Here is a 140,289-nt window from a genome sequence, read left to right as displayed (position 1 = left end):
ATAAAGGCAGATTTAATACTGCAAATCTTTGATTTATCATTGGAATTTTCATTTATCAATGCTGAAATACAAATTGGAATAAGCATCATCATTATTAACTGGAATAAACATTCTAAAATAGAACTAGACTAATTGGGACCCGTTGGGTCTCATGTTCACACGGGAGGGCTGGTCCCCCAACGCAATATTCCACCTCTCCACCAATTCCAATATTGGTGGCCAGAGGTGGGGGGGTGGATTCTGGAGCGCTAGTATGGGTGTTGTGGGCTGAATGGTCTGGTTTCCAGAGGGCTAGAATGGACATTGTGGGCAGAATGGATTCTTGGGCTGGCAGCTCAGTCACTCAGGTCCGGTGGGCTGGCAACTCAGTCACTCAGGCCTGGTGGGCTGGCAACTCAGTCACTCAGGCCTGGTGGGCTGGCAGGTCAGTCACTCAGGCCTGGTGGGCTGGCAGCTCAGAAACTGCCAGAAATTCTGCCCAAAACAGGTGAGAGACTCTGTGAGAGAGAAGGGGGAGAGGGCAGAGAATCAATTTTAGACAATTTTCATATTTTTCTGCAGATCACAGCAACGAAGGAGGAAAGTCTATCTTGGCCTGGATCTCACAGGGAGCCAATGAAGGTAGGGGTGTGGTTTAATACTTGCAGGGGGAATACTTACTGATAGGCCGAAGGGCCTCCTCCTGGACTAGTACAGGCCTGATGGGCCGAAGGGGCTCTTTAAAAAAAAAATCTGAGTGAAATCTCAGTGAAAGGCACTTTTTCTGGACTTTTCCTGGCCTGTGCCTTTTGGGCCAAAATGCTCCTCCTGGGCTAATACGGGCAGTTTGGGCAAATGGACTGGTTTCTCAGCTAATAGGGGCCTTGTGGGTCAAAATTAGTGGTTTCAGGCAGGCCAGACAACTTATTTCATTTGTTTAAGAAGGAACTGCAGATGCTGGAAAATCGAAGGTACACAAAAATGCTGGAGAATCTCAGCGGGTTCAGCAGCATCTATGGAGCGAAGGAAATAGGCAACGTTTCGGGCCGAAACCCTTCTTCAGACTTATTTCATTTGATTTCCATTTCCATTTCAAGCACAGAGCAGGCCAAACAACTCATTTAATTTCCATTTCCATTTCAAGCACAGGGCAGGCCAAACAACTCATTTCATTTTCATTTCCATTTCCATTGCATTTTCAAGAACAGGGCAGGCCAAACAGTTAATTTCATTTTCATTTCATTTCCATTTCCATTGCAGATTCAAGCACAGGCCGGGCCAAACAGCTCATTGCATTTTCATTTCATTTCCATTTCCATTGCAGTTTCATTGCAATTTCAAGCACAGGGCAGGGCCGAACAGCTCATTGCCTTTTCATTTCATTTCCATTTCTATTTCAGTTTCAAGCACAGGGCAGGCCGGACAGCTCATTGCATTTTTATTTCATTTCCATTTCCATTGCAGTTTCAAGCACAGGGCAGGCCACACAACTCAGTGCATTTTCATTAAGGGCTAACAAATCATTTACTGCAAGTACATTGCAGTCACACAGTTCTGTTAATTCACAGCTTAGAATCACAGTTGTGGCCTCTCCCTCGTGATCTTCCAGAGTGACTGACTCACGTCCAGGCATCCGGGGTTTTATAGTCCTGCCCCCCTCCCCCCCCCCATTACCTTCATCATGATGATTGACAGGCGAGAGGACCAATCAGCTGATCTCAAGATTTTTTAAACACTCATATCTTTTTTATTTTTCATCGATCGGAAAAATCCTCAGGGCTGCCTCAGCGAAGGAGGACTGTGAGTATGATGGCCTAAAATCATAGCGTTTTTTTTCTAAAATCAATATACAGAGCAGCCAGGAAGTAGTCAAGATGAGACTTTTAGTTATATAGATTTTTCACTGAATAGCCCTGATTTAAATAATAATAAAGCTTTATTTCAGACACAGGTCCATATAACACATCATACAGTATAAGGAGATACAAAAAATACATTAAAAATTGCATATTAGCCTATAAGATATACAAGCTATTGCACCAATGCCATCTTAGCCTAGAAGTGACTCTATAGCAGCTTTTCAGAGGGCTGACTAGGGCTTCAATTATGTGGTTCTCTGACTTGTCCAGGCGACACATAAAACTAAACATCAGCTGTCTTGAGAGTGCCTCACAGGTTGGCACCCTAGTGGACACAAACAATTGACTGGCACTATGCCACCTAGGGACACGCAGCAGCAACCTCATTGCATCATTGTATGCTACCTTGAGCCTCTGCATACTCTTTTTCTTATAGTTAGACCACAATTGAGCAGTATATAATGGTGTGATATAGGTTCTGAACAAGGAACACTTCACAGAGTCAGAGCACATAGAAAACTTCCTTATAAGTATGTTAGCTTGAAAATAAATTTTACAGCGCTGTCGGTAGAGGTCTTTGTCATCCGTCCAGCCATCGGATATGACATGATCTAGGTATTTAATTTCCTCACACACAGTTAGAGGACTGTCTGACAAATAAAAGGTCGGAAAAGTTGATTTCCTGCCCTCAGCGCTTCTAACTATCATTATGCGGCTTTTCTTAGCGTTATACTTTATGTCATAATCAAGGCCATACTGAGAGCACACCTTCAACATCTGCTGCAGCCCAGCACTATATGGGCAGAGCAGGACCAGGTCATCTGCATACATAAGATGATTAACAATAGTGTTGCCCACAAGACAGACAGTTTTTAACCTATTTAACTGATTTGATAATTCATCCATATAAACATTAAATAAAATAGGAGACAAAATTCCTCCTTGCCGCACTCCGTTACTAACACAGAATGGAGCAGATACAACATTGTCCCATTTAACCTGAAACGTTTGATAGGCATACCAAAACATTAAAATTCTCACTAAAAATTTAGGGGCACCTCTATCTAGCAATTTCACAAACAATTGTTCATGATTAATTCTATCAAATGCCTTGGACGCATCAATAAAACATAGGAATACAGATGAATTCAGGCTTGTGTACCTGAACACAATCTCTTTAAGAGCACGGATACACTGGTCAGTTCCATGTTTTCTTTTGAACCCAAACTGATTGTCAGTAGTAAGGACATACATTTCTAGCTTTGTTAGCAGTACTCTCTCCAGTACTTTAGACAAGATACTGGCTAATGCAATAGGTCGATAATTGTCAATACTGTTGAGCTTACCAGCCTTGTCTTTAAGCACAGGCACTAACATTACAGACATAATAGCATTTGGCAGGACACCATGAACCAGACAACCATTAAAACACATGGAAAGCAAAGGGCAGAGCTCATAGCTGGCATATTTTAGATGTTCTGCAGTAATGCAGTCCATACTTTGTTGTTAATCCAACATGTTAATGGCATCATAGACATCTGCTGCCCTAACTATCATATCTGCTGAGAGATCAATATGTTCATGATTGATTCTAACTGGGTTACTTTTAACACAATTAAAAAGGTTACGGTAGTGCTCACGCCAAATCTCAGCTATTTTTTCTGGGCTACCAACACCTTCAATGTCAGACGGTAGGGGTGTTTTATTGTTATTCATTACTTTGACCTCTTTCCAGAAGTTAGTAAGGTTGTTGTTCTGTAGCTTTCTGGCAAGCGAGTCTGCTCTCATTGTGTTTTCATTTTTCTTAATAACACAAAGTGCATACTTAACTCTAGCATTTGTGCATTTTTTCATATCTAGCAATACCCCCTGCCTAGGCCTACCTGCCTCTGAACAAAGTCTAAAGGCCTCTCTTGCCTCAGCGTACTGCTCAGCCACAAACTCATTCCACCCAGGTCTGATGTTGGGTACCTTACATTTACTTTTACGAAAGGGTTCACTGGAAGCATTGAGACATTTCACAATAACATCATACATGGCACAGAGTTTTTCAGCATGTTGCACATCCTTACAATTCATATCTGAGCACATTAGGGCCTCTTGAGGCAATGTAATATTATTTAAAAAACTGTCCATTCGCAGTGAGTATCCAGCCATAACCTATCTGCTCAGTTTTGACCAGTCCAGTTTACTTGAGGAAGCAACATTATTATTACTGGACAGCAGGGGTACATTCTCAACATTTAACCGTGCAGCAATAGGTATGTGATCAGAGGTGGCAAGTTCATAACAAATCTCCACATTTTCCATTGAGGCATGAGCATCAGCTGTGGTCACAATATGGTCTGACCAAGATGTTGTGTGCCACGCTTCACTAACATAGGTAAAACTTGTGTCAGGCAACAGAGCTTTACTCGATAGAATTAATTTAGACTCATTACAAAACTGCTGCAGGTGTGCTGCAAATAAAGATTTGCTATCTGCCATGTCAGCATTAAAATCACCCAAGTTCTAATGTTCTAAATGTTCTAATAAATGTCTTTTAGGTTATAATCTCATTCTCAGTCTTTTAGAGTAGCTTGAGTTAATCTTCAGAAGATGGCAATAACCTAATGTGAAATGTTTGGTTGTAATTAAGCCAATAGATTAGCACAGGGTCCGTTTTATCATTCAACAAATCATTTTAGTTAGGGACTTGGTTGATATGGTCATCATCATTTGCATTCTCATTTCTTACTTATGTTTGATTAATGCATCATCAATTCTTACTAATATTCGATAGACCATCTTGAGAAATTGTGCACAATTGTTTTAAAACTACTACACTATCTTAAGAGAAATTTGTCACGTTTTCATATTTAATAAATCAGCATTGAAGCTGAAAATGGAAATCTTACTTGCTTCTACTTTACAGGCACATTGGACACAATAACAAAAAATATAAAATAAATTACAAAATATTCAAAGTATCTCTCTCTTTGCTCTATCTATTGTACTTGTACTGAACGTATCTATGTATGGTATATCTGATCTGTTTGGATAACTTGCAAAATAAAACTTTTCACAGTACCTCGGTATATGAGACAATGATAAGCCTAATTAGAATATGATATTGCAAAAGCCAATTCAGAGTAACCATTGTAGTACAAAGTCTGTAGTGATCCAATAGGGTTGAGGTGGATGAGATAGGGTGATGATCCAATGGTTGCTGGGAAGAAGCTGGTCTTGAACCTGGACATAATGGTTCATTTGTCTTCACTCATTAACACCTACAGTCACCAATAGATCGTTTCCTTGGATCATCATTACTTTTTGCATATCTTCCATTCATTTGTCCCGTAACTCTCAATATCACTGTCTATATCTCTCATTCCCCTTTCCCTTGACTCTCAGTCTGAAGAAGGGTCTCGACCAAAAACGTCACCTATTCCTTTTCTCCAGAGATACTGCCTGACCCGCTGAGTTACTCCAGGTTTTTATGTCAATCTTCGGTTTAAACCAGCATCTGCAGTTCCTTCCGACATGTAATGCTTCTCAAGCTAGTTACATTGGAGCAACGGTATGAATTGGTGTGGTACCCAGCATTTGTGAACAAAAATCTATTTAACTCAACAGTCTATTCCAAGTTAACTCACCACAGGCTGAGACAGCTCTTTGCCTCAGCATTAGCATTATTGGTTTATAGGATAATTCATCCAGATTCCTTTCTAAATCAATATTAAATAATCTGCTGGAATATGAATCTAGTGGACATTAAATGCTGCTGGAAACATAGAAACATAGAAAATAGGTGCAGGAGTAGGCCATTCGGCCCTTCGAGCCTGCACCGCCATTCAATATGATCATGGCTGATCATCCAACTCAGTATCCCATCCCTGCCTTCTCTCCATACCCCCTGATCACTTTAGCCACAAGGGCCACATCTAACTCCCTCTTAAATATAGCCAATGACCCCTTGTTCTGGAAGTTCATCAACTTGGTGCAAGACACTCTTTGGTCTGCCCAAAACACTATTGGTCTCCCAGCACAGCAAGATGTCTGTCAGGGAATGTTGTCGACTTGGTCACTCCAGACTGCAGGAGTAAGTGACAACTTACAGGAGCATAAGAGGGACTGACTGTCACTTGGGAGTGAAGGTTTAGTGGGGAAGGACCATAGTGCGGAGGGTACAACCCTCAAATAAGGGCATGGATATCATCTCGGGTCAAGAAGAACATTACTAAATATGAAATTATTGAATATGGAAACAATGCGAATATGTGGAGAGTTTTTGTGCAATTGTTTTATTTGGTATATATATTTTATTCTGAATAAAGTTTATTTTTTAAAAAAATCTGAGGTGAGAGCCTCAGTTGGAATAACCTGCCACTGCTGTGCTCATGCATGGACAATATACAAATGGGTTTCAGAGCCGAAGGGAGATAATCAGAAACTCCGTCTACCTCCCCCTTTTTGATCCTTCCTTGTTTTCCAGAAAGGTATTGATGTCATTTTGTTTTGAGACTGAAGTTGGTACTCCTCCAGATTCAATGCTGAATGAATAAAATGGCAGACCAGGATATTCGGCTGAACTAACGTTATTTAGCCAAGTACATTTATTTTCAGTAGCTCCAGCAGCCAAGCAGCATCAGTGTGTCAGAGAGCAAGGGGTTGGTATGATGTAGAAGCAAGTATTTTTCAGCAATCAGGAATGAGTTCAGAAACCAAGAAGTCAGTGAACTCACTTTCATATCGTAGTTTGCACAGTATCGTTGATAATGTCTACTATCACATACTGCTTGCTTAATAGATCAAGGAGACCCGGAATTTGTCTTTGATTTTATTACCAATGCAAAAAGTAAATGCCCTGTACCGTGTTTATTAGAGACAAAGTGATCCCTGTTTCAGGTTATGTTTACTGACACAAAGGTCATCGTAGGTAATTTTCCAGAGGAGCGTGCTTTGTAAAGTTCAATTCCAGTGGACCAAATTTCCAAAATAAGCTGGATTTTTAGACTGCAAACACTTTTCCCCCTTAATAAAATATATAACTTAGATTGAAATTGTTGTACGAGTAGGATCATTTGAAGTGGAGGATGCATATTGACTTAATATTCCAATGGAAATATAATTATATTAGAATGGATGTGGTATTTCATACATGGCAACACATTCAAAGGTTATGGGGAAAGGCAGGAGAATGGGGTTGAGAGGGAAAGATAGATGTCATTATTGAATGACAGTGTAGACTCGATGTGCCGAATGGCCTAATTCTTCTCCTAATAATAAAAAAATTCTCAGGAATCTGAATCTTCAATTTAAGAAACACAACAGTAGTCAGCTTGAAAATATGTTATTGTTCATTACATTTGTCTGTGTCAATGTGCCACAACTCTTCATTTAAAAGCCTGTTACATTAACACATACAAGCAGCACATATGATAGCCCATAAATTATTTATCTATTCGATGCTGATGCAGTCCTGTGCAAAATAGCTCAACATTTAAATCATGCTCAAGATCTCGGGGCAGTAGAGGTTTTATTTACGATGCCATCCCTCCGAAAGTCAAGGCATCTTTTTACACTTTTGATTAAGGTAGGTATGTTACAAAACATACCTTCAGCGGCGCTGCAGTTCTGCCGCTGCCAGTGCACGCGACTTTGACGCCTTTGAGAGGGGGGCGGGTTTGAAATGCGATTTTTCTGCAGCCTATTCAAATCGATCTCTGTCAGGCTGTTTAGTTGCGAAAGAAAAATCGCTTCGACTGCCGTTTTATTAAGTTTATTAAAATTAGCGCTGGATAATTTAATTGTTGGAGTAAAATTAAAATCATCTTCAAATGCCGTCAACGCCGACAACGGGACGGATCTCACGTAGGAGACACGGCAAGGCATGCCGTTTATTTTTTCATATATACTTGCTTCTTAGGATGCCTTTAATCAAAATTTCACATTGCGAAAATGTCATTATGTAAATATACGAACCGGCAGTATTTTTCCTGACGATATGGGGTTTAAATTCACTGCAACCGCAACGTTCCAAACCAGCGCGTTCCACAAAATCCCACTCGCAAGATGATTAAAATGGCCATTAATTTACGGGAATTAAACACTAAATTCCTTCCATTTGGCCTATAAATTTATGACAATGAGGTTTAAAAATCATATTATATTGTGAATTCTTGTGTGAATGTTATTTATACACGGGCTTTTTAAAAATGTTAACCTTTCCTTAAGAAATGGATAGATGTTTAGATCTAGTAATTGAATTTTGTAATTAGCTACAATTGGGTAACTAACTAATTATATGCTTTAATTTCAGGTAATCCAAGTAAGATTGTTTCATATTTGTTTCAGAATGGTTCAATCTATAATAACTGACCATTTCATTCAGTTCTCTTAATTTTTAAGAAAGTTATGGGCTTTTGACTGTCCTCGATCACAGCTTTTGTGTTAAGTCAATGGAAAAGCAATAGGGAACAAGATGCTAATTTCCGAGTATGAAAATGGCCATAACTTTTTTAATACTGAAGATATGAAAGTGAATTAGATGTCAAATTAAACTTCTTTTTATGATTTATCTGATGGGATAAATTGCAGAATTGATTTTTAAAATTTCAAAATTTTGTAATATTGCTAATTAATGCCCCAATTTTATATTGGTATGGATATTTTGCAAGGATAAGTTATGGTCTACTGTAATTTTACTCCGTTAGCGCAACAGGGAGATAAGTTTCAGTCAATTGACTATTGAGTTTCTTCTCCACTATTAATGAAATGCATAATGGGTGTAAAGTACATGGAAAATCAATCCTATTTTGAGAATAAATCTAAACACATTCTCGCCAAAGTGCATGGTAGAAATAGTCTCTGTCATAACATTTAATAAGTATTTAGACAAACACTCAAATCGCCAAATTAAAGGTGGCCTTATAGCAAGTGTTGGTGAATGAGATTAGTATGGATGGGTATTTGATGAGTCTAAGGCCCTGTTTCTGTGCTGTATGGTTCAATGAAGATGTGAACACATTGCCTTTGCTCACCTTTACCAATGGCCCATTTTACAAGGATATTGTAAAAATCAACTTGGATTAACGAAAAGACAGACTGGAATTATAATTCTAACCTCTACAATTTGTGACATATGGAATGCTCTCATTTTATCACTTCAATGCTGGGAAGTCTAAACTTAAAAAGAAAAGTTCTCTCTTCAGATAATTTGGTCATCAAAGAAGAGATATTTTGCCGATTTCTCTACAGTGGCACGGTTAGATTCGATATCAGAGTTTTATTCTTATCATATTGGAGACCTTTGAATCTTTAATCAAACATTATCAGACTTTATCTTGCACTGAATGTTATATCCTTTATCTGCGCACTGTGGACAGATTGATTGTAATCATGTATATTTTCTTTGACTGGATAGCACACAAACAAAAACTTTTCACTGTCCATCGCTACACATGACAATAAACTAAACTACAACTAAAGGATGGCTATTGCAGAATATTCCCAAAGGGGGACTGAAGTTCCTGAGAGAGGAAAATATTTTCAATTATAGAAGTATGGAAAGATAAATAGACAGCAGAGGAAAGAAAGAGCATGTGCAGAGGACAAACAGATTAGATGGTAGCGGAAGCTGGCCTGACAAGACATCACAGTATGTTTTATGCTGTTATATTGTCACGACCCAATTTTGTGCCATTGACATAATTTCTTGGCATCAACTTATAATAGTAATATGGCACACTAAATTTTCTTAGATTGAACATTTGATTGTAATCGCATTAAATCTATATATCAGAATAAAATGAGTTTATCAGGGTCTCTATTCCCAACCTTAAAATGTATAGGGAAACAAATATGCCGAAATAATAATGCAGCTTATTGTAAAACATTGACTGTCAATTTACAATATACAACAATACAATACCGTTTATTTGTCATTTGAAGCTCACATGAAGTTCAAACGAAATTTGGTTTCTGCAGTCATACAAGAAAAGAACCAAGATACACAATTTACACAAACATCCATCACAGTGAATCTCCTCTTCACAATGATGGAAGGCAAAGTCTTGTCTCTCCCCTGCTCTCCATTCCTCTCCCGAAGTCAAAGTCAAAGCCATATTAGCCAATTACCCTATTTCTAGTGGCATGGCAAATGTAGGAATGTCATAAATACAAATTTCAAATGTACTTGTGTGAAAGAATGATCTATGAGGCAATTTTGAATGAAAAAACAACAAAGTATTGCACTGAAAACATGCTAATTCTATCTCCTAGTTGCATGTTTAACAGAACTGTTTATTGATGCAACAGAATTCAAGTGTTAGATGAGAAAGATTTACGCCTGCTTTGTACATTATTTGCCGATTTCAAACAGAGGCAATTAAACAATTGACATCAACAGCTCAGGAGTAAAACGATCTAGCGTTATACACTCCTGCTACTGGGAAACCATGCGAGCAAGGATAGGATACTTGCTTTCACTTCAGACACACAACATATTATTGACTGAAAATGATCATTGAGTGCGATGCTACAGGTCGGTTGGCACATATGGCACTGTACTTCAAGAACGCGAAGAAATTATGACTAAAAATGCTAGAATTAGTTACCATCCATTCACACTTTTAAAAAAAAATGTAGCTCTTTGTTGCCCCATAGTGGTAACGTTTGCAATTACAATGAATAGGAATTGCATCTCCTTGGTAGCTCTGCACCACAAAAATGTGCTTCTGTTTGGAACCTAAACTTTGTTTCCTTTCTAACAAAAACACTTTGGCACACATGTTCTGTGATCCACTTCTTAAGTTGATACCCTAAATTGAAACCATTTTATTCATCACACTGCAAGAGCTTAATCCTGAAACAAGCTGCTTGCTTTTTGATGTGCTCATTACATTGGTGAACTTTGTTTCTATTATGCAACTCAAACTCCGCTCGAGCACACTGTTTATCTCCAGTCTGTGGCAAGTTCTTGCAACATGAAGTTCTATACAAATCTCTACAAAACTGTCTTCATGGTCATCTTGTATCCATCCTCTTAAACTTCTTGTCTGTTCTGTATTTGAATTTCTTCTGTGACATATTTCACTTTAAATATCCAATCATGCCCTTTCTTTTACTTCCCCCTCATTTATTGTATTATAAATATGACATGATATAAATCTGCTTTTTAAAATTTTTTTTAAATATTTTATTTTATTAGAAGTAAGTACAGTCATATGGCACCAAAGTGCCTAATATATATTTTCATAATACATTTTATAGAAACATAGAAACATAGAAAGTAGGTGCGAGAGCAGACCACCAGGTCCATCGAGCCCGCACCGCCATTCGCTCATGGCTGAACACTAAACAGACACACTTACCCACAAACAGTAGACACAAGACACAGAACACAAGACACTACCCTCCCCTTTATACCGCTATCACCCCTCTCCACCCCAAGAACCTCGTGATCTCCTGGGGGAGGCAAAAAACCGGATAAAAACCCAGGTCCAATTCGGGAAAAAAATCCGGGAAATTCCTCTCCGACCCCAATCTAGGCGATCGACACTTGTCCAGGAGATCACTCAGGTCTTACTATACTAACCATACCTAGGTCCATATCCCTGCCCTCTCCCCGTAGCCCCTTATCCCCTTGGCAGCTAAAAAACCATCTATTTTAGTCTTAAATATATTTAAAGTTTCTGCTTCCACTGCTCCCTGGGGCAGTGAATTCCATAAATTAACCACCCTCTGGGTGAAGAAGTTCTTCCTCATCTCAGTTTTAAAAGAGCCCCCCCTTATTCTGCAACTATGTCCCCTAGTTCTAGTTTCCCCGATCATTGGGAACATCCTCGGTGCATCCACCCGATCAAGGCCCCTCACGATCTTATATGTTTCAATGAGATCGCCTCTCATTCTTCTAAACTCCAAAGAGTAGAGTTCCAGCCTACTTAACCTTTCCTCATATGTCAATCCCCTCATTGCAGGAATTAATCTTGTAAACCTTCGCTGCACTGCCTCCAGGGCTAGTACATCCTTTCTTAAGTATGGACCCCAGAACTGTACACAGTATTCCAAATGTGGTCTCACTAATACTGTGTACAGCTGCAGCAAGACCTCCGTGTTTTTATACTCAATCCCCCTAGCAATAAAGGCCAAAACTCCATTGGCCTTCCTGATTGCTTGCTGCACCTGCATACTAACTTTCAGTGATTCATGTACTAATACCCCTAGATCCCTTTGCGTTGCATTACAACGCAGCTCCTCCTCATTTAGAAAATAACTTGCCCTATCATTTTTTTCCCCAAAGTGAATGACTTCACATTTATTAGTATTAAATTTCATCTGCCAAGTTGTTGCCCACTCACCTAGCTTATCTATATCCTTTTGCAGACTCTTCCTATCCTCCTCATCCCCTACTTTTCCTCCCATTTTTGTATCGTCCGCAAATTTTGATATATTACACTTGGTTCCCTCCTCCAAATCATTTATATAAATTGTGAACAACTGGGGTCCCAGCACCGACCCTTGCGGAACCCCGCTAGTTACCGGTTGCCATCCCGAGTATGAACCATTTATCCCCACTCTCTGCTTCCTATTTGTTAGCCAATCCTCTACCCATGCTAATATATTACCCCCAATCCCATAATTTTTTATTTTTAGCAATAGTCTCTTATGTGGCACCTTGTCAAAAGCCTTTTGGAAGTCCAAGTATACCACATCCACCGGTTCCCCTTTATCCACCCGGGTTGTTACTTCCTCAAAGAATTCGAGCAGATTCGTTAAACAGGACTTCCCCTTCACAAAACCATGTTGGTTCTGTCCGATGAAGTCATGTTTATCCAAGTGCCCCGTTAGTGTTTCTTTAATAATTGTCTCTAACATTTTACCCACCACCGATGTTAGACTAACCGGTCTATAGTTACCCGCCTTCTGTTTACTTCCTTTTTTAAATATAGGTGTTACATTGGCCATTTTCCAATCCACTGGGACCGTTCCTCCCTCCAGGGAGTTTTGGAAAATTATCACCAATGCATCCACAATCCCCACCGCTATCTCCCTCAAGACCCTTGGATGTAATCCATCAGGCCCAGGGGATTTATCCTCCTTCAGTCTCATTAATTTCCCTAATACCACCTCCTTGGTGATCTTAATAGTATTTAGCTCCTCCATTCCTACCGCCCCCTGTTTATCCAGCGTTGGAATATTTTTTGTGTCTTCTATGGTGAAGACTGATACAAAATACTCGTTTAATGCCTTTGCCATTTCCATGTTCCCCACCAACAACTCTCCAGTCTCACCCTCCAATGGACCAACGTTCACCTTAGCCACCCTTTTTCTTTTTATATAGCTATAAAAACTCTTACTATTAGTTTTTATGTTGTTCGCTAAATTCCTTTCATAGTCTATTTTCCCCGTCTTAATTAATCTCTAAGTTATTTTTTGCTGACCTTTAAATGCTTCCCAATCCTCTACCCTCCCACTATCTCTGGCTACCTTATATGCCCTTGCCTTCAGCCGAATACTATCCTTTATAGTTTTACTGAGCCATGGCTGACTGTTCTTACCCTTACCCCTTTTTTTCTTCATAGGAATAAATTTTTCTTGAAGGTTATACAGTATACCCTTAAACGTACACCACTGCTCATGTACCGTCTTATTCTTGAGTCTGCTATCCCAGTCAACTTTGATCAGCTCAGTCCTCATACCTTCATAATCCCCCTTATTTAGACTAAGCACCCTAGCCTGAGTTTCAACCTGCTCCCCTTCTATTTGAATATGGAATTCGACCATATTGTGGTCACTTGTTCCCAACGAGTCCCTAACTATGACATTTTTAATTAATCCTGCTTCATTACACAGGACCAGATCCAAGATTGCCTCCCCCCTTGTCGGTTCTGTGACATACTGTTCTAGGAACCCGTCTCTAATACATTCTATAAACTCTTCCTCTAGTCTACCCTGCCCAGTTTGGTTTGCCCAATTAATATGAAAATTGAAGTCCCCCATGATTACAGCAGTTCCCTTTTTACATGCGTCAACTATTTGCAGATTTATGTTCTGACTAACAGCGTCACAGCTATTTGGAGGCCTATAAATTACACCCACTAGTGTTTTTTTCCCCTTATTATTCTCTATCTGTACCCAAGCTGTTTCACTATCCTGATCCTTCAACGCAATATCCTTCCTCTCTATTGCCGTTATTCCCTCCCTTATTAAAAGGGCCACCCCTCCTCCCTTTCTTTCCTGTCTATCTTTCCTAATTGTCGAGTACCCCTCTATATTTAACTCCCAGTCCTGATCCCCTTGCAGCCATGTCTCCGTAATGGCCACGATATCATAACTATATATACTTAATTGCACCTTTAATTCATTTATCTTATTACGAATACTCCGTGCATTTAGATAAAGCACTTTCAGATGATTTTTACTACCCTTCCTTTCCGTTTTTGCCCCTTTTACATCTAAAGCTTTATCTTCACACATTCTGTCTCCTGTCACATTTTGACTTTCCGCTTCCCCACTGATACCCTGCTCTATTTCCTCTACCCCTGCCGTTATTACCCCCCTTGATACCTCCCCCCCGCTACTTAGTTTAAAGACCTCTCTACTGCCCTAGTTATATGATTTGCCAGGACCCCAGTCCCAGCACCGTTCAGGTGAAGTCCGTCCTTACAGAACAGATCCCCCCTGTCCCAGTACTGGTGCCAGTGGCCCAAGAAACCAAACCCATTATTCCCACACCAGTCTTTGAGCCACGCATTTAGCTTCTTAATTTTACGTATCCTCGCCGATTTGGCCCGTGGCTCAGGTAGCAATCCGGAGATCAGTACCCTCGAGGTTCTGCTTTTTAATTTATTCCCTAACTGCTCAAACTCCTTCAGCAGATCCTCCTTCCTCGTCCTTCCTATGTCATTGGTCCCCACATGGACCACGACCACTGGATCCTCCCCCTCCCACTGCAAATTTCTCTCCAGCATCGCAGAGATATCCTTACCCCTAGCACCGGGTAGGCAACACAGCCTTCGGGACATGTTCTGCTGGCCGCAGAGAACCTTATCTACCCCCCGAATAATACTATCCCCTATCACTACGGCATTTCTTCTAACTCCCCCCTCTTGAATGGCCTCCTGATCCACGGTGCTGCAGCCAGGTTGCTCATCCCTCCCACAGCCCCTGATCCCGTCCTTACATTGAGTAAGAGCCTCGGTCATGCTCGTCAGGGACAAGGGCTGTGGCTCCTGCCGCATCTCCTCCTGGTTCCCCCTACCTGCCTCGCTTATGGCCACACCTTCCTTTCCTTGCTCACTGCCTACTGAATTAGTTAAACTGGTCGGTGTGACCATCCCCTGGCACAAAACATCCAGGTAGTACTCCCCCTCCCTGATGTACCGCAGCGTATGAAGTTGGGTCTCCAGCTCATCAATGCGGAGCTGGAGTTCCTCTAGCCTCAAACACTTACTGCAGCTGTAGGGATCTTCTACATCAATGGTGTCGACAAATTCCCACATCTCGCAGTATTGGCACATCTCCTGACCGCCCATCTTATATAAGTAATTAACTGGTCCTATTTAAGAATCCCCTACTGTATTGATACACCCCTTATTTATATAATCCTACCTCCTATAAATGGGAAAGTACTCACCCCAGCCGTAAATTACCTACTGGTTTGGCTGTCTAGTGGTAATTCCGTCCGCTCTTCCTGTCTGGCCCACTGCTCCCTTGCAGTGCGTGGCAAACCTGTTTGCCTCTCCCAGAATCCTTAGCCTCTCAAGCGTATTGCGTGGTCTCCTCTCCGAAGACTCTCGAGCCAAAGACTCACATTTTATGTACAACTTATTTTTTTTTTGTTACATTGAAAAAAGATTAGAATAAGAAAAAGAAGTTAGATAGTAAAGGATAGAAAGATGTGAAATATATAGTGTGTGAAGAAAGAAAACGAGTAAGTGAAGAAAGTTGAGAGAGAAAATAGAGAAAAGAAAATAAAATAAAAAAGAAAAGGAGATCATTATTTATAATCTTGACCAACCCTCGTCCAGTCCTGAAAGTTATTTTTTACAATTGTGTTGCACCGTATGATTCCAAAAAAACGACAAATGGAGACCAACTCGTTATGAATGGGTCTGATTTATCCATTAGGAGGAATCGCATTTCCTCAAAATGAGCGGTGTCCAACATACTTGTAATCCACATTTTAAGCGTTGGTATTGATGTACCCTTCCAAAATTTAAGTATTAATTTTTTTGCTATTATTAAACCATAGTTAAGAAATAGATTTTGAGATGTGTTCAATTTATTCCCATCTTCCATTACACCAAATATAATCATTTCAGTATTAAGTTCCATTCTTGTCTTGAATAATTTTGTAAATATTTAAAAAATATCATTCCAAAATCTATAAAGTTTTATGCAGGAAACTAAGGAGTGTGTTATAGTTGCCTTTTGGGCTAGAGATTTATCACAAGTGGCAGATATATTTGGATAAAATTTGTTCAATCTTGTTTTTGAATAATATAATCTATGTACAATTTTAAATTGAATTAGATTATGTCTTACATTAATTGAACATTTGTGAATATATATCAGGTATTTTTCCCATTTAACCTTCGTAATTTTTATCATTAGTTCCCGTTCCCACTCTTCTCTAAGTACCTCTGTCGATGGTAGGTCTATATTTAGAATACTATTATATAAATATGATATTAATTTTTGTGAGTCAGCTTCAATATTCATTGCTTCTTCCAATAAGTCAGGAGTTACTTTTTGATATCCTTGTATATATTTTTTCACGAAATCGCAAATCTGAAGATATTTAAAATATTGGTTGTTTTTCAATTTAAATTTTAATTGTAGTTGTTGGAATGATAGTAGGTTTCCCATTTCGTACATATCCCCGATCCTTCTAATTCCGAGACTTTCCCATTGGTTATATGTCTTATCAATAAGAGATGGTTTAAATAAAGGGTTATTCGCAATTGGCATTAACAGTGATAGATTTCTTAATTTTAAAGATAATTTTATTTGTTTCCAAATTCTTATTGTACCATATATAATTGGGTTCTTCTTATATATTGTGTTATTCAGTTTTTTTGGGGAGAAGAGGATCGTTCCTGTATTACAAGGATGGCAATCCTCCTTCTCCATTTTTATCCATTCTGTCTGTTGGGTAGAACTATCCAACCAATAAATCATATTCTTAATATGCACTGCCCAGTAATAATACATAAAATTCGGAAGTGAAAGTCCCCCGACCTCTTTTGGTTTACATAAGTGTTTTTTTGTGATTCTATGTGATCTATAGTCCCAAATATAATTAGTAATATTAGAGTCTAATTTAAAAAATATATATTTTGGTATATATACCGGTATAGACTGAAATAGGGATAGTAATTGTGGTAGGAAGATCATTTTTATTGCATTTATTCTACCTAATAATGATAAGGGAAGTGTTTTCCAAAATGTAATCAGCGTATTAAGTTTATTTAATAAAGGTATGAAATTAGCGTTGAATAATGCTTTATATTTTCTAGTAATCTGAATACCCAAATATTTTAATTTTTCTGTTGCGATTTTAAAGGGGAACTTCAATAAGTGTGTAGGTTCTTGAGGTTTTAATGTCATGATTTCACTTTTATTCCAGTTTATTCGATATCCAGAAAAAGACCCAAATTCCTCTATTAAGTTTAATAAATTTGGTATGCTCGTTTGTGACTTTGTAATATATAAAAGTATATTGTCTGCATATAATGAGATTTTATTCTTTGAGTCCCTGGTATTATAGCCCTAAATATTCGGATGAATTCTTATACTTTCAGCCAGAGGTTCTATCATAAGGGCAAATAGAAGGGGTGATAGTGCACATCCCTGCCTATTACCCCTTGATAGTTGAAATTTTTGAGATAACGTTATTAGTTAAAATTCTTGCCATCGGTTTATCATATAATAATTTTACCCATGTTACAAAATTCTCTCCCATATTAAATTTTTGTAGTACTTTATATAAGTATTGCCACTCTACCTGATCAAAAGCTTTCTCTGCATCCAAAGAAATGATTGATACATCTTCTTCCTCTACTTTATGCGAGTACATTATATTAAACAGGCGTCTCAGGTTATTAAATGAGTATCTTTTAGGTATAAACCCCGTTTGATCAGGGTTTATCAATTTACTAATATATTTGCTTAATCTTCTTGCTAAAATTTTCTGATCTGTATTTAAAAGTGATATAGCTCTGTACAAGCCCGGATCTTCTAAATCTTTATCTTTTTCTGGAATAAGCGTAATAGTTGATTCTGTTAGTGTTTCAGGTAGTTTGTTTTCTTTAAAAGCATGGGAGTATAAATTAAATGAATAAGGGGTCGTTATCTCCTAAAATATTTTATAAAATTCATTATTAAAACCATCTGGTCCCGGTGTCTTACCATTTTTCAGCGATTTTATTGTTTCACCTATTTCTTTGATTGTAATTTGAGCTCCTAGTTCCTCTTGTTCAAAAAGGTCCAGTATTGGAAGATTACAGTTATCTAGACATTTTTTTATTTTACTATCTTCTATTTTAATTTTAGATGTATATAAGTTTTGGTAAAATTGGGCAAATCTATTATTAATATCTGGGAAACCATGCGAGCAAGGATAGGATACTTGCTTTCACTTCAGACACACAACATATTATTGACTGAAAATGATCATCGAGTGCGATGCTACAGGTCGGTTGGCACATGTGGCACTGCACTTCAAGAACGCGAGGGGAAGCGGAAGAAATTATGACTAAAAATGCTTGAATTAATTACCATCCATTCACACTTTAAAAAAAAAATGTAGCTCTTTGTTGCCCCATAGTGGTAACGTTTGCAATTACAATGAATAGGAATTGCATCTCCTTGGTAGCTCTGCACCACAAAAATGTGCTCCTGTTTGGAACCTAAACTTTGTTTCCTTTCTAACAAAAACACTCTGGCACACATGTTCTGTGATCCACTTCTTAAGTTGATACCCTAAATTGAAACCATTTTATTCATCACACTGCAAGAGCTTAATCCTGAGACAAGCTGCTTGCTTTTTGATGTGCTCATTACATTGGTGAACTTTGTTTCTATTATGCAACTCAAACTCCGCTCGAGCACACTGTTTATCTCCAGTCTGTGGCAAGTTCTTGCAACATGAAGTTCTATACAAATCTCTACAAAACTGTCTTCATGGTCATCTTGTTTCCATCCTCTTAAACTTCTTGTCTGTTCCGTATTTGAATTTCTTCTGTGACATATTTCACTTTAAATATCCAATCATGCCCTTTCTTTTACTTCCCCCTCATTTATTGTATTATAAATATGACATGATATAAATCTGCATTTGACACCTCCCTTCAGATCACGTCCTCAGTTGTCACCCTCTTACCGCCAAACTGAATCATCTCAATGCCTTTCAAATGATTTTTTTTTCCCTCCCATTTGCCAAGCAGGAATTTCCTGAGGTCCTTAATTCACCACCCTACTCCCATCTTCACCTGTCTGTGTTCTTCTATACTGTCACAATAAAACACAATATAATCTTGAGGAACAACAGCGCTTCTTCTATCAAAGCATGCCAGGGTCTTCTGGCCTTAATTTCCAAAGCAACAATTTCAAATAATACACTTTTTCGTTAGTAATGAAACTGATTATTATGTTGCAAAGTGGTCCGTCTGCAGCTTTACGTTAATATTTTTAAACTCAAAACTAACTTGATTTCTCACTTGGAGGCACAAGGAAATGAGATGTTGGTTTACAACAAAAAAAAAGACAAAGTGCTGGTGTAACAGTGGGTGAGATATCATCTCTGGATGGCAAGGATGTGAGGAGTTTCAGGTCAGGACTCTTCTTCGGACTGGTTGTGTGTGGGGGAGGTGTGAAGGCTGGAAGTGACGTGTGGCAAGACAAAGTCCAGCAAGTGACAGGTGGTTACAGGTGAGGAGAATTTTTAAATGGCAATGGTTGGGCCAAGGCCAAAGATGAAGAGACTAAAAGTGTGAGATAAGGATAGAAGAAGCACTTCTTATCTCACACCACCAGGCCTCCACCAGTGACTCTACCAACTCTCGCCACTCCACACCTCACCAGCAGGCCGCATCCAAACGTTTTTCCATGGGAAGGATTCCTCACCCCCTAGTGATGACCCTTCTCCAACGGACCCCGTCCTCTTGGACTCCCCTTCATGGCCATCTACCTGCGTTCGACCTTTTCATTATAAACTGCTGGCGGGACATCAACCGCCTTAACTTTTCCACTCCCTACTCACTCTAACCTCTCCCCCCTGAACGTACAGCCGGGGGAGAGAGGTTACTCCACTCACTCTGCAACAACCCAGACTGGGTGATCAAACCTGCCGACAAGGGAGGTGTCATGGTAGTCTGGCGCACGGACCTCTACCGATCTGAGGCCAGGCGCCAACTCTCAGACACCTCCTCCTACTTATCCTTGGACCATGACCCCACAGACGAGCAGCAGGCCATATCTCAAACACCATCACTGGCTTCATCACTTCCTGCTCCCTGCCTTCCCAAGCCTCCAACCTCATCGTTCCCCAGCCCCGCACAGCCCGATTTTACCTTCCCCCCCAAAATGCACAAACCTGACTATCTTGGCAGACCCATAGTTTCTGCTTGTTCTTGTCCGACAGAACTTACTTCCACATACCTCGACTACATCCTACCCCCCAGGTCAAATCCCTCCCTACCTATGTCCAAGACACCTCACACACTCTTCGTCTCCTCCATGACTCCCGTTTTCCAGGACCCCAATCCCTCCTTAATCGCAGAACCAACCAATCTCCGTCTACCGATACTCTCCTCCGCCTAGCGGAGCTGGCCCTTACCCTCAACAACTTCTCCTTGGACTCCTCCCATTTCCTCCAGATCCAAGGCATAGCTATGGGCACGCGCATGGGCCCCAGTTATGCCTGCCTCTTTGTAGGGTACGTCGAACAATCCTTGTTCGAGGAATACCGTGGCCCTATCCCCGAACTCTACCTCCACTACATTGACTGCATTGGTGCTACCTCCTGCACCCATGCTGAACTCCCTGACTTCATCCATTTCACCACTAACCTCCATCCGGCACTCAAATTCACCTGGACTATTTCCGACATCTCTCTCTCTTTTCCAGACCTCACTATCTCCATTACAGGTAACAGACTACTGACCAATATATACTACAAACCCACTGACTCCCAGGGCTATCTGGAATACACCTCTTCCCACCCTGCTTCCTGTAAGGACTCCATCCCCTTCTCCCAATTCCTCCGTCTACGCTGCATCTGCACCCAGGATGAGGTGTTCCAAACCAGGGCATCGGAGACGTCCTCATTCTTTAGGGAACAGGGGTTCCCCTCTTCAACTAGATGAGGCTCTCACCAGGGTCTCTTCTATACCCTGTAACTCGTTAGACCTCATTAGACTACACCCTCGTTAGACCTCATTTGGACTATGCAGTTGCAGCATGGGACCCATACACAAATAAAAACATTTCCTCCATCGAACGTGTCCAAAGGCAGGCAGCTCGATTTGTTACTAACACCTAAGAGAGAAGCGAGTGTTACCAAACTTCTGAATTCACTGGGATGGAACCCTCTCCAAGACAGACGTTTGACCTGTTTTTACAAAATGTTAAATGGTCAGCTCGACATAGATTACAAAACCTACACCAAACCCAAACCAATTAGGAGCAGATGAGGGCATTCGATCCAATTTGAGATTCCAGCTACCAAGACAGATGCGTATGGCAATTCGTTCTTCCCCCGCACAATTATATTTAATATTTTTATTATTTTATACAATTTTTTAACAAAACAGAACAAAACAAACAAAAAAAATAAAAAATAAAAACTGAAAAAGACAACAGGAAAAAAAAAAATTAAAATTAAAAAAAATAAATAATAATAAAACAAAGCCGCCAGACATAACAGTATTGGTACAATCCACATGGTGCTACACAGTCATGTATTGCAAAAACAGAAGTAAAGGTCACAGGACTACATCACTGCAGATAATATGAAATTATGAAATTATTGGACTTTGAGATGGTTGATAAATGGTCCCCAAACACTTAAAAAGTTGTTTGGTACCTTGGAGTAGTAGAAGCGTATCCTTTCCATCTGTATGATTATTATCATTTCATTGAGCCATTTTTCAAAGCAGGGGGGTGTAGATGATTTCCAGTCTGTTAGGATCATTTTCTTGGCTGCCACCATACCATTCCCCCGCACAATTAAAGCATGGAATAATCTTCACCCTACTATAGTTACCAAACCAGATACAACTAAATTTAAGGTTTCTTTCTTCCCAAAAACCCTTTCTGGCATCCTCCCTCCCTCACCTCCAGTTTAAATTCCATTTGGAATATTTTGGAGGACCAAGAAACCAAGAAGAACTCTGCTCTCACTCCCCATCCCCCCCACTCGTAACAAGGGCAGAGTCCCCCTTGTCCTCACCTTCCACACTACCATCCGTCACATACAACAGATAATCCTCTGACATTTTCGCCACCTCCAACGGGATCCCACCACTGGCCACATCTTCCCATCTCATCCCCTTTCGGCTTTCCGCAAAGACCACTCCCTCCGTAACTCCCTGGTCAATTTGTCCCCCCCGGTACTTTCCCTTGCAGCTGCAGGAAATGTTATCTCCTCCCTTGACTCCATCGCTTTACCTCCCCCCTTCACTCCATCCAAGGACCTAAGCAGTCTTTCCAGGTGAGGCAGAGGTTCACCTGCACCTCCTTCAACCTCATCTATTGCATCCGCTGCTCTAGAGTCAACTGCTCTACATCGGTGAGACCATTCCAAATCCGACCTTTCTGTCCTGGGCCTCCTCCATGGCAAGAGTAAGTCCCACTGTAAATTGAAGGAGCAGCACCTCATATTTCACTTGGGTAGTTTACACCCCAGCGGTATGAACGTTGAATTCTCCAATTTCAGGTAGTCCCCCCCCCCCAACCCCGCACCCCCACATCAGTCTGAAGAAGGATCTTGACCCGAAATGTCACATATTCCTTCGCTCCATAGATGCTGCCTCACCCGCTGAGTTTCCCCAGCATTTTTGTCTACCATCTTATCTCACTCTCTTTCTTTTCACCTCTGGCCTTTGTACAATCAAATTATCTGCCAATCAAAAAATTAATGAGACAATCTGGAATAACAATTCTCCAATTAGGCCCGTTTGTGGGTGCAAATTGATGGAGGAAAATGCATTCTGCAACTACTTTGTGCTATACCAGATTTGACTATTTGAAATTTGGCACTGCATATCAACGAACTGCGTACTATATTAATGTGCCTCACTTTAAAAACTGCAAAAATAGAAATCATATTTGATTAATCCTCTTTAAACAGAGGTTCCTCTGCAAATACCAGCTTCTTAATTTCAGATGTATTTAGTTATTTGAAATAATACAATTCTCCAATTATCTTTAAATATCACGACTGCCTTATAAAATGACCGTTTGAAATAAGATAAATTCCCATTCTTTTTAAAAAGAAGCTTGTTAGGTACAATCTTTAGTCCAGACATGATCAGCATGAAAGCCGAATGATTCAGTTACTACAGGTCTAAATCTGGAGAAATCAGTTCAAATATCATCACAGGGAATTTAGGTTCAAATAACTAAATACATCTGGAATTAAAAAGCTGATGTCAGTAATTGTGACTGTAAAACTACTGGATTCTTATTAAAAACCCATCTGGTTCATTCATATCCTTCCTTCAGGGAAGGCAGTCTGCATCACTTATCCAGTCTGGTACAAATCCACAGGAATGTGCTTGACTCTTAACTGCACCAGCAAGCCACTTGGTTTAAGAGGAATTAGGCAAGAACAAAAAAATGTTAGATATGAAAGCAAATAAATGGCAAATGAAGCATAATGTATTGTTTTTTGAACCATCTGACCTTCAAGGAACCATGCACCTGCACTCCTGGACCCCTCTGCTCTATAACACTCCCCAGAGGCCTACCATTCACTGTGTTGCTCCTGCCCTGGTTAGACTTCCCAAAATGCAACACCTCACACTTCTCTGTGTAGATTCCATCAATCATTCCTGGCTAATTGATCCAGATCCTGCTGCAATCTTTCACAACCATCTTCACTATCTGCAAAACCACTCACTTTTGTATCATCAATAAACTTGCTAATCTTGCCCTGTATGTTCTCATCCAAATCATTGATGTTGTATTGTACATGACAAACAGTAACGGGTCCAGCACCGAACCCCGAGGCATACCACTAGTTACAGGCACCGATAAGTGTCATACAACATTCACACCACAAAGTTCCAGACAGTGACACTGTGGCAAAATTAAATCTAACCACCAACTCTTGCCAGACATGACCATTACTTCCACCCCACCCCACTATCAATATGTCCATTCAGTAGAAACCCTAATGGATTGCCAACTAGATAATAATGTGGCTATAAGAATAGGTTTGGAGACTAGGTATTCCAGAGTAAGTGACTCTGGAAGAACAAGCTAAACGTGCCATTGTATCTAACTCCATGAAGCACCATCTGTCTATCAATATAACTACAAGACTTATCTTGACCACTTCCTATCTGCGCTGTACATTGATTGTAGAAAAGACGCTACCCAGTGTCGCTGTGATTTTTGGCCATCTTACTCACAGTCCTCCTCCGCTGAGGCAGCCCCAAGGATTTTTCCCATCGATGAAAAGTAAAAGAGTTTAGTGTTCAAAAAATCTTGAGATCAGCTGATTGGTCCACTCACCTGTCAATCACCACGGTGAAGGTAACGCCCCTTCTAGGGGTGGGGGTGGGGGCTGGACTATAAAATCCCGAATGCTTGGATGCGAGTCAGGCACTCTGGAAGATCACGAAGGAGAGGCCACGACTGTCATTCTAAACTGTGAATCAACTAAACTGTAAGTCTGCAATGTACTTACAATAAATGATTTGTTAGCCCTTAATGATAATGCCATGAGTTGTTTGGCCTGCTGCCCTGCCTGTGCTTGAAACTGCAATGCTTAATTGGAAATGAAATGATAATGCAATGAGTTGTTTGGCCTGTTGCTTTAAACTACAATGCTTAATTGGAAATGAAATGACAATGCCATGAGTTGTTTGGCCTGCTGCCCTGACTGTGCTTGAAATTGCTATGCTTAATTGGAAATGAAATGACAATGCCATCAGTTGTTTGGCCTGCCTTTGCTTGCATCTGCAATGCTTTGTTAGGTCCGATTGTGTTTGAAGGAATAAATGCTTTATTAGGTCCGACTGTGTTTAGTCCAAAGCTCCCGCTCATTCCGTGACTTCCGCTTAGTGAGCAGGTCGTGCTGATTGCGTAATTTGCGGTGAGTGTAGAAGTCGCGCTGATTCCGTAATTTCCGGCAAGTGCAGAGGTCACGCTGATTGCAGAAGCCCCACAATGGAGAGGCCGCGCTCAGCCGTGTGAGTAGATTCAAGAAAGTTTACTGTCATATATATATGGTGGGTGGGTGTGTGTGAGTGTATGTATGTGTATGAGGTGGAGGGCATATGTATGAGTGTATGTGTGTGTGCGTGCGTGTGAGGTGGAGGACATATGTATGAGTGTATGTGGTGGAGGGCGTGTGTATGAGTTTATGTGTGCATGCGTGTTAGGTGGAGGGTGTGTGTGTGTGCGCACGCATGTGTGTGAGAGTGTGTGTGTGTGTGTGCGTGCGTGAATTTGCTGGCTTGCACTCTGCTAGAAGTACTGTGAGATTGGATTTGCTGGCCTGCATTGAATGATGAGGTAAATTCTCAGATTTTCTTTGTTAAAATTTGAACGCTCTCAATCTCTCTATATTAAAATAGTCTCTTTAATAGCAGCAGAACACAAGAGACACAAGAAGAAATAACTGAACTTAATAAATCTCATCTTTAACATTTAAATTGTTGTTATATAGTAAGAGTCATTAACATTTTAAAATTTTAAATCCTTTTTCCACTTTTCATGCCTCTTCATCACAATGAGAACCTAATAGGCAGGAATAGCTGCGCTGTCGGAGAGCCACTAAGCGTGCATGGGGGGAGGTTGAGGGGAGATGGACTGAATGTGGTGGGGGAGAGGAGGGGAATGGCAAGGAGCAGGGGGGGGGGGGGGGGGGGGGTGAAGGGAGGAAGGGGTGACTGAGTGGGCTGCCACCACACCAGCCGTGAGTAACTGAACTGCCAGCCCACCAACCATGAGTAAGTGAACTGCCAGCCCACCAGCTGCAAATGATTGAAGTGCCAGCCCACCAGCCATGACTTAGTGAACTGCCAGCCCACCACCTCAATGAACTGCGAGTCCAGGAATCCATTCAGTCCACAATGTCCAAACTAGCCCTCAGGAAACCAGTCCCTTCAGCCCAGAACACCCATACTAGTGCTCCAGAGATCCACGCAAGTTAGAATTTCCTCCTTCATTGCTGTGATATGTAAAAAAAAAAGATGTAAATGTCTAAAATTGATTCTCCACCCTCTCTCTTTCTCACACCTGTTTTGGACAGAATTTCTGGCAGTTTGAGCTGCCAGCCCGCCAGGCCCAAGTGACTGAGCTGCCAGCCCAAGAATTCATTCAGTCCACAATGTCCATACTAGCCCTCTGGAAACCAGTCCCTTCAGCCCACCACACCCATGCTAGCGCTCCAGATCACACCCCCCCCCCCCCCCCCTCTCCACAGGCCAGCAATATTGTAATTGGTGGAGAGGTGGAATATTGAGTTGGGGGACCAGCCCTCCCGTGTGAAGCTGGGACCCAACAGGTCCCACTTCGTCTAGTCTCAAATACTAGCACCATAATGACTAAAGTTAGGTTGGAGGAAGGGACACCACATGTAGAAACTCATCTGGTACAAGCATGTAGGCATGCAGAGAGAAGCCAGCTATCTGGAGGGATTGCACATTACATCTTCCCCTGAAGGCTCGTCAGTGGTTTATTATTAGGGAGCATAGCCAGGTTCAAATGCTTTGTGTTAAAGAAGGAACTGCAGGTGCTGTAAAATTGAAGGTAGACAAAAGTGCTGGAGAAACTCAGCGGGTGCAGCAGCATCTATGGAGCGAAGGAAATGGGCAACGTTTCGGGCCGAAACCCTTCTTCAGACTGATGGAGGGTGGGAGGGAACAAGAAAGGAAAAAGGAAGAGGAGGAGCCCGAGGGCTGAGGTAGAGCTGAGAAGGGGAGGAGACAGCATGGGCTGCCGGAAATTGGAGAATTCAAAGTTTATGCCCTCCCCCCAGATCCCTTCAGCCACATCTAACTTCCTCTTAAATATAGCCAATGAACCGGCCTCAATTACTTTCTGTGGCAGAGAATTCCACAGATTCACCACACTCTGTGAAAAACTTTTCTCATCTCCGTCCAAAAAGCCTTCCCCCCCCCCCCTTAAACTTAAATTGCGACCCCTTGTTCTGGAATTCCCAACATCGGGAACAATCGTCTTGCATCTAGCCTGTCCAACCCCTTAAAAATTTTGTAAGTTTCTATAAGATCCCCCCTCAATCTTCTAAATTCCAACGAGTACAAGCCGAGTCTATCCAGTCTTTCTTCATATGAAAGTCCTGCCATCCCAGGAATAGGTCTGGTGAACCTTCTCAATGTCTTTCCTCAGATTAGGAGACCACAACTGTACACAATACTCCTGGTGTGGTCTCACCAAGGCCCTGTACAACTGCAGTAGAACCTCCCTGCTCTTATACTCAAATCCTTTTGCTATAAATGCTAACATACTATTCGCTTTCTTCACTGCCTGCTGCACCTGCATGCCTACTTTCAATGACTGGTGTACCATGACACGCAAGTCTCGTTGCATCTTCCCTTTTCCTAATCGGCCGCCATCCAGATAATAGTCTACTTTCCTGTTCTTGCCACCAAAGTGGATAACCTCACATTTATCCACATTATACTGCATCTGCCATGCATTTGCCCACTCACCCAACCTATCCAACTCACCTTGCAGCCTCCTAGCATCCTCCTCACAGCTAACACTGTCCCCCAGCTTCGTGTCATCCGCAAACTTGGAGATGTTGCATTCAATTCCCTCGACCAGATCATTAATATATATTGTAAATATCTGGGGTCCCAGCACTGAGCCTTGCGGTACCCCACTAGTCACTGCCTGCCATTCTGAAAAGGACCCGTTTACTCCTACTCTTTGCTTCCTGTCTGCCAGCCAGTTCTCTATCCATATCAATACTGAACCCCCAATACCATGTGCTTTAAGTTTGCATACTAATCTCTTATGTGGGACCTTGTCGAAAGCCTTCTGAAAGTCCAGATATAACTCATCCACTGGTTCTCCCTTATCCACTCTACTAGTTATATCCTCGAAAAATTCTATAAGATTCGTCAGACATGATTTACCTTTCATAAATCCATGCTGACTTTGTCCAATGATTTCACCACTTTCCAAATGTGCTGCTATCCCATCTTTAATAACTGACTCTAGCATTTTCCCCACTACCGATGTTAGACTAACTGGTCTGTAATTCCCCGTTTTCTCTCTCCCTTTTTAAAAAGTGGGGTTACATTAGCTACCCTCCAACCCTCAGGAACTAATCCAGAATCTAGAGAGTTTTGAAAAATTATCACTAATGCATCCACTATTTCTGGGGCTCCTTCCTTAAGCACTCTGGGATGCAGCCTATCTGGCCCTGGGGATTTATCTGCCTTTAATCCATTCAAGTTACCTAACACCACTTCCCGGTTAACCTGGATTTCACTCAGTTCCTCCATCTCATTTTACCCCCGGTCCCCTGCTATTTCCGGCAGATTATTTATGTCTTCCTTAGTGAAGACAGAACCAAAGTAGTTATTCAATTGGTCTGCCATGTCCTTGTTCCCCATGATCAATTCACCTGTTTCTGACTGCAAGTGACCTACATTTTTTTTAAATTAATCTTTGGCTCTTCACATATCTAGAAAAGCTTTTGCAGTCAGTTTTTATGTTCCCTGCCAGTTTTCTTTCATAATCTATTTTCCCTTTCCTAATTAAGCCCTTTGTCCTCCTCTGCTGGACTCTGAATTTCTTCCAGTCCTCTGGTAGGCGGCTTTTTCTGGCTAATTTGTATGCTTCATCTTTTGTTTTGATACTATCCCCGATTTCCCTTGTTATCCACGAATGCACTACCTTCCCTGATTTATTCTTTTGCCAAACTGCGATGAACAATTGTTGTAGTTCATCCATGCGGTCTTTAAATACCTTCCATTGCATATCCACCGTCAACCCTTTGAGAATCAATTGCCAGTCTATCTTGGCCAATTCACGTCTCATACCCTCAAAGTTACCTTTCTTTAAGTTCAGAACCCTTGTTTCTGAATTAACTATGTCACTCTCCACCCTAATGAAGAACTCAACCATATTATGGCCACTCTTGCCCAAGAGGCCAAGCACAACAAGACTGCTAACTAACCCTTCCTCATTACTCAATACCCAGTCTAGAATAGCCTGCTCTCTCGTTGGTTCCTCTACATGTTGGTTTAGAAAACTAACCCGCATACATTCCAAGAAATCCTCTTCCTCAGCACCCCTGCCAAATTGATTCACCCAATCTATATGTAGATTGAAGTCACCCATTATAACTATTTTACCTTTGTTGTACACATTTCTAATTTCCTGTTTGATGCCATCCCCAACTCCACTACTACTGTTAGGTGGCCTGTACACAACTCCCACTAGCGTTTTCTGCACCTTAGTGTTTCGCGGCTCTACCCATATCGACTCCACATCCTCCAAGTTAATGCCCTTCCTGTCTATTGCGTTAATCTCCTCTCTGACCAGCAACGCTACCCCACCTCCTTTTCCTTTCTGTCTATCCCTCCTGAATATTGAATATCCCTGGATGTTCTGCTCCCAGCCCTGGTCACCCTGGAGCCATGTCTCCGTGATCCCAACTATATCATATTCATAGAAACATAGAAAATAGGTGGAGTAGGCCATTCGGCCCTTCGAACCTGCACCGCAATTCAATATGATCATGGCTGATCATCCAATTCATTAATAACTATCTGCACATTCAACTCCTTATTACGAATGCTCCTTGCATTGAGACACAAAGCCTTCAGGCTTCTTTTTAAAACGCTCTAACCCCTTGTCCAATTAGGTTGAAAAGTGACCCTTTTAGATTTTTGCCCTGGATTTGTCTGTCTGCCATTTTCACTTTTCACCTTGCTACCTATTGCTTCTACACCTCATTTTACACCCCTCTGTCTCTCTGCTCATGCTCCCATCCCCCTGCCACTTTAGTTTAATGTTAAATAGGTTGGAGGAGGTGCAGGTGAACCTGTTGCACCTGGAACGACTGCTTGGGTCCTTGAATGGAGTCGAGGGGGGGGAGGTAAAGCGGCAAGTGTAGCATCTCTTGCGGTTGCAAGGGAAAGTGCCCGGGGAGGGGGTGGTGCGGGAGGGAAGGGAAGAATTGACAAGGGAATTATGGAGGGAGCGGTCTTTGCGGAAAGGGGGAGAAGATGGGAAGATGTGGCGAGTGGTCGGGTCACATTGGAGGTGGCGAAAATGATGGAGGACTATTTGTTGTATGTGACGGCTAGTGGGGTGAAAGGCGAGGACTAGGGGACTCTGCCTTTGTTACGACTGGGGGGGGGGAATGGGGAGAGAGAGCAGTGTTACAGCGTATGGAAGAGATCCTGGTGCGAGCCTCATCTATAGTAGGGGAGGGAAACCCCCGTTCCCTGAAGAATGAGGACATTTCCGATGCCTTGATGTGGAACACCTCATCCTGGGAGCAGATGCAGCGTAGACGGAGGAATTGGGTGTAGGGGATGGAGTCCTTACAGGAAGCAGGGTGGGAAGAAGAGTAGTCTCGATAGCCATGGGAGTCAGTGGGTTTATAGTGTATGTTGGTCAGAAGTCTATCACCTGCGATGGAGATAGTGAGGTCAAGAAATGGTAGGGAAGTGTCGGAAATGGTCCAGGTGTATGAGTGCCGGATGGAAGTTAGTGGTGAAGCGGATTAAGTCAGTCAGTTGTGTGTGGGTGCAGGAGGGAGCACCAAAGCAATTGTCGATGTAGCGGAGGTAGAGGTCAGGGATTGGGCCCTGGTACGCCTCGAACAAGGATTGTTCGACGTACCCGACAAAGAGGCAGGCATAGCTGGGGCCCATGCGCATGCCCATTGCTATAGCTACGCCTCGAGTCAAACGAGACGTTATTGAGGGCAAGGCCCAACTCCGCTAGGCGGAGGAGAGTATCAGTGGACGGGTATAGGTTGATTCTCCGGTCAAGGAAGAACCGGAGAGCTTTGAGACCATCCTGGTGGGGGATGGAGGTAGAGTGACTGAACATCCATGGTGAAGATGAGGAAATGGGGGCCTAGAGAATGGCATGCCCGGAGACGACGGAGAGTGTCTGCGGTGTCTTGAACATAGGGAGGGAGGGAGGGATTTAACCAGGGGGATAGGATGGAGTCAAGGTATGTGGAAATTAGTTCGGTAGGGCACGAACAGGCAGAGACAATGGGTCTACCAGGACAGTCAGGTTTGTGGATTTTGGGGAGAAGGTAAAATCGGGCTGTGTGGGGCTGGGGAACGATGAGGTTGGAGGCTCGGTCGGGCAGGGCGTGGGAGTTGATGAAGTTGGTGATGGTGCTAGAGATAATGGCCTGGTGCTCGTCAGTGGGGTCATGGTCCAGGGGCAAGTAGGAGGAGCTGTCCGAGAGTTGGCGCGTGGCCTCAGCTTTGTAGAGATCGACGCGCCAGACTACCACGGCACCTCCCTTGTCGGCGGGTTTGTGAACCCAGTCTGGGTTGTTGCGGAGTGAGTCGATGTCTGTACGTTCATGGGGGGGGGGGGGGGGAGAGATTGGAGTGAGGCAGGGGAGTGGAGAAGTTGAGGCGGTTGATGTCCAGATGGCAGTTTTGGATAAAAAGTTCTAAAGCCGGAAGGCCATGAGGGGGGGTCCACGAGGAGGGGGTTCGTTGGAGACGGTAAAAGGGATCAATAGCGAGTGCTCCTTCCCATGGAAGAACGCTGTGAGGCGGAGGCAACGATAGAAGAGCTCCAAGTCGTGGCGGGTGCGGTACTCATTGAGGTGGGGACAGAGGGGGACAAAGATAAGACCTCTGCTGAGAACCGACCGGTCGGTGGCGGAGAGGGGGAGGGCAGAGGGGGGCTGGGGAACATACGGCAGGGGGGGGGGTTGGGGCCGGAGGAAGGCAGGTGAGTGGACTGAGGCCGAGGCGATGTCTGGTGGGTGTCAGGGGGTAGGGGGGGTATGAGGACCGTAGTGTGGGTGGGGAAGAGCAGGTGCACATAGTTTGAGGGGGATGTGGAAGACCCAGTGGAACAGCCACTGAGGTTACCAGGGTTAGGGAGATTAACACTAGGACCCAGTGCAGTCAAACCCATGGGAGTGGGAGTTAGCTGCGTGGAGGCTTCAGGCCCAGTGCTGAGTCCAGGCTGCAAGTAAGGCGATGGCTACGGGCTGATGGAGGAGAGTGGAGTGGCGAGGGTCGGCGGACCCGATGGTAAAACGTGGGCAGTAGAGTCTGGGTCGGCGGGCAATGCGTGGGAGGTCCCGGTGGACGGATGGTCAGTGGGGCAGCAATTGAAATGCTTTGTATTGTTTAACCTGCTTGACACAAAAATAGAGAAGGAACACCGCTGTGAATGTCTATGAACAAAGGGCATTGACCACAAGACATTTCTTCCCAATGCCCAACCACAATTTATACATTTAAGCTGCACTAGCATTTCCAATTATAGAGAGTTGAACTCAAAATGAGAATATGAAGCATTGTGCCACTAACCAATTAATATTCAGTCGAACAAAGTCAAAAATATTCACAAATCCATGCACTGCACAAATAGAAAAGTCAAATTTCTTATCGCTGTAATGCTCAGCAAACTCAGATACAACATGGATCAACCATAAGTACCTAAAATGATTCAGAAGATGATCATGACAACGATCTGCACGGGGAAATCAACATGGGCACCAACATGGAGAACTGTTTGTCAGTTTCCACTTTGAAAACCTTAGCCTCAGTGAACAAAGCTTCCTGGAGAAGCAGATAGAAGCCCGATCCCTATACGCTATACGTTAGGGTTTACAAATTCCAACTCCACATGTCCTCCTTCCTCAACGTGCCGAGACATTTCTGCTCTGCAGAATCAGCAGCATATCAATTGAATCAGCATAATCATTCACGGTAGAAAAGTGATAACCAGACACTACAGTGATAAGAGGCAGGCTCTTGCCCAGAGTGTTCCGTAGCAGAACACATGAAGTGGGTCTTTAAATAATGTAGCTTCAGTGGAGAGTTGCCAAAAACATGCTTCTGTTGTAAGGAACCAATGATGTGTTTTAAGTAGGAAAACGTGACTCCAGTTTGCCTTGTAACATTCTCAAACATTTTGTCGAATGACTTCACTGCATGGGCATTCTTTGCCATGAACACATACAGCTAAGCACACAAAACTAAAGTTCCCATTTATGATATTTTCACTGATAATTGTATAATCAAATTCTACTTCCAAAGAGATCCCCAACACAGCACAACTTTGCAGTTCTTCTGTTAAACAATGGCTCAGCGTGAATCTAAAATCTTCTGATACAAATATTGGCACACCTTGACAATTCTTAAAGCTCTGTGGAGCTCCCAAGTGGTCTCCGCTTCCAATGACAAATTTAAATGTGCACTGTAGCAGTTCTGTATCAATTTGCATAACATCAGTCTTTCACAAGGGTACGTGGAACATAACTTCCACAGCAGCAAAAAATTGTTAATACAAGGACAGGAGAGGAAGGAAGATGCACAAAGTTTTCAAAGGATTAATGCAGAGATAAGGAAATAGGCAGACATTTTAGAGATGTAGCATAATCTGGAAAGTTGATTAAAAAAAGATTAAATTGTGAAACTCAAAAGAAAGCTGTTGGGTTGTGGTTTCCTCCTACTTTAAACAGAAAATTAGCCGGCTGACGAAATAAATAATTAGGAAGGCAAAAAGGAATGAAACTTTATTGTCAAAGAGGGATGACATATGGAAAATGTATGGCATAACCATATCTGGAGCATAGTTTTGATCCCTTTATTTAAGGAAGAATAATTACATTGAAGAGCGTTCACTATGCTGAGTACTGGGATAAAAGGGGTTGGCTTATGAGGAAAGTTTGACTTTATGTCCATTGGAAATTAGAAAAATCAGCAGTTCAGTGATTATTCAAAGTATTAAATTCTCCCAATCAACAAACTTTTCTCCAGTTACCTCCAGAAATGCATGGTCATTTAGTCATTAACAGTATTAGAGGCATGGCTATACAAAAGTTGCCCGTTACATATGGTCAAACAGATTTGTTGAAAGTAATTATATTGGTTATGAAGTGCTTTGAGGTGCAATTGAAATGCAATTTCACTGCTGATTTTTTTTCTTAGAAAAAAAAGTTGTTCAGCAATCATTGTATAATAATTTAGAAATGTTTTACTTTGAAGGTTGTAACTAAAACAAAGATTGCAAGCAATATACACAAATACCGGCATTTTAAAAACCCCTAGTAAACCTTTAATTAGAGTTGTTTTTACAAGACAAATGACAAATTACATTAAACATCTGAACTGTTTGAACTTCTGGATATTATACACCTTCCCATCTGTCTTGCAGGTTGGGATATTGTCAATCTTAACAGTTATAAGCAAAATAAGATGGATAATGGTACATATTACAATATATAAATGTACAATGTTTACATAAAATGAAATACATCAGAGAAGCTGGAAAATTCAAAGATGCATCTGTATCAAGTAGTGGCCCTTAATGGAATATGCCACATTCACATACTTTCACTCTTACAACAGATCAACAATCAGATGCACCAAGGATTGGCCCAACATGAACAGTATCACCATCACACAATGCACACATGGAACAGCAAGTTTCCTTGCTTTATTTGTGGTACAACTTCTTTTTAACCAAAGTGCAACAAAAGCTGTATGGAAACTTCAGATTTTTAAGTGGAACACTTTAAAACTGGGATTAAACTACATTCCTGTTCAAGCACAGAGGTAAGGCACAGTGAGGCTCTGCTGCAGGCAGTGTGCATCATGTTTACTCTGAGTACATTGTGCATTTGTGCAATTCCACGCTCTTCACTGCAGATTACAAACAAACTCAGAATAAAAGTAAATAAAAGCAGGATTAGGTAATATGTGAAACTACGCTCATTTTTGGAAAATATTCCATCATATAGGCTGCTTCTATTTACCTAATAATGAGGGACTGATTAGCTAATCAAAATATATAACTATCTTATGTGCATTATTCTGCAGTAATCTTCTGTCATTCTGCAAATTTATACTCATTATACGACACTGCTGGTTTTCTCCTTTCTGCATGATAGTACTACTTTTATCCGTATTTAATCCAGACATGTTTAGTGTACAAAATAAAAATCAGATCTTATCGGTAAGCGAACAGCTACATCATAAAGCTATTCTTAGTGGTGTTCACATTTGCTTAAAACTGTTGAAATGCACCCTCGCTTTTCTGTGTACTCTCCCCATGTCATTACTCAAATAGTCTCCCTACTATACTATCGTTAGTTGTTGGATGGCAATCCTGTGCTAAGTTACTTGTATGGATTTACTTTGAACCACAGGCAAATCAAAACTCCAAAATGGAAAAGTTTTGAGTAGTCAAGTTAAACCTATGAGGTCCTTTCATATAACCATGGTCAAATACTGTTTGGACTTAATCTACATGATTAATATTTAATGTACCTAAAAACATAATTCTTAACTTTCAGTAAATTAAATGTTTGTGCCCAGTCGAAAGATCAAGAATTAATCATTGTACGAGAGGCGTGCCTCATGTTGCGTCTACACAATTATTTTTTATGCCAATATACCAATGCTACAGATAGCTCCTTTGGAAATTTTCTTCAGCTTCCTAGCATCTTGACACAAAAGATGCAGTCCATATAATACAAAAAGTGTACATATAAAAGCAATAAAAAGGAAGACAGAGCATTCAAGCAAGACTTCTCCTGGTACAGCATAGCAATACTGGCAGGAGTAGGTGGGGTCTCACGAGGGTCCTTGGGAGTTAGCTGTGTTGGTTAGAAGTCGCAGATGTGACATTGAATTCATGTACCTATTTGACGGTTTTAATGGAGTGTTGCAATGGACCGCCTGAGGGAAACGATAATGGTAGCGATCTAGTCTCAGATATTTTACAGTCACTAACTTTCCTGAAAGAGAAAAAAAAAAGTTACTTAAATAAAACTTCAAACAAGTTTCCAAAATACTTAGTGCACAAAAGAGCAACATTCTGCATACTTAGCAATAAATGACTACAAAATGCTTCCCATCTCTGCTTTTGTTTATTAAAATCAAAAAACTGCTATCTACAAATAAATGTAACTTGCCTTTATCATAGTATTAAATACAAAATACTATTTTTCATTGATGGCAATTAAAGGAAAAAGCAGAGTGAAACAATTTTGAAAGTAATATTTGTTCCACGGTACAATACTCCCGATTACGTTTGTAAAAACTAGTCCTTTCTACAATGCACTTCCACGCAACCAATATGGCTGAAATACAATTAGGCAAATGTGCAACACACTTTTTGTAGCGCAGGGCTCGAAATTATCAGTTGCCCGGGTGCCAATGACCATCCAAAGTGCCGCCGGGCAACCTAAATGCCGAGTCATTTTGCCCGACTTGGCACTGCAGATACTGGTTTATAGTGAAGATTAAAGACACAAAAAACTGTACTGATCTCCCCCATTCAAGAATAGGGGGAACAATCTGAAAAAGGGTCACGACCCGAAACGTTGCCTATTTCCTTCGCTCCATAGATGCTGCCTCACCCGCTGAGTTTCTCCCGCATTTTTGTCTACTCCCATTCATCCTGTACTGACCCCCCCATTCAACACCACTGACATCCCCCGTGCTCTCCCCTCACAATTTTACATACTCCAACCAACACGTACTAAATTCACCTGCCTCAATCCATCCACTCTGCACCGATTGCCTTCTCAAACCCCCGCCGCCATCTATCCACCCCGCACCAATTCACAACCTCCCCCCCCGACCCTATTGTGCTGGAAATGTCTTCACATCGAACATTGGCTATGTTTGATAACGGAATGCAATCAAATGTGTTTTAATTCCCAATGTTATTATTTGTTTTCGTGAACACGTGAAACATTAATACCGCAGTGTTCGATTGTCACTGCTACCGTTGATACGTTATTACAGAATTCATTTTAATGGCAAATCCATGCTCTTAATATGGAGTATCAGTACTGTAGTTATTTAATGAGCAACATTCACAACTATACATTGGATTTATCCATGTTTTACTTCTACAGTCGGTCATATACATCACAAATTTGGTCAGGAGATATTTCAGTTGAAATTTTAATGTTAATTCTGAAGTGGTAATGATGAAAACAGCGTTTACCAATATTTTTCTTTAAATCTGGTGTGTACAAACTGGGTATCTTCATTGCTGTTCACAACACGTACATCTAATCTGAATGTCCGGTAATGTGCCGTTTTGACACCTTTAAACATATTACCAAAAGAACATTTGCTGCAGTTATGTCCTTTGGCCATCTCTTGTCAGTTAGTGTAATGTTTAACCTGTCAGATGGGTATAGTCGGTTTTAACAGCTATTATCATAAAGTGCCTTTAGAAATTTCCTTGCAACCTGTATATTTTGTTATGGAAAAATTATGTGGGAAGCGAGAGTGTTTCTGTACCAATAGCAATAACGATCTATGCTATGACCATGTCATGGTAATTTTCGCTCCTTCACAGAAAACACGCTTGCATCAATCTAGGGTGCATGGTTAAGCATATATGTTACCATGGTTCAGGATTTATTGACACAGGTTGATCATACGCTGAATAATCCAACCACATTTTTGTTTGGAAGTGGAAAGAACCAATAGAAATTGCATTAATTGCAATGTGTAAAAAAAGTTGAGATACTGTATTATAATTTTGCTGCATGTCATTGTGGTATACATCATGTCTTGATTGGTGAATATGTTTAGTTTGTGACTTTATTTGAAGCAGAAATAATATGCGAATGCTTCATTGAGCATAATTCCGACTGGTAACTCACTTTGGCCGAGCACATTATAGCACGCGTCATGCAAACCATCTTAAATGACCACCTAAACTGTAATTTGGCAACCTAAAAAGCTCCCAAGGTTGCCCGGCTGGAAAGTGGGAAAAAAAGTTAAGTGAGAGCCCTGAAGCATGGCACTGGATGCCAACATGTGATGCAATTTCAGCCACTACTCACAGCTGTTTGTCCTCTCATCCTTTTTGTTATTTTTAGTCTGTTTTAAAGTTTGTTTCTCTTAGTCACTTCCTGGTCGAGGATGCATCCTATCCTCCGAGCCTCATCTTCTCCCCCTCCTCCCGGCCTACCATCTGGATTGGCGCGGCCTTTCCTGCCGGAGACTGGCCAGAGTTTCAGCATCAGCAGCGGCACAGCATTGGATTCCATCACGGAGTGAGCAATGCCTTGCTGGGAATCGCCGTGTTGGAGCTCCGGAGTGCTGTGACTGCTGACTTCAATCACCGTGGAGCTGTGGTCTATGGAGCTACCAGCCGCGGGCGGTGGGAGCTTTCAGCCGCTGGCGGCGCTGACTTTTGACATCGCGGAGCCTGGGATCTCTAGCAGGGGTCGCCAGCATTGAATCACCGCCCAGCTTGACCTGTGGACTTCGGGAGCCGCTCCGCTAGGAAGCTGCCGTTTCGGAGGCTCTGGGCCACTGAGAGCGTTCTTCCGTTCGCGGGCCTGAAAACATGGGGTCACCATAGCTGCGACTGCGAAGGCCTCAATAGGCCCCGACCACGGGTGGACAGAGGAAGAGACTGAACTTGGGTGCCTTTCCTCACAGTGGGAAACGCTGATTCTGGGGGGGCTGGGGGGGGGGGGGGGGGGGGGGGGGGGGGGGGGGGGGGGGAGGGGTTGTTTCTTTATGTTAAATTCTAAAGTGTGGGATGTTTATTTGTGTGCTGCATGGCAACTCAAATTTCACTGCACCAATTGGTGTATGTGACAATAAATGTCCTTTGTCCTTTGTTATTACTCTGCTGTATATTGTACCTAAAAAGTGAAACTTAAATGTGTGAAAGTGATTTTAAAACATCTTACCATCAAACCACGAGCCATGAAGTGCTTTAAAAGCCTTGCCAGCATATTCTGGAGAGAGACACTTTACGTAGACACAACCCTGTAGTAGAGAGCGGAGAGGAAATTATAGCATGTGAACAAAGACAAGGAAACCATATCAATTATAAGAAAACATTCAGGTAAACTAATTGGGCACACACTCAAGACATGAACATTAGATCAGATTATCTGTTTGTTAAAAATATGGTACACACCTCACGTGAGTTTTTATCTACTGCAATGTGAACAATTCCTTCATTGTCACTACATTTTTCCAGAATTGCTTCTTGGATCGCAACATGCCAATCATCTCCAAGCTCCCTGCAAAATACAGAAAATATAAACACTAGGATTAAAAAAAAATTGATTTTCAGAATAATAAAAAGTAACTGGTAAATATTCATGGCTGGTGGGAACACTTGGTTTTTCATTTGTAGACCAAATGTGTGTACTATAACATTTACATTAATATGCACCCATCTTTTTCCCTTCCCTTTTTACCCCGATGCAAAAATGTTCATTAACATAGCCACAAACCCACTTTCCTATGTAAATGACAATGTAAATGACATTGCAAGGCAATATCAGAGAAATAGTTGAAACAACATTAACCCAACAGCAAAATATTCAACTTCCTGCTCAGAATTTGGAATTCTCACTTTGGCTTTGATATTGAACTCTAAATTGATCAACTTCAAAAACTGTCGACCCAATTACAAAGAAAAAGCTTTGAGTTAGGATTTGCCAGTCTTTATTTTTATCTACATATAACCAGCTATCTATATGTACCTGAAAAATTTGGATGCAATTCTGGTCACTTGAACACCAATCAGTAAAACTAATGCATCAAATACTTACATGACTGGGTCAAACATGTTGCGGATCTTTAAACAGGGCGTCAAACTGTTAGGTGGTGAATTTCTTCCATCAAGATGGAAAGCTATGCAAGAAAAACTCATAATTTAATGGTATACTAAAAGTACATAGCTTCTTAAAATAAATTTCTGCAACATTACCGTCATGACAGTACAAACTATTTAAAATGAAACATTTTCAAATCAGCTAATTTAAGGCGGGTTTTCATTTGATTAGGGGGGAAATAAACGGTTGCTTGGAATGCATGTTTCAATGAATAAGGGTAAATGTACTGACAGATGAGTTCCTAAAGACTGCTGTCAAGTTAACATTGGTCGTCACCACTACAAGCAGTCTCAGCCAGCATTAGAGTTTTCACACTTTTTACCCCTGAATACTGCATAACATTAAATTCATAATTGTTCGCATCTAAGAATACAGAGAAAGTCATCCCTAATTGTTTCTTACAACTCATTGGCAAAATATCTGTAGCCACTTGCCATTAGGGTTAACAAGCAAGAACTATTTCACAAAGCAGCTTCTGTTACTGAACTTGAGGAATACCCATCAGAACAAGATGACAAGTGATGATTGTAGTCTAACATATCTTCTGGAGCAAAGAAAATAAAGGCTGAAGTACATAATTCTTGGAACTTTTACCTAACTACGTTAAATTAAAAGTAATTTAAGTGACTAGAACTTACTTGGGGTACACAAAAGTATTCTACATCACGTTGTAGTTAAACAATACCAGATGGTAGTCGCCCACTATATCCTTTTGGATCTGGACCTCAAAGTTAATTTTTTACTTTAAACTGGATTTTTTTTTTTTTTTAATTACCAAGGAACAAGCCCCCCTCCCCACCAATGAAAACACTAACATATAATGGGACCAAAAAAAAGTAGCTGAGGGATTGCAGCACAAGGAAAATCTCAAAGAACAATTCAAAGTCACAAAATGACTCCAAATCAAATACATAAAACCGGTAGTACAGCATAGGAACAGGCCCTTCAGCTTAAAATATCCTTGCTGAACACGATGTCAAATTAAACAAATCTACTCCGCCTGCACATGATCAATATTAGTCCATTCCCCACATATTCAAGGGCCTATATAAAAGCATTTTAAACGCCACTATCAATCTGCCTCCACTACCACACCTGGCAGCACATTCCAGGCAAAAGACTTGTCCCACACATCTCCTGTAAACTTTGCCCTCCACCTTAAGCCTCTGCCCTCGAGCCTTTGACATTTCCACCCAGGAAAAATGGATCTGTCTACTTCATCTATGTCACTCGTAGGGACAGTAATCCTCGCCAAGGAAAAAGCTCCCCTCTCCACCAATGAAAACACTAACATATAACAGGACAAAAAAAATAGCCGATGGATTGCAGCACAAAGAGGGCGAGGGGGAGAATGGCACTAGTTATTGTCAATTGTCCGTTATAACCAAGTAAGGTGTTATCTTTGTATGTAGTTGAAACAAAGAGGTGGCGCAGAGGTAAAGTTGCTGCCTTAAGGCTCTGTCCCACTTTCCCGAGTTACACACGAACTCTCCTGAGTTTTCCCCTTCATTCGAACTCAGGAAATGTCCTTAGCTAGTCCGTAGATGTTTTCTAGCGGCTCATAATGCCAGCCGTATGAACTCGGGGCATCAGGTAAGTTGGGACATTTCTTCAACATTGAGAAATGTCCATGAGTAAAAAAAAAAAATAGCCCCGAGTACCTACGAATGGCTATTACCGTAATTATCAGAGTTCAAATCAAGGGGAAAATGCGGGAGAGTATGTGAGTAACTCGGGAAAGAGGGACAGGGCCTTTACAGTGCCAGGGACCCAGGTATGATCCCGACTACAGATGCTGTCTGCATGGAGTTTGTACGTTCTCGCCGTGACCTGTGTGTGTTTTTTCCGGGAGCACTCTTTTCCTCCCATACTCCAAAGGTGTACAGGTTTGTAGGTTAATTGGTTTGTTAACATTGTAAATTGTCCCTGCTGTGTGTTGGATCGTTTTAGTGTGCAGGGATCAGTGCAGGCTCAGTGGGCCGAAGGGCCTGTTTCTGCGATGAGCCTCTAAACGAAATTAAAGTGCAAATGGTGTTTAATAAACAAAAGGACACAAAGTGCTGGAGTAACTCAGCAGGTTATGCAGCATCGCTGAATATGTGACATCAGAACCCTTCTTCAGACTGATTCTGTCTGCTGAATTAGTCCAGCACTTTGTGCTTCTCACTTTTAAACTAGGCCCCAATGCCGCTGGTCTGCACCAGTGAGCCCTTGTTCACCATTGATGCAGCTGTTGGTGAGGCTCATATTGTGGCCCCCGACCGGACCCGCTTTCTTCATGCCGCTGCCACTGACTGGATGCGCTCTGTCACCGTGGGGCTCTCGCCCCCTTACCTGCTGCTGATTCCAAGGTGGAATATGACGTTGACTCCGTGGGGTGGGGAAAGAAGAAAGAGGAAGGAGCCCCATGGTAACCGAGCGTATCCTGTAAGTAGCGGCAACTGAAGACAATAATGTGCGTAGCAACAACATCTGTGTCAATGGATTGTGAGGGGCTACAATACGAGTTGCAACAACATCTGGGTCAACAGATTATGCGATGGGGTCGCTGGTGCACCTTGCAAATCGGGGGTGATGTCAGGAGCTGGGGCTCTAAGTGGCCAGGGAGACAGTGCGAGCTGAGGACGGGTTGACCGGTCCCTCCCCACTAACTGAATTCAGTTATAAAAGGGTCCGTTAAAATGAGGGTTTACTGTACAGTTGAGTTTAAAGATACAGCAAGGAAACATGCCCTTTAGCCCGAGTCCTCGCTGACCATCGATTACCCATTTACACTTGTTCTATGCTATCGCACATTCGCATACACTCTGCACATTGTAGGTTGACTATTCTATCTATACTTCACAATTTTATATACTTTTCAGCTCTTTTCCCTTAGTCACCAATGCTCTAGAGACACAAGGAGCAATTTAGAGGCCAATTAACCTACAAATCCACACATCTTCGGGAGGTGGGAGGAAAATGGAGCACCCGGGAGGAAACCCACATGGTTACAGGAAGAACACGCGAACACCACACAGGCACCACATGTGGGCAGAACTGAACCTAGGTCTCCGATCCTACGAGGCAGCAGTTCTACAGTTGCGTCACTGTGCCGCTGCTATCTTATATACTTCTATCAGTTCTCGCCCGGGTTTCTGACGTTCCAGAAAAAATATTTCAAGTTTCATATAATTTCAGGGTGATCTGGGGTTGGATAACATGGAAGAAACCATTTAGCTGTGCAAAGTCTCTCTTTGTGTTGGTTACATGGAACATGTAACCAACACATTACATTAATGTTTAAGGTATCATTCTTAACTGTCACGGCATGTCATGTTGTCATTTGTAGGCGGAGTACCAAGGCAAATTCCTTGTTTGTGAATACCTGGCCAATAAACTTATTCATTCATTCATGTACAGCACAGGAACTTCAGCCCACAATGTCTGTGTCAAACATGATGCCAAGCTAAATTAATCTCATCTGCCTACATATGATTCACACTCCCCCATTCCCTACATATCAGTGTGCCTATCTAAAAGCCTCTTATATTGCCACCAACACCCCTGGCACATTCCAGGCAGAAAAACTTGTCCCTTGCATCTCCTTTAAACTTTGCCCCCTTTCATTTTAAAATCATGCCCTCTGGTCTTTGATACTTCCAACCCAGGAAAAAGTTTATGATGGACTATTCTACCTATGCTTTTCCTAATTTTAGATACTTTTATCAACTCTTCCCTTAGCCACCAATGTTCTAGAGAAAATAATCCAAGTTTGTCCAACCTCTCCTTGTGGCTAATACCCCCTAGTCCAGGCAGCATTCTGATAAACCTCTTCCATAACCTTTTCAAAGTTTCCACATCCTTTCTGTAATTCCTTGTGTCAAATATACCATGGCACCACTCCCCAGCTCCTTCGACAATTGAATTACAGATGTCTCCGGCACAGAACCCATCTATTTTATCAACTTTACTAATAACTTCCATCCTGGCACCCAAATTCACTTGGACAATCTCTCTCCCCTTTCTCAATCTCTGTCTTAATCACAGGGGACAGACTATACACTACAGTCTATATGAATGAATACAATGAATATAAGTTGTCAATAAGTTGAAGTCAGGCAGAGTTTATCTGTGCCTGTGACAGTGCTGAAGGCAGATTCAACTAACATTCAGAAGGGAGCTGGGTAATTATTTGCAAATAATTAACATAGCTTTGGGGAAAGGAAGATGGAATGGATTTCTCCTGTATTCAGCCAGTATGGATGTGAAAGTTCGAATGGCCACCTTATGCACTGTAAGCATTGTGAAATTGCTGAAGCAGCATTAGTGTCTAAAAGACCAGAATGGTTGGATCAGTTACATAAACCATGTGAAACAAACTTGAACCCGACATTCAATTTACTGCCGTTTTCCATTAAAAAGTTAGATTGTTCACTACTTCTTAAAGTGCAAATGGGGATTTGTAAACCAAATTCATACCTTTTCCTTGCCATACTTTTGATGGCACAACTGTAATCTTGTCACAAGTTGAAGGCGGCTGCATCCACCTCCAAACTAAATAATCTCCTCCTCCTATTCTTTGAGTTTCTTTCCGAACACGCGACTCGTTGGTTTCAACAAAATCCACAGCTCTTTCCCATGCCTTTTTCATTGTTTTTCTGCAAAATTTCCCCCATAAAAAAAAAAGAGTTAATGCAGAGACAGTGAAAGCAAATCTGAACTTTTGTATGACTGGAAGGTTACCTGGATGGTCTAAAGTCTTACCTATTCTGAGGTGATATTAAAGAATCACGTACATGAGGAATAGGTAAATAGGGCTGCAAGTCCTTGTTTTCCTGGCAGGCTTCATTATGACGTCTTAAAACATCTAAAAACAAGGAAGAAAAGTAGGGTTAGCCACAATTTAATTAGTAAGTGGAATAGTAAACTCTGTTGTACCATGGAAATGTTCCTGGAAACATCAACTTGAAATCAGTTAATGCAATGTCAATAGAAAATAGGGGCTAGGGAGCTGATAATCCTACTTCACAAAAGTGTGAAGCAAGATTATTTATAGCTCAAAATATTTTACTCAAAATTACAATTTTGGGAAGTTCTAAATTAATTTCATCTGGAGAAGCAGGTTGAGGGTTAAAGGAAAGTCTGCATTGTTTTGTATTGCTGGTCAATTACGTGGAACCGGGACACTGGTGGGCTCAAGATTCATGATCTTAGAATCCATGACCAGCTTTAACAGTGAGAGCTTCCTTAGCAGGCTCCATTTCTTCCTCTTCCTCATTATCTTTGCTTGATGTGGCTAACTGCTCATGTCCTTCATCTGTTACAATGTTACAATTGAATAGCATAAACAGGTCCTTTCTTTGGCTGACCACGAATCTATACTGATGCCCATCTATACTAATTCCACTTTAAAAATACAGCAGTACATCACAGGAACAGCCCCTTCAGCCCACTGCAACAACACCAACCATGACGCCAATCTAATCTACTTCCATTTGCCTGCACATGGTCCACATCCGTCTGTTCTTTGCTTGTTCGTGTCTAATTAAATGCTTCTTAAATGTTTCTACCCTGTTTCCACCACCTCCCCTGGCAGCACGATCCAGGCACATACCTCTGTGCAAAATGTGTCTCGCACTCCTCCTTTAAACTTCCCTCCACTTATTTTAACCCTATCCTCTATTTCACATTTTAACCTTTAAAAAAAATGCCTCATAATTCTATATACATCTATGAAGTCACCCCTCAGCTTATGATTCCCCAGCAAAAATAATCCAAGTTTATCCAAAGTCTTTATTCAATGCAAGCAGCATTCTGGTGAGCTGGCATTCTGGCAAGCAGCATTCTGGTGGTCAAAACTTTCATATCCTTCCACAATATTCCAAAAAGGACCAAAGTTTTACAGCTGCAACAAGACTTCCTGACTTACTCAATGCTCCCATCAATGAAGGGAACTGCCTGCATTAATTCCATATCTCTCTAAGCCTTGCTCATTCAAGTATCTGTCCAGATGCCTCTACAATAGTTATTTTATTCCGCCACCCCATCAGCTCATTCCAGATACTAACTATTCTTTACACCTCAGATACATTTTAAACTTTCTCCCTCCCACCTTAAACCAATGGCCTATAATTTTCAGACCCATACCTAGGTAAACAGATGCTGATGCCGACTCTGTGCCTCTCATAATTTTATATACTTTATGAAGTTATCCTTCAGTCTCTTTCGCTCCAGGAAAACATCCGCAGTTATCAAATCTCTCCATATAATTCAAAACCTCCAATTCAAGCATGAATCATTTCTGCACCGTCTGGCTTAATCACATCTTTTCTGTAGCGGGGCGACTAGAATTATTGTGTAAACAACATTTTGAACACCAACTCTTTCCAATTCTTATGCTCAATGCCTTGGTTGACAATGGCAGGCTTGCCATGCACCTTCTTCACCACCTTGTCAACCCGCTTTGCCACTTTCAGTGAATTAATTACTCATACCCTGGGTCTGTCTGCTCATTAACATTCCATAGGGCCCACCCATTCACTGGGCATGTCATGTCCTGGTTTATATTCCCAAAATGCAATATTTCCCACTAGTCAGAGTAAAATTTCATTTGTCACTCCTTTGCCCACTTTCCCAGTTGATCTAGATCCTATTGTAACCGTAGACAAACTTCATCACCGTCTACTATACCACTAATTGCTGGTTCCTGTTAATAGCAAACGGTCAACTGCCTGTACAACCTTGATATATCCAGGCCAGCCTCTGTGAAAGTGATTTCAATGTCGATGAGGGTGGGAAAACCTTTGAAGTCATTGGCCTCAGGCAAGAAATTGAGGGAAGACCATCTATGACATTCGTGCCAAATTCGTATTCAAAGATGAAGCTTAATCACTTTCCAAACCTTCCTGGATAATGCTTAATTTTTTTTTTTTAATTGATACAAATTCATTCATTTAAATTACACAGGTGAGCTACTGCATAGCCTGCTAACTTAAAGGATTTCTATTTTCTAGAACAGGATAATAGATAATAGGTAGACACAAAATGGTGGAGTAACTCACAGGCAGCATCTCTGGAGAGAGAATAGATAATAGATTTGGGTACCACAATAATTTTCTTCAATGCAATTTTCTCAAGTGTGGCAACTGAAAGGCATTGCGTACTGTGTTAGCATTATGAAAGTTGAAATATTGGGCATGTTATTACAGGGTGTATACATGAATCAATAACCTGAAGCAGTAAACATACAGGTCATCCCTGGACAGTCTATCAATTTACATGGACTTTTTAATAATTAAGAAACTTAAAAGGTCTCAGTTCAATTAGTTAATTATTCCCTTCACCAGTATAAACAATATATTTCCTAAACAAACCTATGATTTTTTCCACCATGTCGTACATCTGTCTGGTCTCCGACTCTTCCTTCCTCCAACGATATTTCATGTAATAATGCACTCCCCAAACAATTCCCACACCTGAAAGCATCACACAAACATCAAATTACCAATTTCATCAATTCTATCTGGTTTGGACAGTTCAATACATCCGAATGTGCTTGGCGAGAGCCATGGAGAGCTAAGACCACATGGCAAGTAATGATATCACAGCTGGACCCACGAGGAAAGAATCCAAAGTTACAATGGAAATCAGGAGGATGAAGCTCATAAATGATACTGTCAGGTAACATAGATTGGAAAGAAACAGAAACTGAAAATGTCTAGTTGACAAGATGTAAAGTGATGTGTCACAGGGAACCATGTTGCAGTCTGAACTTTCAGTAATTTATATATAATGTGGATAAAAGCACTAAAAGATACAGTTGTTAAACTTAGTAATGACATAAAGGTAGGAACAGGATAGGATAAGATCTTTCCTCGTGTGGGAGAATCCGTAAGTAAGGAGTTAGGATTTTAAGACTTTTTCTCTTCCTTCACAAGGGTTATGGGTGATGCATTTCTTCTCTGTAATGATGTAAGTAGTCCTGGAAGGTAGACAAAAATGCTGGGGAAACTCAGCGGGTGAGGCAGCATCTATGGAGTGAAGGAAATAGGCAAAGTTTCGGAGCGAAACCCTTCTTCAATCTGATAGCATCCTTCGCTCCATAGATGCTGCCTCACCCGCTGAGTTTCTCCAGCATTTTTGTCTACCTTTGATTTTCCAGCATCTACAGTTCCGTCTTAAACATCTTAGTCCTTGAGTATTTTTAAACACAGGTAGATTGTGAATAAACAAGGCGAGTGAAAGTTACCATGGGTAGGCAAGAATGTGAAGTTGAGTCTACAGTCAGATCAGCTGTGATTCTATTAAATGGCAGAGCAGGCTCCTGCTCCTCATGAATTCCAGGCTTGGGAACAAGATTCTTGGGTTGGGCTTTTGGACTTTAAAAAAGAAAAACTACTTTGCTATTTCATTATTCTCTTTTTACAATATCAATGATTAGAAAGATTTGAAAGCCAAAATATTTAACCAATATGCAAATGTACAATTCATTTTTCAATATTTAAGTGACAATTCAATGGAACGTTCCTTGTCTCTCTCAACGGGGATATGCTTCAATGGCTGTCAACAAAACTGGAATAATTTGAGTGCAGTTGGAGGGTAGAGGATGAAATTGTGGAAATAGGGTTTGTGGGGAAGGGGGTGAAAAAGAGGGCACAGGAAATTATTTCCTTCCTGGCAAATATTTGCAGTTCATTTATAACTCAAATATTGAAAATATTTCCATGTTCCATTCTTCCCAAACAGGTTCTACTCGCGATGTCCAATAGGTTTGACACTTATCTGCTATTGTAATAAACTCGACAGGATAGGAATAGGATGGTGGAAAGTAAAGAGAATTTATCTCAGTTGTTTTAAGAAGGAACTGCAGATGCTGGAAAATCGAAGGTAGACAAAAATGCTGGGGAAACTCAGCGGCTGAGGCAGCATCTATGGAGCGAAGGAAACGTTGCCTATTTCCTTCGCTCCATAGATGCTGCCTCAGCCGCTGAGTTTCTCCAAAATTATCCCAGTTAAGTTTTGAAGTCCTCTACTTGCAGAAGTGAAAATGGAAGAGTTTCAGAAATTAAAAATACAAGAGCAACTCTCTTGCCAAGGGCCAATAACAATATAATTAAAAAGATAAACTTAAAAAAATTGGAGCAAATGGGAACACTGGAGGGCCATGAGGATAGCGAGAGCAGGCATTGATTTCTATATCATGTTAACTGATCACAGAAGTTTGCAAAAACATGATAATCCACCTCTGCAGGCTATGGACTGGAGGGAGGAAATGGTGGGGGGGGGGGGGGGGGGGGGGGGGGGGGGGGGGGGGGGGGAAAAATCAGTACACATGGCAGCAATAAATGATGATTGCTTCTGTAATTTGCTCAAGGTAGTTTAAACACGTCCAGTATTAAAAGGAAATTAAGTGATTTTAAAATGCTTTTTTTTTTAAAAAAGAATATCAGGTAGGCAACTTCTAATATTAGATGTATATTATTTTATGGGCATCAGGTAGGTAACTTCTAATATTAGATTATGTTATTCTATAAGTCTTGGTATTTTAAAAGTTGAGTTTTTGTGCATTCTACTCAATGGATAAAGTATAAATGTGAAACTCACCAACAAGGAATAAGAACATTCTGTGGAGTACAGTTAAAAATGCTCGTCGGAAGCGGCAAATGAAAGACATCTGTGGATGGGTAGATTCCAGGTACAGAACTTCACTCACATCATTTACCTCTACATCCGAGTCATTGCCAAGCAACCTATGCATTAAAGACAGTAACTAATTATTACAGGTCCAGTTGCTCTGATGTACTTTGCATTGACATCGGCTTAAAAATCCACCTTCTGAGAACAAACTCACTCACTTTATGCCCAAGTCATCTGCACTTTGTAAAATCCACTGGAGTGATCCATTAAATTTATCTTCATGATTGGGATCAAGAACCTGTATAAATCAATGATAAACAAGAATTCAGAAATTAAGCTCTTCAAATCAAACATAGCCTAACTAACTTGAGGAAAACACCGAAAACCCAATTCTCCAACTCTCTTATTCCCAATCTGACCTTTCTGTTCATTGTCAGAGTGAAGCCAAGCACAAATTGGAGGTCATATTTCGCTTGGGTAGTTTACATCTCAATGGTATGAACATTGCCTTCTCCAACTTCAAATAGCCCTTGCTTTCCTTCATTCCATCCCCTCCCATTCCCAGTTCTTCCACCAGTCTCACTGTGTCTGACTATATTCTATTTCTGTGCCGCCCACTCCAACATCAGTCTGAAGAAGGGTCTCGACCCAAAACGTCACCCATTCCCTCTCTCCAGAAATGCTGCCTGTCCCGCTGAGTTACTCCAGCATTTGTGTCTACCATCCAGAATCAGTATCCCGTTCCAGCTTTCTCCCCATATCCCTCGATTCCGTTAGACCTATGAGCTATATCTAACTCTCTTTTGAATACATCCAGTGAATTGCCTCCACTGCCTTCTGTGGCAGAGAATTCCAGATTCACAACTCTCTAGCTGAAAATGTTTTCCCTCATCTCAGTCCTAAATGGTCTACCCCTTATCCTTAAACTGTGACCCCCTGGTTCTTGACTTCCCCAACATGGGGAACATTTTTCCTGCATCTAGCCTGTCCAATCCTGTAAGAATTGTATATGTTTCTATAAGATCCTGACATCCTTCTGAATTCCAATGAATATATGCCCAGTCAATCCATTCTTACATCATATGTCTGTCCCACCAACCCTGGAATTAACGCGATGAACCTACGCTGCACTCCCTCAATAGCAAGAATATCCTTTTTCAAATTTCGAGACCAAAACTGCACACAATACTCCAGATGTGGTCTCACCAGGGCCCTGTTCAACTGCAGTAGGACCTCTTTGCTCCTATACTCAAATCCTCTCGCTATGAAGACCAACATGCCATTAGCTTTCTTCACTGCCTGCTGTACCTGCATGTATATTTTCAGTGACTGATGTACCAGGACATCTAGGTCTCGTTGCACCTCCCCTTTTCCTAATCTGACACCATTCAGATAATAACCTGCCTTCTTGTTCTTGCCACAAAAGTGGATAACCTCACATTTATCTACATTATACTGTGTCTGCCATGCATCTGTCCACTCACCTAACCTTATCCAAGTCTACATAGCAGCCTCATGGCATCCTCCTCGCAGCTGACACTGCCACCCAGTTTTGGGTTATCTGCAAACTTGGAGATGTTACATTTAATTCCTTCGTCTAAATCTTTAATATATATATATTGTAAATAACTGGGATTACTAGCCACTGCCTGCCATTCTGAAAACTACCCGTTAATTCCTACTCTTTGTTTCCTGTCTGCCAACCAGTTCTCTATCCATGTCAATACCCTACCCCCAATACCATGTGCTCTAAATTTGCACACTAATCTCTTGTGTGGGACCTTGTCAAGGGCTTTTTGAAAGTTCATCCACTGAAACCACATCCACTGGCTCTCGCTTATCCGTTCTACTCGTTACATTCTCAAAAAAATCCAGAAGATCAGCCAAGCATGATTTCCCCTTCATAAATGCATGCTGCTTTCCAAATGCGCTGCTATTACATCTAAATAGTGTGTGGGGGGGGGGGGGGGGTAGGGTAGGTATAGCATAGCAAAGATGAGCGGGAATCCAGAGGATTGGCTAAAGTTTAAAGTGTACCAGAAGATTACTAAAAAGGCAATGCGGGGAGAAAAGATGAGGTATGAAGGTAAGCTATCCTTGAAGATTGAAAAGGGCGAATTTATTATGGGGAACAAAAAAATGGCAGATGAGTTGTAAAGGTACTTAGGATCCATCTTCACTAAGGAGGACAATCTTCCTGATGTACTAGTGGCCAGAGGATCTGGGGTGACAGAGGAACTGAAGGAAATCCACATTAGGCAGGAAATGGTGTTGGGTAGACTGATGGGGCTGAAGGCTGATAAATCCCCAGGGCCCGATGGTCTGCTTCCCAGGATACTTAAGGAAGTGGCTCTAGACATCATGGACGCATTGGTGATCATTTTCCAATGTTCCATAGATTTAGGATCAGTTCCTGCGGATTGGAGGGTAGCTAATGTTATCCCACTTTTTAAGAAAGGCGAGAGAGAGAAAACAGGGAATTATAGACCAGTTAGCCTGACATCGGTGGTGGGGAAGATGCTGGATTCAACCATAAAAGATGAAATAGTGGCACATTTGGATAGCAGTAACAGGATCAGTCAGAGTCAGCATGGATTTGCGAAGGGGAAATCATGCTCAACTAATCTTCTGCAATTTTTTTGAGAATGTAATTAGGAAAATGGACAAGGGAGAGCCGGTGGATGTAGTGTACCTGGACTTTCAGAAAACATTTGATAAATGTTACCCATTTGGGCAAAATTAGAGCACATGGTATTGAGGGTAGAGTGCTGACAGATAGAAAATTGGTTGGCAGGCAGGAAACAAAGAGTAGGGATTAACGGAACCCTTTCAGAATGGCAGGCAGTGACAAATGGGGTACCGCAATGCTCGGTATTGGGACCGCAGCTATTTACAATATATATATATATATATATAATCATTTAGATGAAGGGAATACGTACCATAAGCAAATTTGCAGATGACACAAAGATGGGTGGCAGTGTGAACTGTGAGGAGGATGGTATGAGTATGCAGGGTGAATTGGATAGGTTGGGTGAGTGGGCAGATACATGGCAGATGCAGTTTAATGTGGATAATTGTGAGGTTATCCACTTTGGTAGCAAAAACAGGAAGGAAGATTATTATCTAAATGGTGTCAAGTTGGGAAAGGGGGAAGTACAACTGGATATGGGGGTCATTGTTCATCGGTGAACGAAAGTAAGTATGCAGGTACAGCAGGCAGTGAAGAAAGCGTGTTGGCTTTCATAACAAGAGGTAGTGAGTATTGGAGCAAAGAGGTCCTTCTGCAGTTGTACAGGGCCCTAGTGGGACCACACCTGGAGTATTGCGTGTGGTTTTGGTCTCCAAATTTGAGGAAGGACATTCTTGCTATTGAGGGAGTGCAGCTTAGGTTCATCAGGTTAATTCCAGGGTTGGTGGGACAGACATATGATGTAAGAATGGATCGACTGGGCATATATTCATTGGAATTCAGAAGGATGTCAGGATCTTATAGAAACATATACAATTCTTACAGGATTGGACAGGCTAGATGCAGGAAAAATGTTCCCCATGTTGGGGACGTCAAGAACCAGGGGGGTCACAGTTTAAGGATAAGGGGTAGACCATTTAGGACTGAGATGAGAGAAAACATTTTCAGCTAGAGAGTTGTGAATCTGGAATTCTCTGCCACAGAAGGCAGTGGAGGAAATTCACTGGATGTATTCAAAAGAGTTAGATATAGCTCATAGGTCTAACGGAATCAAGGGATATGGGGAGAAAGCTGGAACGGGACACTGATTCTGGATGGTAGACACAAATGCTGGAGTAACTCAGCGGGACAGGCAGCATTTCTGGAGAGAGGGAATAGGTTCACAGGGTTAATTCCCGGGAAGGCGGGGCTGTCATATGCTGAGAGAATGGAGCAGTTGGGCTTGCATACTCTGGAATTTAGAAGGATAAGATGGGATCTTATTGAAACATACAAGATTATTAAGGGTTTAGACACACTAGAGGCAGGAAACATGTTCCCGATGTTGGGGGAGTCCAGAACCAGGGGCCACAACTTAAGAATAAGGGGTAAGCCATTTAGAACGGAGATGAGGAAATAGTTTTTCTCACAGAGAGTGGTGAGTCTGTGGAATTCTCTGCCTCAGAGGGCGTAGAGGACGGTTCTCTGGATACTTTCAAGAGAGCTAGATAGGGCTCTTAAAGATAGCGGAGTCAGGGGATATGGGGAGAAGGCAGGAACGGGGTACTGATTGTGGATGATCAGCCATGATCACGTTGAATGGCGGTGCTGGCTTGAAGGACCGAATGGCCTACCCCTGCACCTATTGTCTATTAATAATCAACTCGAGCATCTTCCCCACTACCAGTCTAGAAATATGAAGCAAAAAACAAAACAAAAAAAAACTGCTGGAGGAACTCAGCAGGTTAAGTAGCAATTGTACAGCAAAGGGAAGCTTGAGATTTCGGGTCGAGGCCCTGCTTCAAGATCCAAATCACATGGAGCGACTCCTGATGCAGGGTCACAACCTGAAATGTTAACTACTCCTTTGACTCCACAGATGCTATTTGACCCTCTGCATTCATCCAGCAGTTTTTGATTGCTCCAGATCTCAGCATCTGCAGTCTCTTGTCTGTAGAAATATGAAACATTTTATAGGTGGAAACTAGTTAACGCAGTTTATAAATGCTAAACAAAGCTTGAGATAACTTACCGTTACATATTCAGCAGCATCTTGGACAGAAAGACTTCTGTTTTTATAATGAACATGGTCGCCACAGTCATAGTCTCCTAGAATTAGAGAAAGAATATCACCAAAACAATTATGATGATAAAGAACCTTCTTAAAATTAATGCATAAGTGATTAAAAATACTCAAATTTTGAAGCACCCTTTTGGAGCACACAGATTTTAACATCATGCTGTCAAATGTTCATTATATCTGTAGACTTCAAGAACAGAAACACAAGAGTAGCAAGCTTGGCCTTCTGGTCATCCATATCAGGCCAGGCATATATTTGATTGGTGACATTTAAAATCCTTTACTAACAATTGCACCATATTTCACTCTGTTGCATGTTATTCCAATCGAATTTGCAGCTTTATTTTCAAATGATCCTGTATAAATGTCACATTTATTTGCAAGATGGCAAACCAAGTCTGCAACAAACTCCCTTGTTCCAAATTGACAAATGAACTCAACAAGCAAATGGTATCTATTTTACCAAATGTGCACCCAGACACTATCTGCAAACTTGCTTGGTTATATCTGGGCCTGCGTGGCATCAATCTCAAATGCCAAGCTAAATGTATTTGAAACATGTTTCATAAACAGATAACATGAATTACTCAAATATGTTACATATTTGAGTAATTTCGTTGTCTTAATGCATTTCGTTGTCTCTGTACTGTACACTGACAATGACAATTAAAATTGAATCTGAATCTGAATCTTACATGCTGAAGCAAATGTAACTTGCCAAAAGTGTATCAGCACGAGCTCTAGTTACATCACAATTTAATATTAAATTGTATGATTTCTCATTACAGGGCTCTCACTTAACTTTTTTTCGCTGTTGCCAGTCGGGCAACCTAGGCAGCTTTTTAGGATGCTGAATGACAGTTTAGGTGGTCATTTCATTCGGCTTGCCTGACACGTGCGATAATGTGCTCGGACAAAGTGCGTAGTTACCAGTCGGAATTATGGTCAATGACGCATTCACATATTATTTCTGCTTCAAATAAAGTCACAAACTAAACATATTCACCAATCAATACATGATATATACCACAATGACATGCAGTAAAATTATAATAGTGTCTCAACTCTTTCTACACGTTGCAATGAATGCAATTTATATTATTTCTTTCCACTTCCAAACAAAAATGTGGTTGGATTATTCAGCGTATGATCAACCTGTGTCAATAAATCCAGGACCATGGTAACGAATATGCTTAACCATGCACACCACAGATTGATGCAAGCATGTTTCCTGTGAATGACTGAAAATTATCATGACATGGCCATAGCATGGGTCTTTTCATCTTGAATCTTCAATAATAGACACATAATATATCCCTTCTGCTCTAGGATTTTGTAATTTAAAATAAATAAAGAGAATGGAAGTGTGCTTTGATTTTCTTTTCCTTGTAACATTCTTGTTACTGTATTGTTATTATTACCTGACCAGACCTATACCATACTTTTGAATGTACATAGTACCTCTTTTACTCTGTGCCCACTATGAAGATGAGTCATGGAAGTAGGTGACTATATTGAATCAATCATGGAACTTGGCAAGTGAGATTGCCCAGAAGGGCAATAAAAATAGCGGAAGTGGTAATTTATTTAAATATTAATTTTTTTTGGGGGGGGGGGGGGAATATCAACTTTAAATGGATATCAAATTTAATTATATTTGTGAGAACTTGTGTAACTTTTCTGCTTGATATTTAAACCATCTCCTGAAAAGCAAAGTAAAGACAGAGCTGTTCAAATACATCTAAAAGTCACTTTAATTGTCATCCAAGTCGCTCTTGAGCAAAGCATCCTCCTCATCAGACTGGTCACTGTCAGGGTGAGGTCCAGAGGCAGATGCTGCAGCTGGATCTTCTCCCGTGTCAGGCCTCCTTGCCCTCATCCCTCCTGCATGCCACAAGCTGATGGCTGGCCGGGGATCAAAGTCCTTGATGTTACTGGCATGCAGCACGAAGAGGTCCATCACCTGGTCGGTCGTCCTGGAGAGAATTTCTGATGGTGGTCCTCAGCTACTTCAGCCTCAGCTGAACTTGTCGGTTTGGTAAGGACGAGGTCAAGGAGAGTGCAGATGGTGGATAGCTCTTCTGGTGTGGGACTTCAGGAACATCATCATGTATCACAACAACCCTTTCAGCAACATGGCTGTTACTTGGCACTACACTGGAGCATTAGGGGGAGCTTCAATGTCCAAATTTCAGGGTGGGTTTCTGATGAAAAAGTGGGGGAAGACTGGCAAGCGAGAGACAGAGACACAGAGACAGAAAGAGCAGAGGCAGAGCAGAGATGGACAGAGGCAGATAGAAAGCCAGGGACAGAGATAGGTTCATGGATAGGACAGGGTTGGAGGGATATGGACCAAACGCGGGGCAGGTGGCTTTACAGTTTCCCTCCCCCTCCTGTAGGGTGAGGGATTTAAGGGCCTGTCCCACTTGGGCGACATTTTCTGCTACAGCCTGAAAAGAGGTTGTCACGACGTGGTCGGGTCGTGACGCATATAGTGATGCGCGGTGTTTCCCTGTCGCCCCCGGATTTTGGAATGTTCAAAATCCAGGGTCGCCCTGTCACACGCTGACATATGCTGTCCTGCGAGTGACTCCCGGTTAGGGTTAGGTTTGGGGTTAGAGACCACAGATGGGCTGTAAAATATTCTTCCTTCAATGCATGGATTTTAAATATTAATATATTAAAATTAATACAATAAAATCAATTGTGCAAATGAAAAGATGCCTGAATCGTTCAGTTTTATTATGTATTGGTCTGCTTCCAAATCACGGTCTCTAATTTTTCACAGAGATGGATTCAGTGAGTGTAGACTGAACTCTCCTCTCCACCCCCCTCCCACCCCATCCCTCCTTCTCCCTTCCCCCCGCTACCCTTCTCCCCCCCCTCCCCCCTGCTCCACTCTTCTCCACTACCCCCCCCCCTCTCTCCTCACACCCCCTTCTCCTCCTCTCCCTCCCTGCTCCCATTTTCCAACCACCCCCCCCCCACTTTCCCCGACGCCCCCCATTTGTGGACCCAGCCTGTGACAGCTAGATCCCACTAATAGTACTGCACAAAGTCTACTCCACATCATCTGTTTTAGTAACATTGACTATGGGATAAATGCAGACTTTGGGAACAACACCCCCCACCTCAAAATGGGTGGTGGGTTTTTAGACTCAGTGGCTGGAGCAGGTGGGTGGCACTGGTACATTGACAACATTGCCTGTACCCAGTTGAAAAGCCCACTGCCTCTGGGGGTTTGGAGAGACCATTGGAAGACAGATCTGCCTCTGGGACAACTTGGGACCAACAGTTCAGTTCCCATGCAGAATATTAGGGGTTCGAATCAAACCCCTGGGGCCCCTGTGCCACATTTAGTTCAGAGATACAGTGCCCTTCGGCCCATCGAGTCCACAGCGACTAGCGATCCCCCGCACACTATCCCACACGCTCGGGACAATTTATAAATACCAAGCCTATCAACCTGGAGTTAGGGTTAGGGTTACCTCCTGCACCTCAAAGGTTATTATAAATTGTCCATAGCGTGTATGGGATAGTGTGCGGGGATCGCTGGTCGTCAGGCTGGGTCCACAAATGGGGGGCGTCAGGGAAAGTGTTGTGGGAGGAGGGTTGGAGAAGGGAGGGAGAGGGGAGAAGGGGATGTGAAGGGAGTGGAGAAGGGGAAGAAGAGTGGAGCGGGGGAGAAGGGAGGAAGAGGGGGGGGGGGGGGGGAGGGAAGAAGGAAAGAAGTGGCTCAGGCGCTCGACACCGCTGCAAATTGTTCTGTTGCTGTTGTTCCCATAAAGGGCCTGTCCCACTTTTCGATTTCTTTCAGCGACTGCGGAGCTTCAGTGACTGACGCCCTTTAAAACCGTCACTGACGCTCCGCAGTTTTTGGAAAAAGAAAAAAATCACAAAGTGGAACAGGCCCTTTAAGGGAACTACAGCAACAGAACAACTTGCAGCGGTGTCGAGCGCCTGAGCCGCTTCTTCCCTTCCCCCAATCTCCACTCTTCTTCCCCCCCTCTTCCTCCCACTCCTTCTGAGTGTCCCGTCCGAGGACGACCCCGGGCCGCGGAAGAGGGGGTCGCCGGCGGGGCACTGGAGGGACAGGCATAGTCGAGCTGAGGCCGGCGCCTCCCCTCCAGGCTGCCTACGGGCCTGGGCCGACACTCCCATCTGTACAGAAGACCTTCCTTCAGACTTCCTACACATTAGACTTTTGCGCCATGGTTGGGATGCATGGGAGCAGGGATTTCCACAGGCGCAAGGAACAAATGACCCAAAGTTTGCGTTGAGTGAACTGAGTGTTCTTAACGGCGTTGTCCTACACTGCCGTTTAGTGAGAGTGGTTGGATCCCAGCTTCAGCTCAACCAACATCGGTCACATTATCCAGACAGGCGGCGGGGGATCAGGAGCTGATGTGAGGCATCGGTGATGCTCTGGAATCCTAATCGAGCAGCGGGGTCGAGGAGGCAGCGCCCCACCCGGGGAGTAGAGGTGTCAGTTTTTCCAGCAGCGAGCGGAGAGGCACCAGCTATCACGGGCCGTTCACCTGTCGGGTGCCAACTCCTCGATCCTGGGTTCCGACCACCTTCACAAAACGCCGGTGTACGACGAGAACGGTAAGAACACTCAGTTCACTCAATGCAAACATTAGGTCATTTGTTCCTTGTGCCCACAGAAATCTCCAGCGCGGTAGAAACAAGGGGGCTCTGAAGTTGCATTCTCTCGATTGAGGACATTTTGTCGACTCTCCTAAAAGAAAAGAGCCAGTGGTTGTCTGTCTTAAGGGCCTGTCCCACTTTCACGACCTAATTCACGACCTCTGCCAAGTTTGCCCTTGACCATTACTCGCAGCATGGTCGTCACAAGGTCATAGCAGGCTGTGATGCTCGTCGTCGGTACTGATGGCATCAAGTAGGTCAGGGCGTTTTTCTAGCATGATGAAAAATGTCCACGAGTAAAAAAGGTCATGAAAGTGGGACAGTCCCTTAACTGAAACCTCTCTTCCCCCACCTCTCACTGTCTTTCCCCGTCTCCCACTCGCTTCTATCCCCTCTCTCTAGCTGTTACATCCCACTCTCGCCCGCTACCAGGCACCCTGTTCGCTTTTTTAAATTCTCGAATGACCTTTGAAAAATCCCATGATTCCTTGCGTTTTTCCGAATACCGAACTTGCTAATTGTTATTGGGCAGGTCTGCACCTGACATATGGGAGTCGTTTAAAGGTCAGTTGATCAAAGTTCAAGCATCTTCTAGTAAGGAAAAGGAATAAGGATTGTTAAGCAAGGGAACCTTGGACGACCAAAGGGTTGTAAGTTTGGTCAAAAAGAAAAAGGAAGCATATGTAAAGGTTAAGAAGATAAAATCAGACATGGCTTTTGAGGAATGCAAAGCAAGTAGGAAAGAAAATCAAGTGGGCAAATAGAAAGGTCAAAAGAGGCCCTGACATGTCTCAGATTAAAGAAACCCCCAAGAATATTTATATGTATATTAAAAACATGAGGGTAACCAGGGAGAGGTAGGACCACTCAAGGATACAGGAGAGAATTTGCACTCGCAATCGTGAGTTGGAGGCGAGGTACTAAATGAGTATTTAGTCCCCATGGCAAACTGATCTAGAAGATTAAGACTCAGTCGAATGGATTGGGAAATGGCTTACTCGTAGAAGCAGTTGTTATTCTTTGACCAGGGATCAGTTCTGGGACCTAATTTGAGTAAATATAAACGAATTGGTTATATAGATGGGTAAGTAAGTTTACATACGACACCAAGATGGCTGGAGTTGTGCACAGTGAGAAGGGTTGCCAAAGGAAGGGATACAGATCCACACAGAAATGGGCGGAGAAATGGCAGATGGAATTTAATCCGAGTAAGTGTGAAGTGTTAAGGGCCTGTCCCACTTGGTGATTTTATCGACAACTACCGGCATCATTGACTGACGTATCAGGTCACCGAAAAATTTGCGGTGTGATGACATGACGCGTGGTGTTTTTCCAAGTGTCGTAACATTTTTTTTGTCGCCGCCGGATTTTGAAATGTTGAACATTTTAGGGCGACACTGATATGACGCCGGAAGTTGGCGGAAAAAAAAAAATCGGCAAGTGGGACAGGCCCTTTACACTTTAGATGGATGAAGGCAAGGGGTAAAGGGCCCGTCCCACTTGGGCGGTATTTGCGCGTCATTTACGCAACATCATTTATGCGTCACAACGCAACGTCATTTATGCGTGACGCGCACGTGACACTCGCATGGCGTGCATTACACGCGCATGGTGCGTCGTGGTGGCGTAGGCAGTGACGCGCGGCGCCCCAAGATTTTGCGATTCACAAAATCTTTGCGTGCCACCTGCGTGACGCGCAAATTTTGCCCAAGTGGGACAGGCCCTTAAGTATACAAATGATGGCAAGACACCAAACAGCATTGATGTGCAGAAGGATCTTGGAGTCTAGCTTCATAGCTTACTGAAAATATCAACAGAAGTAGATGTACTGGAAAAGTGTATGGCTGCTTCCCTTCATTGGTCAAGAAGCCATGATGCAACTTTACAAGACTTTGGCTCGGTCCTATTTGGAATATTGCATACAGTTCCAGTTGCCACATTACTGGAAGGATGTGGAGACTTTGGAGACGGTGCAGGAGGTTTACTACAATATAATTGGTGGTATTAGCTACAAGGGGAGGTTGGACAAACTTGGATTACTTTCTCTGGAATGCCTAAGTTTTAGGGGAGAACTGATAGAAATACATTATTTTTTTTAATATAAGCATGTAGACACATATATAGATCATCAGAACCCTTTTCACATGATGGAAATGTCAGACTAGAGGATATAGCTGTAATGCAAGAGGGGCAGAGCATAAAAGAGTTGCGAGGGCAGCTTTTTATTTACACAGTGTAACATGGTGGCAGAGGTGGTGGTGGAGGCAAATATGATAGTGACATTTAAGAGGCTTTTAAATAGGCACATGCAGGGAATGGAGGGATATGGATCATGTGCATGCCGATGAGGTTATCTTATCTTGGCATCATTCAGCATAGACATTGGGGGCCGAAGAGCTTGTTCCTGTACTGTACCCTCTGTTCTATGAAACAGCACATGTAGGGAGAAACAGAATTAACTGCACTCACTAATTACAATGGTCCCAATCTAGGAGATTAAAAAGGCAGATAGAATGGCCAATGTGCTGCGAATCTCTCCAGTCTTGCAGGCATGATCTTGATCTTCTGACTGCCTGCTGGTTAATTCACTGTCCTATTCCCAAGGTGGTCTTAACATACTACACAATTCCACAGCAGCACAATTTAAGCAGATGGAAAAGGACCTTATCTATATGCTTATACTAAAGGTCTAATCGGCAGATGGGTGGATAGGTGACAAAGGCTAGAGGTGAACAGAAGGCAAAAGAAATGTCAGACAAGGAAAGAAGGTAAGTGAACTATGAAGTGGCAGGGAGGGATGTAGGTGAATGGAACAGGGAGAGGAGAGAGGTGGAAGTAGAAGGGAAATGGGAGCCCTGCGGATGGGGGATAAGAATATGGTGGGGGGGGGGTTAATTGCAATTTGTGGCACACTGAGGATGTTATAATCAACTTAGTTCCCTTCTACTGCACAATATACAGAAATATTACCTTGAAATGTAAATTTTAATTTTTTCAGCATTTTCTTGGCACTGATTTCAAATCAGATTAATCAGTGAAAACTAAGATGTGGTCATATACTGAAGTATAATGGGAAAGGTGATTTAACATTTTTGGTGTGTAGCAGTGCTGTAAAAATCTACGGTACAAGAATATTTACAAATATACACGTTACCCTAAATAAACAAGCTTTTGAAGAACTCTCAAAGATCCTGTATAACAAAACATTGCCATCAAGCATCATATAACACCAAATCTTCTCCCATTAAGTCCAAACTATAATTTCAAGTAATAGCTTTGAAACAAAAACAAATACCAATTTCATTAGTTCTCCACACGTGTATTGTACTTGGAAGTCTAGCTGGTTGGTCAACTGTAGGCAAAAATAGACCATTGTATCCACAGTCTGTGCATCAACTGATTCAAATAAAAGTTTGAAAACAAGATCTCACCTGCTATTTTTGCCAGGTGACTGTGTAATTTATGAAGAATAATCAAAATGATCTTTCCCTCTTCAACCTAAATGAAATACAATACAACAATTATCATCTTCTGTCACCATCTGTAGTTGGCAAAATAAATGCAACCACATCACATCAAGGTTTTCTACAGAAATTTAGGATAGAGGAAAAACATTGTTTCAGATATCTGTATTCTGCAGTCAGAATTTAAGTTTATATTTATTTATCCTCCTCTTAATATTTATATCTGCAATAATTTATGCTTAGCATTTAATAAAGATAAATAATTATGGGAAGTACCATTTCAAAATAATATGGACAAGCAAAAGCTATTACACTTGATTATACTGGGAAAAAGCAATTCCCCAGTATGAACATAAAATTCATATTAAACTATTAAAGTTTTTTTTAAAGGACCTGCATTTATAACTTTTTTATATCCTGCAGGTTCCATAGCACTTTTCAGTTATAACAGTGGTGCAATTAATAGAGCTGTTGCTTCAGTGCTAGAGATCTGGATTTGATCCTGACCTCAGTGTGGAGTTTGCAGGCTCTCGCTGTGACCACATGAGCTTCTGCTGGATAGCATAGAACTCATGTGAACGATAGTCAGTGTGGACTACATGGGCCGAAGAGCCCATTTCCATGCTATATCTTTCAATCAATTGATTATCTGTTTTCTGTGGTTCCGATTACTGAATTGGGCAGAGAAACCAACCGCACTTCCAAACGAAAGGATAAATGGGAATAAGTACAAAATGCTGGAGTAACTCAGCCGGATAGGCAGCATCTCTGGAGAGAAGGAATGGGTGACGTTTCGGGTCATCATTCACGTGCAGTGGATGAGGGCCTTAATTATCATCCAATATACATAGAACATCCCACTATGAAGCACTGCTCCAGTGATCAGAATGACAACCTAGTCATTTGTACTCCAGTCTCTACATTGAGACTTCAACTGACAACCATCTATTTTTTCATGCCGAAAGTGCTACTGGGCCACAGCTAAAAGAATGACATGCAATTTGTGTCCCTGTAGTAATACATTAAGGAGACAGGGAGAATGATAGAAAGAGGGGGGGGGGGGGGGAGAAACCTTTTATACTGTGATTTGTTCTTTGTATGATGCAACCTAATAATGTCCCATCTCCAACAGATTCAATTTGGAAGAACAGAAATACCAATCCTACAAACAATTTTTTTTAATTTTAATTTTTTTATTTAAGCAGGCACTGCTTTTTTTCTAAACATTAAAATAATATTTCAATTAATAATTCCCATCGTACTCTATACAAGCCATCATTGGTCAGAAGCCGTCTCGACAACAAACTGTATATTGATTTCCCTACAAAATATAATTTAAGATCATCTACTCAGCAGCTTAAAACTGTTAATTTAAATATGTCACAGGACAAATACTTTGCTTTCCCAAACACCGTGAATGTTGGAGATGCTCAGCATCCTGGAGAAAAAACAATTATTTTTAAATTTACTTCCATTACTTTACATGACTAAAAAAATGTATTGTGGCTCCTGGATTCATAAATATAAGTAGTACTCACCTTCTCATCTATTTTGAATGTTTGATGTTTGACTGTAAGGGAAAAATAATAATTATAGGGCATGGACAAAGAATTGGCAAATACTTTACAAATCAAAACATTTTTCAGAACTACAAACTGCAATTTTTATACCTCAAACTAATTATACAAATATTTATGATCAAGGTTGATTTGTACTGTTTTTCTGACTTTTAAGGAGTAGTCGGGGAGGGTTGGGAGGCATTAATTTTGGAGGAATGCCGTTTTCCTGTGCTTCCCTAGGCGCAGCATCGCCCAAAAGGGGACAATGCTGGAGTAAGGCAGCATCCCTGAAGAACATGGACAAGGTGACATTTCGGGTTGAGACCCTTGAAACTGATTGTAGGTGGGGGAGGGAGATGAAGGGGAAGGGAGAAGAAAAAGGTGGAAAAAGAGAGAGGCATGACAAAGCGTGGGAGGTAATAGGTCAACATAGTCGGGGGGCGATGTTTGATAGATGGTTGGAACAAAGTCCAGAGATAAGGAAGGTATTATGCAGCTTTTCAAGATTGCAGATTGTAAAGCCCAGGGTAGGAGGTGAGGGGGTGTGGGTGAGTAGAGGCGAGATGTAGGTGGGAGTCCAGGTGGGGCACAGAGGGGAGAAGGGGGGGGAATGAAAGAGGGGGGGGGGGGGGGGGGGTTCCGCTGAGAGAGGTTACCTAAAATTAGAGAATTCAATGTTCATATCCAAGGTGCGGTTCCTCGAGTTTGCTTGCGGCCTCACGCTAGCAATGGAGGCAGCCCAAATGGGAAGGGGAGTGAAAATAGTTAGCAACCCAGTAGATCCAGTGAAACGGTCGCCGAGTCTACACTTGGCTTCGACAATGTACAAGAGGCCACATGGGGAACAGTAGTACAGGATGTACAGGAGGCCACATGAGTAAGTAGATGAGGATAGGCAAAGTGCATGTGAACCTCTGCCTCACTTGGAAGGATTGCTGGGATCCCTGAATAGAGGAAAGGGAAGAAGTATAGGGACAGCTGTTACACCTCCTGCAGTTCCAGGGAAAGTATCTGGGGTTGGGTAGTTTGGGTGGCAAGGGATGAGAACCAAAGAGTTGTAGATGGAGCAGTCTGAGGAAGGCGGTAAGGGATTGAGATGGGAAGATGCGACAAATGGTGGGTGCAGTGACTATAGTGGAAATGTTGCACTATATTATATAGAAAGGAACTGCAGATGCTGGTATGAACCGAAGATAGACACAAAAAGCTGGAGAAACTCAGCGGGACAGGCAGCATCTCTGGAGTGAGGAGAAGGGTTAAATTTCGGGTCGAGACACTTCTTCCGTCTGAAGAAGGGTCTCGACCCGAAGTCACCCATTCCTTCTCTCCAGAGATGCTGCCTGTTGCACTATATTATGTTGGATGTGGAGACTGATGGGGTACAAGTCAAGGACCTGGGGAAATCTGTCCTTGTTCCATCGAGGGGGAGGGAGCAAGAGCAGAACCAGACACAGAGGAGATGTGGGCGAGGGATTCATCTATGACAGAAGGGGGAAACCAGATTTACTAATGAAAGAGGACACCTTGAATGTCTTAGAATGAAAAGTCTCATCATGGCTGCAAATGCAGTGGTGGTGGAAGAATTGAGAGCTGGGAATAGCATCTTTGCAAGGGTCAGAGTTCAAGGACGCGTGGTCCAGATAATGGAGGGAGTTGGTATTTTTTTTTTAATACAATTGGTCAGTCCAAGACCTTAATGAAAACACATGCATTGCTTAACATATCAACATAGTGCACAACTGCACCAACATAGGTGGAGGGAATGGACCGACTCCAAATTCCCTCCACAGATCTTCTCAATTTGCTCCATACATGTTGAACAAAATCAAGCTGCTGGAGGGACTCTGTGGGTCAGACATCGGCTGTGGAAACAAATGGAGGCATCAATACAGGGCTGGGCCCAATTTCAAGACCATGCATTCTCCTTATATCCACTCTGCAACATAAAATAAAATTGCTTATTCCATACCACTGCACCATCGAGAGCATCCTTACCTATTGTATCACAGTATGGTATGGCAACTGCTCTGTCTCCGACCGGAAAGCAATGCAGAGGGTGGTGAAAATTGCCCAACGCATCACCGGTTCCTCACTTTTCTCCATTGAGTGTATACAAAGCAAGCGTTGACTGTATGCATTTCGTTGTCTCTGTACCGTACACTGACAATGACAATTAAAATTGAATCTGAATCTGATCTGAATCTGAATCATCGTCAAGGACTGCTCTCACCCCAACCACAGACTGTTTACCCTCCTACCATCCGGGAGGCGCTATAGGTCTCTCCGTTGCCAGACCAGCAGGTCCAGGAACAGCTTCTTCCCTGCAGCTGTTACACTACTCAACACTGTACCTCGGTGATTGCCAATCACCCCCCACCCCGGACACTCCTTCCACCAGGAAACAAATAATTGCACTACTATGACTGTATGCACGTAAACATATTTATTTATTACTCATATTCTATGTCGCTTCTAGGGAGATGCTAACTGCATTTTGTTGTCTCTGTACTGTACACTGCACAATGACAATAAAGTTTGAATCTGAATCTGATTTCAAGTTCTGGAGAATGCTCCTGATTTGAAGCATCAACTCTGTCTCTCTCGCCACTACTGCTTGACCTGCTGAGTACTGGGAATATTCATTGTCCCTGGGAGTATTACAAATTAATGCACTGGGTAGATAATGCTAGAGGAACTCAAAGATCAGACAGCATGTATGGAGGAACCATTCCAACATTTGCACTCTCTAAATTTCGAGTTGTTTCCCTCCCATGGGTATTTGGGAGATTTCAATCAAGTTTGTGGAACATAAATGATTGTTAACTCACCATGAACATTCTGAAAAAAAAACCCAAGTGTGAGCTAATTGATAAATATTCAGTCATATTGCCACACAGCACGGAAACAGGCCCTTCGGCCCAACTCATCCATGGTGACAAAGATGTCCCGTCTAAATTAGCCCCATTTACCTAGTCCATGTCCTTATAAACCTATCAATGTACCTGTGCAAATGTCTTTCAGATGTTGATACAAGGAACTTCAGATGTTCGTTTACAAAAAAAAAAAAATAAAGTGCTGGAGTAACTCAACAAGTTTGGCAGCATCTCTGGAGAACATATACAGGTAACGTTTCAGTCTGAAAACGGGTCACGAACTGAAACATCTACCCGTGTTCTCCAGAGATGCTGCTGAACCCACCTATTATTCCAGCGCTCCTTGCATTTTTGCTTTCAAGTTTCAAAACTCAGGCAATTCCTTCCATATATCCATGCAAATCTTTCCCATGCCACCTTAATCCCATGTCCTGTAGTTCTCGATTCCCCGATTTTGGGAAAAAGACTCAACGTACACCCCATCAATTCCCCTCATGATATTGCACACCTCTATAAGATCTAACTGAACAATGAAACCTCAAATCTTGTACAATTGTAAAATTTGCCTCCAACTTCTATACTCAATTCCCTGACTGATGAAGGGCAAAAAGACTTCTTCATGACCCTATCGAACTGCAATGCCACTTTAAAGGAATGAATACGTACTCACAGATCCCTCTATGCTACAACACACCCTAGACCCAACACGTCTTTGTGACAGTCCTGCCCAGATGCAACATTCACAAAACTGAATTAAACTCCATTAGCCAATCCTCAGCCCAATTGCTCAACTGCTGTAATTCCCGATAACCATCTTCACTTTCTATGATACCGTCTATTGTTGTGTAATCTGCAGAAGTACTAATAATGCCTTGTACATTCGCATCCAAATCGTTGATATAGATGACAAACAGCAATGGGCTCAGCATCAATCCAAGACGCAGTACTCATCAATGGCCACCAGTTAAAAAATACCTGTCTACTATCACCCTCTGCTTCCTCCCATGAAGCTAATTCTGTGTCATTAGCTAGCTCTCCCCAAATCCCATGTGATCTAAACTTCTTGAGCAGCCTACTATGCAGAACTACTGTGTCTTTATCAAAGACATTGTTGGTCCATATAGACTGTCTACAGACCTGCTCTCTTCAACCAAGTGACAATAGGTGCAGGAGAATGCCATTTGGCCCTTCGAGCCAACCATTCAATGTGATCATCCCCAATCAGTACCCCGTTCCTGCCTTCTCCCATATCCCCCGACTCCGCTATTTTTAAGAGCTCTATCTAGCTCTCTCTTGAAAGCACCCAGAGAACCTGCCTCCCTCCGAGGCAGAGAATTTCACAGACTCACCACTCTCTGTGAGAAAAAGTGTTTCCTCGTCTCCGTTCTAAATGGCTTACTCCTTATTCTTAAACTGTGGCCCCTGGTTCTGGACTCCTCCAACATCGGGAACATGTTTCCTGCCTCTCGTGTGTCCAAGCCCTTAACAATCTTATATGTTTCAATGAGATCCCCTCTCATCCTAAACTCCAGTGTATAAAGCCCAGCTGCTCCATTCTCTCAGCATATATATGACAGTCCCGCCATCCCAGGAATTAACCTTGTAAACCTACGCTGCATTCCCTCAATAGCAAGAATGACCTTCCTCAAATTTAGGGAACCAAAACTGCACACAATACTCCAGGTGTGGTCTCACTAGGGCTCTGTACAGCTTTGCTCCTATATTGGATTCCTCTTGTTATAAAGGCCAACGTGCCATTCGCTTTCTTCACTGTCTGCTGTACCTGCATGCTTACTTTCATAGACTGATGTACAAGGACCCCCAGATCCCATTGTACTTCCCCTTTTCCCTACTTGATGCCATTTAGATAGTAACAAAGATAACCTTCTTTGTTACTTCTGGAATTCATTCAAAAGCACTGAATACCTTTCAGCCAATAATTGTTTTAATGTTCTTGTTGCCTCTCAGCAGAAACTCATTACACATTTGTTCAACAGAATAGCCTCCAAACATCCAGTTGTAACATTCAACACATTTGGTTTGTTGACAGGAGAATGAGAAAACATCTGGAGCACTATCCTTATCTGTGGAAAAAATCTTGGAGCAGTGCATCTTAATATATTTGAGCAATTTTGGGACGTTTCCAGCCTTCATGTAAAGTTTAAATGCCATTGCCAGATTTAGAAACCCTTGGTATTGGAATAGGCCATTTGCACGGTGGCCGATTGGGAAAGGGGGGGATGCAGCGAGACCTGGGTGTCATGGTACACCAGTCATTGAAGGTAGGCATGCAGGTGCAGCAGGCAGTAAAGAAAGCGAATGGTATGTTAGCTTTCATTGCAAAAGGATTTGAGTATAGGAGCAGGGAGGTTCTACTGCAGTTGTACAGGGTCTTGGCGAGACCACACCTGGAGTATTGCGTACAGTTTTGGTCTCCAAATCTGAGGAAGGATATTATTGCCATAGAGGGAGTGCAGAGACGGTTCACCAGACTGATTCCTGGGATGTCAGGACTGTCATATGAAGAAAGACTGGATAGACTTGGTTTATACTCTCTAGAATTTAGGAGATTGAGAGGGGATCTTATAGAAACTTAGCAAATTTTTAAGGGGTTGGACAGGCTAGATGCAGGAAGAAGATTGTTCCCGATGTTAGGGAAGTCCAGGACAAGGGGTCACAGCTTAAGGATAAAGGGGAAATCCTTTAAAACCGAGATGAGAAGAACTTTTTTCACGCAGAGAGTGGTGAATCTCTGGAACTCTGCCACAGAGGGTAGTTGAGGCCAGTTCATTGGCTATATTTAAGAGGGAGTTAGATGTGGCCCTTGTGGCTAAGGGGATCAGGGGGTATGGAGAGAAGGCAGGTACGGGATACTGAGTTGGATGATCAGCCATGATCATATTGAATGGCGGTGCAGGCTCGAAGGGCCGAATGGCCTACTCCTGCACCTAATTTCTATGTTTCTATGCACCACGTCCACAAACAGCTGATCAGACTAGACTTGGGCACACCATAGTCTTGTGGTTAATGGTACACCCAGTGCGATTAAGAACATGCGATGAGCAATTTTTATCTTCAGCCATCCTCTCAGATACGAGTTGATTATGCAAGTTGATAGTGAATTAATGCCCCCTAATTATTAACCCTGCTAAGAAAAATGTCAGTTCTTTCTACATAATTAAGACTTCTGCAGATCTAGCAACATTATACATTTTATATAAATTTAATATCCTTCCTATAATTTTGCTACCCATACTACACAAACCTTTTCAACAACTGCTTACATTTTTCGTACAGTTCTAATAGGACCACTGTACATTACCAATCTAAGTAGGTCAAAAAGGGAGATTTTCCATATTCCAGAGTCCAGATCGATCTTATTCAACACTCTGTTGTGTAGAACCCATCTGGGTGAAGGAAAAGAAGTCAAGATCGGATTTGAAAACAAAGATGGAAGTTTTAAAATTAAATTATTTCTGTAGGTTCAAGTTGTAACATTTCCAATGTGGCATCTTGCTTCATTCCAAGTCCCCTTCATTTGTCACCCTTGTGTTAACTAACTGACTGAATCAATTTCTTCAGCATCAAGTTCAGAGGATACAGCAAAGGAGGTTTGAATGTGAAAAGGTGATTAGGAGACGAAGAAAGAAAAATAATTTTGTAAAGTTAAAGGTAAAAATGTCATGTCATGTACCATCTGTTTCCACCTCAAAGACATTTGCAGAGTAGATCTCCAAAGGTTAGGAAACAGTATAAGTAAGAAGGGTCTCGACCCGAAACGTCAAGCATTACTTCTCTCCAGAGATGCTGCCTGTCCCGCTGAGTTACTCCAGTATTTTGTGTCCACAAAAGATACTGGCTTCAGTCTTTCCAATATATAGGCAGACTCGTTACTGCTCCATCACTACAGGGCGTCAGTGAAACAAACTAACTATTTATATGTGGAAACTAGCATTGGATTTTCACATTACATTGGCAAATGAACATATGCAAATACGCACAAGAAATAAAGACAGCTTTGATTTAGATTGCCAGTAAATGCAGTGTTTCGTATCTCACTTTTGCCATTGTATTTCTCAGTTCCCAATCATTTCCTTCTAATTATATCTCCTCTAGACAGCCATGACTAATAAACCCTTCAACCTCACCAAGCCGGCACCATCACGACTTATGCCAGTCACTTACATATTCTCGCCCGATCACAGACATTTCCTTTGTCTTCTCGATCTTTTCAAGACGTGTTCAATTTTAAACTTTTCCTAGGTCCAATGAAACGTCAGACTGAAATATCAAGCATTTCCCTCTCCAAGTGTTATAGTAGATTTAAAAAAAATGCTTTCCAATTTCTACAGGTTTTTTTGCATCTCAGAGCCTAGCGTAATCCTTGGAGATGGCAATAGTGTGGGAGCAGCAAGACAATCCACGGCAGGCATTTCTCCAGCTACAGCTTGATATACAAGAATGGAACCAGACGAGCGTAGTCTAATTAGAAAAATGGGTGATGCTGGAAGAGTGGATTTGATCATTTAGGTTAAAGGTTGCAGGCAAGATTGACAGTCGTTTGTTTCGGTCATGGTCGTGCCAGATACAAGAAGTGAGAATGCGCAGTGCAGTTTTGATAGTGTAACTGACAGTTGAGCAGGACAATTTAGAAGGTATAAGAAGATTTGTCCCACGTTTGTGAAAGCCCTGGGGAGGCAGAAGGGAGAATTACGAGGAAATGGGGATAAGGGACTTCAGATTAACAACAAAATAAAGCCTATTTGATTGGTTAGAAAAATTCTGGGTCTTGAAAGAGAAGTTGCTGAAGGGCAAATAAATGAGAGTATTGATGGAACTGATGGGAATATTCTGTTGAGAAGCAGCACAGCCTCCTGCATCATAATAGGAATCAGAGATTCAAATCCACACTAAATCCTTTGACAGCAGCAACTGTGATAAGGCCATCAAAGCACCTGAAGCCTCGTTATCATTTACACTCCACTTTGCAGTGAGTAACCTCTGCTGCCTCCCTATCAGTAAATAGTAAGTGCAGCCAGGCAGAAAGTTTGGACAAAAGCCCATATCCAGGATGATCCAGCTCAATAAGCTTCACATAATCATAAAACAAAAATTATTTTCCATTACATTGAAAATTACCTCGTGCAGTTAAACCTTCAACACTTTATAATCTGGTCACTGTGGCAACAGTTTCTCAGAGGAAAAAGGAAATAGGTATGAAACTGAAGAGTGAGCAATTTTTCTGGGCGGTTTTGAAGGGATCCTTTGTCTAGACTTATTGGCGACGGGGAAGGAAGAACTCCGATAAGAAGCCACACCTGTCCTGGGTATGTGCAAACTGCCAAGGAGATTTATAATGTTATGAAGTCTAATATTATAGCCTTTCCATCAAAAAATTAATAGTAAAACAGTGCAGGAGAATTTATCACAGATTAAATGTATTCCACTATTTTACCATAACAGAAATTTTCAATACGGAAAACCAATAATTTGCAAAAAGAATTTATGCAAACACAGAAACCCTCAACCCACAAAGTTAGTCAGCTGGCTTGAAATGAAATGATGAATGTATCATCTTTCAATATAGAAATGTACTGCAGTTTAATTCAACAAGAGAAGTAATAAAATATGTACTTTCACATATTTACATATATCACTAACAGCTTTTAAAACTTGATGCTTTGAATACTCTGTACATGGAGTGAAGCCAATTTATACTGCATCACAAAATGTCTCAGGCATTATGAATAAGCTTATCTGAGCAGAAATTACCTGAAAATTTGAAATAAAAATGAATTTGAACCCAAGACACACAAAACTATTTGAACATTTTATCCTGTGTAATTCACCCCACATAAATATTTTAAGAATTTCCAGTTGTCCATATTTAAATGTTAATAAACTATCTTTTTGAACCTCAACATGCCAAATCACTTCAAAAGTAATTAAATCGCTAAAATTTTGTTAATGCCATTATGCAACGAGAGTTGCCAAAGTTCTACAAATAAGAATAATATGAATTACTACTGGTTGAGCAATGAACATTGGGCAAATTCTTTTTTTTCTACAGTGTGGTAACCAGACTAGGTTCAGAAATGACAAAACAGTGTTTCATTTGATAAGATACAAGTGACAAGGCGTCTTGTACATGTAACTAGATGTAGGATTTTCTTTCAATTATTTATATAAAGGAGGGCTCTTTCAAAAATTAATGCGGTAGTTGTGGAAGCGAGAGACAGGAGGCAGGAATGGAAAATGTGGATTTATTGAAAATTGGACTGGTAGCGATTGAGGTGGGATGCCAATACAGAAATAAGTCAAATTAAGCAACTACTGAAGAGATATTGGATGGCTTGGACTCAGCTGCAGTGAAATACGAATTTGGGAAATTTTCAACCAAACCTAAGCAGGCATCCATCCACTAATTAAAGCTTGCTTCAGCATTATCACATGCCTTCTATTTGTGGTAGAATTTTGTATGAGCCTTCATCCACTAGTAATTATCACACAGACCGTCAGACCTCCGTCTCTAAACATTTAGATCCCTTGCTGTATACTTTTGTGATTGTATTTAAGAAATGTACCTCATGGCTCGAGGTACAGAAGTTCGATAATTAAACTCGGAATGTTCTCAAAGCACACCCGAGCTTTGAAGGATTATCTATTAAACTGTACTCATGATTTTGCCGTTCACTCAGAAATTACCAACATTTCATACAAACATGAGCATTTAATGTGTTACTGGAATCCCAATCAAATATTGAATTGTATGTTAAAGGGTTAAATGCTGGATGCCAGAGATCATAGATATCAAGTAATCACACCAATTGTTCACGAACTATATAGTATTTCAATGCCAAATATTACACACCCAGAAGCATACATTTACATACCAAATAAATGAAGTGCTGAAAATAGCTCCATATTTAGGTTTGCCAATGAGGGGCATTATGGATAGGATACTCACATCTCCATCATTATTTAAGACATCCTTGTTAATTACATCTAATATTTAATTGTAAATTGTGGCTGGATTTTCGATTGGAGACACAATGAACTGCAGATGTTGGAAACTTGATCGAAACACAAAGGGCTGGATTAACTCAGTGGGTCAGGCACATCTGTGGAGGGAATGGATAGATGATGGTTTGGATTGGGACACTTTTTCAGACGGAATGTAGTTGGGGGAGAAAGCTGGAAAAGAGGTGGGGGTGGCCAAAAATGTCACCTATCCATGTTCTCCAGAGATGCTGCCTGCTCCGTTAAGTTACTCCAGCACCTTGTGTCCTTTCCTGGCAAGCGATAGGTAGATACAGATGAAGTGAGTACGATTAGCAAATGGGTGGAGTAAGTGGCAACGGCTAAAGGGCCTGTCCCACTTAGGCGACTTTTTAGGCGACTGGGTCCCTCTACGACAATGTCTATGACAATGTCTACTACAAGCTACAACCTACTACCTAGTCGACGTCAAGCTATGGCAAGCTACCGACAACCGGCGACCCATTAGGCCGTCCACCTACGACCACACCTATGACCACATATGTGACAACTCACAACAACCGAAGTCAACCTACGACAAGCTACGACCCTGTTGGCGACAACTGAAGACAATTCAGTCGCTGGTACCTGTCGCCGAAGACAGCACAGGCGAAAACCTACGTCACCTGGCAACAACCTACGACAGCACCTACGTCAGGAGAAGTCAAGCTACGCTAATTGGCGTCAACCCACTGTTGCCGAAAATATTTGAACATGTTGAAAATCCAGCAGTAACCAGAAAGACACGACGACTCTTTGGGCAACTGCGGAGACTGCTCATGACCATACAGGCGACACCCTGGCGACCATGTGGCGACAGCCCAGTCACTTAAAAAACAGCCTAAGTGGGACAGGCCCCTAAAGATGAAAAGGAGACAAAGGGGCGTCAGATAAGCAGTAGAGTGAAACGTAAAACAAGAGGGAGAGATAAGGGGACAAGAAGAAGAGGTGGGGGATAGTGGTAGAAATGGGTGCGCACTAAAATGAGGTTGGGGGAAGAGGGGAGGGGCACAGGAAAGAGCGAAGGATTGTAAGAATTCAACCTTCCTACCATTGGGTTACAAGCTACCCAAGCAGACTATGAGGTGCTGTAACACACAATTCTAGACATTTTCGCCACCTTCAATATGATCCCACCACTAGTCACATCTTCCCATCCCCATCCCTTCACAGAGACCACTCCCTCCACAGCTCCTTGGTTCACTCCCTTCCTCCATCAACGACTCCCTTCTCAGGTACTTTCCCTTGTAACTGCAGGAGATGCAACACCTGTCCCTGCAGCTCCTTTCTCACGTCATCCACAAACCCCAGTAGCCCTTCCTGACAAGACAGTGCTTCAGATACACCTCTTCAATCCGCGGCTACTGCATTTGGAGCCCCCGATGTGGCTATCTTTCAATCAATGAGATGAAGCGTAAACGTGCCAACCTTTCCACTCTGTACATCAAAGCCTGTTGGATCTCCTTGTCGATAACCACTTTAACATATTGACCTTTCTGTCCTGCACCTTCTCCACTGCCAGAGTGAGGCTACACACGAAGTGTTCCTCCAGTTTATTTTCCAACTACAGTGCCCTCCATAATGCTTGGGACAAAGACCCATCATTTATTTGCCTCTGTACTCCACAATTTGCGATTTGTAATAGAAAAAAAAAATCACATGTGGTTAAAGTGCACATTGTCAGATTTTATTAAACGCCATTTTTATATATTTTAATTTCGCCATGTAGAAATTACAGCTGCGTTTATACATAGCCCCCCTTTTCAGGGCACCATAATGTTTTGGGACACATGGCTTCACAGGTCTTTGTCATTGCTCAGGTGGGTTTAATTGCATCCTCAAAATATATATTATAAGAGATAAGGTACAAGAGGGCTCTCAGCACCTCGTCTTTCCTCCAGTCTTTCCATCACCTTTGGAAACTTTTATTGCTGTTTGATCAACATGAGGACCAAAGTTGTGCCAATGAAAGTCAAAGAAGCCATTATGAGACTGAGAAACAAGAATAAAATTGTTAGAGACATCAGCGAAACCTCAGGCTTACAAAAATCAACTGTTTGGAACATCATTAAGAAAAAAAAAGAGAGCACCGGTGAGCTTACTAATCACAAAAGGACTGGCAGGCCAAGGAAGACCTCCATAGTTGATGACAGAAGAATTCTCTCGATAAGAAAAATCCCCAAGCACCTGTCCGGCAGATCAGAAACACTCTTCAGGAGTCAGGTATGGATTTGTCAACGACCACTGTCCGCAGAAGACTTCATGAATAGAAATACAGAGGCTGCACTGCAAGATGCAAACCACTGGTTAGCCGCTAAAATAGGATGGCCAGGTTACAGTTTGCCAAGAAGAGCAACCACAGTTCTGGAAAAAGGTCTTGTGGACAGATGAGACGAAGATTAACACAGAGTGATGGCAAGAGCAAAGTATGGAGGAGAGAAGGAACTGCCCAAGATCCAAAACATACCTCCTTATGTGTGAAACAGTAGTGGGGGTGTTATGGCCTGGGCATGTATGGCTGCTGAAGGTACTGGCTCACTTAACTTCACTGATGATACAACTGCTGATGGTAGTAGCATAATGCATTCTGAAGTGGAAAGAAACATCCATCTGCTCAAGTTCAAAGAAATGCCTCAAAACTTATTGGCCGGCGGTTCATTCTACAGCAAGAATCAAAGATAGGAGCAAAGAGGTCCTTCTGCAGTTGTACAGAGCCCTAGTGAGACCACACCTGGAGTATTGTGTGCAGTTTTGGTCCCCTAATTTGAGGAAGGACATTCTTGCTATTGAGGGAGTGCATCCTGGGTTTACAAGGTTAATTCCCAGGATGGAGGGACTGTCATATGCTAGAGAATGGAGCAGCTGGGCTTGTACACTCTGGAGTTTAGAAGGATGAGAGGGTATCTCATTGAAACATATAAGATTGTTACGGGTTTGGACACGCTAGAGGCAGGAAACATGTTCCCGATGTTGGGGGAGTCCAGAACCAGGGGCCACAGTTTAAGAATAAGGAGCAAGCCATTTAGAACGGAGACGAGGAAACACTTTTTCTCACAGAGAGTGGCGAGTCTGTGGAATTCTCTGCCTCAGAGGCCGGTTGGAGGCAGGTTCGCTGGATGCTTTCAAGATAGGGCTTAAAAATAGCAGAGTCAGGGGATATGGGGAGAAGGCAGGAACAGAGTACTGATTGGGGATGATCGGCCATGATCACATTGAATGGCGATGCTGGCTCGAAGGGCCTACCCCTGCACCTAGTGTCTATTGTCTAAGACAATGATCCCAAACATACTGCTAAAGCAACAAAGGAGTTTTCCAAAGCTATGAAATGTCCAATTCTTGAGTGGCCAAATCAATCACCCGATCTGAACCCAACTGAGCATGCTGAAGAAAAAATTGAAGGGGACTAGCTGCAAAAACAAGCATAAGCTAAAGATGGCTCCAATCCAGTCCGGGCAGAGCATCACCAGAGAAGACACCCAGCAACTGGTGATGTCCATGAATCTTAGATTTCAATCAGTCATTCATTGCATACAAAGCATATGCAACAAAATACTAAACATGACTACTCTAATTTACTTGACATTGCTGTGTCCCAAACATTATGGTGCCCTGCTGTAATTTCTACATGGTGAAACCAAAATGTGTAGAAATGGCCTTTATTAAAATCTGACAATGTGTACTTTAACCACATGATTTTTTTCTATTACAAATCTCAAATTGTGTAGTAGAGGCAAATAAATAAATGGGTCTTTGTCCCAAACATTATGGAAGGATCTGTATAACTCACTGTGTCTTTACATTTCACTCCTCTTCTCTCCGTATCAACACCCTTTTATTTCCATTTCATCTCTAACCTTTGTCACTTACTGCACCTATCAACTAATCAAATCCCCCCTCACTTTGTCCTGACCCCACCTTTTCCCCAGATTTCTGACAATACTACAATCCATCTGAAGAAGGGTCCGAATCTAAAACATCACCTATCTATTCCCTGCAAAAATGCTGCCTGACCTGCCGATATACCCAGCACTTTGCATTTAGATGAACAGATACCACAGAGACCATTTGAGGGTTTACAAGGGCAGGTAGCAATAATAGCACCCATTGTCACCGTATAGGGGTGATTTTTAGAATCACAAATTGAATGCTCAATTAAACTTTGCTTTATACTTCTTGTTCACTGACATTTTAGTTTAAACAAATATTGTGCTTAAATTATTGAACTATTAAACAGAATGAGTTATGTTCCTGCTAGAGATAATGCTGATATCCCAATAATACAGAAGACGTGAGAAATCTCAAATCATAGCTAAATTAAGAAATAAAAAACTAGTATCAAAAACAATAATTGAAAAATGACTATTTGTAGTTAAAACCCATCTGGTATTTTGACAGCCTTAAGCAGGAAATCAACAATCCGTACCTCAATGTCATTATACATTCACGGCAAAGTAATCAACTCCAAACTGCACACGGGCTATTCAAATGGGGGAAATGAATCAATGGCATTATATAATTAGTGGGATGCAGGCATGATTGATAACGTTACCAACTCTTCATAGCACCTGTGATAATGTCAAAAATGAAACTAACCATTTACACGCATATTATTACCTTTCCAAGTAGTCAATACAATCAAAACAAGATTGTATTATACATCTATACAGAGGCCAACAATATGTACCCTGGTAAAAATTTAGGGCACCAGTTTAATGGTCCGTAATAAAAGAAAGAACTAAAATGTCTCACATTCTGTTTTTTGTGTTTTCTGTTTTGGTATACATGAAATTTGGGAGAAATTGCCATTAGAATATCTAAATCCAGTCAACATATTATATCTGTCCTGGGGCAGCAGGATATAAAGGAGTGCAAAGATTATCTTGAACATTGACAGTTTGAACACAAAGTTTAGATGTTCAACAAGGATATTGTACATTTCTACTTATTTCCTACATGGTGGCAATCAAAGATGGTCGAAAGTATTATTAAACGAAAACTACAGCAAGTCAATGATATTACGAAGGATTTAGCCAAAAAAGAATTTAACAGGGAAAAAAGTACTTCTTTGGAGAAGAATTTGAATTGAAATCATTGTTGTCAGTAATGTACAAATGATATACTTAGGAGTTGGAAGACCAGAAAAGGTCACAATTAGGAAGAGGAAGATTTCAGCATTTCTCAACCTAGGTGACAGTGGACCCAAAATGTAAATCAGTGGCACGGTAATTTCAGCCAATGAGTGGATGTATAGTTAAACATTTAACTTTCCAAATTTGGAATCTTGTCTTTAGTCTCCATTAAATAAATGATCGAGTTGTATTTCCCCATTAGTACGACTACAGAAAATCTTTGTCATTACATGCACAAACTCTTTAATGATGAGTGTTACTGGCTGCCCATCAAACACCCTGGCATGAAAAGTTAGCTAATACAAGTGTAGGTTCTCATCAGTTCAGTTTTTATGCAGGTGAGATGAGAGATGTAAAATCTGATAAAAACACATACCACCCATTTTGCACCCCTTCAATCCCCAATCCCTGGCTTGTAGGTAAATTCATCCCTCCTCAACCCCTCCTGACTGAATCTATTTCAAATTGGTATGTTTCATTGGCCAAGGAGATAATACAGCAATTGCTTAATTCACATGGATCTCTGACATACTGCATAGAGTCATAGTTTACATCGTGGAAACAGCCACTTTGGTACAACTTGCCCACACCGGCCAACGTGTCCCATCAACACTAGTCTCATCTGCTTGCATTTGGCCCATATCCCTTTAATCCCATCCTATCCACGTAACAGTCTAAATATTTCTTAAACGTTACGATAGTTCCTGCCTCAACTACCTCTTCCTCAGCTCGTTCCAAACACCTATCACCTTTTGTGTGAAAAAGTTACCTTCAAGTTCCTTTTAAATCTTTCCTCCCTCACCGTAAACCTATATCCTTGGTTCTCGACTCTCCGATTCTGGGCAAGAGGCTGTGCATCTACTCGAACTATTCTCTCTCATGATTTTGTACACCTCTATAAGATCACCCCTCATCTTCCTGCACTCCACAGAATAGAGTCCTAGGCTGCTCAACCTCTCTCTATAGCTCACGCTTCTCTGCACCCTTCCCAGTTTCGAATCATAGAGTGTGCAGACAGGCCTTTCGGCCCAACTTGCCCATACCGGCAAACGTGTCCCAGCTACACTATTCCCACATGCCTGTGCATGGTCCATATCCCTCCAAACTTGTCCTATCCATGTACCTGTTTAACGGGTTCTTATATGTGGAGATAGTACCAGCCTCAACTACCTCCTCTGGCAGTTAGTTCCATACACCCATCACCCTTTGTGTGAAAAGTTACCCCTCAGATTCCTATTAAATCTTTACCCCTTTACCTTGAACCTATGTCCTCTGGTCCTTGATTCCCCCACTCAGGGCAAGAGATTCTGTGCATCTACCCGATCTATTCCTTCATGATTTTATACACCTCTATAAGATCACCCCCTCATCCTCCTGCGCTCCAGGGAATAGACTCAACCTATTCAACCTCTCCCTATAGTTCAGACCCTCTAGTCCTGGCAACATCCTCGTAATTCTTTTCTGAACCATTTCAAGCCATTTCAATATCATTCCTATAACACCATGCTCAAAACTGAACACAATATTCTAAATGCAGGCTCACCAACGTCTTATACAACTATAACATGCCCTCCCAACTTCTATACTCAATGGTACACAAAAATGCTGGAGAAACTCAGTGGGTGCAGCAGCATCTATGGAGCGAAGGAAATAGGCGACGTTTCGGGCCGAAACCCTTCTTCAGTCGTCAGTTTCTCCAGCATTTTTGTGTACCTTCGATCTTCCAGCATCTGCAGTTCCTTCTATACCCAATGCTCTGACTGATGAAGGCCAATGTGCCAAAGCCTTTTTGAACACCCTATCTACCTGTGATGCCACTTTCAATGAACAATGTACCTGTATTCCAAGATCATGGTTAACAAGTTGACATGGAAAGTTTTTTTTTTTTTAATCAAGAAACATGCCTTCCTCCACCAAATACTGATCCATGATATCTTCTGACAGCTTTGTACTGTAATTGACAGCATGAGACAAGTAGATTTGGTATTAGACGTTGTAGAAGTTCAGAATGGCGACAATGGATCTGAGAAATTTCTGATCTGCCCTATAATAAAACCTGCAACTATATTACAGCTAAAACGCAACTTGATTATGAAGTGGACATAATTTATAATATGCTGATAGAAACCAACAAAAAATTGTCAAGCCTGCGAATAATATTGAGCATGGAGACAAAATTTGATCCTTGCCCCCATAGCACGTTTATTAAAATGGATCTAGTTTGAAATTTCTTTCTATCTGATATTAAAATGTTCTCAGTTGCCTTTTTAAAAAGCTAATTTGTGTTGGACTGCCGTAGGGTTGGAATAATCTCAAATGTAATAGTTTTTTGGGGGGGAGCGGGGCAAAAGAACTACCCAATGAGTAAACCACAATGGGGCCAATTTCTAATAATCTGAATGGCAGAAAGAAACAGGACACATTGCACCAATATCGTTTTTCCACAAGTTTCCCTAATGTTCTCAGACTGTCCAAGTAGTTTATTCTTGTGATTTTAATATGAACTGAGCAATTATCTGCAATTATGGTACGCAGTGTTATAAGGAAAATGGCAATCATTTGTCCTTGAGATGTATGAAACTCATTTGAAATTAGACCAAAGAATTCAGAGATAAATGGGGAATGTCATTGGAACTCACTGATAGTACAAATAGCACAAAAGGAATTACAGATTTAAAATTTCTAGGCCCACAATGTATGTTATATAATTCTTGGAATATTACACGCAATAAAGGACAAATTGGTGCTTCAAATTAAATATTTTGATCTAACATCACAATCTTTTTTTACTCTTTACTGTGTGCTGATCAAGACAGTGTTATAATTATGGTAATTATCACCATGAAACGACTAATATCGGCTCAACATAGTCAGGTGACGTCTGGCACAAATTAATAAGGAGAAAATTAATACTTTTGCAGCAAAACACTTACCATTAAGAATGCCTTCCTCTGATCCTCCCGAGCCCCTCATTCTTATATATGTTAGTCCCAATACAAGGAAAAATAAACAAGCAGCAGTCAAAAGAAACATGGATAGGTAGTGTGCACTGAATCCAGCGTTCGCCGAACCGCCCTCCCGTTTAAATTGCTGTAATAGTTCCTCCTCGGGTTCCCTCGGGCTTTTACGATTAAATGTACTGTAAGTTTGGTTAATGCCTGTATGGTTCGAGTGATTAGCATCGAGTAGAAGGGAGGACGAGGGCCCGCTTCTACTGGTGACAACATTGCTGTTGTAAATGGTTGGTCCAATCGGACCGATGTGATTGTTGTTTCTGGTGCTGTTATAAAGACTGTCCCTCTCTGCTCCCAGAATACCAGGGTTAATTTTCTTAGAAGAGGAATTACGGAACCGCAATAACATGGTGGGCTCTTCTGTGGCGTTCTTCTCCCTCTGATCCTCCACCTCCAGCTGGTTTCTTGTGTCTAGACAGCAAGGGCCGCCGGCGACGTCGTGGGTCCGCCTGGCGCCGCCTCTCCTGCCCGCGACGCTGTCCTCCGCCGTCCCTGGCGAATCACTGCTATTAACCGTGCCCGACATGGCCAAGAATTTCTTAGACTGGCTCCGTCTTGAGTTCGGCCTCCGGCTTCGCTCCTCTCGTTCATCCTCGGAGTCGGAGTAATTGCCGTCCCTGATGTAGGATACCCTGCTGGCGCTGCCACCGCTACTATTGTTGCTGGCGTGTAGCTCGGTTCCCGGCGGCTGTGCATCTTCCTCCGGCGCCGGCTGGGAGCCTCGGCTCGGGCTCGGCCCCCACCAGGGGGTGGAGTTGCTTCTGCCGGCGGAGACCCCGGCGCCGCCGTTATTGTTGCTGTTCACCATTCTCTGCGCTGTGCTCCTCCCTTTGCTGTTCCCAGGCCGAGGACGGGGGTAATCGCCAGAAACTTTATCCGTCCGGCCCGCCCTCCTGCCGCTCTCGCTCCTCCCGTTAGCTTCGGCGTCCGACTCGTCCGAGCTGAAGCCCAGCAGCTTGGCCGGAGGCACGGGGGGAGGAGTGAGGCCGGCGCCGAGGCCTGGTGCCGGGCTTGTCCCACCACCGTTCCTGGTCTTGGGCCGCGCTCCCCGCTCCTCCCGCAGCTTCTTGAGTCTCTTCAGGTAGACGGGGCGGGTGCTCTCGGTCACCGGGCCCGGCGCCAAACCGAATTTTTTTAATTCCGAACAGAGTTCGGCGTCCGTTAACTGCGCCGCCATCTTACCGCGCGAGGCGTGAGACTGGCGGATGTGACGTCAGCGGGTCGGTTGGACGGTCGCCCCCTCCCCCCGCGGGCTGACGGGCCCGGCCCGGCCTGACCTGAGGCCGCCTCGGAGCGGACCAGAGCGGACCAGCCCAGCCTGCTCGACCCGCCGATCCACCAGCTCGCTCGCCCGCTAGTCACCTGGCGTGGCGCTGGACGGTATGGGAGGGGAAAACAGGTCGCAATAAGTGGTGCATTTGTAGGATGAGGGTCTCTTAAAGGGAAAACGTCCATCTGCACCCATGGGGGTAGGTGGGGGAAAATAGGTCGCAATCTGTGCGGTGGAGGGGGTCAGAATGGCCCAAGGACGCATTAAAGGGGACACGCCCGCCCACAGCCCCCTGAACCCACGGAGATGGTGGGTATGTGAGAGAACATAGGTCGCAATAAGTTGGGTTTGGGGGTGGTGGAGGGTTGTGAGGCGGGTGGGTGGGAGTTGGGTGGGTGAGGGGGAAATTGTAGGGAGATGGGGATGGAGAATTAATGGTAGGATTATAGGAACAACGTCATATATTCAATGGGCCAAATGGCCTCTTTTATGGTGTTAAAATACATTTAATCCACTTTAGAAGACGTAGAGTGATGGAATAAGTGGGTAAGAAGGAACTGCAGATACTGGTTTAAACTGGTCACATTGATGTCTTCAGGGAGGTTGGAGCATTTTAACATAGATATAGAAAATAGGTGCAGGAGTCGGGCCATTCGGTTCTTCGAGTCTGCACCGCCATTCAATAAGATCATGGCTGATCATCCAACTCGGTATCCTGTACCTGCCTTCTTTAGCCACAAGGGCCACATCTAACTCCCTCTTAAATATAGCCAATGAACTGGCCTCAACTACCTTCTGTGGCAGAGAATTCCAGAGATTCACCACTCTCTGTGTGAAAAATGTTTTCCTCATCTCGGTCCTAAAAGATTTCCCCCTTATCCTTAAACTGTGACCCCTTGTTCTGGACTTCCCCAACATCGGGAATAATCTTTCTGCATCTAGCCTGTCCAACCCCTTAAGAATTTTGTAAGTTTCTATAAGATCCCCCCTCAATCTTCTAAATTCTAGCGAGTACAAGCCGAGTCTATCCAGTCTTTCTTCATATGAAAGTCCTGACATCCCAGGAATCAGTCTGGTGAACCTTCTCTGTACTCCCTCTATGGCAAGAATGTCTTTCCTCAGATTAGGAGACCAAAACTGTACGCAATACTCCAGTTGTGGTCTCACCAAGACCCTGTATAACTGCAGTAGAACCTCCCTGCTCCTATACTCAAATCCTTTTGCTATGAATGCTAACATACCATTTGCTTTCTTCACTGCCTGCTGCACCTGCATGCCTACTTTTAATGACTAGTGTACCATGACACCCAGGTCTCGTTGCATCTCCCCTTTTCCTAATCAGCCACCATTCAGATAATATTCTACTTTCCTGTTTTTGCCGCCAAAGTGGATAACCTCACATTTATCCACATTATACTGCATCTGCCATGCATTTGCCCACTCACCCAGCCTAGCCAAGTCACCTTGCAGCCTCCTAGCATCCTCCTCACAGCTAACACTGCCCCCCAGCTTCGTGTCATCCGCAAACTTGGAGATGTTGCATTCAATTCCCTCGTCCAAATCATTAATATATATTGTAAATAGCTGGGGTCCCAGCACTGAGCCTTGCGGTACCCCACTAGTCACTGCCTGCCATTGTGAAAAGGACCCATTTACTCCTACTATTTGCTTCCTGTCTACCAGCCAGTTCTCTATCCACATCAATACTGAACCCCCAATACCATGTGCTTTAAGTTTGTATACTAATCTTTTATGTGGGACCTTGTCGAAAGCCTTCTGAAAGTCCAGATATAACACATCCACTGGTTCTCCCTTATCCATTCTACTAGTTACATCCTCGAAAAATTATATTTTGTTCCAGATGGCTCGGCCCTTCTATCTATATCCTTAAATAGACACAAAATGCTGGTATATCTCAGCGAGACAGGCAACACCTCTGGAGAGAAGGAATGGGTGATGCTTCGGGTCAAGACCCTTCTTCAGACTGATGTCAGGGATGAGGGAGGCACAAAGAGAAGGAAGCGTAAGATGCGAAAACAGGACAAAGGGGATGAGTTTCAAGGAAGATGTCGAATAGATCATTGTAAGCTGGGAGAAGGTAACAGCAAAACAAACAGATATAATGTAGTCGGAGACAGACTGGTCGAAGAACTGGGAAGGGAGAGGGATGGAGAGAGGGGGAAAGTAAGGGTTACATGAAGTTAGAGAAGTCCATGTTCATACCGCTGGGGTGTAAGCAGCCCAAGCGACATATGAGGTGCTGTTCCTCCAATTTGTGCTAGGCTTAATTCACTCTGACATAGGAGGAGGCCCAGAACAGAAAGGTCAGCGTGGGAGGAGGAGTTAAAGTGTTTAGCAAACGGGAGATCAGGTAGGTTTAGGCTGACTGAGCGGACGTGTCAGGGAAACGATTGCCGAGCCTGCGCTTGGTCTCGCCGATATATAGGAGTCCACACCAGGAGCAGCAGTAACAGTAGATGAGGTTGGAAGAGGTGCAAGTGACCCTCTGCCTCACCTTAAAGATTGTTGGGGTCTTTGGACGTAGTCGAGGGGGAAGGTAGAGGGACAGATGTTGCAGGGGAAAATACCTGGGGAGGGGGTGGTTTGGGTGGGAAGGGACGAGAGGAATAACTCAGCGGGTCAGGAGGCATCTCTGGAGAACTTGACCTGCTGAGTTACTCCATCACTCTATGTATTCCCTGGTTGATTTCATCCCCCCCACACACACATAGACACACGGATGGGTGACGTTTCAGGTCGGGACCCTTCTTCAGACTAATTGGGCGGGAGGGGTGGGGAGAGAAGGCTGGAAGAGAGGAGGACCAAAACAAAGTCTGCCAGTAATCTTATCCACCAGACCGGTTTACATGTCTTGAATATAATGCATACATTCAAAGTCTTTCTGCTTCTTGCCCTCCAGTTCCTTTCCTTCAGTCTATTTCTCATTATAACTAAAAGTTTCTATCACAAGAAATAGACTATTGACTGACATCTATTACAAACCCACTGACTCCCACAACTATCTCGACTACATCTCTTCCCACCCTGCTTCCTGCAAAAACTCTATCCCCTACTCCCAATTCCTCCATGTACGCTGCATCTGCCCAAGATGAGATGTTCCATGCTTGAACATCCAAGATGTCCTCATTCTTTAGGGAACGGGGGTTCCCCTCTCTTATCCTAAATGAGGCCCTCGTGTCTCCTCGGTACCCTGCAGCTCTACCTTTGCTCCCCCTCCTCTGGTCGCAACAGAAACAGAGTCCCCCTAGTACTAACCTTCCACCGCATCAGCCGTCGCATACAACACATATTCCCATCTTCACCCCTTTCCGCCTTCCGCAGAAACTGTTCCCTTCGCAACTCTCTGGTTAACTCATTCATTCACACCCAAACCACCTCCATTCCAGGTACCTTCCCCTACAACCGCAGAAGGTGCAACACCTATACCTCCTCCCTCGACTCTGTCCAGGGACCCCGACAGTCCTTTCAGGTTAGGCAGAGGTTCACTTGCACCTCCAACCTCATCGACTGTATCCGTTGTTCAAGATGTGGACTCTTATACATCCACGAGAACAAACGCAGACTGGCGATCATTTCGCGGAAGACATTCACTCAGCCCGCGTGAACCAACCTGATCTCCCGGGTGCTAGACACTTTAATTCTCCTTACCATTCCAACACAGACCTTTCTGTCCTCGGTCTCCTCCATGGTCAGCGTGAGGCTAAATGCAAATTGGAGCACCAGCATCTCATTTTTCAGCTTACAGCCCAGTGGTATGAATATTGATTTCTCTCACTTCAGAATTCCATCTCTCTCTATCCCTTCCCCCACCCAAGTCACACTAGCTTCTCGTTTTCACCCTACAAACAGCTTACGTTGGCCAGTTTCCTTTATCATCGTTAATTTTTTGCATATATTTCATTCATTGTTCTTTATCTCTCCACATCACCATCTATATTTGTCGTTTCCCTTACCCCTAACCAGTCTCAAGAAGAGTCTCGACCCGAAACGTCACCCATGCCTCGGGACGGCTGCTATGGAGAGGAGACGGTCATCCATCTCTTTGCAGAGTGTGGATTTGCAAAGCGAGTCTGGAGAGGTTTGCAAGGGTCCCTGTCACGATTTATTCCGAACAGCTCCTTCACAGAGGACTCTGTGATTTTCGGACTGTGTTCCCAGGGACGTATTCATAGACTGACATTGAGTGCTGCTGGAAGGCCATCAACTCGGTGAAAGACGCTCTTTGGTCTGCCCAAGCTTTGTTGACCTCCCAGTGGGATGACTGTCCGGGAATGTTGCCGACTGGCCAAGTGCAGGAGCACGTGATGAGGGACGCACTGAAGCTTGGTACAGCCAATGCCAAAGCTCGGTGGGGGAGGACCACAGTCTCGAGTCCTTCTGCTGCTGGACATGGGGGGCAGGGTGTGATGGAAACACCCCTCAAAATAAGGGAAGGGATTCCACGCCAGTGGGCCGCATGAGTGGCAAGGGTGGGGGATAAACTTGTGAAATGTGTTCAATGTGTGTAAACAGCCTCTGAGAATGTCAGATTAATCTTTTGCACGGTTCCTGTATTGTATATATTTATTACTTGAATAAAGTCTATTTTGAAATAACTTTTTTTAAAACCCTTCTCTCCAGAGATGCTGCCTCCAGTTACTCCAGCTTTTTGTGTCTATCTTTACTCAGTTTCTATAGGTAAATCTGAAATGGAAAACGTAAAGGTCATTGACCTGAAGCATTCTTTACCGATGCTGCCTACCCTGCTATTTTCAGCATTATAAGTTTTTATTGTAAAACACAAATACACTTCAAATGCAAAATAAAAGTACATACAGTTGCCACAGATATGATATCAGAACACTGAAGTGGATTCGGACACCATTTATCTGAGCACTGACACTGTCCAGAATTGCGCGCAACGCAGACATGGCCTATTACACTGGAACAAGTAGTAAGGGATGCCTGTTTCTTCTGGATGCACTCTTTGAGAAGTCTTAACAGATGTCTGAACATTGCCTAGATTCTTTTCAATTGTCTTCCATCTGTTCTTCATTCCATTGTGTTATGATTTGGGGGCTTTACTGTAGTGGTTTGTATTTCAGTATGGAGCTTGCACGCTAACAGTTCAACTGTTGTCGAGGAATTTGGTGAATGCAAAGCCACATCTTTTTATTTTATCCATCATATTTTAAATGGTGTTTTGAATGCCAACATAATGAGAGAAAGCAAATATCTGAAATGTCACAGTGTACAACAGCTCAGTTATACATATCAATGGAAACAGATTGACAGGTTAAAATAAAGAATGTAGCTAAACATAATATATGATTAAAATGTATCAAATAGATGCAAAGTGATGGAGTAACCCAGGAAGTCAGGCAGCATCTCTGGAGAACATGAATAGGTGATGTTGCGGGGTGGGATCCTTCTTCAGAATGATTGTGGTGGGGGGGGGGGGGGGGGGGGGAAGAAACATAGAAAATAGGTGCCATTCCCGCTCAATTACTCCAGCATTTTGTGTCTATCATCCAGAATCTACCATGTTCCAGCTTTCTCCCCATATCCCTTGATTCCCTTAGACATTAGAGCTAAATCTAACTCTTGAAACCATCCAGTGAATTGGCCTCCACTTCCTTCTGCGGCAGAGAATTCCACAGATTCACAACTCTCTGGGTGAAAACGTTTTTCCTCATCTCAGTCCTAAATGGCCTACCCCTTATTCTTAAACTGTGACCCCTGGTTCTGGACTCCGCCAACATCGGGGACATTTTTCCTGCATCTACCCTGTCCAATCCGCTAAGAATTTTATATGTTTCTATAAACATATTCGGGAAAAGAGATGGGGTGGCACAAAGCCTCAAAGGTGATACACAGATTCAGGTAAGGAAAGTTTGATAGGCAGATGGGTGAAAAAAGCCAAGAGTTGAAAAGATGACAGCACCGTTTGGTGTGGCGTAGAGGTAGAGTTGCTGCCTTACTGTGCCAGAGACAGGTTCGATCCTGACCTATAGATGCTATCTATTGAATTTGCACATTCTCACTGTGACTGTGATGGCTTTCACCGGTTTCCTTACACATTCCAAAGACGTGCAGATTTATCGGTTGATCGGCTTCTGTAAGTTGTCTCTTGTGTGTAGGATAGTGCTAACATATGGGGTGATAGCTGGTCGGCGGACTCGGAGGGCTGAAGGCCCTGTTTCCACACTATCTCCAAAGTCTAAAATCGAAAGACAAAGGTTGTGAGATAAGGAGAAAAAGTGTGAAATGCGTGGAGCCAGAGGAAGGGGCTGGGGGGAAGGGGAAAGAGTGGTAGGATAGTGTTAGAAATGGTGCGGATCGAGGTGGGCCCCATGGAAGATGGGAAGGGGATATGGCAGGAGGGTGGGAGGTATTGGTTAGTTACTTAAAATTGGACAATTCAATTATACCGTCGGGTTGTAAGCTGCCCAAATGGAATGTGGGGGGTTGTTCCTCCAGTTTGTGTGGTGTCACTCTGGTAATGGAGGAGACCCAGGGCGGAAGGTCTCTGTGAATGGGAGTTAAAATGGTTAGCAACCAGGAGATCTAGCAGGCCTTGGTGGAAATAATGCCTATTTGGTGAAATGTCTGCCTTGTCCACCCTTCATCTTGCTGATGTACAAGGGGCCAGCTCGGGAACACTGGATGCAGCTGATGAGGTTACAGGAGTTGCATGTGAACCACTTTCTCATCTGAAAGGGCTATTGCGGTTCCTATTTAGATGTCACTGTGGAAATGTAGGGACAGATGTTACAGTGGAAAGTACCTGGGCAGAGGGCGATTTGGGTGGGATGGGATTAGTGAACCAAGGAGTTGTGGAGAGAGTGGTCTCTGCAGAAAGGAGTGGATGCGAAGATGTGTCTGGTGGTATGATCACATTGATGCTTTCAAGATGGTAGTGGCAGATGGAGGAAAAGAATGATGCATGGGTTGGGGACTTGCCTCTGTATCCCTCTGAGGTGCACGGAGGCACTCTGGGACATGGAGGCTGAGCAAAAGCCAGCAGAGGTGAGGGATGGCATATTCATGGGCTTATGTTGCGGCGTAGGGGTGGTCGACTCGACAGAATGTGACTCTAAATGCCCTGATGCAGCCTAAGGCTCCATTAAATCAAGCACCACTCCAAGTGGCCGAGCACTCGGAAAGGATATGGTCTGCAGTGACATAGAGTGGTGGAGCACTGATAGAGTAAATCGACACATCGTCTGGCCATTTTGAACACTGACGCAGTGCTGCTGCCAGGCCAACACACCTTTACGGCCAAGTTAAGACTCTTAACAATTTTTAAAACTTTGGATTTGAAGAGTACAAGATGGCGTCTGAAACGTGGCAACTCTTGTGTCCTACTACCACTATGGTCTACTATTGAACACTTGCACTTGGTATGATTGTGCCTGATGTATAGTTGAATTGTCACTGAACTGATACAAACAAGGAACTTCACTGTACTTAGATACACATGACAAAGTACCATTGAAGATGGTGGAAATGTGGGAGAATGATGTGTTGAATTCACTAAAGGAGGACATCTTGGATGTCCTAGAGTGGAAAGCGTCATCATGGGAGTAGATGCAGCAGAGATGGAGATATTGAGAGAAGTGGATGTGTATTTGTAAAAGGTAGGGTGGGAGGAGGTCTAGTCCAGAAAACTCTGTGTGTCTAAGAAGGAACTGCAGATGCTGGAAAATCGAAGGTACACAAAAATGCTGGAGAAACTCAGTGGGTGCAGCAGCATCTATGGAGCGAAGAAAATAGGCAACGTTTCAGGCTGAAACCCTTCTTCAGACTGATGGGGGGGGGGGGGGGGGGGAGAAGAAGAAGGAGGAGGAGGAGGAGCCTGAAGGCTGAGGAAGGGGAGGAGACAGCAAGGGCTAACAAAATTGGGAGACACTGTGTCTGGGTTTATAGTAGATGTCAGTCGATAGTCTGTTGCTGGTGATGGAGACAGAAATCATGAAAGGCGAGAGAGGTGTTAGAAACCAATGAGTTCTGCACAGGTGCCGAGATAGCCCCGATGCAGCATGTATCGATGTAGCAGAGAAAAGATTGGGGGGGGGGGGTGATGCTAGTGCACGTTTGGAACAAAGACTGTTCGATGTAACCAATAAAAAAGGCAGGTATAACTGGGACCCATGCGATTGCTCCTGGCTACACCTTTAATTTGAAAAATGTTCGAGGAGTCAAATGAGAAGTTGTTGAGGGTGATGACAAGTTCCTCCAGTTAGACGAGATTGTTAGGAGAGGGGAACTGCTTTGCAATCCATTTCCCAAAGTGAGACTCCAGGTCACTTTAGTAAGTCAAAGAAGACTTTGGCAAGTGTTATATACTTAGCCACCCACAACTGCAAACCGTTTCCCAGACTCCAGATCACTTTACAAAGGTGACCACAAGCTGTGTTTTCCTGAGAGGGTCTCCAGATGAGGGATTTGAATTAAATTTAATCACAACCAGAACAGGTCAAATTTGTAACAACTTAGAATGACTGAAGTACTGCTCTGCAAAGAATCTCCAAATACTAGCATGCCAAACTGGGTACTCGTTTTGAGTCAATTTCTGCCTGAGTCATATTGTAAAAAGATGGACATTCAAATCTATAAAAGCCTGAAGAAGGGTCTTCACCAGAAACGTCACCCATTCCTTCTCTCCAGAGATGCTACCTGTTCCGCTGAGTTATTCCAGCATTTTGTGTCTACCTAATCTATTAGACAGCTTTGGGCCTTTATCTAAGGACATTGGCACATTATAGCTGAACTTTAAGTTAAAGCCTAAAGACAAATTAAATTGAACATTAAGACTGAATTGGGCTTGGATCCAAGCAAAGTGAGACATCTGGAGGGTATTCATGACTAAAGTGTTGGTTGTGGTTCCATTGTTCACACGTTTGCCTCTAAGCCAGAAAATTGTGGGTTCAAATCCCAGTCTGGAAATTTGAGCAACCAAAATCTAGTCTGATACACCAATGGAGGAAGTTCATGAATGACAGAAGTGTGATCTTTCAGATGAGTTGATTAATTGAGGCCCTGTCTATTCTCTTAGTTGAATGTGAAAACCACAACATTGCATTGTTTCAAAGAACAGGGGAGTATTTCAAGGTTCACAGACTTAATCAACACCACTAAAACAAAATAATGATCACACTGCAAACTGTGCAATTACTAACGACAAATTGATTATATTATTTCATGGGTTAAAACAGTGACTGTTGTTCAGATTAAAAATTCCTGGACTTAATATATTGGATGAGTTGGACCCAGCACAAAGACGTAATAATAAAGAAAGCACACCAGTCCCTCCACCTTCTTAGAAGTTTAACAAAATTTGTCATGTCTAACTAGTTCGACTTGCACCATGGCCTGATATGACAATATTCCAAGGCACAGGAATGCAAGAGACTGCAGAAAGTGGTGGACTTAGCCTTGTCTATCACAGCCACAATCCTTCTCACCAACGAAAGCACCTACATTAGCACTGCCTCAAGAAGGCAGCATCTATCATCATCATGTGTAAGAAAGAACTGCAGATGCTGGTTTAAATCCAAGATAGACACAAAATGCTGGAGTAACTCAGCGGATGAAGCAGCATCTCTGGAGAGGAATGGGTGATGTTTCAGGTCGAGACCCTTCTTCACACTGATGTCAGCTGAGGGGGCGGCACAAAGATAGAATGTAGTCGGAGACAGTAAGACTAGTGGGAGAACTGGGAAAGGGAAGGGGATGGAGAGAGAAAGCAAGGGCTATCTGAGGTAGAGAAGTCAATGTTCATACCGCTGGGGTGTAAACTACCCAAGCGAAATATGAGGTGCTGTTCCTCCAATTTGTTCTGGGCCTCACTCTGACAATGGAGGAGGCCCAGGACAGAAAGGTCAGATTGGGAAAGGGAGGGGGGAGTTGAAGTGCTGAGCCACCGGGAGATCAGTTAGGATAAGACGGACTGAGCGGAAGTGTTCAGTGAAACAATCGCCGAGCCTGCACTTGGTCTTGCCCATGAAGTGAAGTTGACACCTGGAACAGCGGATACAGTAGATGAGGTGGGAGGAGGTGCAAGTGAACCTCTGCCACACCTGGAAAGACTGTTTGGGTCCTTGGGGCGATCTAGGTGGGAATGGACGAGTTGACCATGGAGTTTCGGAGGGAATGGTCTCTGCGGAAAGCAGAGAGGGGTGGAGATGTCAGTAGTGGGATCCCATCGGAGATGGCGAAAATGTTGGAGGATTATGTGCGATGGCTGATGGGGTGGAAGGTAAGGACAAGGGGGACTCTGCCCTTGTAACGAATGGGGGGAGGGGGAGTAAGAGCAGAGCTGCGGGATATCAAGGAGACCCCAGTGAGAGCTTCTACATCGTGAGAACTTCTCTACATCGGTGAGATCAAGTGCAGGCTCGGCTATCGTTTCACTGAACACCTCCGCTCAGTCCATCTTAACCTACCTGACCTTTCTGTCCTGGGCCTCCTCCATTGTCAGAGTGAGGCCCAGCACAAATTGGAGGAACAGCACCTCATATTTTGCTTGGGTAATTTACACCCCAGCTGTATGAACATCGACTTCTCTAACTTCAGATAAACCTTGTTTTCTCTCTCCATCCCCTTTCCAGTTCTCCCACTGAGCGGCGGTGGAAAGCATCTTGTCCGGGAACATTACCATCTGGTTCGGGAATTGCTCTGCCAAGGACAAGAAGGCTGTGCAGAGAGTGGTGCGTTCGGCCGAACGCACTATGGGAACTTCACTCACCCCCCTGCAGGAACTATACAACAGGAGGTACAACTCCAGAGCAAACAAAATCATGAGAGACCTCTTCCACCCCTGCAACGGACTGTTCCAGCCGCTACGGTCAGGCAAACGCCTCCGTTGCCATGCAGTGAGAATGGAGAGGTTGAGAAGGAGTTTCTTCCCAGAGGCAATTCGGACTGTAAACGCCTTTCTCACCAGGGACTAACTCTACAGAACGTTTTTACTTCTATTATTTATTATGTAAAAGAATATGTGTGTTATGATTGTGTTTATAATTTGTTTCTGAATCTGATTTGTTTGGTTGTTTTGTTGTTTGTCTTTTGCACAAAAGTCTGCGAGCATTGCCACTTTCATTTCACTGCACATCTCGTATGTGTATGTGACAAATAAACTTGACTTGACTTGACTTGACACTTGTCTTACTGTCTCCGACTACATTTTATCTGTCCCGTCCCCTCCCCAAACACCAGTCTAAAGAAGGATCTCGACCTGAAACATTGCCCATTCCTTCTCTCCAGAGATGCTGCCTCACCCACACAATTACTCTAGCATTTTGTGTCTACCATCTATCATCATCATCTGGGTCAAGCCATCTTCTCACTGCTAGCATCGGGCAAGACAGACAGAAGCCCTGAAGTCCCATGCCACCAGTTTCTGGAACAGCTACAACCACCACGTTATTAAACTGAAAACCCCGTTCCTGTTCCATAGAGTCATTGAGCTACACAATAAGGAAACAGGCTCTTTGGCCCATCGTATTCATGATGACCAAGTTAGCATTCTAGACTAGTCCCATTTTCCTACATTGGTCCAGATCCCTCCAAACTCTTTCTGTCCATATGTTTGTTGAAAAGTCTTTTGGTGGTCATAGTTGTATCCGTTTCCGTGGTTTCCTCTGGCAGGTCATTCCGGATGCGGACCACCATCTGAGTGAAAACATTGCTCCTATGGTCTCTCGTAAATAACCCCTCTCACTTTAAGCCTATTCCCTCTAGTTTTAGAATCCTCTTTCCAGGAAAAAGACTAAAAGATCTTGTACATCAGTAATGGGATGCTGCACTCCTCTTACACTACCACAGACTTGTCACCAATTGTGTATTTTGCATTACTGTTTTGCTTTTTGCAATTTTTTTTTTTCATACAGCTTTGTATAATTCACATTTTGTGTGTTGTCTCAGTCTATGCGTCTGTAATGCTGCTGCAAGCAAGATTTTCATTGTACCTTACTGTACTAGTGCAAATGGCAATAAATTTGACCTGACTTGATTGACGTCTTGCCGACTTGGAACGATGGTATAAATGCAAGTATTTTTGTTAGACTGTGTTCACAAGCAACTGCAGATGCTGAAATCTTAAGGAAAAATTACAAAGTGCAGAGTACAGCAGGTCAGGCAGCATCTCTGGAGAACATGGATAGATGATGTTTCGGGTTGGGGCCCTTCTTCTGATAGGTGTTTTTTTGCTTGTCATTGTGTTTTGCAAGTGCCCCCCTTTATGTTAGTAAAAGTAATCACAGATAAAACAAAGTGAGTTAACTTTATTGTCTCTCATGTGTTTGCTTTATTAAAAGTATGTTATTTTTTATAGTCCTGCCCCACGGTGCGAGTTCATTCCAAGAGCTCTCCCGAGTTTAAAAAAAATCAAACTCGTGGTAAGCACGGAGAATGAACATAGCGGGTACGTCGGAGCTCGGGGATGTCTCTTAGCGCTAACTCGGGAAGACTCGCTAACGGCAGGTAAGCACGGGAAGACTTGTGAAGGTTTTTCAACATGATGAAAAATGTCCACGAGATCCCCGAGTACCAACGAGTGGCCATTACCATAAATCTCCGAGTTCGAATCAGGGCAAACTCGGGAGAACTCTTGGAATGAACTCGTACCGTGGGACACGGATTTAAGGTTTCCCCTGTTACTGTCAAATCTACCTTCAATTATTCCTACAGATGTGATAAGAAGAAATGATACAGACAAATGTAACTCAGAATCTTATAACCAAATGATAAATAATGAATTCACAATTTATACAATGCTCCAACCTTTTTGTTCTCTAGAAATTGAATAATGTTCAGTGGGTCAGTCAGCATCGATAGAAAGAGAAACAATGTTATCATTTTAGACAAGGGATATTAGGTTAAATGGGAACATTTACAGCTTATGCAAGCTTTAATTGAAATCAGGCACGGAAATTGCTATCAAAACATGTAGGGGGACACAATTTATTGGCGGGAGAGCGCGCATGCCGCACACATGCGAGGCTTCGGCCGTGGGCCCTGTGGGCAGTAACATCGGGAGCTGACCAGGTTGGTGACCGAATCCGAACTCCTGCAACAATAGCTTCGTCCGCCCCGAATTGTGGGGCTTTCATCGGCCGGCAGGGGTTTCAACTTCGGGAGCCTCGATTGCCTCAATGCAGCAGTTTGATTTTAAGCCGCGCCGGGCGCTGAAACGCCCCGCGAACGGGCCGATTCAGCCCTTAGAAAGCGTCTGATAAAGTCCGGATTATAAAACATGGGGGAGAGTTGTCCTCCACCTCTCAAAGCATGGAGAACAATCCCCCCACCTCCTGTCCCCCGGGATTTCCGCCCATGATTGGAATAGAAAACGGAAAGTTTGAAGAGAAGAAAGTTAGGGGGAGGATCGGGGAATGGAAAAGTTGGAGCCAGTTGAAAGTGGTGATAACTCCTTGTGAATAAGTGTGTGCCTGGAGGAGGTACAATTACAGGAGAGGTGTGAAATCTGAACTGCCAGAAAAAGAGTGAGAAAAAATACTGTGAATGCTGGAGATATGAGATGCAAGGCTAGAATGGCTGATCAACTAACGTTGCTAAATTTGATGTTGATTCTAAAAGGCCAAAATGTTCCTCATTGAAAGATGTGATGTTTCTGACACTCGCTGAGCTGCACTTCAACACGGTCTGAGGAGGAAGACAGGTCAAAGTAGGGAGAGGGATGAAGAACCAAAATGACTGGAAGCTTGAGGTCCTATTTATAGACGGAGCAGAGGTGTTCTCAATGCAGTCATCCATTATATAACTTTGGACAATTAAGTGAGCAGAATAAAATGGAAGAAATGAATTGTTGCTGTACCTGGAAATGGTGTTTGAGACCCTGGACAGCAGGAAAAGAGACAAAAGGATAAATGCTGCATTTCAGTAAATGGCGTGAGCAGATATGAGAAGTGAAAAGGGTGTCGGTGGAGATGGAAAAGTGATTCAGAACTTCCTTAAGGAAATTATTCCTTTGGAATGCTGAAACTGTAGAAGAAGGTATAACTGGTGATGGCAGAATAATATTTTTCATTTCCCTGAGTTTCCCAGAAAATAGATTCATCATTGGTTCCTTGTTACTTATTTTAGAATATCTGTGGAATTTTTGAGGATGGGCAAATGAGCCAACTGATACAACAACACCTATTCTAACATGACACCCCCTGATGTACCAAAACATACCAAGGTATTTCCCACGAACACTACCGAACAGAATTTGACACAGAGTGACATAAAGAGGAAATAGGATAGATGGCCTAGAGTTTGGTCAGAGGATGCCTTAAAGGAGATGGATGGATAAGTTTAGGAAAGCCAGAGCTTGAGGTCCTAGGCAGGGATGGAAGATTGCAACCTTCACAATTTAAAAGCAGTTGAAGTTAGTGGTGAGGTTAAATTGGGGACCATTAATATGTGTGTAGCAATCAATATTTTGTTTTTAGATGATCTAGATAGGCAGCTGCATGTGAAACAATGTGAAATGTAGCCAAAAAGGGGCGGGGGGGGGGGGGGGGGGGGGGGGGGGGGGGGGGGGGGGGTAGGAGCAAATAAATTATCCATTTGCGGGACACTGATGTGCTTTTGAGGACACTGTCCACTGTTACAGTACAACAGCATTCTAAGAGAACGTGCCGCTGAGAACAAGACGGACCTGACTTGGGGGGGGGGGGGGGGTTGGGCACTGAGAATTAAAAGGGACCCAGCATAGGGAGAAGGGGGGGGGGGGGGGGGGGGGGGGCAGCTGAGCTGAGAAAGAAGTGGGACTATTGGGACTACTGTGACAACTTGGTCACTTTGTTGGCGTCCTATAACTATGAATATCTGAATGCACTGAAAGTGCCTTGTTCCTAAATTCTGTTTCATTGGTGCTAACTTAAGGATATTGCGAATGCAATTAAAATGTTGGAAACGTGCAAGGAAAATACAAACACAGCATATTCAGGTGAACGATTAGATAATAGTACAAAACTGAGATAATGTTTTCCTTCATTGCAAAAATGTTCTTATTAAGTTTCATGGTTCATTGTTTTCACGTTAAGGTTATTTGGACAGGCACATTTGCTGACTTTGAGAGACCTGTTAAATTCATATTGTTACGTCTATTTTATTTCAAAATCAATCACTGATTCTTTTTTTGGGTGTTAATAAATATTTAATTAATATTAAAGACAAACAACCCTGAATGAATTAGCATCGCAATGTGTTAATGAACTATTTTTCAATCCCATTCAAATATTTTTTCTTACATCATAGAACATAGAAAAGTGCAGCATAAGAACAGGTCATTTGGTCCCCAATGTCTGTGCCAAACATGATCCCAAAATAAAGTAATCTGCTTTCACATGATCCATATCCCTCCCTACATGCATATGTATGTTCCTATATAAAAGCCTCTTAAATTGCACTATTGAGTCAAGACTAAAAACTTATCCAAGCCTTTTCCTGACGTCCACTGAGCGAGGACTATATGTATATATGTATGGAGTTTGTTTGTTTATACTATTCTTATAACAAATGTAAAGCACTTTGGCCAATGAGAATTGTTTTTTAAATGTGCTATATAAATAAATGTGAATTGACTTGACTCGTATCTTCCTCAACCACCAGCCCTGTTCCCGGCACCCGCCACCCTCTGTGTATAAAACTTGCTCCGCACTTTTTCAAATTTTGTCCCTCTTACGTTAAAGCTATGCCCTCCACTCTTTGACATTTCCAGTATAGAGAAAAGGTTCTAACTGCCTAACTATTTATGTCTCTATTCATTTTATATAGATCTATCAGGTTACCCCTCAACCTCCGTCGTTTTAGAGAAAACAATCCTAGTTTGTCCAACATTTCTTTTGTAGCTAATTCCCCCCTTTATACAGGCTGCATTCTGGTAAACCTCTTCTGCACCCTTTCCAAAGCCACCACATCCTTTTTCACTGTCTAGCAGTAGGACTCATGCTAGTAATCTATAAATAAGGAATGTTGTGAAATAAAAATGGTACTGTTGCCCTCTGCCACATATTTTACTACAGCAGTTAAGTTGTTCCAATACTGTATTTTGTTTGCACATTAATTTTTTTTCATATGACTCAATTCGGAGTCAGACATAGTCTAGGAATTTTTATTTGGGGTAGATTTGTTTTTGATCACACAACTATTTTCATATGGCAATTAAAATCTTGCGACATTAAAACAAATTCTGTAATCATAGCTTAAAACTCCCCAATGTCCTCGAAATGTTCACTTCCAGCACAGCCAATTGCTGCTTGCTTGTAAATCATGGACTGCACTATCTCATCAATCATGTCAGTACATGTTTCATTTAAAAATGGGTAATCTGGACTAATCTGATAGTGCTAAGGGATACATGTTGTTGAAAAGAACTCTTGATTATTTGCCAATATATACTTTAAGGGGTGCCTGCAATATGTAATTGAACATTAAACACACCAAGAAACTATTTCATCTTGTTGCATGTGCATATGTCACAGCTCTTGCAAGTATGGGATTAGAAATTAACTATAATACCTATAATAACCAATGTAGTTAAACATAGAAACATAGAACATAGAAAATAGGTGCAGGAGTAGGCCATTCGGCCCTTAGAGCCTGCACTGCCATTCAATATGATCATGGCTGATCATCCAACTCTGTATCTTGTACCTGCCTTCTCTCCATACCCCCGATCGCTTTAGCCACAAGGGTCACATCTAACTCCCTCTTAAATATAGCCAATGAACTGGCCTCAACTACCTTCCGTGGCAGAGAATTCCAGAGATTCACCACTCTCTGTGTGAAAAATGTTTTCCTCATCTCGGTCCTAAAAGATTTCCCCCTTATCCTTAAACTGTGACCCCTTGTTCTGGACTTCCCCCAACATCGGGAACAATCTTCCTGCATCTAGCCTGTCCAACCCCTTAAGAATTTTGTAAGTTTCTATAAGATAAAATATGGATTCATAATCTCGTAGATATGGAGGAAGTGAGAGTGGCGACACAATTACAACTTTAAAAAAACATTTGGACATATATATGAATAGGAAGGATTTGAGGAGATTTGGGCCAAATGCAGGCAAATTGGACTAACCCAGTATGGCAACTTGGTCAACATGGATAAGGTGGGCCGAAAGGCCTGTGTCCATGATGTATATTTCTGCAACTATGATTATATAACATTGTTTACAGCTTATCCTCATGGTCATATAGGTTTTGCCCTTTCAGAACAGCCCCTCCCGCACTCACCTTACACCTTAATATGTTTATTTTCTCTTATTTTCTCAATTCTCACGAAGGGTCCTCGACCTGAAACATTAATTCTGTCTCTTCCCATAGGTGTCCAACCATCTGCCATTCAAATCTCGATCACCGATATCTATCTAAAACCTGCCTGGCTTTGGATGTCCCACCTCTCTTCCAGCCTTCTCCTTCCTACTACAGTCTCTCTGAAGAAAGGCATTGACTTAAAACGTTGACTATTCATGTCCTTCAGAGATACAGTCTAACCTATTGAGTCACTCCAGCATTTTGTGTCTTCTTTTGTAAGCCGTCATTTGCAGTCCTTGTGTCTAGACAGTATTTTTCTGACCGGAACTGGCTAATATAGAACCTCTCCAAAGAAATAACAGCCTTATTCTTCATGACATAGTCAATTATTTGAGCATTAACGCGCAGATTTTAATTGATTCACTGTGCTTCATTCATACTAAGGCTTTTAGTGAAGCAAGGGTGGGACAGCTCTGAAATGTTTATTCCCAGGATTTCTCTTTGATCTAACAGCAGTTTCAATTTGGTTAATTCTGATTAAATCTACAGTACAAACACAATGTTGCAAACAGCCTAACAAGGCATTGAGCCAACATTCTCATCAGATACTATCTGACAGCCAAATAACATGAATTAAGGCATGTACCAGTGGAACATTGACATACAACAACATATATCGATATCTATTATTATATAAAAGTCTGTGGATGCCGCCTGCCGTCCGTCCATCCGGATGCGGCTGCCTTTCTGCCTTTTGATTTGTTTCCATCGTGTGATGTCACAATGCCCAATGCTCGCAGATGTCCAATCGGAATGGAATCGGAATGGATCCATTTACATATGCCTTTGCAGGAGCACCAGCCCATGGTGAACGTTCCATCGTGTGATGTCACTATGCCCAATGCTCAAAGACATTGTTGCCATAGAGGGAGTACAGAGAAGGTTCACCAGACTGATTCCTGCGATGTCAGGACTTTCATATGAAAAAAGACTGGATAGACTCGGCTTGTACACGCTAGAATTTAGAAGATTGAGGGCGGATCTTATAGAAACGTACAAAATTCTTAAGGGGTTGGACAGGCTAAATGCAGGAAGATTGTTCCAGATGTTCGGGAAGTCCAGAACAAGGGGTCACAGTTTAAAGATAAGGGGGAAATCCTTTAGGACAGAGATGAGAAAAACATTTTTCACACAGAGAGTGGTGAATCTCTGGAATTCTCTGCCACAGAAGGTAGTTGAGGCCAGTTCATTGGCTATATTTAAGAGGGAGTTAGATGTGGCCCTTGTGGCTAAAGGGATCAGGGGGTATGGAGAGAAGGCAGGTACAGGATACTGAGTTGGATGATCAGCCACGATCATATTGAATGGTGGTGCAGGTTCGAATGGCCGAATGGCCTACTCCTGCACTTAATTTCTATGTTTCTATGTTTACCTCTCCTCACCCTCTCCCTCTCCCACCCATCCCTCTCTCCCCATCCCCCTTCCCTCTCTACGCCACCCCCTTCCATCTCTCCACCCGCCCCCTTCCTCCTACCACTCTGTCCCTCTTCCAAACACTCCCCCTACCCCTCCCCTCCTCCTCCCTCCCCACTCTTCCACCTCTTCCCCTTTCCCCCTCTACTATCCCTCCCCACTCTTTCCCCCTCTCTCCCCCCCCACCCCTCTCCCCCTCCCTCCCTCCTCCCTACCTCTCCATCCTCCCCCCTCCCCCACATCTCTCTCCCCCCTCCCCTCTCTCACCCCCTACCCCGCTCTCCTTTCCCTCCCAAATCTGTCCAGTTTCCTCCTCCTCCTCTCCCCTCCCTCCCCCCTTCTCACCCCCCTCCCCCCACCTGTGTGTTGGGGGGGGGGGGGGTTAATGTGAGTTTGATGCCACAGCCCCCCCTCCCCCTCCCCGGCAAACGCCGTTGGGGAAACAGACCCAACGGGTCTGCTCTTGGTCTAGTATATTACTAAAACTCTCATCGTGTTTGTTTGGATGTCTGCGTATGAGTGAGTGAGTGAGTGTGTGAGTGAATGATTGAATGAGTGAGATCCTGAAATTACGCCAAAACGGTACACGATAGCGCTACAATTTCCCCCCCACCTTACTCACAATTGTCCTGTGGTGTGTTTTCAACAAGTTTCGATCAGATTGATGTTATATTTTACAAGTTATTCACATTTTTAACTTTACAAAATCCAGTTTGAGAAACATTTCTTCCATCTGCACACTGGCAGTTACAGCTATAATGTCACAAAGGGATCTAAATCCTTGCTGGCCCTCCCCGCAACAATATTGCAATCACAGAACACTGAGTCCTGCCAGCAAGTTTTTAAAGCTTAAAAACAGGGAGGCTGAAGAGGAGGGGGAGGGTGTGCTGGGATATAAGGGGAAATGAGCCGCCCCCGCGGAGTTGGGGGCTATGGTTTAGTGGTGGAATATTGCTTTGGGGGAATGGGTTGTGGTGGGGGAATGGGTGAGTGGTGGAATATTGCGTTGAGGGAATGGGATGCGTTGGGGGACCAGACCTGCCGTGTGACAGTGACGCAACGGGTCTCATTTGGTCTAGTACTGTGCGTTTGTGTGTAATCACATCTTCGCGAAAAAATGACATGGTAATGGTAAAATCTTTACATATTCCAGTAGATATTTTTCCCCTGAAGTCCAAAATTGCCTTATCTGAAAATGTCATGCTTTATTTCACGAGTTATTAATGAAAAAGTTTAAAAATCGGACAAAACTTTGAATTTAAAAATGACTGCCTTTGAATGATGACGTCACAATGGGTCTGCGTGACATTCTTCCTCGTGCTGTGAGTGCGTCACACCCCCTGCCCCTCACTCCTCCCCCCCCACTCCCCCCCCCCCCCCCCCCCCCCCTCCCCTCCCCGTTATTCAAGACACGCAGCCGGAGATGAAGTCGGGCCCTGGACTGAAGACGAAAGATCATAGCTGAACACTGCGGCAGCCCAATTCGCGGTCCTTTAGTCAAAGCTCGCCCACCCGCCCGCTTGCCCCCACACCGCCACGCCGCCTCACCCCCTCGCCGATATTCACATTTTCAACTTTACAGAATCCAGTTTGAGAAAAAAATCACTTAAAGTTGCAGTGGCATTTAGAAGCTATGATGTTACAATGGGATCTCATTTACATAAACTGCCCGTCAACCGTGTTCTAATGTTCCAATGTTAACAAAGACAGGACTTCCAGTGCAATGAGAGATTTGTTACATTATTGTAAGGAGAGGGAGGGAGTGGGGGGTGGGAACGAGGAGAGAATTGTTTAATGTTATTTAAACAGATAGAGGGAGTGGAGGGGAGGTAGGAAGGGGAGGGGAGAGGGGTTATGGAGGGTGACTGAGGGTAGGGGAAAGGAGAGGTGAGGGAGGGAGTGGAGGAGGGGAGGATGAAAGGGGATAGAATAGGAAGGGTGAAGAGGAGGAGGAGTGAGTGCTGGGGATGAGGGGAAATGAGCCACTCCTGCGCAGTTGGTGCAATGGGTGGGTGGTGGAATATTGCGTTGGGGGAGCAGCCATCCTGTGTGACAGGGACCCGTTCCCACTTAGAAACATAGAAACATATAAAATAGGTGCAGGAGGAGGCCATTCGGCTCTTCGAGCCAGCGCCACCATTCATTGTGATCATGGCTGATCATCCCCAATCAAAAACCCATGCCTGCCTTCTCCCCATATCCCTTGATTCCACTAGCCCCTAGAGCCCTATCTAACTCTCTCTTAAATCCATCCAGTGGCAGGGAATTCCACAAATTCACAACTCTCTGGGTTAAAAAGTTTTTTCTCACAGTCTTAAATGGCCTCCCCTTTATTCTAAGAATGTGGCCCCTGGTTCTGGACTCGCCCAACATTCGGAACATTTTTCCTGCATCTAGCTTGCCCAGTCATTTTATAGTTTTATATGTTTCTATAAGATCCCCCCTCATCTTTCTAAACTCCAGTGAATACAAGCCTAGTTTTTTCAATCTTTCCTCATATAACAGTCCTGCCATACCTGGGATCAATCTCGTGAACCTAGGCTGCACTGCCTCAATCACAAGATGTCCTTCCTCAAATTAGGAGATCGAAACTGCACAGAATACTCCAGATGTGGTCTCACCAGAGCCCTATACAAATGCAGAAGAACCTCTTTACTCCTATACTGAAATCCTCTTGTTATGAAGACCAACATTGCATTAGCTTTCTTCACTGCCTGCTGTACCTGCACTCCAATTTGAAGTGACCGGTGTACAAGGACACCCAGGTCTTGCTGCACCTCCCCCTTACCTAACCTAACCCCATTGAGATAATAATCTGCCCCCTTGGTTTTGCGCCAAAGTGGATAAACCCACATTTATCTATATTATACTGCATCTGCCACGCATCTGCCACCCTGAAACCTCCTAACATCCTCTTCACAGTTCACACTGCCACCCAGCTTTGTGTCATCCGCAAACTTGCTAGTGTTGCTCCTAATTCCCTCTTCCAAATCATTAATATATATGGTAAACAGTTGCGGCCCCAACACCAAGCCTTGCGGCACTCCGCTCACCTGCCATTCTGAAAAGGACCCGTTCACTCCTACTCTTAGCTTACTGTCTGCCAACCAATTTTCTATCCACGTCAACACCCTACCCCCATTACCATGTGCTCTAATTTTGGTCACCAGTTTCCTGTGCGGGACCTTATCAAAGGCTTTCTGAAAGTCTGAATACACTACATCCATTGGCTCCCCTTCATCCATTTTACTTGTCACGTCCTCAAAAAATTCCAGAAGATTAGTCAACCATGATTTTCCTTTCATAAATCCATGCTGACTTGGACTAATCCTTTTACTGCTATCCAAATGCCCCATTATTACCTCTTTAATAATTGACTCCAGCATCTTTCCCACCACCAAAGTCAGGCTAACTGGTCTGTAATTTCCCGTTTTCTCTCTCGCTCCTTTCTTGAAAAGTGGGATAACATTAGCTATCCTCCAATCCACAGGAACTGATCCTGAATCTATTGAACATTGGAAAATGATCACCAATGCATCCATTATTTCTAGAGCCACCTCCCTGAGGACCCTGGGATGCAGACCATCAGGTCCAGGGGATTTATCATCCTTCAGTCCCATTACCCAACCAAATACAACAGTATTTCTCGCCAAATGAAAATTTATTTCAGTTCCTCTACCTCCTTAGATCCTCTGTCCTCCAGTACATCTAGGAGATTGTTTGTGTCTTCCTTAGTGAAGTCAGATCCGAAGTACCTGTTCAACTCTTCTGCCATTTCCTTGTTCCCCATAATAATTTCACCAGTGTCTGCCTTCAAGGGACCCACATTTGACTTTGCTACTCTTTTTCCCTTAACATATCTAAAGAAGCTTTTACTGTCCTTCTTTATATTCCTGGCCAGCTTCCCTTCGTACTTCATCTTTTCAGCCCGTATTGCCCGTTTTGTTTCCATCAGTTGTCATATGAAAGTTTCCCAATCCTCTGGCTTCCAGCTACTCTTTGCTGTGTTATACATCTTTTCTTTTTGTTTTATTCGATCCCTAACTTTGCATGTCAGCCACAGTTGCCTCCAACTCCCCTTAGAATCTTTCTTCCTTTTTGGAATGAAATGATTCGGCGTCTTCTGGATTATGCCCAGAAATACCTGCCATTGCTGTTCCACCGTCATTCCTGCTAGTATCCCTTTCCAGTCTACCTTGGCCAGCTCCTCCCTCATGCCTTCAAAATCCCCTTTGTTCAACTGCATCACTGACACTTCCGATTTATCCTTCTCCTTCTCAAATTGCAGATTAAAACTAATCATATTATGATCACTACCTCCAAGCGGTTCCTTTACCTCTAGTTCGCTTATCATATCTGGTTCATTGGACAACACTAAATCCAGAATTGCCTTTTCTCTGGTCAGCTCCATTACAAGCTGCTCTAAGAATCCATCTTGGAGGCATTCTACAAACTCTCTTTCTTGGGGTCCTGAACCAACCTGATTTTCCCAGTCTTCCTGCATATTGAAATCCCCCATCACCACAGTGGCATCACCTTTGTTACATGCCAGTTTTAACTCCTGCTGCAACTTACACCCTACATCCGGGCTACTATTTGGGGGTTTGTAGATAACACCAAATAGTGTCTTCTTGCCTTTATAATTCCTCAACTCAATCCACATTGATTCTACCTCGTCAGTCCCTATGTCTTCCCTCGCAAGGGTCTGAATTCCATCCCTCACCAGCAGAGCTACCCTCCCTCCTCTGCCCACCTGCCTGTCCTTTCTATAGGATGTATAACCCTGAATATTAAGTTCCCAGGCCCGATCCTCCTGCAGCCACGTCTCAGTAATCCCCACAATGTCATGTCTACCAACCTCTAACTGAGCCTCAAGCTTATCTACTTTACTTCTTATACTTCGCGCATTCATATACAATACTTTTAATTCCTTACGCATCTCACCTTTCACATCGATCCCTATTACACTTGGCCATACTCTCCTATCCCTTTGTGAGCTTCCTTTCCCGTTAATTCTGGGGTCATAACTATCCCTTTACTCCTGTTCCCTTTAACTCCGTCCTTGTCTATCCCATTTGACACCCCCCCCCCCCCCCCCCCCCCCCCCCCCCCCCTTATCTTGGTCTAGTTACAATTAAAATATTAGCATTAGATTTGTTCAATTAGGAAAAATTTTAAATTAGACCCAGTATAATGTAATATTACAATTACGTCAAAGAATTAGACAAATCAGAGCATACTGGAACAACACAGCAGTCCTGCCAGCAATATTGGAGTGAACAGCAGGGTTAACCCTTAAAATCAATGACTATTCAGGGCAATGGGAATTGATTAGCAGCAATTCAGATCCAAAATGCCAAAGGGGGAAGTCAGAAATGAATAGGGGAGAGACTAAGTGATAAAAATAATTGTAAAGTAGAGGAGAGGTTTACATGGGAATAGCAGCATCATTATCCAAAATTGCTGATGTGGTGTCAACTCATGTTTCCATGTTTATACTGAACTTCTCACCTGGATCCACCGACCGCATACCAGCTCTTGCTCCAACCACCTCAGCCTTTTATACTGGCTACCTCCCCTCCATTCTTACAGTCCAGAGGAAGGGGCACTGCCTACCTTACTGACTTACTTTACTTTATTAATTTATTGAACATGTTAAAAAATACAAACACAAATAAACTTGTAAGCAATAAAAAAGAAAATAAAACACAAAGGAAAACAAACAAATAAGTAACTCAAATAATACAAATAATATCGTTCATGTTCAAAAGGGGTAAGAAGATGTTCGAAAACATTTCTGGTCCTACCCCCTCTTATTTTCTATACATTTTCATGGGAAAACAAAATAATGGGAACAAATGGACCCAAAATCTGTTGAACAGTCCACAAACAAGAAATAACCAAAATGAAAAGAAAATCACTGGTCCAGCTCATAACCATTCAATCTTTTGTTTCTGAAGAGTGTTTTTAGTTTGAATAGAGTCTTACATTTTTTCAGCTCATCATGGCAGTTATTCCAGAGACTAACACCCTTTGCTGTAACACAATGGAGTTTTGCATTAGTTCTTATTGCCGGTTTTTCGAATCTATAGGTTCCTCTCAGGTCGTGTTTGCTTTCTCTCCGTCGGAACAACCCCTGGATATTACAAGGCAATTGCTGATTAGCTGCTTTGAACATAATTTGGATAGTTTTATAATCAGTCAGATCTTGAAATTTTAATGTTTTTAGTCTGATAAATAATGGTTTTGTTGATTGGGGACGACAGATGGCACAATGGGCTAAGTGTTCGGCTGGCGACCGGAAGATAGCCGGTTCGAATCCTGCTTGGAGTGCATACTGTCGTTGTGTCCTTGGGGCAAGACACTTCACCCACCTTTGCCTGTGTGTAATGTAATGTAATTATGTGAAGCACTTTGGGGTCAATGCAAGTTGACTGAAAATGTGCTATATAAATAAGATTATTATTATTATTATTATTATTGTCTGTAAGTGGGTTTATGTATAATTCGTATTGATCTTTTTTGGAGGATGAAGATTGGATGTGTATTTGTTTTGTATGTGTTCCCCCATACCTCCACACAGTAGATCATGTATGGGAGTATGAGTGAGCAGTACAACATATACAGGGAGGCTTGATTTAGTAGGTCTCTGGCTTTATTCAGTATTGCAATTGATTTGGATATTTTGGCTTTAATATAATTTATGTGAGGTTTCCAAGTTAATTTGCTGTCAATTAATACTCCAAGAAATTTTATTTCAGATACTCTTTCTATTTCTGTGCCATTTATCATGAGCTTTTTCTCTGTGTTGGTTGATCGATTTCCAAATATTATGAATTTTGTTTTACTTAAATTCAATGTGAGTTTATTTTCGTCAAACCAGATCTTCATCCTGCTCAATTCCTTTTCCATACTATCCAGGAGCTGCTGAGTTCCTCCAGTAATTTGTATTTTACATTGAGCTTCACTGGTCGGGAGTCAAAGGACAGAGACAGTTATGGCGTGATTTCCACCAGTCAATGGTAGGGAAACTATCAGAGTCATAGAGTCATACAGCATGGAAACAGGCCCTTTCGCCCAGCTTGCCCATGCTGACTAACGTGCCCCATCTATTCAAGTTCCACCTGCTCACGTTTTGCTCGTATCCCTCTAAACATTTCCTATCCATGTACCTCTCCAAATGCCTTTTAAATGTTGTTATAGTTTCTGCCTCAACTACTTCCTTTGGCATCTCATTCCACAAACCTACCACCCTTGTGTAAAAAAGTTGCCCCTCAGATTCCTATTAAATCTTTCCCCTTAAACCTATGTTCTCTGGTTCTTGATTCCTCTACTCCCCTCTATTCCTCTACTTCCCCTCGTACTTCATCTTTTCAGCCCGTATTGCCCGTTTTGTTTCCTTCTGTTGTCATATGAAAGTTTCCCAATCCTCTGGTTTCTGGCTACTCTTTGCTGTGCTATACATCTTTTCTTTTTGTTTTATTCGATCCCTAACATTGCATGTCAGCCACGGTTGCCTCCTACTCCCCTTAGAATCTTTCTTCCTTTTTGGAATGAAATGATCCTGCGTCTTCCGGATTATGCCCAGAAATTCCTGCCATTGCTGTTCCACCGTCATTCCTTCTAGGATCCCTTTCCAGTCTACCTTGGCCAGCTCCTCCCACATGTAAAAGACTCGGTGTATATCTTCTATTCCCCTCACGATCTTATCCACCTCTCTTAGATGGCCTCTCATCCTTCTGAACTCCAAGGAATACAGTCCTAGCCTGCCCAACCTCTCCCAATAGTTCAGGCCCTCAAGACTTGGCAACATCCTCGTAAATCATCTCTGCAATGTTTCCAGCTTAACTAATAATAGCTTGAGATAACATCTTTAATGCAAGATTTTACATAAAGAGGTGTGCAAGAGCATGGGTTGAACACTGCACGCTTTATGTGCATGTACTATCTCCTCTGTGGCCATCTGTGTCATAAACCTGGAAGACCTAACAGATGTTTTCAAAAGTACACAACCAATGCACAAAGCAAGTGATCACGTTCTAGATGAAATGCCCTTGCTGTGCATTTAAATATTGAGATTATAGTGGATTAATATTATTGCATCTTGAATCCTATGCATTCTACTTTACTGAAACTGTATTTCTTTGGGTATTTTGCTAAACTTGGAATAAATACACAATGGGAAGAAAAAAACCCATAAATTTTATTTTGCAAGTTTTTTTTAATACATTTCTTGCATAATGTAAATCAAAATATAGGATTGAAGCTCTGAATCTAAAAACAATTAATATATTTACAGTAGAGCTTAGTTAATAACTAATAATAGCTTGAGATAGCATCTTTATTGCTAGATTTGACATAAAGAAGTAACTCCACTGGGGTATTCAGTGTTTGGAACATTAGAGAACCAGTAGGATGTATTCCAGACAAGAGCACAGAAAAGTTGTAACAAAATGTGGACAATCATTAAATGTGAGTAAAAGGATTCAGGATCACATTAGAAATTTTAGTTTAATGAAGGTTTGGATGGTAACTTTTGTTACAAGTGGATATTTTGTTTGCACAGCAGGTACTGACAAAGGAACTTCCAATTCATCCGTCTTATTCCAGGATTTCACAATGAGGAAAACTGCAGCAGGAACAGGAAGTCCCGATTAACATCAACAATAACTATATCCCAGGCCTTGTTGCTCCCATGAATAATGTACAAATGCACATTCTTGGAAAATTGTTCTGCTCACCGGAAACACGTATCAGGAATTGGAGCCCAGTCGAGGTCAACAGATCTCAAAGGATTTCCAACATAATCCTCAGTTTAATTTGTTCCTGCATCTCTGTGGTCACCACTAATTTTGCTTTATTTATATTTAGGTGCTTTTTCAGACACAGAGATTGAAGCTGATGCTGAGTATGATGGGGGCTTGTGAAATGAGCAAGTATTTCTTTTCAACTATCCTTCGGCCTCCATAGATGCTGTCTGAGTCGCTGAGTTTCAACCAGCATTTTGTTTTTGCTATACTTGCTTATCACCATATCATCATGGGAGATCTTGGTGAATTGATGCTAATGCACTGGTTGGTATATTTCTGCAGAAAGGAGGAGCATTTGAAATAGGAACAAGTTAAAAAAGTCACCATTTCAGGTCCTCTTAGAAACTGTCCTGATGTTTACGGGTTGGAATTCCTCACAAAAGGGAGTGTGCTTGCTCATCTTTTCCAAGAGAGGGTGACATTGGTCAAATGTGTTCTGGGAAGTTCCCTCTAGCGATATATAGAGGGTCGTACATGGAAAGGATAAAGCTTGATCTAGTTATAGAAAATTTGGAAGGCAAGTGACTGAAGTGTCAGTGGGCGACCCTTTTGGAACCAGCGATCGACGTTCTGTTAGCTTTAACATAGTTATACTGTAGATAAAGACAGGACGGGCCAACAAGTTAAAATTCTAAATTGTATTAAGGCCAACTTTGATGGTATTAGACGGGAAATTGCTAAAGTTGATTGGAATAGGTTGTTAAGGACGTCTAGAAAGTTAATGCTTTTAAAAGTAGGATGATGAGAGTTTAGGGCATGCATGTTCCTGTTAGCATGAAGGGCAAGGCAGTTGGGAGTTAGAATGCTTAGATGATGAAAGAAATTGAGGCTCTAGTCAGGCAAAAGAAGGATGCATGGGACAGATATAGGCAGCTGGAAGCATGTATAAGTCCTGGAGGAGTTTTGGGAACTGAGGAGCATCAGGGGGGGGCAAAATGGGGCAGGAGATAGCTCTGGAAAATAATATTAAGGAAAATCCAAAGAGATTTTATAAGTACATTGAGGAAAAGAGAATACCTAGAGAGAGAATAGGGCCTCTCAGAAACCAAGGTGGTCATCTCAGTGTTGAACCGCAGGAGATGGGCAAGGTGTTCAATGAGTATTTCTCCTCTGTTTTTACATGAAAAACATGCAGACTGGGGAATGGGACAGTTAATGGAAATATCTTGAGGACAGTCTGCAAGGTTGCTGCACATCCTAGGGTGCATGAAGGAAGATAAACCAGCTGGGCCTGATCAGATATATCTGAGGATGCTGTGGGAAGCCAGAAATGCCTTCTCACAAACACTACTCTCCCCCAAACACACTACCCCCGCCCCCCCACAAACATTAACCCCCCCCACACACACACTAATCCTCCCACACACCAACGCGCCCCCACACACACACAACACACCCCCACACACACACACTAACCCACCCCCCCACACACACTAACCCCCCCCACACACACACTAACCCCCCCCACACACACACACCACCCCCCCCACACACACCCCCCCACCCCCCCCCCACACACTAACCCCCCCCCCACACACACTAACCCCCCCACACACACTAACCCCCCCCACACACACACTAACCCCCCCCACACACACACTAACCCCCCCACACACACTTACCCCCCCACACACACACTAACCCCCCACACACACACTAACCCCCCCCACACACACACGCACACTACCCCCTCCACATACACACACGCACACACACTAACCCCCCCCACACACACACTAACCCCCCCCACACACACTAACACTAACCCCCCCCACACACACACTAACCCCCCCACACACACTAACCCCACCCACACACACACACTAACCACCCACACAAACACCCAAACCCCACCCACACACACACTAACCCACCCACACACACACACTAACCCCCCACACACACACTAACCCACCCCCCACACACACTACCTGAACCCCCCCCACACACACTAACCCCCCCCACACACACACTAACCCCCCCCCACACACTAACGCACCCACACACACACTAACCCCCCACACACACTAACCCCCCCCACACACACTAACCCACCCCACACACACCTAACCCCCACCACACACACTAACCCCCCCACACACACACTAACCCCCACACACACACTAACCCCCCCCCACACACACACACTAACCCCCACACACACACACACTAACCCCCACACACACACCACCCCCACACACACACTAACCCCCCCCCACACACACACTAACCCCCCCCACACACACACTAACCCCCCCACACACTAACACACTAACCCCCCCACACACTAACACCCACACACACTAACCCCCCCACACACTAACTAACCCCCCCACCCACACACACCCCCACACACACACTAACCCCCCACACACACACACTAACCCCCCCACACACACTAACCCCCCCCACACACTAACCCCCCCACACACACACTAACCCCCCCACACACACTAACGCACCCACACACACACTAACCCCCCACACACTAACCAACACCCCCCCACACACACTAACCCCCCCCACACCACTAACCCCCCCACACACACACTAACCCCCCCACACACACACTAATCCTCCCACACACCAACCGTGCCCACACACACTAACCCCCTCCACACACTAACACACCACACACACACTAACCCACACACACCCCCCCCACACACACTAACCCACCACAATACACACACTAACCCCCCCCCCCCCCTCACACGCTTACCCCATTGTGATGCCCATTGGCAGCTTATGTAAATGAGATCCCATTGTGATTGGTGAACTGTGAGAACCCATTGTGATGTCATAGCTTCTAACTGCCAGAGTCTCAGATCTAACTTTTAAATATCAATAACTTATGACATTAAATCTGAAGGACACTTGACACGAATGACAACGGGACAAAGTTGAGTCAGTTGACCAGTTGCGGTCACTGAGATCCCATTGTGATGTAATTGCCGGGTGGCGGAATGTTCATGGCAGCGAACGTAAATGAGATGCCATTGTGATTGGAGGACTGTGAGATGCCATTGTGACGTCATAGCTGCAACTGCTAGAAAACTCTCATAGCACAGTCACAGTAATTCTTCTTAAAGTGCATTTTTTAAAACGTTTAAATGTCAATAACGTGTGAAATATAACATCAATCTGAACGAAACGTTATACAAACGAACACGGGACAATGGCGAGTAAGGTGGTACAAACATTTTCACGCTATGGTGTACCGTTTTGGCGTAGTTTCTTGAGCTCACTCATATGCATGCACACAGACAGATGTCCAAACAAGACGAGAATTTTGAGTAATATATAGATAGATAATGACAGCAGGGGATGGGAGAGGGGAACTGCACAGTGGTACAAACTACGCAAATGGAGAACGATACCATTCAACATGAATGGGGAGGAAAGGCTCAGGAAAGGTCAAGAGAACAGGAATAAAAACCAAAATATAAGTAAAGGACTCATTCTGCAATCATTATTTGTGAATACAAATACAAATAGCCATTGAGAAAATGTTGTTTTCAATGATATGACAAATACTATGATAAGTATATGAAACATAGAAAATATGTGCAGGAGTAGGCTATTCGGCCCTTTGAGCCAGCACCGCCATTCGATATGATCATGGCTGTTCATACAAAATCAGTACCCCGTTCCGGCTTTTTCCCCGTATCCCTTGATTCCCTTAGCCCTGAGAGTTAAATCTAACTTTTGAAAACATCCAGTGAATTGGCCTCCACTGCCTTCTGTGGCAGACAATTCCACAGATTCACAACTCTCTGGGTGAAAATGTTTTTCCTGATCTCAGTCCTAAATGGCCTACCCCTTATTCTTAAACTGTGAGCCCTGGTTCTGGACTCCCCCAACATCGGGAACATTGACCTGATTTCTACCCTGTCCAATCCTCTAATAGTTTTATATGTTTCTATAAGATCTCCTCTCATCCTTCTAAATTCCAGCAAATACAAGTCCAGCCAACCCATTCTTTCATCATATGTCAGTCCCACTATCCCGGGAATTAACCTGGTGAACCTACGCTGCTCTCCCTCAATAGCAATAATGTCCTTCCCCAAATTAGGAGACCAATATTGCACACAGGGCCCTGTATAACTGCAGTAGGACCTCCTTGCTCCTAAACTCAATTCCTCTCGCAATGAAGGCCAACATGCCATCAGCTTTCTTCACTGCCTGCTTTCAGTGACTGATGTAGAAGCACACACAGGTCTTGTTGCACCTTTCCTTCTCCTAATCTGACACCATTCAGGTAATAATCTGCCCTCCTGTTCTTGCCACCAAAGTGGATAACCTCACATTTTTCCATATTATACTGCATCTGCTATGCATCTGCACACTCACCCAACCTATCCAAGGCACACTGTATCCTCCTCGCAGCTCACACTGCCACCCAGCTTTGTGTCATCTGCAAACTTAGAGATGTCTAGAGGTTCAAACTTAGAGATTCCATCGTCTAAATTGTTAATATATATTGTAAACAATTGGGGTCCCAGCACCGAGCTTTGTGGAACACCACTAGTCACTGCCTGCCATTCTGAAAAGGACCCGTTAATTCCTACTCTTTGCTTCTGTCTGCCAACCAGTTCTCTATCCATGTCAATACCCTACCCCCAATACCATGTGCTCTAATTTGGCATACTAATCTCTTGTGTGGGACCTTACCAAAGGCTTTTTGAAAGTCTAGATACATCACTTCCACTGGCTCTCCCTTATCCATTCTACTTGTTACATCCTCAAAAAATTCCAAAAGATTAGTCAAGCATGAATTCCCCTTCATAAATCCATGCTGACTTTGACCAATCCCATCACTGCTTTCCAAATGCGCTGCTATAACATCTTTAATAATTGACTCCAGCATCTTCCCTTCACCGATGTAAGGCTAACTGATCTATAATTCTCCATTTTTTCTCTCCCTCCTTTCTTAAAAAGTGGAGTTACATTGGCTACCCTCCAGTTTCCTGGAACTGATCCAAAGTTGAGAGAACAATGGGAAATGATCACCAATGCATCCACGATTTCTGCAGGTTCTGGGGATTTATCTACCTTCAGTCCGAACAGTTTACCTAACACCATTTTCTGACTAATGTGGATTCCCTTCAGTTCCTCCTTCCATCCCTCCACTAGATCCTTGGTCCTTTAGTATTTCAGGGAGATTGTTTGTGTCTTCCTTAGTGAAGACAGAACCAAAGTACTCGTTTAACTGTTCTGCCATTTCCTAGTTTCCCATTATAAATTCACCTGGTACACAAAAATGCTCGAGAAACTCAGCGGGTGCAGCAGCATCTATGGAGCGAAGGAAATAGGCAACGTTTTGGGCCAAAACCCTTCGTCAGACCCTACCTGTCTTCACCTGTATCTGACTGTAAGGGACCTACATTCGTCTTCACTAATCTTTTCCATTTTACATACATATAGAAACTTTTACAGTCCGTTTTTATATTCCCCGTACGCTTTCTTTCATGCTCTTTCCCCCCCCCTCTTAATTAACCCCTTTGTCCTCTGTTGAGTTCTAAATTTCTCCCAGTCCTCTGGTTTGCCGCTTCTTCTGACCAATTTATATGCCTCTTCCTTGGATTTAACACTATCCTTGACTTCCCTCGTCAGCCACGGTTGAGCCGCCTTCCCAGTTTTATTATTTCGCCAGACAGGGATGAACAATTTCTGGAGTTCATCCATGCGGTCTTTAAATCTTTGCCATTGCATCTCCACTGTCAATCTTTTAAGTATAATTTGCCAGCCTTTCCTAGCCAATTCCCGTCTCATACCTTCAAAGTCTCCTTTATACAAGTTCAGGACATTAGTCTCTGAATTAACCGTGTCACTCTCCATCCTAATGCAGAATTCCACCATATTATAGTCACTGTTGCCCAAGGGGCCGTGCACAACAAGATCGCTAACTAATCCTTCCTCATTACACAATACCCAGTCTAGGATGGCCTGCCCTCTAGTCAGTTCCTTTTTATATTGGTTTAAAAACCCATCCTGTATACATTCCAGTAAGTCCTCCTCCTCAGCGCTGTTATCAATTTGGTTGACTCAATCTACTGTCTACGTAGATTAAAGTCACCCATGATAACTGCTGTACCTTTGCTACACGGCATCCCTAATTTCCTGCTTGATGCTATCCCCAACCTCCCTGCTGCTGTTTGGTATTATGAATAAATGTTCAGACTTCTGTCATTGGATTTTTTTTTTAAAAAGGTAATAAACCACATATTAACCCTGTTCATGGGTCAGCCTGCTTAATTTTAACATTATCTTTGGCTGTATCTTAATGTTATATTCAAAATGTGACCACTTTCACTTTATCTTGCAGCTCCAGAACCACGACTGCACCAAACTGTCTCCTGTTTTAAGAGCTGGCTAACTGCCCATGTGTCTTATTTTCTCCTGGCCTGTCTGTGTAGGCTATGAGTTAGAGGGCTGTTCCTGTGATTTTTCTCCGCGTATAGTGGTTAAGCATTATGTGAATTCAATAGATGTGGCTACCTCTCCTTCCCCTGGAGGTATGGGTCTTACAAAACCGACTATTGAAATGCTTAAAATGAATAAGCCCAGTCCTGGCTCACTAAATTAAAGATGAGTCAATCAGGTCTCATTGCCTCAAACTGAAGCAGACAATGAACCACAGCATTTCACAATGGGCTCGTCTAACATATACACCCTCAGTGCCTAACCTTTAAGACAAATAAGCAGAGTTCCATTCCATCCCTCCAACAACAGGAAAGCGTGGATTAAAACATTAAAATATTACAATGTATCTCTCTACGTGTGCTCCTGCTGCTGATATTAATGGTACCAACTGACAAATTGTTCAGATGTAGGGTCTTGACCCGTAATGGCAACTGTCCATTTTCCTCCACTGATGCTGCCTAACCCACTCAGCTCCTCCATTGGGGTTTTGCCTCCATGAATCAACATTTGCAGTCTCTTGTGTCTCCAATAGTGACACGTAGTTGCTTCCCTTCTTGGAAAAGTGAGACACTTTATTCAAGTTTTTGCTCTTAAACGGACGGTACCTTGCAATTAAATGGGAACCAAAGCCAGGTGTTCCAGGTTCAAGGGGTCCCTGCAGACTAAATTATTTTTGTCAAATTTGTTATGAGACAGGAGAACAGGCATGCAATCCAGCAAACTACGCCCTCCCTTCTACCTATCCCCATTGTCTCAGCTGACTGCACTCACAAAACCTTCAACTCCAGCTTACCCCATGATCACTTTGTGCCTCCTCATCCCCTTCCCTCTCGCTTGTCCTTCCCTCCCCATTTTTCTCCAGTCTCCCTCTTGTTCCCTCGCAGTTAGTGATGAATTAACTATTCCCTTTTCAATTTGCCCCATCTTTATATCTTTTATATCCTATTTATGTCCAATCACTATGGGCAGACACACAGTAATTGAAATTCAACACAAAAAAAATGTAGGGTGATAATATTAGAATGAAGGAGGCAAGACTCCTTCTTAAGAGTATGAGGTAACAGGTGCACCTCAGAACAGCCTGGTGTAGTTTCCTGTGTAATGATATAAAGGAGTGCTGAAAGGGGGATTCCATGAGAAAGAAACCAGATCAGCAGTACCAATGTGATTTGCAAGCTGAAATCCGTGATCCGAATCCCAGGAATGTCTAATTCCACTCATAAGTCAGAATAATCATGTTGCCTTTCCAAATAACTGATTTTCATGTGGGTGTAACACTGAAAACAATATGGTGCTAAGCTTATGATTTTCCAATATCGCTTTATTTTGTAAATAAAAGGACAGTTGAGAAAACTGTGATATTATTGCTAAGCCTATATAAAGTACGTCAGACAACAGTTTTTAATTATCACCAGACCCAGAACAATGAAATTCTTACTGGCTGCAGCTTTACAAGTGTATGTCATGCAATAACTCAATAAATAAATATAAAATAAATTACCAGTTATACTGGATAAACTAGACCGTAATTGTGCAAGTCAAACCAGCCTTAGTTGTACAAAGTCTATAGTAGTTCAGTGTTGGGGTAAGGTGGTGGTTAGGGTTGTCCATGATGGTTCAAGAGCCTAATGTTTGATGTGAATGCTGGTCTTGAACCTGGAGATAATGGTTCTGAGGTTACTGTACTTTATTTTTGATGGTACAGTGAGATGAGAGCATGAATAGTGTGTTTATTTAATTATATTAGCTACCTTCTTGAAGCAGCGCGTAACGCTTCCTGTAGATCCTTTTGATGATGCAGAGATCAATACCCAGATGGTCAGGGTAATGTCCGCCAATTTCTACAACCATCTTGGCTCCTGAGTGCTCAAATCACCAAACCTGCTGTGAATTCTCTTCCCGTACACCTGTAGAAGTACGATAGAGTACGATAGAACATGCCGAATCTTCGCAAACTGCTGAAGAAGTAGATATATTGATGAGATTGCTTTGTAATTGTTTTAGTGTGCTGGGTACAGGACAGATCATCGGAGATATGCATATCCAGGGATGGAAGTGATTTACTCTCTCCACTGTAATGGATCCTGAATTTTTCCTTCCTGAAATCCACATCCATCTCCTTGTTCTTGATAGGAAGTTTGTTGTTCTGGCATCTCCCAACTAGATTATCGATCTCCCATCTGTACTCATTGTTACCAATTATTTGTCTAACAATGGTGATATAATTGACAAATTTAAAGATGGCATAGGAGCTGAATCTGGCTCCACGTTCATTGGGTATAGAGAGAGTAAAGCAGAGGACTGAGCACACAGCCTTGAGGTGACCCTGAGCTGATGGTGAGTGAGGAGGAATGTTGCTGCCAATTCGTACTGATTGAGGTTTGATGATGAAGCCAAGGATCAGTTTCTTAGCAACGAGCAGAGACTCAGTTCCCTGAGATTAATGATGAGTTTGGAAGGGATGCTGGTGTGGACCGCTGAGCTATAGTAAATGACCTGCAGCCTGATGTACGTGTTCCTGCTCAAGTGGTTCAGTGCAGAATGGAGAACCGATGAGATCACATCCACTGTCGATCTGCTGTGATGATAGGCAAATAGATTTGGGGCCAGATCCTTACTAAAGCACAAATTGGCGTGCTTCATGACCAACTCTTGAAGCTCTTCATCACAACAGACGTGAGTGCCACCAGCCTGTAGTCATAGAGGCAAGGTAACTTGTTTTTCTTGGCCACTGGTATTATGGATGTGCCACTGGTATTATGGATGTCCTTTTAAAATAGGTGGGGACCTCAGACCACAGTGGGAAGAGGTTGGAGATGCCTGTGGAAACCAGCCAGTTGGTCCATGGAGGTTTTTAGAATGCAGCCAGATACACCAGCAAAGCTGGACTCTCTCCGAGGGTTCACTCTCATGAAGGATCTTCTGACGTAGATCTCAGAGACTGATCAAAGGTCATTGGGGGATCCAGGTGGTTGTGACGGTACATTGTTGTTCGCCCTTTGATGCAAGCATAGAAAGCTTTGAGTTTGTCCAGGAGCGATGCATCACTGTCACTTGAGCTACTGGTTCAAACTCATCTGGAGCACTGTTTCCAATTTGGGGCACCAAACCTACAGGAGAATGAATTCAAACTGAGGAAGCAGTTATGTGGATGGATAAATATTAATGTTGCAAGTAGATTTGATAGAGAGCTGAAAGGGTTTAAATGTAGTAAATTAATAAATTAGCTCTGATGGCAATCTCTGAGTGCACATACTGAGACAAACATCAGCCACTACTGGAAGATCATCAACTTAGTGAAAGACTCACTTTACTCTGCCTTAAACTTGTTGGTCATCCAGTACAACACGTACCTTCCAGGCTGCAGGTGTACATGCTAGAGGATGCATTGTAGCTGGATGCAACCTACATAAAGCATGGTGACGCAGCGGCAAGGTTGCTGCCTTACAACGCCAGAGAGCCGGGTTCGATCCTGACTACGGGTACTGTCTGTGTGGAGTTTGTACGTTCTCCCTGTCACCTACGTGGGTTTTCTCCAGGTTCTCTGGTTTCCTCCTTCACCTCAAAGACGTGCAGGTTTGTCGGGTAATTGGCTTGGTATAATTGTAAATTGTCCCTAGTGTGAGTCGGATAGTGCAGGTGTGCGGGGGTCGCTGGTCAGCACGGACTCGGCGGGCCAAAGGGCCCGTTTCGGCGCTGTATGCCAAAATATACTAAACTAAACAAAGGCTTTAGGCAACATAAAGGCAAAAACTGAAATCTAATGTCCTGCTGCCAGTGTTCTGTATAACAACCTCTCAAATACTTGATGGGTGTATTTGTTAAAGAGATGGCCACATGAATAGCACTGGGGCCATGGAAATAGTGGTTTGCTGATACTCTGAATATAACGACAAGTCAAACATATTATGTTTCCTCTATATATATTTCTGAATAAATTTTGGTTTTTTAAAAAAAAAAAACAAGAGGGCATTAATCAAAAGTGATTTGCAAAAGAACTAGCAACATAATTTTTAGAAACTATTCGACAACTGATTACAGTTTTGAATACACTGCCTGATAGAATAATGGATACAGATTCAATGTTAGCATCTAAAAGAGGATTGGGAACATAACTGAAGAAAAAAAAACAAATTTACAGGAATATTAGGAAAAATTGGAAAATGAGATTTTTTTTTTTGGAAGGGCCAAGGTAGATTAATTTAGATGAAGGGCCTCCATTTCATCTGTACTCTCCAATGATTCCCAGTTACATGATATTATGTGAATTCCATGATTATTTTGGTAGTGTCCTTGCCTGCAATCAGGTGTTTCAGAACAATATTGCACACTTGTAGATGTCTTATGTATTTTTGCAGTGAGTGGTTTTATTTACTTTGACTACTGAGATACTGCATTGATACTTTACAATACCTTATATGATAAAAGCTGACTAAAATTCATTTACATTTCATTGCATTTCATTCTCATTCAGATAGGAAGTAGCATTCTGGGAACTTAATCCTTATTCATGATTTGTTTCAAGGAACATCAGATGATTCTTATTGCTCCTCATTTCATCGGTGTGTGCTTTGCAAATACAATATTTATGTCTAATGAATCCTTCTCGTCTCACCTTTAATCTGTCACATGCAGAATTAATTTTATGGCAACCAGTCTAAACATAATGTCTGGGGTAATCCTTCAACCTTAACCCGCATAGATTTGTTGTTAGGAATGCATGCACGTCACACTTATGACATCTGTTGTGTCTAATATTGTCTTGATTTGTGGCAGATGATATACATTGATAAGAATAAAACAAAATGTTTTTTTTCAATGGGTTGAATTTTACAAGCGATCAACAATGTAAACTTTAGGTACACACCTCTGCTGTCATAACTGGTCAAAAGTGAGTGAAATTTGCAAAGGTGGTCATGTCACTGCATGATGATTCTGGGAAGTTAAACATGTTGAGAACCACAGCAGCAATTAGTATGAAATGTCTAATAATCTAGACTTTAGCCTTATTACTCGGATCAGATACTTCTCAATAAAGTACCAAATTTTCCATGATATAATAGAAACCTAGAAACATAGAAAATAGGTGCAGGAGTAGGCCATTCGGCCCTTCGAGCCTGCACCACCATTCAATATGATCATGGCTGCTCATCCAACTCAGTATCCTGTACCTGCCTTCTCTCCATACCCCCTGATCCCTTTAGCCACAAGGGCCACATCTAACTCCCTCTTAAATATAGCCAATGATCTGGCCTTCTATGGCAGAGAATTCCAGAGATTCACCACTTGATTATATGTTTCTTGAAAGTTATGGACTAGAAATTATTTTATGCTGGGAAAGGCAGCATAAAATGAGCAAGGGGTCCCATGCAACTTTTTTTCCTTGTTGTCTTGATTTGACCTCTCCCTTATGTCCAGAAGGCCATATAAATGAGACTTGCAGATCATGCTCGCTTTGAGCTGTTTTGATTTAACCTTCGCTTTGCAATTTGGGATAATGGGGCATTGGGAAACTTGAATGATTAGATTGTGTTCTGGATCAATGGAAATATGTTTACACATAATAATGGGCTGGGGTTCAGTAGAAGGCGCTGAGGATATTAGCAGCAGGTTGAATGAGGGGCTTGAGATTTTTCAAGAAAAGTACAAACCAACACCAACCTGCAAATCAATGGATATCTTGATCTTCATGGAAGCAGACTGGATTAATTTAATGTAATTGCTTAATAATGGGTTAGTATAGCATGCTCGAGTTGACTAAGCTAAGAAAATATTCTGAAAACACCCTATAATTTCCTCAAGATTGCCTATGCTCATTTGATTTTTCCAGTCTATAGGCCGATTTAAATCCTCCATGACTACACTATACTTTAAGAGAAGCTCTCAACATTTCTTGCTGTATATTCTTACCTACCATTGGTCACTTTTAGCGGGCTGCACACCACTTCATCCAATGACTCCTTTCCTTTATTATTTCTTATTTCTATTCAGACTGCTTCTACACCCTGACTTCCTGAGTGTACGCCATCCCTCTCTATTGTGCTACAACCATCAATAATTAACAGCTATTCTTCCCTGTTTACCTAACTTCCTGTATTTCCTACATACCCTTCAGTGTTTCTGTTCCCAATCGACACCACTCTGCAGCCATTTCTCTGTAATGGCTATTAGATCACATTTATTTATTTCAATTTACACTCTCAGTTCATTTCAGTTCATCAGTCTGAAGACGGGTCCCGTCCTGAAACATCATCTGTCCATTCCTTACACGGATGCTGACTGACCCACCGAGCTCCCCAGCACTTTGTGTTTTGTTCAAGATCCCAACATCTACAGTTCCTTGTGTCTCTCAGTTCATCTGTTTTTTGAATACAAAGTGCATAATTAATTACCTTGTACATTTTGATTTTGGTTACATTTCACTTGTATATGCACAAAAACATTGTGCGACTCAATGATTTTTTTGCCATAGATCCTGAATTCTATGTGATTATGAGTTCTCATTATAAGCTTATACTCCACGGCCATTAGTTGCTCTAAGTGGAAGGATTAAATTCAGAACACTTATAATAACTGACACAACAACCTTGGGAAAATTGACTTTGGTCACCGTGCATTGCAATGCTTTATGTGGTGTGCAATATTGTGCAATTAGTGCTAGATTGCTTCAACATAAAGCCAGCATGGGCATGATGATTTGAATGGCCTTGCACTATGCTGTACGTTTCTTTAGTCTGAGTGTCTCATCATAATTTAAATTATTCCAATGTGTTTGCCAAATAATTTACATGTGTATAAGCACATGCTGGCTGTGATGACATATGTATAACACCTCATAAAAATGCAGAGGCCCAGAAATACTTATGCATGTAAAAGCACATGGAAAATGGACTTTATGCCGTGAACCTGCAACAATGTTGTGTGAGGGCAAAGGGAAGTGCCATTTTAAGATGCATTGCATGCAATGCGTTGTATGTGCTAGCATCACAAATCCCAACCTTCTGTGCATAATTACACATAAAGTGTGCATTAACAGCAAATTCACGAGAGGTGCAAATCCTGGCACGCAATCCCGTGCCAGGAGCTCTTAAAGCCAAAGTTTCCAAAAATGGTCAGAGGCCCCATCAATAAAAAAATTACCCAGCAGGAATAATTTTGTGATCATCCAGCTGTAGTTACTACGTGCAAGCTTGGCTTTGACCAATAATAGTTGATTTAATGCTGTTACTTCTTTAAGTACCATGTCTTGTGACCAATTGTCTTCAGGCTGTAACAATATAACGGAGTTGAAGAATGTTAAGCTCTTGAATAAAAAAGACACATCTTATGTTAATGGAGAAACAGATGGTGGTTTACCAACCAAAGAAAAACATAAGGTGCTGGACAAAGCACAAAACAGTGGGTCAAGCAGCATCTCTGGAAGGCATGGATAGGTGACGTATCAGGTCGGAACCCTTCTTCAGACTGATTGTGGGGGTTGAAGCTCAAGTCAAGTCAAGTCAAGCCAAGAGAGTTTATTGTCATGTGTCCCAGATAGGACAATGAAATTCCTGCTTGCTGCAGCACAACAGAATATTGTAGGCATAAATACAGAACAGATCAGTGTGTCTATATACCATAGGCCATATATATACACATAAATAAACAGATAAAGTGCAATAGGCTGTTATAGTTCAGAGTTTGTTTGAAGTTGTGTTTAATAGCCTGATGGCTGTGGGGAAGAAGCTGTTCCTGAACCTGGATGTTTCAGATTTCAGGCTCCTATACCTTATACCTGATGGCAGCGGAGAGATGAGTGTATGGCCTGGATGGTGTGGGTCCTTGATGATGTTGGCAGCCTTTTTGAGGCAGCGACTACTGGGCAGTGTTTACAACTTTTTACAGCCTTTTCTGCTCCTGGACGCTCAAGTTGCTGAACCAAGCCACGATGCAACCGGCCAGCATGCTCTCTACTGTGCACCTGTAGAAGTTCGAGAGAGTCCTCCTTGACATACCGACTCTCCGTAATCCCCGTAAGGAAGAGAGGAGATGGGGAATGAGTGGGGAGAAAGAGAGGAGGGTTTGTAGGATGGTTACCTAAAATTGGAGAATTTAATGATACCATTCTTGATAGTCATTATTGATACCATTATAAGCTACACAAATGGAATATGAGGTGTTGTTCCTGCCGTTTGCGTGTGGCCTCACTCTGGCAATGGAGGAGGCTCAGGACAGAAAGGCCAACATGGGAATGGGAAGGAGAGTTAAAATGGTCATCCAGGGCGAGGTCGGGCCAGCGGCTGAGGTCGAGGATGGTGCCGGCGGTCGTGGACGGGCCATGTGGGAGCCGGAGGACGCATCACCGAGAACAAAGGAGGATCCGGCATGGGGTACTTTGTCGGTGCCCTTTATGTGGTGACCTTGGGTATGCAAAACAAAGAACATCACTGTGACTTGTCACGTGACAATAAAGAATTCATTCATGCATCAGTTAACTAACTAATTAATTAATTAATTAATTGATTGATTGATTAATTGATTAATTAATTAAGTAATTAACTCATTACTTCATTCTTCATTCATTCATTCATTCAATAAAATGGTTATCAGCTGGGAGATCCAGTAGGCCTTGGCGGACCAAGCGAAAGTGGTCAGCGAAATGGTCTGTGCTTGATCTTGCTAATGTAGAGGAGGCCACATCAGGAAGATGAAGTTAGTGGAGGTGCACATGACCCTCTGTCTCAGTTGGAAGGACTCATCGGGTCCCCGGATGGATGTGAGGGAGGAGGTATAGGTGTTACATCCCCTGTGTTTGCAGGGGAAGTTCCTCTGGAGGGAGTGGTTTGGGCGGGAAAGGCTGAGTAAAGCAAGTTGTGGAGGGAGTGGTCGCTACAGAAATGTGAAGATGTGACCAACACTCTAGGCTTTGTCCTGTCTCTTCCCTATTGCAATTTTCTACCTCCCCCCCCTCACCCCACCACAATCAACCTGAAGCAGGTTCCACACCCAAAATGTCACCTATCCATGTTTTCCAGAGATGCTGTCTTACCCGCTGAGTTACTCCTGCACTGTGTGAGCTCTTTCGCACTTGTGTGTCAGTCTACACGTTTGCAAAACAGATTTTGTTGGATGTAGGAATCCACAGAGAGCATATATTGTGGGCCAACATATATCAAGTTGCTGCCTTGGTGCTGGCTTCCCCATCAGCAGTCCAGTTAAAAGGATCTTTTTAGGAATGCAAGAGAAAACCTTCAAGCCTTCAGACAGTTAGGTGTCCGTGGTGCTCCAAGACTGATGTTTCATTGTACACATTGCCATTGTTGCTGGGCTGGAGTTGCCATTTGCAGTTGCCATTCATATTAAGTTCATATACTTTTGCATAACTCATAAGACAATTTGATAAACAATATAATTTTTAGTCCTCCTAGTTTTGAGGGACTGCTTTACTTTACTGGTGGCCTGCCTGAGTGCCATAGATGAAATGCAATGTTTCTTGGGCCGGGATCCAGAATTGCTCTCTTCATTCATGAACCACAAGATGCATTATTTCAGGAAGATTTCTGCTTATTTGCACGGGGAATCCTCCAAGCGGAACTAACCTGCAGCTACAATAACAAGTTGTATATACAGTACCCCAGAGCCACTGGTCCCTGAAGCAGATAGGAAAACTCTACCTTGGAATGGAGAAATATTCCACCGCACACTTACCTGAATATTTTACCAACTCAGATGGGCAGAATGTCTGTGGTATTCGTGACAAAATTTAACAAATATTATTTTAGTACTACGGGGCTCCATTACCTCAGTTAATAATCATAAATATCCTCAAATTCCTAGAGATTTGGTCCACTATTGCAGTTATTTTGCAATGGAAATCCCATCACAATGAAAATCCCATTGTCGATCCAGATGGGAGACTTGCCCAAAATCCAGGAGATAGGATTGCCTGCATGACCACTGTTTCTAATTCACACCAGAGGACAGCACATCTGTGGAGCTTCTCTCGATCTCTCTGCAACAAGCTGGAATGGCACCGAGATACTGGTATCAGTGGCACAAAAAATAAGGTTGTGTTTAAGAGGGAACTGCAGATGCTGGAGAATCGAAGGTTACACAGAAAAGCTGGAGAAACTCAGCGGGTGCAGCAGCATCTATGGAGCGAAGGAAATAGGCAACGTTTCGGGCCGAAACCCTTCTTCAGACTGATCAGGGGGGGGGTGGGTGGGGACAAGAAAGGGAAAAGGAATGAGACAGCAGGGGAGCTGAGGAAGGGGAGGAGACAGCAAGGACTAACAGAATTGGGAGAAGTCGATGTTCATGCCCCCGGGGTGCAGACTCCCCAAACGGAATATGAGGTGCTGTTCCTCCAATTTCCGGTGCTGCTCGCTGTGGCCATGGAGGAGACCCAGGACAGAGAGGTCGGAGGCGGAGTGGGAGGGGGAGTTGAAGTGCTGAGCCACCGGGAGGTCAGCTAGGTTATTGCGGACCGAGCGGAGGTGTTCGGCGAAACGATCGCCCAACCTCCGCTTGGTCTCACCGATATAGATCTGCTGACATCTAGAGCAGCGACGCAATAGATGAGGTTGGAAGAGATGCAGGTAAACCTCTGTCGCACCTGGAACGATTGCTTGGGTCCCTGAACGGAGTTGAGGGGGGAGGTAAAGGGACAAGTGTTGCATCTCCTGCGGCCGCAAGGGAAAGTGCCCGGGGAGGGGGTGGACCGAGAGGGAAGGGAAGAATTGACAAGGGAGTTATGGAGGGAGCGGTCTTTGCGGAAGGCAGATATGGGGGGAGATGGGAAGATGTGGCTAGTAGTGGGGTCACGTTGGAGGTGGCGAAACTGACGGAGGATTATTTTTTGTAGTGATTTGTGGGGTGAAAGGTGAGGACTAGGGGGACTCGGCCCTTGTTGCGAGTGCGGGGATGGGGAGAGCAGTGTTGCGGGGTATGGAAGAGACCCTGGTGCGAGCCTCATTTATGGTGGAGGAGGGGAACCCCCGTTCCCTGAATAGTGAGGACATTTCAGATGTCCTGGTGTGGAACGCCTCATCCGTGGAGCAGATGCGGCGTAGACGGAGGAATTGGGAGTAGGGGATGGAGTCCTTACGGGAAGCAGGGTGGGAAGAAGTGTAGTCCAGATAGCCATGGGAGTCAGTGGGTTTATAGTGTATGTCGGTTATAATTCTATCACCTGCAATGGAGATAGTGAGGTCAAGGAATGGTAGGGAAGTGTCGGAGATGGTCCAGGTGTATTTCAGTGCCGGGTGGAAATTAGTGGTGAAGTGGATGAAGTCAGTCAGTTGTGTGCGGGTGCAGGAGGTGGCACCAAAGCAGTCGTCGATGTAGCGGAGGTAGAGGTTGGGGATGGGGCCCTGGTATGTATTGAACAAGGATTGCTCGACGCACAAAAAATAAGTGTCTTCTCAAAATGGAACAAGCAAGCCTCTTGACAAAAGTGATCAGTCTCACATCAAATTAATAATTATTATTAGCCAAAAGGAACCTTTCTTCCAAGTACTTGTGGTCACACTTCCTTAGGCAGAATAGTGCGGCATGGTGGCACAGCAGTAGAGTTGCTGCCTCACATCGCCAGAGACCCAGGTTCGATCCTGACCATGGGTGCTGTCTGTATGGAGTTTGTACGTTCTCCCCATGACAGCGTGGGTTTTCTCCTGGATCTCCGGTTTCCTCCCACACTCCAAAGACGTACAGGTTTGTTTGTTAATCGGCTTGGTGCATGTGCAAAATTGTCCCTAATGTGTATAGAATAGTGTTAGTGTGCGGGGATCACTGGTCGGTGTGGACTTGGTGGTCCAAGCAGCCTGTTTCCCTAAAACTAAAAAACGAAGAATCTTTGTGAATTTCTGTTGCACTCTCACTAAAGCTGTAATATACTTCCTATGATGTAAAGCCTTATATTACACAAGCATTATAATGTAGGCTTTTTTAAATTTTTAAATAGGATCATTATTTGGATTTGTTTTTGTTGCATCTGTGATAAAACCCACCATTCCATAAGTGTTTTTTTAACCAGCCTCAGGAACTGCCTTTAATGTTTTATGAACCCACATCCTCTGGTTCCTCTGCATTTTCACAGTACAGAGCTTATTTCTATTCACATCAAATGAAAATTAAAAAAAAACTGCGGATACCTCCTGACTTGTTGAGTGTTTCCAGCATTTTTTGTTTTTTATTCCTATTCACTTCACATGGTTAAACGTCAGTTTCATGACCAGCTTTCGAGATTTATTGTGTAATTTTACCAGAGTGAATTCAAGAGCCTGATGGTGCACTTTTTACTTTCCGAGGCCACATGCTGACATTGTTTCTCATTTTCACTGGTCTCAAAAGGTAAGTGAAACACTTACTTATGAGCCTAATTTTCCCTGACCTCTTCCACTTTTTCTCTCAATGGTGGGAAAGTCACAATAACTTCCGCACGTATGTCAATCTAAAAATAGTGAAATTCTAAAATAACAGCCACACATTTTAAAAACGACCTGCTAGCCGCATGGGGTTGCCCTTTCTGTTTCTTAGAAGAGCAAGATAAAATTAAGAAGGCAAGATCCAATTACTTTGGACGTTACTTTGTTCATTTCAATTTCCTATTTGCCTAAATTCCACCAGAAGTGGACCATTAGTTCCTGAGAATTACTACATTACCACATTTATAGTATTATGAATACACAACCTTTTGTGAACCTAAGTTTTTTTTTCCTGATACAGGCTACATTTGCCAACTAATGGGCAAACATTCTTGTTCTGCTAGATACCATCAAGTCTAATATTTTAAAAAGTGGCATTTACTATAGGAATGATAATAATCCAAGAGTCACTCACTTTTGTTTTTTTTAGCTATCTTTGTGTGTGCACACTTTATGGTGATTTTTGGTATTGGTTTTGGTTGTTACTGAATTATTATCATGTGCATCAAGATATATTGAAAACCTTTGTGTTCTATCCAGTCAACTCACACTGTATACGAGAAGAGCAGCAGCACGGTGGTGGAGTTGCTGCCTTACAGCGCTCGCAGCGCCAGAGTCCCGGATTAGATCCTGACTACGGATGCTGTGTGTACGGAGTTTGTACATTCTCCCCGTAACTGCGTGGGTTTTCTCTGAGATCTTCGTTTCCTCCCACACTCCAAAGAGGTGCAGATTTGTAGATTAATTGGCTTGGTATAAGTGTAAATTGTACCTAGTGTGTGTAGGATAGTGTTAATGTGCGGGGATCACTGGTCGGTGCGGACTCGGTGGGCCGACGGGACTGTTTCCATGCAGTATCTCTGATCAAAACTAAACTAAATCAAGTCATACACAAGTGAAACAGCAAGTGCAAAGAGAAAAATACTTTGTACATAGTTTAACAGCTTGATAGTGCTGCAGCTGCAGAGAAAGTGCAGATACAAAGTGCAAGGGCCGCAATAAGGTAGGTTGGGAATCTGAGGCTACATCTCTTTAGAGTCCCATTTAGTAGTATGATAATAGGGGGGAAGAATCTGTTCCTGAATCTGGTTATATATGCTTTCAAGCTTTTGTATCTTCTGGTCGAGGGAGAGGGGAGAACAGGGAATAACCTGGCTATAAAAAGTCCTTGAGTATGTTGGCTGCTCTTCTGAGGCAACGTGCAGTGTAGATGTAGTCGATGGATGGGAGACTGATTTGTGTGATGGACTGGGCTACATCCACAACTCTCTGCAATTTATTGTGGTCTTGAGCAAAGCTGTTGTCAAATCAAGTTGTGATGCATCTGAAAAGATGCTTTCTACAGTGCATATGTAGAAGTTCAATTCAATTCAATTTAATTGCCCTTTGTTGTCATTCAAACAAGCAAGGTTGAACTAAATTTCCTTCCTGCAGTCATAACAGCAAAAAAGACCAAAACACACAATGAACACAATTCCACATAAACATCCATCACAGTGAATCTCCAAACACCTCCTCACTGTGCTGGAAGGCAAAAGTATTATCTCTTCCCTGTCCTTTGTTCTTCTCCCGCGGTCAGGTGTCTGAAGAAGGGTTTCGGCCCGAAACTTTGTCTATTTCCATCGCTCCATAGATAGAAACATAGAAATTAGGTGCAGGAGTAGGCCATTCGGCCCTTCGAGCCTGCAGCCGCCATTCAATATGATCATGGCTGATCATCCAACTCAGTATCCCGTACCTGCCTTCTCTCCATACCCCCTGATCCCCTTAGCCAAAGGGCCACATCTAACTCCCTCTTAAATATAGCCAATGAACTGGCCTCAACTACCCTCTGTGGCAGAGAGTTCCAGAGATTCACCACTCTCTGTGTGAAAAAAAGTTCTTCTCATCTCGGTTTTAAAGGATTTCCCCTTTATCCTTAAGCTGTGACCCCTTGTCCTGGACTTCCCTAACATCGGGAACAATCCACCTGCATCTAGCCTGTCCAACCCCTTAAGAATTTTGTAAGTTTCTATAAGATCCCCTCTCAATCTTCTAAATTCTAGAGAGTATAAACCAAGTCTATCCAGTCTTTCTTCATAAGACAGTCCTGACATCCCAGGAATCAGTCTGGTGAACCGTCTCTGCACTCCCTCTATGGCAATAATGTCCTTCCTCAGATTTGGAGACCAAAACTGTACGCAATACTCCAGGTGTGGTCTCACCAAGACCCTGTACAACTGCAGTAGAACCTCTCTGCTCCTATACTCAAATCCTTTTGCAATGAAAGCTAACATACCATTCGCTTTCTTTACTGCCTGCTGCACCTGCATGCCTACCTTCAATGACTGGTGTACCATGACACCCAGGTCTCGCTGCATCTCCCCCTTTCCCAATCGGCCACCATTTAGATAATAGTCTGCTTTCCTGTTTTTGCCACCAAAATGGATAACCTCACATTTATCCACATTATACTGCATCTGCCAAACATTTTCCCACTCACCCAGCCTATCCAAGTCACCCTGCATTCTCCTAGCATCCTCCTCACAGCTAACACTGCCCCCCAGCTTAGTGTCATCCGCAAACTTGGAGATATTGCCTTCAATTCCCTCATCCAGATCATTAATATATATTGTAAATAGCTGGGGTCCCAGTACTGAGCCTTGGGGTACCCAAGATGCTGCTGCACCCGCTGAGTTTCTCCAGCATTTTTGTGTACCAGCCAAACTGCAATGTTGAGGCGACCGGGGCTCCCGATGTTAAAGCCCCCGGCGGGCAATGGTAAGTCCCGTGACCGTTTAAGCCGCGCTGGGTGATGTAAGGCCCTGCTCCGGGCCAATTCAAATCCCTCAATTCGGACGGGAGAAGTTGCCGTTGCGGGAGCTCCGAAAATTGGTCTCCCACCAGGGACCTGCGAGCTCCCGACTCCACCGGCCACAGGGCCCGCGGCCGAAGCTCCGAAGTCAGGTCGCAGCCGCAACGCCGCCACAGTTCCGAAGTCAGCCAGCTCTATGGCTGGAGCCCTCAGATCGATCTCGGTTGGAGACCGCCAGCTCCACGATGCAAGGCCCAACGACAACGGAGACACAACAAGGGAAAAGTTGCGTCCCCGTTCGGGGAAGAGATTAAAAAGTTTCCCCCACTTTCAAAAGAAAAGCCTGCACCTGCTGAGGATGCTTATCCTCAGCCAATTAAGTTACAGGCTATAACTCTATACAGAAATACACATATGAATAGAAATTCCTGATCTTGCTCTATGACCTACTGGCTGATCGCAACAGCATGTTAAAATTAAAGCTATTTGAATTCAAGCTGTATGTCACTCACTCGTTCGATTTTAACTGCAAGGTTTTTATTGGCCACATAATTTGAAATTTGCTCCTGGTTCCATACAAGGAATATGTAAATAAGCATCATGTATTGCGTTCATTTTATATTTGTTACATTTTGAATACTATTTTAGAACCACATACCTTTAACTCACATCCCCAAAACACGTTGGTTCGTAGGTCAATTGGCCTCTGTAAATTGGGCCTAGTGTGTAGGGAGTGGATGAAAAAGTGGGATAACATAGAACAAGTGTGAATGGTGATCAACGGCATGGACTTGGTGGCCTGTTCCCATGCTGTATCTCTAAACAAAACTAAATGTGCAAACTATACAGTTCGCACCCAAGGTCAGGATCAAACCCAAGTCTCTGGCACTGTGAGGCAGAAAGTCTACCAGCTGCTCCACTGTGCTGCCCTGGAGTTCTTGAGACAATATCTGTTGCAAGGTAGACAAAAATGCTGGAGAAACTCAGCGGGTGCAGCAGCATCTATAGAGCGAAGGAAATAGGCAACGTTTTGGGCCGAAACCCTTGGGTTTCGGCCCGAAACGTTGCCTATTTCCTTCTGTCAAAGATGCTGCTGCACCCGCTGAGTTTCTCCAGCATTTGTGTGTACCTTCGATTTTCCAGCATCTGCAGTTCCTTCTTAAACACAATATCTGCTGCAAATGTTGTTGATATGAATGAAAAATGCAAATCAGTTTAATCTTTTCCCAAGCCTTGCCTTTCTTGGCTCTCGTGGTTTTGATGCCTTTGGAAGGTGCAGGGGATACACTCTGATTGTGCAGCAAGAAATGAACAAACTGACCACTTTATTTTTTCTCCTGTGGCATTAATAGTCATTTCACTATTTCTGAACTGCCTTCGAACAAACTTTTTCCAAATCCTTTCAATAAATTGCATGAACATCTAGCATTTTAAATTACTGATTCTTCTTAGAAGCACAATAGAAAAGCTGCAGAATCAAACCTAATAGTGAAATCTGAACAATGTTACACAGCAAGGTTCAGGTGTGCATTAATGACATGGAAACAATGTGATATTGATACATTGATTGGAATATGATATCTTAATGTTTCAAGAAGTTTCTGAAAGATTTCTTCACCTTTCAATGTTGTTAACTATAAAGTGGAATGAGTTGAGGGGTTATTAATCCTGACATTCTTACAATTCATCACCTTTAGTTTAGTTTAGTTTACAGATACAACGTGGAAACAGGCCCTTTGGCCCACCGAGTCCTCAACGACCAGCGATCCCTGCATATTAATACTACCCAACACACACGAGGGACAATTTACAATTATACCAAGCCAATTAACCTACAAACCTGTGCGTCTTTGGACTGTGGGAGGAATCCGAAGACCTTGGAGAAAACCCACATGGTCATGTGGAGAACGTACAAACTCCGCACAAAACAGCATCTCGTAACAGATCGAACTCAGGTCTCTGGCACGGCAAGCACTGTAAGGCAGCAACTCTACCGCTGCGCCACCGTGCCACTGACCTACGTAAGAATGTATCTTGTCAAGTAAATTATGGTTTTGAAAAACTTGTGCTATAAGCTGTAAGTCATTAACTCCGCTTTGGTTAACTGATTTAGATTAAAATTGGTTCTTGGAGGTGGATGAGAGCAGAAAAACATTCCATAATTTGTCACACAAAATTACCGCACTTCAGAGAGGAACAATATGCGATGGGATAGGATTTCTCGGTCAGATATAAACCAGAATTGGGCTGCATTGGAATGCTCTTAACTATGGGTGGGCTCATTCCACCAGAACTTATGAAGTCATTTATAATACTCTCTGTAATTTCCAGGTCTGAATAACATCTGTTATTGACAGATCATTGTTGTCTGGGGTAGAAATCCCGCTCCACTGCACAAGTTGAAAGCCCACATCAATGTAAAGAGTACTCATTCTGATAGTCATATGTCATTGTAAAGGCATTTGTGAAGTAAAATATGATGGGAAGAAAAGCTGTATGTCCAATAATGTCTTATTTCAGAAATGAAAATGTAGATATTTAGTGCTTCAAGCTAGGGCCCTAAATGGGAAAACGCCAAAGTCCATTTAGTGAATGGGAGGAAGTGACAATGGCCATCCATATGCCATGCAGCATTAAATACACTCAAGAAATAAAGGCGCAAAACCTGTTTTGACCTCATTTCATTTAACCATCATACATCTTACAATGTCAATGTACCATGTCACAGAGAACTTGCTCCCTTTTACATGATCTTAAAATTAAAATGAATGGATGATGTTTCTGTTCGGGACTCTTCTTGAGGACTATATGACCAAGAAGTGGTTTAAATTATTCTGTGGTCAGGAGATTCCTTTGCCGCCACCCAGCAAGGGACCAGAATATTATTTGAAAAGGGCAGTGGGTGATAGAAATGTTCTCTCCTTGGGGCTTCCTGTTTCAATACTGACCTCTTTTCTTGTCATTAAAACAATTGGGAGATTTCTCAAGGGGTTTGAAGGGGGTGGGAGTGTTCATAGAGGCCAACAATCAGTATACTGAGTCTAAATGTACAAATGTATCTTTGAAAACTGTAGGTGCCATTGTTTTTGTACCTTGCTAGATTCATGATTATGTAACTATGGGAGGCTTTCTGAGTAACAAAAGGGAAACCTCTAGTAATCTTGATGCTGTTTGGATCAATGGCTGTGATACTCAACAACAGAACAGGACCAAAACTAATTATATCTAAGTCCACATTTTTCTGAAGCAATCTTGTCACACTGTTGGGTAATATCAATGTTAACTTTGAACAGATTAAGTATGGAACCAGGGAAACAAAACAAACGCATACACAAATACTAAAGGAGACAAAAGAACTGCAGGTGCTGGAATTTTAAACAACCAACAAAGTGCAGGAAGACCTCAGCAAGTCAGGCATTAGCTATGGAGGGATCAGAAGGATGACATTTCGGGTCAAGACTTTTCTTAAGTCTGTAGAATGGTCCCAATCTGAAATGTCATCAGTCCATTCCTGCGAAGATAGACACAAAAAGCAGTCTGAAGAAGGGTCTCAATCCGAAATGTCACGCATTCCTTCTCTCCAGAGTTGCTGCCTGCCCCACTGAGTTACTCCAGCTTTTTGTGTCTATCTTCAGTTAAACCAGCATCTGCAGTTTCCTCCTACACTGTCCATTCCCTTCTCAGATGCTACCTGACACGCTGAGTTCCTCCTCCAATCTGTGGTCTCAGTCTGGCAATGGAGGAGGACAAGGGCAGAAAGGTTGGTAAGGGAATGGGAGTTAAAATGGTTTGCAAATGACAAGCAATCGGGAGATCTAACAGGCCTTGGCAGAACGAGAGCAAGAGTGCGCCTAGTCTACACTCAGTACCTGACAGTGTACAGGAGGCCAAAATGGGAGCACCCAATACAGTAGATAAGGTTGGAGGAGATGCACATGATCCTCTCTTACCTGGAAGCGCTGCTAAGGTCCCTGGATGGATGTGAGGGGGAGGTATAGGGTCAGTTGTTACATCTCCTGCAGTTACAGGGGAAAGTATCTGGGAATGGGGTGGTTTGGGTGGGAGAGGTTATCCTGCCCCCACCCCTCTTGCAGCTTTATTCCCCATTATAATGTCTGGAAAAGTGTCTCGACCCAAAATGTCACATTCCATGTTCCATCCATGTTCTCCAGAAATGCTGCCTGGCCCGTTGAGTTACTCCAGCACTTTATGTCTTTTTTTTGTAATTCGGCACCTGTACTTCCTTGTGTCTTAATTAGATTGTTAGATGTGTTATTCCATAACATATTCTCCTTCAGTTTGCCAGCCAAGGCAAGATAGGTTCAGCCATTGACTCATCCCCATAATATGCATATGACCACATGACATGTGGGATACTTTCAGTAAATGAGCATGAACAGTATTAGTTATCCACCTCACATATTTCCATGGAGACGAAAACGGCAAACTGCTGGAGGAACTCAGCAGGTCAGACAGTATTCAGCATCTGAAGGAGGGTCCCGACCCGGAATGTCGACTGTCCATTTCCTTTAACAAATTCTCCCTGAGCCAATGAGCCCCTCCAGCAGTTTGTGTTTGCTTACATATTTCCATATGGTTTTCCGCATAGCAAATTTGAAAATGTTTGCCTGAACCAGTGTGTCTGACTACCAAACCTCAGAATGTATCCATTGATATTCTGTTTGGATTCAAAATGCTGACATGCTTGAACTACTTGAGCAACCACAAAAATTATTAATTGAAAGATAATGAATTTTGATTACTCTAACCTCATTAAATAAGATGCTGGTTTACACTGAAGATAGACACAAAATACTGGAGTAACTCAGCGGGACAGGCAGCATCTCTGGATAGAAGTAATAGGTGACATTTTGGGTCAAGACCCTTCTTCAGTCTTCAGTTCATTCTTTCTATCCAGAGATGCAGCGTCTCAACTGAGCTACTCCAGCATTTTGTGTCTATATTCTGAACACATTGATGCCCTGCAGAGGGCTCCCTCACACCAGAGGCATATTCACATTGGATCTGCTCCCTGGCAATGGGATTCAAAGGCTATTTTTACTTTGAAAGTTTTCCTCTGATCTACGCTCTTTAAATCTAACATTACGCGAGACAATTAACTATCAGTACCAACTCAATTGATTTTTATAAAAATGTAAATTTATTGATGTTTGCGTAATTTTTCAGTATATTATGAATATATTAAGCTCAAAGTTATTTGGTAAGCTGAATATTCCCATTGTGGTTTGAACAAAGTCCATATAAAACATTTAGTTACTGGATGCTGATTAAATACAGTGGTCTGTTTTGCGCTGTGTTATTTGAGGTAATTTAATCTTTTCAAATTGCTCCTGTGTGAAAATACTCTTTCCAACAGTCCTTTAAACAGCATTTATAATGACAACACTGTCAGCAAACAATATTGCTAAAATTGTCAATTTTCTCAGAAAGCAATCTGTTTAAAACATGATCTAATGAATAAATCTGCAGACATTTTCTTCTATCTGTGCAGACTATTTTGCCCATTAATGCAAAGAGTCAAGGATTGTTTAATGTAAATTAATGCTTCAATTTAATCAGTTACAGCAATACTATTTTCCTATTTCAGAATAGTACCAGCTGAGAATTTAGTGTCTAATCCAAACGATAGCACCTCTGCCAATGCAACCTCAATAATGCATTAAAATCAAGAATCTGGGGTTCTAGAATGGAACTGAACCTTACATCTTCAAACTCAGGAGCAGAATGCTACTGACCAAAACAAACCTTGTGAACATTGACACAAGATTCTGGGCTATTGCAATCAAATCTGATTCCCATGTGATTGAAATGAAACAGGCAGTGGGGAAATGCGCAAAACAATGTTTGAATTATATTCGAACTGTGAGGTTTTAAATAATAGGAAAGATTAAACAGTCTGGGCCTTGCTATTTCTTTAGCTCCAGGCATTTAAAGGCCTTTAAGCTTATGAAAGGGTTTGATTGGGTGAGTATAAACATTAATTTTCTGTTTGCAGAAGAGAGCAAATCAGGACGTGACAAATCCAATTAGGAATTGAATGAAAGAATGGATTTTCTGAAGGGTGAATGAAAGGGGTGCAGAGTGGTGGAACGGAAGAAGGTATTTAGGAAATGAAGGCACGATGAACTGACAGATTGAACTGAAAGATTGAACAGAGTAGAGGGAGTTGGGAGAAGCATAGGAATACAGCAACTATGGAGCAAAAGGCTGCTGAATGTTTAAGGAGAGCAGGAGGCCATGGAGATATTTGCACATGATGTACATATTCAATTCATTCTGCTGGGGATTAGCAAAGGTGTGGACAGTGGCAAATAGGGCTAAGCCTAGTAAAGAGATTGGCAACATTTTGGGCAAGGTATTTTATATGGAATGTAGAGATCACATATTTGACATTGGACAAATTGTATATTTACAATAGAATATAATTTACATAGGTTTAAGGTGAAAGGGAAACATAGGTTTAAGGTGAGGGGGAAATATTTAATGTGAATTAAACCTTTATCACACAAAGGGTGGTGGGTGTATGGAATAAGTTGCCAGAGGAGGTAGTTGAGGCAGGGACTCAACTAACATTTAAGAAGCAGTTAGACAGGTACATGGATAGGACAGGTTTAGTGGGATATGCACCAAATGTTGGCAGGAGGCACTAGTGTAGCAGGGTCGTATTGGCCAGTGTGGGCAAATTGGACTGAAGGGCCTGTTTCCACGCTGTATCACTCCATCTCTCCAATTTGAAAGATAGACACAAAATGCTGGAGTAACTCACTGGGACAGATAGCATCTCTTTGATTTCATTTACATTCCATCAGTCAAAAGAGGTGCCAATCTATCCTTTTGCACTAGGAAGCACCCACGTTCAATTCTGACCCACACTTAAGGGCCTGTCCCACGAGCATGCGACTACATGCAGCAAGCGCGACCTAACGTGGTCGCTTGAGCCGTACGGCCTCGCGGGGCCGATCCCACTTCGATCGTCGGAGCCGTATAGAGTTGTGCGGAGCTGGTCCCGACATCTCGCGGGGCTCCGAAAAACTGACTCTGTCCAAAAATTCCGCACGGCAACGGCCTGCCGGCCCGCAGCCACATTGAGGCCATACGCACCGCCTCAACGCCGTACGCAGCGTCTCGACGGCGTACGCCTAGCGCGAACTTCCCGCAAACTTTGCTCGAACTTCACGTCAACTCGTAAGGGATCACTCAACCTCCGCGCGGCCCCCGCTTCCAGTTTGGTCGTGCTCGCCGCATGCAGTCGCATGCTGGTGGGACAGGCCCTGTACGGGGATCACTCGACCTCCGCGCGGCCCCCGCTTCCGGTTTGGTCGCGCTTGCCGCATGCAGGCGCATGCTCGTGGGACAGGCCCTTTAGTTCAGTCCTGTTACCGGGTGCAGTATCAGTATCGGTAGGTGGCTATGATTATCCTTAGCCATGGATATGCAAAATTCGGGGTTCCAAGTGCCAGCTGCTATTCTATGTCTACAGCTGGACACAATGCATGCTAACTGAAGCCAAGGTTGCATTGAATCATCATGCTTTCTTGCCTCCACAATCCCCATTGCCACCCATCCCTGGTAAGTCGAGTACTCTGTTAGTAACATTGTGACAACTGATACATGCACCTGAAAGAGCAGATAGGGCAACAGTTCAATGTTTCTCAGAAAGAAGATAAAGAAAGGCACATTGTAAAATCAGCAGAGGTTTTAAGAGACATCATTTCTAACCATGTCTTTAAAAATAATATTAAATAAATCAAAGGCTTGATGCTACCATTAATAACATTAAAGCCAATATTGACATATGATCCACTATTCATCATACTTAATTTGGGATAATTGCTTGACTGTATAATTTCATGTGTAGATA

At 42.8% G+C, this 140,289-nt stretch overlaps 1 protein-coding gene and 1 long non-coding RNA gene across 2 annotated transcripts; one reads left to right on the top strand and one right to left on the bottom strand.

Annotated features, from left to right (window-relative positions):
• Positions 1 to 34,209: 34,209 nt before the first annotated feature.
• Positions 34,210 to 83,159, bottom strand: lemd3 (LEM domain containing 3). Its single transcript, XM_055650789.1, has 13 exons — positions 81,886 to 83,159; positions 63,892 to 63,923; positions 62,321 to 62,387; positions 54,192 to 54,268; positions 49,707 to 49,786; positions 49,456 to 49,601; positions 47,226 to 47,327; positions 44,617 to 44,719; positions 44,332 to 44,510; positions 39,808 to 39,889; positions 39,165 to 39,270; positions 38,932 to 39,010; positions 34,210 to 35,997 (listed from the first exon to the last, which is right to left on the bottom strand). Exons 1-13 carry the CDS (start codon positions 83,141 to 83,143, stop codon positions 35,834 to 35,836), a joined length of 2,475 nt encoding a protein of 824 aa, XP_055506764.1. The 5' UTR covers positions 83,144 to 83,159; the 3' UTR covers positions 34,210 to 35,833.
• Positions 83,160 to 83,208: 49 nt separating this feature from the next.
• On the top strand, positions 83,209 to 88,430 carry LOC129706467 (uncharacterized). The gene is made up of 3 exons (XR_008725060.1): positions 83,209 to 83,346; positions 85,098 to 85,334; positions 87,221 to 88,430. It is a non-coding gene; the product is annotated as an uncharacterized LOC129706467 (long non-coding RNA).
• Positions 88,431 to 140,289: the final 51,859 nt, after the last annotated feature.

This window comes from Leucoraja erinacea, chromosome 19 (genome assembly GCF_028641065.1).
Source record: "Leucoraja erinacea ecotype New England chromosome 19, Leri_hhj_1, whole genome shotgun sequence".
Taxonomy (NCBI): domain Eukaryota; kingdom Metazoa; phylum Chordata; class Chondrichthyes; order Rajiformes; family Rajidae; genus Leucoraja; species Leucoraja erinaceus.
This window is presented reverse-complemented; position numbering and strand designations above follow the sequence as displayed.

Excerpts from the sequence above, each read along its gene's own strand:
- lemd3 (XM_055650789.1), bottom strand. The coding sequence starts at position 83,143 with ATGGCGGCGCAGTTAACGGACGCCGAACTCTGTTCGGAATTAAAAAAA. Across the intron at positions 63,924-81,885 it reads AGAGGAAGGCATTCTTAATG|TCAAACATCAAACATTCAAA; the intron begins GTAAGTGTTTTG and ends TTTCCCTTACAG. Across the intron at positions 39,011-39,164 it reads TAGATAAAAACTCACGTGAG|GGTTGTGTCTACGTAAAGTG; the intron begins GTGTGTACCATA and ends TCTCTACTACAG.